Source organism: Lytechinus variegatus, chromosome 13 (assembly GCF_018143015.1).
Source record: "Lytechinus variegatus isolate NC3 chromosome 13, Lvar_3.0, whole genome shotgun sequence".
Lineage (NCBI taxonomy): Eukaryota > Metazoa > Echinodermata > Echinoidea > Temnopleuroida > Toxopneustidae > Lytechinus > Lytechinus variegatus.
The window spans coordinates 9,205,082-9,349,260 of NC_054752.1; the positions used below are offsets into that span (position 1 = coordinate 9,205,082).

Genomic DNA, 144,179 nt, shown 5'->3' on the forward strand with positions numbered 1-144,179 from the left:
TGAATGTAATATTAAAAGTAAGAATGAAAACTGTTTTGATGTTATACCAAATACCTGTCGGGAATCCCGGTTTCCTTGTTTTCGGTGAGACGCAATGTATAACTAGAGCACTTCAAGTACAGTATGCCAAACGAAAGGTAATTCATGTACTGACTTAGCAACGTACCTGGCACACAGCAAAAACTGTGGTGTTAACCGGTGTACATAGAGGACCACACCAATTATTTTACACCGGTGTTAAATTGGTGGTGTTAGTTTTACACCTAAAGGTGTTATTACAACACCTGTTGTTGTTACATTTACACTCTTTGGTGTTACGTTTAATCTCTAGGGTGTAATTTTAACACCTCAGGGTGTGGTCCTCTATTAACACCAATTGGTGTCAGTTTCAACACCGCAGTTCTTACGTTGCACATTGCATTACCCATTGAAACCATTGGCGTACAGATAGGGGCAAGCATATAGGGTCCTTGGAACACCAAAAAAAATCACGACTAAGAAAAACAAGGAGCAAAGAAAATGAAATGAAAGGGGTTGAAATATGGAATTATTTCTTTGAATTTTATGTCAAAATCTTTCAAAAAATTGAATTCTGTATTAAAAACGTTTAAAAATGCCCAATACACCAAGTCTGCCCCACCCCTATTTTTTTTTTGGGGGGGGACATTATGCTACTCCCTAGGTCATCCCCGGAAAAATGAAAGTGTGTGCACGCGAGGAAGAAAACATGAGAAGAAAGGAACACTCTCTAAGAAATTCCGGGTCAGTTTTATAAACACATCTGGTAGAAAAAGGGGGAAATGGTTTGCGGAACAGAACAGGTAACTCTCAAAGCTGGGGCCACAGAACGGTTTTCAAAGTGGGGGGCTTAGCCAAACGTGGGGGCTGACCATGCAGGAAATTACACTCCTATGGTCATTTTTACGTTTTTGTACATGGTTTTGGGAAAAAAAGGTGGGGGGCTGAAGCCCCCCACCCCCCGCTTCCGCGGCACCTACGAAGTATAGTAGATAAATACGATTTGGAGAAGATGTGGAATGCATTTACCCCGTGGATTATAAAATTACGCAGATGAAAAATGATCAAAGTAAAGTATGAGGGACCTAGAATAGTCAAACATTGAATATGATGTTCGCTGTAATTCTACATCAATTCCACCAGATACGTTAGAGCGTAAAACATATTCCTTTTGTTGTGACGGTCGTACGTGGGGGTGATATTTTCAAGAGTAATTACATGAAAGATCGAGGTACGTGTCAATATATTACTTTTGGGATTAAATTGTTGCCATGGAATAGGTCATGTTGAATACTCACTTTTCTTAGACATAGATAGTTACAACACCGTCTTGCGTCATGTACGTAGCATTGATTCGACAGAAATCCTTCCAGAGCCGTCACCAATTTTATTAAAAAGTCTCATCGCGATCTAGATGATAATAATAGATATGAGTATTGCGTATTACATCATTAAAGGACAAAACGTTAAATCGAGCAAAGAGAGATTCAACCAGCAACCAGCATAATGCTGAAAAATTCATCAAAATCTGATGTAAAATGAAAACGTTATGACATTTTAAATTTTCGCTTAATTTCACAAATAATTATATGCACATCCTGGTTGGTATGCAAATTAAAGGACTGATGAGTGATGACATCACTCACTCACTATTTCTTTTGTTTTATATTATATGAAATATTTAAATTTTCTCATTATCATAAGAAATAAAGTTTTATTTCTCCCTGAACATGTGGAACTACCATTGTTTTAATTTTATTTGGTTATAAGTCAAGTTAGTCATTATTGTCAAATCAGTAGGAATTGAAATATTGTATTATTCAAACAATGAAAACAGCAGAAATAGTGAGTGACGGACATCATCGATTCTCTCATTTGCATATCACTGAGTTGTATATATAACTATTTGTGAAAAAATAAGCGTTATTTAAAAATGTCATAGCCTTCTTATCTTACATATCCGAATTCGATGAAATTTTCAGCGTTATGCTTGTTTCATTTTTCTTCATTGATTCAAATCAACATTATTCTGGGGTGGACTTAACCTTAACAATCATCGAGCAAAATTCAATTTCCACAATCTCTATCCTTATCATCTGTATCGCGTAATTGAGAAATTACATCATACGCTTGGCCAATGAGATCAGGGATTCGTTTCTTTAAACACTTGCAACAAATCGCAATTTGATTTTAAAACAATGAAACGCGAATACTATGAGACATGCGCTTGTATGTTTAGTTCTTTTCTTTCTCTGGGTAGCGTTTAAACGAGTATCTTTCTCCAACGAATCACTGATAAATAAAACAGAATAAATACATCAAAAGGACACATGACAAAAAAGAGGAGGGGGAAGGAGGCATTCCACTTTGGAAGATTTTTTTTGTAATATTGATTTCGTTCAACTACGTTTGATGGTATCGATCCTAACAATCGATTTTCAAAACGCTACCGGGTATTCAGGTTTTTTCTGAAGTGACTTCTTCAACTCAAACCCGAGAGTATTCATTTTTCTACTTTCTCCACAGGGTTTCTAACATATTGACTGAAATTTGTCAATATTTAGGTCAAATATACGATGACCCGGCGTTTCAAAAAAAATCTTTTTTTATTCCCTTATCGTTTGTGATATTTTGGAAATTATGAAACGTCCACGCAAGAATGAAATTTCATTTTGTCATCACAGAGCTCAGGTCCAGATTGAGTTTTATATAAAGTATATTAGAGGAGGTAGAAGTTTGTTGAAATCATGATTTTAGAGAACAAACAAAAAGTATTACCAAGATATCATCAAATGATAAACTTTTACTAAACAATTTTGTACCATATCACTGGAATCTAGTCAAATAATTTTTGTTGACGCCGTATTGTTCAAATAATATTATTTTGTTAAGAATATGGTAATTTCCATTTTTTGTTTCTTTTGGTCGAGGCTCAATCATTTCGAATAAATAGATTTGCTTGTATTTCGGAGGGAAAAGATGTATGTTTGCCCCTATAATACAGATAAATAAGCAGTTATTTGTTCAAATTCCGCGGGCAAGACGCTGATTTAACATTGTGTCGTGGCAAACGTGTGTAAATTAATACAAGAGCCCCATCTCACAGAGTTACGATTGATCCAATCTATCTCAGCTGCATGGAAATCCATTCATACCATGTTTTTTCTACCAGAAATTTCCACACTTTAATTTGCAAGCAAAGAGAATTACACTGTATCTTCAAGAGAATATGATAAATGTATGACTTTACATCATAACTAGACAATATTTCGAACAAAATAATTTGCATTTTAGATGTTGGTGTTGCTGGCCGTCCATAGTTGTGATTGATCGGATCAATCGTAATGCTTTGTGAGACGGGACTCTGAGATTTACTAGTTTCTAACGACAGTGCCCCTAGGAAAACATCATTTATGATATACATGGCTATTAGAGTATTATTTTCTTCATAAAAAATGAAGTCCAATTATATTTCTTTTAAGCATAACGTCCCTGTGGTACACCCCACCCACTACAGTTCAATATAAATATGTAACCTTAACGCGATATTAACCTCACATGAAATCACAACCATTAAAGAACTGCGCTATGAAAGATTTTTTAAAGAAAGAGATGGAGAAGGGTGGGGAGAAGAAGAAGATGAAGAAGAAGGAAGAGAAGAAGAAGAGCAAGAAGAAGAGTGAGAAGAATAAGAAGAACAAGAAAAAGAAGAAGAAAAACAAGAAGAAAAGAAGAAAAAAAGAAGAAGAGGAGGAGGAGGAGGAAATAGAAGAAGAAGAAGAAGAAGAAGAAAAGAATAAGAAGAGGAGGAAAAGGAAGCAGGAAAAGAATAAGAAGAAGAAGAAGGAAGAAGAGGAGAAGAAGATCAACAAGAACAAAAAGAACACCCAACAGCAACAACGACAAGTGTACATGGGGAATTATTAATACTGCATCTAATGAGGGGAAGAGGGTCAATTTCTCACATCTACAGGCAATTCGTGGGGGGCTAGAGACCTTATTGGAAATAGCACGATGGTAATTACTCTGGCCTGGTAAGAGGGGAAACGTGTTGAAGAAAGGTCATCTTAAATTTGATTTAATCATCTATTTTGGGTGAGCGCCCCCAATGTGTCGAGCGTGAAGAAACTATCAACTAAATAGCCCTCTCTTCTATATTGCCCGCATGCATATTACCCGAATCTCAGCAGAGATTTCTTGCTCCTGTGGGTATCATTTAGCAGGAACTCACTGGCGAGCAAATGGGCGGTTATTAGGAGCCATGCTTCCCCCCCCCCTTCCAAAAAAATACAATAAAATAAAGAAGAAAGAAAGAAAGAAAAACTATTTAAAAAAGTTTTTACGACCAAAAAATGAAAAAGAGAGAAAATGGAAGGAAAAGGGGGTGCAAAAATACTATGGTAGTTTTTTTTCTTGATATTTAGTCAACATCTATCAAAAAATAAAAATATATTTTTTTGAAAAAAATTATATTTGTTCGCCCGTTTCGCTCCCTTGTAGCTTTTTTTTAATAGAAATTTTGCCTTCATGCCTTGTCTTGCCGCCTCAAAATCTCTTGCTCACTTCAACAATGTATAGTTTTAGTGGGTATATGTCATTCCGTTTTTATTGATTGACTGATTTATTCATTTTTCACTTTTTCATTTATTTGATTTGAGATAAAATGAGTCAAAATAAAAGGAAAAGTGATGATGTGAAAAACTATAACCTTTTATATGTATTTACTCTCTAGGTTGTTTATTTTTTCGTTTATGGTTTGTTTGTTTGTTTTTTGCCGAATGAATATACATTTTCCCCTTATTGTTGTTTTTATTGGTGCTAACCTATAATTTTCAATAATAAGGGTTGTCTTTGAAACCGATTAAAGCTATTTGAAGCCACAATCCGTTTGATTAGCCTGAGGAATTAAACTTTCCCGCATCCCTCAATAATTAGCATCTCGATTCTGTTCGTGACCGTGAATAGCTGTAATCAAAGTCAAGTTTTCCCAAAGGCAAAAGTTCACAAAGGGCAACCCTTTATTCGCTTATGTAGTAACAATTATTCTTATTTGAAAAAAGGACCGTTTTTGAAAGATACCTACATCAATATTGTGGATTGATTTCTGTGACAAACATTGTCACTTGTATGTGGAATACCCTACTTAATTTCTACCGGCAGCTGTCATGATGTACATGTATATTTTGGCTAGCATCGGTCAAACTCTACATAGACGTAGGACATGAAATTATGTGTTTGGAAATGTATCTTACCAATTAACTCTTCGTCTCCCACTTTTAGTAATATTAATGCATATTGACTTCGGTCTTGATTTGTATGGCTGCTTTTTAGAAAATCGTAATTCTCTTCCAATTTTGTTTTTTTTCTGTTTCTGAAAACTTGTTTTCAGAAAGAGAGGGTTGTCACATTATTTTTTAAGAAGAACTGGGCCCCTCATTCCCCCTTTCTGGCCCTGAATGTATATACCGCGAAGCCATGACATCCACAAGAACTTCCATCATGAGCTGCATAGTTTTCGCTTCTTGAAGTCAATTTCTGGATCCTGTCTAACAGAGAGTCGCGGCTGATCCAATCGACCACAACTATGGAAAGCCAGGAACGTCAACATCTAGAACACAAGTCACGTTTAAATCAAAATGTTTTCTAGATAATTCATTTCATTTATAGTTTTCTTGGAAATTCAGTGCTTTGTTCCCAAAGGATATTGTGCAAATTTCCTGACGAAAAATTATGACGTTGATGGATTGCCATAATACTTGAGGTTGATCGGATCAATCGTAACTCTTTGTAAGACTGGGCCCTGCATGGACTCACCATTAAAAATGAATTATAAAGGGGGTAGTTATATTGATCAAGGAAATATCGTTCGATGTGATGATTATAGTGGTGCTGGACAAAGTCGATGTGATGGGGAGATGATATTTACCCTGATGACGTCACACGTAGGGAATAGTAATTCAATAACCAGGGTAGAAAATAAACCCCGAGCCTATACACTTCGACCCACGATGCTTGGAGGAGGGGGAACGAGTAAATAGATGAATAATTGAAATGTCACCTGACTGTCATCACAAACAAGAACTTGAACGCACGGTGGTGGGCATGATGGCTAAGAAATAAGGAGCCTTAAGTCGTGCTGCACTCGTTCACACCAGTGAAACCGACCCCAAATCGACCGATGGTATGTCAATGGTGATAACGTTACACGCGGTCTGGGTCGGTTTCGTAAGTGTGACTTGGTAATGGGGGCAGCCCCCCCCCCCCCCCCGATATTTTTGAAAACTTACATTATTTGCTTATAATTGTCACAAAATTCACCAAAAGTATGGAAGAAATCCTTCATTTTATTTTCTTTAGGCAAAATTGATGAGCCACAGGGACAGGCTGGTTCGCTTCGCTCATTTTTTAAACATGTATGTAAGAAAATTAACTGTTATGGTTAATTTTATACAATGTGAAGCGGACACGGCGCTTCGTTGTAACAGACCAAGGATCATTTTTGTTGTTTTATCTTAAAAGTTACCTTGCAATTAAGATTAACAAGGAAACATACATTGTAGACTGACTGGTGGCGATCGTGGCTTATCCCTGTCACCATGCTAGCTGCCATCATCTTGATCATGACAAAGTTAGCACAATTATTAAAAAAAATCTATCTGGACACTATTACAGTAATTTTCACCCCCCCCCCCCCCCCTCCCGCCAGCCTACCCCCACAGTCCGATATGTTTATAATACTTTATTTACCCAAGGTAGTCATTTCAATTAGGAAACTGCTCTACCAGCGGGCCCTGCATAACAATGTTATTAATATACCCTTCTCCAGTCTAAATGCTGAGCGCGTGGCATACAAGAAGGCAGAAGGTCCCATTTTTATTGGTTTTTGGTATGACTCGGCTGAGGGTCGAACCCACGACCTCCCGTTCATGAGGCGGACGCTCTATACCACTGAGCCACCATCATGCCCGGTATTACATATTCGCAAAAACATTATAGTTTTTTATTGCGGAAGTTGTTGAAGGAGATTTTTCACTCACCGGTGTTCAAAAAATAATGCACAGATTTGGCGGGTGATGTCGTTGGCGCGCCTTCTCCTTTCCAAACTCCGTATCCGCCCCGGGTATCCGTTGCACCCGCTAGCCGAGAGGTACTGCTATCATCGTTTGCTCACAGGGGCAAGACAAATATACAGAGCAGCATCCCACCAATCACACTCGGATATGAGAGCAAATACCATCTTCTCCTTCTCCCTCACTATCCGGAGATCTTCCAATCGGCCCGCCTTTATTCCAAACACGTACACCAGAAACGCATCCATTAAAGGGTTTATTTGTAAAATATCGTTCCCCGGTGATTACAATTTTCCCGCCGAGCGTGACGGACCGAGTCGGTGGACAACAACAGGTTGCCTTCTTCGCCGGGACTATTTGTTTTCGCCTCCATGATAGAATTGATAATGATGAATAAAGAGAGTCTTTTCCTTTTCAGCATCCAACTACTGTTTGGGATGTTTTGTTCTTTCTTTCCTTTCTCACCTTTATTTCAATCTTAGATTTCCTCCGCTTTTTTATTCCTCTAATTACAATACCAGCCTATCTACTTCAAGTGCGTATCCAGGATCAGGGGCCCGTTGCAGAAAGAGTTGCGTTTAAACGCAAGTCAAAATATCAATCGCAAGTCCCAAACGCGCGCTGTTGAATGGTTGAATATCAAGTTACGCGTGATTTTTAGAGATATGATTGATTGCAACTTTTCCTGCAACGGGCCCCAGATCCTACAAAGGATTACTTTCACGGGCCCAATTGTCTGGGGACATAGGTTTCTCTACTATGCTTGTGCATGGACCCGTTTTCTTTGTCATCGTTGATGCCTGGATACGCTATTGTATTCGTATTTCCTTTTCTTTTCTTTTTTTCATGGACCTCCTCTCGCGGACATCTTCTGCTTCTTATTCTTCTTTTGGTTATTTCTCAGTGTTAACCTACTTCCTCATTTGTTAGTTAAATTTGTTATCTTTTTGCTTCCTTCGTATCTGCGTCAGAGATTTTGTTTCATCCTGAATACATCTTTATTTTGGTAATCATAATATGATCATTATTTTTTCTTTATTCTTCATGAGGTTGAATCATTATAAAGTGGCGAAACGAGTCAAGATATTTTCGGGGGCGTACATTGTGTAAGGGGCAAAATCGCTTAAAATTCGAGAGCAAACAAACTTTGTCATTTTAAATACCAATAGCTAACTTTGTGACAGATTTATGCAATATATGTAGAAAATAATAATATATTTCACCCTATTTCTTTCATTTTTATTTCTGTTTCTCCTTTTTTTCCTTGGTCGTCGAACTTTTGAGGAACCATGCCCCCGGATATATCCATACACCCGCGTCTTTATTATCTCGTTTTTCCGCCTCTTTCCTTCCCTTTTTCAATTTCTCGTACTACTCTTTTTTCCTTACAATATCCTTTACCCACCCCAATCTTCCTCCTTTTTTCTAATGATCCACTTTCTACAGAAAGAAAGAGAAATGCCCTTCTTTTTTTTCTTCACGTCCATTTGCATCCATCTTTTTTTTTATGAAGCTCCTTGTTTTACCCCCCATTTACTTGATAACACTGACGTCGGGTGCTACATTAGCAAAATGAGTATCGTCACGTTAAGCTAACATCCTGATAATGACTAATGCTTTACTTGCACTTCACGGTCCGCAATTATTCCGTTTCATTTTTATCTTCTCCCTCTCTCTCCCTATGTTTATTTCTTTCTTTTTCGTGTTCTCCCTCTCACACACACTCTTCACTCTCGCTCACACACCCACACACCATTTCACCCATTTTTTATTTTCCACTTTCCTTTCCTATCTATGTGTAGTCTTTCTTTTTCGATTCGTTCCTTCTCCCCCCTCCCCTTGTCTAATTTCTCTCCATTATATCCCTCCATCTTTTTAGTTTAATCTATCATATCAAACTCTTTCCTTCACTTCCTTTTCCCCTCTCCCTCCTCCCTCACTGTTCCCCCCCCCCCTCTCTCCCTCCCCCAGCTCTTTCCTACCCCCCCCTCTCTCTCTCTCCCCTCCCTCTCAACCTTCCATCTCTCTTTTATCGGAAAATATTACTTATTTTATTTGTGCAAAACTACCAAACCTAATTTGTTTTTCGATGGAAGTAGTTTAACCTTCATCTTGTTAACAATGCTCTATTTATCTCTTTTATCTTTTCTAGTTTCATCATAGTCCTAATCAACTCCTGCTTTTCCATCTACTCTGGTTATTCTCAATCTAGCCACTTTATCTTGTTTTTAAATCTAATAAAAGTACGACAATGAAATCTAACAAGATACACGGACTAATCATATTTAGCCTTCAAAAAGAGCTGATCATTCCGATACTCATGAACTCATATTGTATTTAAAATATACTGAAACCCCGAACTATGTTATAATCACAAAAAAATATTATATCCTGTATTTTTTTGATATCGTGATATTTGGAGGCTCACTTTTCAAAATTAAAGTGTAAAGGACTTTATTTATTCCTTGAATCGGAAAAAAATAATCGATGACCAGGAAATAATTAATTTCATCCAGCTTTGGCCGTCCACTTCGGACTGACCCCGAAGATATACTAAGTTTAAATCATCACTTGTTAAGGAAGGATACATTTTCTCAGAAATATTTTTGTCATTCTTTTGAAATTCTAATACGTTTTTACCAACTTTATTGCAGCGATTTTCCATTATGAATTTCAACTAGTTGTGTTAGATTACATACAGGAAGACTGTCTAAACATTTTTTTAGAAATTAAATAATCTAATAATAATAATAATATAGGAAAATTTACACAGCCCGGGGAGGCCACTTAAGTTCTAAAAACTGTTCTCCTAGAGGACCCTGCTATTATTATTACCCCATAAATATGATTATCAAATGCCAATCTTTGCAGATATTTTGAATTCTTGTTTCCAGAAACGTCACTTCTGTTTCCTCGGCCCCCCCCCCGCACGTGTTGGCTCTGCACAATATTTTTTTCTGATAAAAATATATTTTGATTATTATTCTGTAGTTACAGATGTAAGTACAAATCTATAATCTACTCCGCTGCCTCTATCTGGATTGTTATCTACTTTAGATATTAAGTGATTGATGTTGCTTGGGGGGGTTAAGTTACAGTCACTTCAATACCAAAAATACTTATAAAGGAACATTTTTCCTGAATTTAGAAGAAGAAAGTTTGAATACACGAATAACACGAATAAGAATAAGAATCATTAATATGAAAAAGTACAGGGTAGAAAAAAAAGTTTCCAACGAAGTACCAATAGTGGTTTGGGTTCCAGAAGCTTTTCACATCCCCCAGCAAGAACATGAAAAACGGTTTGTTCCCGGTTTTCCAACATGCATTCTTAACAAGGCTCCTGCTCATATTAATTTCCCATCTTGTTTAATAAAAAACACACCCTTTTAGGACCTTTCCTCTCGATACCTCTTTCACAACTCTTCACCCGAACCGCACACACACACCCACACTAGCACACCCTCCATCCCCAGGTCCGCTCTTAAACATTCTTCTCGCTTTTTCTTCTTCCATACCTTCCCTTGATTTCATCCACACCCTCTCAGTAATTAACCTTCATTCCGCGTCTGAATGTTTCGCTCGCCATTTCTCCATCTCGACTCGCCAGTCAGCCAGCGAGCGAGCCAGTTATAAGGCCTGCAGACCCATTTTCATTCCTCTCCTGCAATTTTCCCCCTCACCGCACTGATTGTCCAAGCAAGCAACGTTGGTTCGAGACGCCCGTTAGTCCAATAAAACGCACTCATTCAATTTCCCACTATTTTTAGAGCTCCATTTTAGAGTTTGATTCAATTAAGACATTTCTGAGTAAGGACAAACGTAGACAGGGAAAATTGGGGGAGAAAAAGTGAGAAAAAGTCAGGAAGTAATCAAAAGGTTGTTAAAGAGGGGTAAATGGAGGAGGGAGGTTTTCTTTTTTTTTAATTCTCCGACTTTGCAGCGGGTGCGCATGCATCAAAAGGTTTTCTTTCTCCCTTGAAATGTTCGCTCTTTTTTTGTGCTTTCCGGGGTGATTTCAACACCGAATTAGTTAAAATTTGATAATAATTGTCTGATTATTATGATCCTTCGTTAATTTCCTTTTAGCTCAGTGACCTATATTCTAATATTCTATCTGTTTTTGTATCCCCCTTCTCCCCCAACCTTCTCTCATTCTCAATCTTTCTCTCTCCCTCTTTCCTTTGTTCTTGGTCTCTCTGAATTCTCTCACATTCTTTTCCATCTCTTGCAATTTCCATGAATTTTTTGTTTCATCTTTATTTTTGATCTTTGAATTTCCCCGCTCTCTACGCGTTTACATTCAGCATAATAGTCACTCTTGACATTGGGTATACTCAAGAAAATCATATTTACCCAGTGACTTTATCACACTCTACGTACCCTACACTTAAAACTTTTCTACACTTAACAGTTCGTGATAATAATGAATGTCCAAGTTCCGTTTCATAAGTAACCGTCTGAATTTATTTTTGCCAGCCTCTTCACAAGTTCGCCATGTCCGCCGAAGTAGCATGCTAGAACACTTGAAACTTTCAAGAAGATATACGATCCTATATGTTTTGAGACTGTTCGTTACGATGTAAATTGAGTATAATGGACTTTTCTTTTAAAAATCAATTAAAATGATACCAAGAATTTCGAGGCATCAATCGAAACACAATTTTCCAAGAAAAATATTGTACAAACTGTCCTGTCGCAAGTTAATATTTTATAACTTTTATCCCACTTCGATGTCACAGTTACCATTCTTCCTAAAACAAGGTTAAACACCTTAGTTACTGACTGTTCTGTAAGAACATTATTTATTTAAAAAAAATCAAAAATCCAAACGTTTGTAAAACAGAATACATAAAGAAGCAATTAATTCTTACGCATTTGTTCAAAATTAGCTCTCTATGCTTTTTAACGTAGTTGCTGTGGATGTCTGAATGAAATGTCTGAAATCGGACATTTTTAAAAAGCGGCGAGCGAGCGAGCTAGTAAATATTTCTGACGAAAACCTAATTTTGTGGTTGATATAGACATACCTTTCAGAAAACATTATATTTCATCCACTTTCCTCCCCTTTTGGCGGGGGGGGGGAGTCGTGAAACTTTTGGGAGTCCATGCCCCAACCCCCATCTATACCCCAGGGTCTAGATTTGTTATTGGTGTGAATTGGGTTTCGATTAATTTAAAAAAAAAAATAGATAGCATAATCAATTTTAAGTGTATTTTCTATATCATGAGTATATTTCTGAATAGTTTCTGAATGAAAGTATGAATATTTCTGAAGATCGTTTGTTTCTCAAATTTTCAAATAGGCTTATAAGCATTTTAGTTCAAACGTATGATTGCTTGATCATTACAGCAAGCGTCAAAGCATTTTACTCAATGGTAAAATGTTTCAAGACATCTTTCTATGTTTATTTCTATAAAACCTTACATTACGCAAGCTTCATTGACTATGGTAAAACAAACCCCAACAATAATCTTCTTTTCATGTCAAATCTCCGGCTTGTGAACATTTCCATCACAAGTTTTTGCTCTCCATCAATCTCTGCATCTTTTTCTGTCCACCCCCCCCCCCCCAATCTCTCTCTCTCTCCATCTAACCCTCTGTCACGCTCACACACATACAACTATACACGTACTCTAAGTACAGTCTCCCATAACATGGACCCGTCGAGTAAAGGCGACCGCACACCTTACGATCGGTCTGCGACCCGAGTTTCAAATAACACGTATAGTAGAATTTGACGTTAATATTGAGACATGGATTATCTTACTGTTGTAATGTACTAAATCATTGTACGAATATCTATGTTCTAATCTGTGACTATACAATCATCCTTCTTAGAATGAAAGCAAATTCAATATCTAGTCGTAATGACGCCATAGCAGTCGTACGATTGGCTACGATTTGAAACTAAATTGGCCTTTACTCCAAAATAAAGGCTTGCAATCTTTCAAAATGGTTATATAAGTATTCTTTCAATTAATTTCAACCTCTAATAAAATGATATGTTCTATTCATATTCTCAGAATAGTAGCAAAATGCGATTAGTTCCCAAATCGGATCGCGAAAAGTCGTAAGGTGTGCGGTGGTCTTAAGTGAAATTTCGCCAGCTAAATGCGGACCCCTCCTCAAGAATGTGAAATGTTACTAACCGTGGACTTGCCCCTGCAACTTTATTTTTTCCGTTTCGAGCCTTATTCTTACCGCGGACAGTCCACGGTAGAGGGTGTTCTCGATACCAATGTGGCGTTTCATACAAGTGTCTACGTTGTGGGTAAACAGTATTTTTTTTTAAACAAGTGCGTACCTAGTTAGCAATAATGCATATAGCATTTCCATTTATTTGAAAGCATTGCAGGATAAAAGAGCATTATAGATTAAATGCCTTGCTCATGGGTGCCACGGCCGGGATCGAACCCTGGACTTTCCATGTATAGCCAGGCGCCTTAGACCACTCGGCCACGGCACCCCCATTAGTAATACTAACACCCCCACATACACACACACCCTCACACACACACACTCTCTCTCTCTCTCTCTCACTACTTTTACACGCAAGTCCTTCCTTTCACCACCTTGATTAAACCCAACACATCCCCCTTTTCTAGTTCATTATTCCCAAGTTGACCCATGTCAGCATGCCATAAGGTCTATAAATTTATATATTCAAAAAAATGGTCTAACCATTTAGGCTCTATCAACATATAGCCTATATTCAGTTGAAGTTATCACTATATCAAATCTATTTTAGTATTCCCCGGTTGAGTAACAAGTGGGACGCCTCTGGCATTCTCGCCTGTATTACGCCATTCAATATAGCAGCATGTAGTTCTTCAAAGCAATGCCGACTTTGAAAATAAACTATTGAATAGTTATTCACAAAAAAACAATTCATATAATAAGATACTATGTTCATTGACCCTAAATGACCCTTGACCTTGGTCATGTGACCTGAATCTCAAGCAGGATGTTCAATGATACCCGATTACTCTAATGTAGATCTAGTTTCATGAACTAGATCTATAAACTAAGTTATGATGGAAATTAACAAATACCCCCAACATTACCAAAGTTCATTGACCCTAAATGACCTTTGACCTTAGCCATGTGACATGAAACTCGGGCAGGGTCTTCAGGAATACTTGATCACCCTTGTTTAATGAACTAGGCCCATGTATTTTTGAAGTCATGACATTTCAAAAACTTAACCCTCGGTTAAGATTTTGTTAATTCCCCCAACACGGTCTACGTTCATTGACCCTAAATGACCTTTGACCTTGGTCATGAGACATCAGGCTCTGGCAGGATATTGCGTAATACTTGATAACCATTATGTTTATGTTTCATGAACTAAGCCTATGTGCTTTCTGAGTTATGGTGACATTTCCAAAACTTAAACTTCGATTAAGATTTGATGTTGAGGACGCCGCTGACGCCGTCGTAAAAGCAGCGCCTTTTAGTCTTGCTCTGCTATGCAGGAGAAAAATGGACAGAAACACATTTACAATGATAATCATGCTTATCATTTTATTGATAATATAGTATAAAACAGCATAAACTGTACATGAAAATATTTTGAGTAATATAATGGATATGGGGAAAACATATGTTGCTAAGCTTCTTTGATTAAACAAATGAAACCATACATGTAATTACTTTGAGAGGACATTATTGTCTAAGTAATAAAAAACATGAACAAACTAAAATAATTGGTAATTACTAGATCAAACTAGCATACTCAATCCAGCACCAAGGTTTCCTACAAAAGTATATATGAGTGGAGAAACAAAATACAATGAATAAAAAACAGAAACAAATATAAGTAAAATTGGGATATAAATATACTTTCCAGCCAGTGTAAACATAATGAACTTGAGCAAAATACATGTGACATTATGTAAAAAAGGGGGCGTGGCTGACACGTGAACATAAAAATAAATGTAATTGTGTTAGTGGATGAGTCAAATTGGTGAAACGCCAGTGAGAGGAGTATTCGAAATTTGAAATGTGTTTATTCTCTGTGAGCTATAATGGAGCTGAGGGAGGGTGAAATAAAAGGAGAGAGTGGAGAAGAAAGATAGAGACAGATGAAGAGAATAAGAGGAAGATAAGTAATAGAAGGATGAATGTTTAGAGGAATGGGTAAATTGGAAAAGAGAGTGGTAAGGAGTGGAAAAGAGATTTAAGAAAAGAGGGGGAAATATCGAGAGGAGAGTGAAATTGTTCGAAACGGAGAGAGGGAGATAGCATGAAGGAGAGAGCAAAAAAGAGGAGTACATGTATTCAGAAATTTGAAATGTGTTCATTCTACAAAAGTTTTATGATGAGGGGAGTGAGGATGGAATAAAGGGGGTTGTAAAGAAAAGAGATAGAAAAATATGAAGAGAGAATAAGAAGGGTAGATGGGTGAAAGAGCGATAAAGGTTTGGAGAGAGGAAAGGAGAAGAAGCAGAGAGTGAATTGGGAGAGAGAGAGGGTGGTAAAGAGGGGACAAGAGATAAGAAGAGAAGATGGGAAATATCGAGAGAGTGAAATGTTCATAACAGAAAGAGTGCAAAGGAGGAGAGAGCAGAGACCAAGAGAGGGGGTGGGGAAAAGGAATAGATATATATTCATTCAAGCGGAGATCATCAGAAATGGGAAATATTAAAAGAAAAAATGTGAACAAAAGCCCCACGCAAGACAAGCTCAATGAACATAAAACAAATAAGCGAATCCCCAGAGTACTTACAATCAAATTTTAAAATCTAACAAAAATGCCTTGCTCTCTAGAACACAAATGAACATCAAAGAATTTTTGTCATGTACTCTAAAATCTCAGGAAAATCAGCAACATTTCTACTACATGAAATTCACCACTCCCTTGAGGTTTTTATAAGATACATTCTACTGGCTCGAATGTAAGCATGAATAGCTAAGAGCAAATACTTGGTGGTGGCTGTAAATTTTTTTATTACTTTCAATCTTGGCTAAATTTAGACCTCATTTCTTCATAATTCAATGTAAATTCTCCTGAATGGGATTGGGAATTGATTTTCAAAGGGCTCGGGTAATTCAATGCCAAGTTTGCTGAAACTTTAGGAAATTTGTAAACATTGCAAGCACATAAGACACCATAGAAATGGTGTTCATTTCACTATGAAATCTACATGTACACGTATGTATGCATGAATTCTTTTCATGAGCCGTTGCCATAAACTAACCACGTTCAGGAAATAGACAATTAAATAAAAAAACGTGGCAAGAGAAAATAAATTGTGTTATGATATTATTTCAAATAGGACTATTTTCAGTGAAATACTGAAGCATGTACAGACAAAGGCTGACAAATTTTCTTTTCTCATTTGATAATCATTTGGTCAGTATTCAGGGATACCATATCTTTGAGAAGCAGGGAGAAAACATGCTACTACAATGAATTTCTAATAAATAACACACTGAAATACTATATGGAAATTACGAAGTAAAAACATGTACTGTTCGATATCATTATGTCATCATTATAACAGCATTCTGATGAAATGACGTTCAATTGTGAATAGAAATGAACATGTTAGTTGCATTACATGTAATTTGTAAACCAAAGCAACCGTATATGAGGCAGTTACAAAATGTGAATACTTCAGAATGAAGAAAAGGTTAAGTAGTCAATTGAATACATAATCATATGAAAAGAAATTGTTTTGAGAGATGCTTTGTAAAACTTTATTTACTTGCTGTCAATAGTTTTAGCTGGCCTTGAATCCATTGGCTCCTGTGCCCAATTCAAATCTTATATGAAGTAGAGATTTCAGAAGTGGACAGGTTAACCTAATGCCTACTAAAACCAGGTGATCACTGTACAAAGTCTATGGTCATTACAGTCTTCAGAAGTGGACAGGTTAACCCACTGCGTACTAGAACTGGGTGATCACTGTAAAAAGTCTATGGGCATTATAGTATTCAGTAGTGAACAGGTTATTCCACTGCCTAATGGAACCAGATGGTAACTATGAAAAAGCTATTTGGAATTTGGTAGGTAACGGCTATATTGAAATAAATTCCAAATGTTTTTTTGTTGTTTTTCTTGATGCAGTGAATAAGCTTTTATCATTGTTCTGCTACAGTCAAACAAATTAAAACCCAACTACATGAACGAAGGACCGATAATATGACCATCAAATACAATGTACTAACGTTGATCAGTCTAGAGTTAGTTGAAGCAATAGGTTCAATGAAGAATTCAGTTCAAAAGGATTGTTAAGATAATACAATCAACAAGAACACTTTGAATTGATATTAAATGTAGAACTGGTTGTGTATATGACTCCGAAAGACAATAAAAATCGCTGAAGGTGCAATTATGCCCAGGGAGACAGCTGTGGATACATAACTTGTGAAAACAAGAGGGCCAGGAAATATGTTGGTATTTTCACATGAATTAGCCTCACTCCTGCTATGTGGATCACAATCAATATTGCTGCTGAATTTAATTAGCCCAATTAAATCAAAAGTTTGATGTGACATTTTAGTTTGCTGAGCAATATAATGAAAATGTGTTTTTTCAACAAAATATTTTTGGCACAGGGCTTCTGAAATTTCATCGACAAAGTAATATAAAACATTGTGAATATACAGCTCCAAGCTAGCTACTATCACATATCATACTCAATGAAATTGCTCAAGATATTACAATGCTTCTGTAAACTTCCACATGATATTTCCACAAATTGTAGGGGGAAAAAGCTTGAAAACTTTACACGTAAGCAGTGTACAAAACAAAAATTGAAGTAGACTCTGACTTTTACATCATTTTTCCAAAACATCTTTACAACATACTCGTCTTACAGGGATGGATTATGCAAACATGTACAGACTAAAAAACATAAAGACAATATCAAAACATATATGTAAGAAATGATTTATGTGTAATATGAAGAGAAGAAAAAATAAATGTGATTTTCTGTACAGCTATATATCCTTAGAAAAGGAAGCACAGATTAGTACCATATACATGCACATGCTTCCAGTATCAAATTTGTTGGGGTTTTTTGATGTGCAATTGAGATTTTTCAAATATGTATCAATTAGATATGATTGATATCAAACTTTATTTTAAGGTTTATAATTATCATGCTTATTATCGTGGTTTATTATCATCTAAGATACTCAGTCACAATACAAACCAGCTTTTCACCAAATCCTGACCAAACCAACAATATCATCTTCTTCTTTTTATTCTGGGGCCCGTTTCATAAAGCTGTTCGTAAGTTAAGAGCGACTTTAAGAATGACTGGTGATCCTTTTTTGCTGTACATGGTATATTCATTGGCGATGGTTTAGCGCGTAAGAAATGTTCACCAGTCATTCTTAAAGTCGCTCTTAACTTACGAACAGCTTTATGAAACAGCCACCTGGTCTAATTATGATTTTCCTATTGGTCTGATATTGGTCTAGAATTGACTCAGTCTTGTATGTACTGATGGTAGGTCTACCTTCAATTGTTGGTTCAGTGTTGGCCAGTAGCGGCGGCACTGAAACGATGTTACAGGTAAAATAACAGGGGCCCTGTTAGAACCTGTAATGTCGCAACGATGCCTGGGGCCTGTCTTACAAGGAGTTGCAATTGATCCAATCAATCGTAACTCTATGGAAATCCATCAGTGTCATAATTTTTTTCTACAGGAAATTAGCAAAATATCCTTTGTAAACAAAGGAGAATACACCAAATTGTCAAGAAAATCAATGAATGTATGGATATACATTCATATCTAGAATTATTTTTGAACAAACATGCATTTTATAGGTTGACTTTGCTGGCCTTCCATAGTTATGATTGATCCGATCAATCACAACTCTTTGTAAGATGGAACCCTGATCTCACATAAATACGTTATTCACACCTTGGATTAACATTTTGACTTCACAATCCAAAAGATGTGACTGAGCTGACTGTTAGTACCATAGCTGGTGTTAAGTGTCAAAAAGCAATGATGGATTAGCACAATATTGTATATGATTGATCACATCAACCACAACTATGGAAAGCCAGCAACACCAAAATCTGGAATGCATACATCCATTCAAAGTGTTTTCTAGATATGATGTATACGTTACATGCACCATTGTCTTGACACACCAGTGTGTTCCTCTGTTTCCAAAGGGGAGTCAGTGTGGATATTTCTTAAAATAAAAATTTATGACATCAATGGCTTTCCATAGTAAAAATCTGTAGGATCAATCCCAACTCTTTTTATTAGACTGGGTGGGCACCGATGTAACTTTACACATAATACAAGTAATAGCGATCTCAATTTCCTGCTACAATGAATCGAGATCAGCACAAATACATTAGGGTATGATGTGATGATGTTAAAGAGACATACATGAATACTATCACGGGGGAAACAACAATATTTATTAAACAAACATGGCAAGAAATGCATATTTCCCAGACAACACCCTTTGTTAATCCTTTCCGCAGACTGTCCGCAGATTTGTGAAATACGTAGAAATATTACAAACAAGACACTTGATCTTTATTAGGTACCCAGACTATACTGATTTTCCGCTGGAAAAAAGGAGGGTGTAGGAAGGAGCACCACAAACGCAGCAAGTGTGAATGGGTGGTTTCAAGTTCAGTGTTGACCTTTTGGTGTTGGTGTTAGGTCAATTTTTACACGATTATAACACCAAACATAAAATGAAGATGGTCCCGAAAAGTCACTCACTAGTTGAGATGTTAATAATGTAATCTGTATCCGTTTTACAAACTCTGAATAAGTTTTGGAGCTAGGGGAAGCAATCCAAATTTCAACACCGACACCAAGGCCAATACCGGACTTAAAATCACCCAATGACTATTAAACTCGTTAGAACATTAATGATACCAACTACAAAAGGATGATGTAGGATTGAGGGTAATATTGTTTAAAATACTGTACCACACATAAAACAATAACTTATTGAAAATGAGTAAGTTTGACACAAATGAGGGCGACTGAGAATATCACTGCAGTTATTTAAAAAAACTACGACTATTCGGGACTTGTGCTGACAAATGAAAATACCAAACCTATTTGGCATCTATCAAAAATCATTACAAAGAATAATGATCCTACTGATTGACATTTGATTGATACTTCTAAAGGTGATTTAGACCCCGTTCTCACTACCTTCCTAAAACTAGTTTATTGGAAACGTGTAATGAGAATGGTCAAAGCGATCTAGATTTCAAGATCGCTTTGCCACGTTAAACTGGTTTAAGCACGAAGACACAAACGTTTTTGGGAAGCGATCTTCGCTTACTTTTGAGCGTGCTACTCTTCGCATTGTGTGTAGAATGCTACGATGTGGTTTCGAATTTCACGCAAAACGTGTCACCCCACTGAGAGCGTTCCCATAGCAACAAGACTGCTTTACGTGAAGTGATTTTAGAAACCACTTTCAAGGTCATCAAATGGGAAAACTGGCAAAGCGATCTTCCAACCTAGTTTCCTGAACCGGTTACCAGTAAACTAGTTTTAGAAAGCATAATGATGGTCCTTGTGAACAGAATTCTACGCACAGGTTTTTAAGATCATTTTCCTATCGAGTCAGCAAGCAATAAGCGATGAAAGGATCCATTAACCCAACGACGGATAATGTATTTATTGAAGAACCTGCAGAACTATTGCAATCAAGGCACTTCCTTGGTGTAGGTAATACTTATCTACGCTGCAGAGATATGAGGAAGAACAGTAATCTACTATTGAATTTTGGATGATCATAGCAACTGTAAATATAAATCAACAGTAAATATATCACATGATATGGACATTACCCAGATGATGACAACAGGCGTGGATTGACCATTCATTTGTTTCATGAAATACGTAAATTCATGCCTGTTTGACCACCATATTGGATCTTGCATGAATGGTAACATAAGCTTTTGGTCAAAAATTAGAAACTTCTCGGCAATCAGTTACCTAAACCATGATATTATGTCAGAGAAATCATCATTTTCCAAGCTTTAACTGATGTGCACATGTATGCTTATATATGCTTGGTAAATTTTCAGCTTTTGAGGTCTTGCTTGAGCTAGTTTATGTCACAGTAGTTAGTTGGCTTAAACAATCTTAATGATATCAATGATCTTTCTTTAACTTTGAGAAAACATGTTGGGTGTCAATTTTGTATAGTTTAAAAATTGAAATATTAATAATACTTACATTGGAGCATGTCTCATCGGAAAATTAAATGGCTGTAGCATATAAAATACATGCTTTGCCTTTTTTTAAAAAGTATTGCTATGATTGTGCAACTAACCAATTTGTTATTGGTTTATTGAAGTATTTTGTCCTATTTTCTGCCGTAAAAGTAACCTTGAATATGATCTATCATATACCTGTGCTGTTTCATTGGCTTGAATTATTTCATTCTATTCTCTGCAGTAAAAGTACCCTGGAATATAATTAACTGCATACCTGTGCCTTTTATGTTGAATTACAGCAACTTGTCATGGTAATAATTTTTACTGCAGAATATAGGCATCATTTGACAATATTATCAAGACAAACACAAAATGAAATCTGACTCGTACCAGCTGAAGAGAAACCATATCAAAACATACGCAATCAATATCATAAATATGGAATTCATATTGAATTTACACTGCTATACTATAATATGTGTGACTTTGCATAGACTGTAACGATGAATTTGACTAAAATACGTAACTACAATGTAATTATCATAACAAGATGCAAATATTCAATTTGAAGCATTAGCAAGAATACGTATAAAGGTTTGGAAAGCGGTTAACAGGAATGTTACTATGACTATGTACAAAAAGAGGAATTTGAACAAGAGTAAAAAAAGGGTAGGAATACATTTTTCAATACAAAATTTCATCATATTCATATTCTGAATACATATCTATTTACACATTCATTAAAAAGATATGTTAGAGTTTTACAGTTCATCTGATGTATTTATATTCATATACATTCTGACGATTCAATATTTTAACAATAATTATTATTATTGGCACTTACATGTACAGATAAGCTAAAGAGGGTAGAAAGCGTATAGTCTGACTTAAACACAAATGCCAGTTGTGGTATTGATTTCAAAATGAGTTCGTACAGAATCCAATCAAATGAACGCCCAGGTGTCTCTATGTATAAATAAGAAAGATACGTCCCAAAGGATTCTCGATATTGTATAATTGCTGAAAAAATAGCAACATACATGTAAGCATGCACCTCCAGCTTTTACAAGCAATTTTAATATCTTGTCCCACATGTGCTTATCCGTGTTGGAGATCTTTGGTGTGATCATTTCTTCAGCTTAGATTTCATGATTTCAAACAGATTTATGTAAACTGTACCAGATCCTGATCTACGATAATATGGTGACAATTGGCTTTGGTTTTACTGACATTCTAATGGAATCATTTAGTGCCAGAATGATCAATGTAGCTAATTTGTGATCACATTGATGAATGCCCAATAAGAAGTATCCCCAAAGTGTGGTCTGACCAATGCGGTGAGGCATTGTACCAGATGAAAAATGAAGTGTGGTCTTCAGCCAGGCTACCGCATTGGTCAGATCATGCAAAGAGGATGCGCACTACTGCATATTGATCAATAAGATTGTGTGCATTGCATATCTTGTACGCATCAGCAATTTAAGTGCGACTGTAATCTTTGTGAAACGCCCGATATAAATATTATTGTCTTTTGCACTTCTCTTTTTCATTTCAATTTCTGAACAAGTTTGTGATAAGTATGGTGACTGGGAAGCACATATGTATTCATTAAAGACATTTGAAAAGTGTTCATGTAATTAGAAATGTACCCTAATAAGACATCAGGAAAAAAAATGAACTTAACTCAATCTCTTCTCCCATTACAGCCACATGCACTCTGCAACGGACAACAACTGGCCAAGACAATATATCTAAGATCCTATTCTTGATGAATCATTATTCTTATTTACAACATAAAACTTATATATATCAGGAATGAATATCAACTGATCATCTCAACTAATAAAGAAAGTTACTGAAGTTAACAGTAGTATGAAGATAAATTCTTGATAAAAAATAGTACTCGAATTTCAGAACTCCTCCATATCAACAAATTTGCAGTACTTCATAAGCTCCAGTTAAAGAATTGCATTAACAGTTAGAGAGTATCAAGTACTGCCATTGAGTACTGCAAAGAATACATATTGAACACTGAGATGTTTGGATACATAATCTAAAATTGGCTTCAATGCTTTTACTTAGAAAGTTTTACAACTGCACCATATCTAAGAGGACTTCACATATTTTCACAATATGCTCAAATACCAGCACTTTATATATTCAGGAGCAATCAAGCTCCTTAGTTGACTGGAAAAGTGTTTGCATTACCACCAGAATGTCCATATCATTCAAATGATTATCAACATGCAGTCACTAAGATGCGCGTGAAAACGACCCCCTTTGCCACAAGAAGAAATGTAGGCATCAATGGCTGATCAGTCTTCAAAGGAAGGTGGAAGATGCAAGAACGCTGATGCGCCTCTCTGGAAAAATATAAGGCAACTCAACGATGGCAGTGTAACAGTTCACTCACTCAATGGATATCAGGATCACACTCGGGCAGCATCATCGTAATCATTGTACATCCGGGTTCCGCCGGTGTCGTTGGGTCGACCTTTCCTCGGTCCAGCCCGTCTTGAATCGTATTGGTATTCATCCGCGAGTTGGTCCGAGACGGACTTTGACCTCCGAGGCTCGTCCTTGTAGTCCAGGTAATCGGAGGTGGAGTTGGCTCGCCTGTAACGATCCCCGCCCTGCCCGGACGGATGCGGCGCATGGTTGGACACCGGTCCGTTGGGGTACGAAGTGCGTCTAGGACCCTGCTGGTGGTCGCTGTGGTTGTTGTAGCGGGAGTAGTTCTGTGTCCTCGCATAATCCTCATCGGGTCTGCTGTTCTCCGACATGGAGTAGTAGTTTGGGTCCTTTCCTCTTGGTCTCCTGTTTGGTCTTAAACACACAAATGAAAGAAGAGTTCATTAAGTTCCTGAACTATTACATTTCTTAGTTCAATACTTCAGAATAACATGTGCCAGAAGTTTTCCATGAAATGCATAGGTAATCAAGACTAGGTTAGAAGAAAGAGGAAAAGAAGAGAAAGCAATGAGCATGGAAGAAGCTAAAAAACAATCACATAACATCATATTCATTAACAAAATAAATGTTTTGAAAGATTCTTAAAGTTATCAGTGTAAGCTGCTTGAGATGAGCTAAACAACAATACTACTGGCTTATTTTCGCTGGAAAAGTTACACCACTATCATTAACATATGATGAAAATAATTCTCGTCGACTAGAGCATATAACTTGACATTGCTTACCTGTCTAAACTGCCATATCCATGCCGATCATCTTGCTGAACACGATATCTATCCCGTTGATCAGGGTATTTATCATGCCTTTCATCACGTTGAGGTGGACGTTCTCTTCTGTCCTCTTGTACCCTCCTATCGTGTTCATAATACCGATCATCCCTCCTCGAATCGTAACGATCATCACGCTCACCATCCCTCTCAGTATTTCTTTCATCCCGTTTCCCGTCGTACCGACTGTCCTTATACCGGTCATCCCGTCTCGTATCCTGGCGGTAATCTTCGCGTTTCGGGTTCTTACGCTCTATTGATTTATCGCTGCGAGTTCCGTAATCGCCCCGCCTTTCGTTCGGCCTCCTGTCCCTTTCTTTCTCGTCACTGTCCCGTTTCTCTTGCCGATCCACATCCATATTCTCCTTTCCTTGTGCTCGCGCATCGGATCTGTTCTTCGCACTCTCAACGCGATCCGTGCGCTTCAGACTCCTCCGTCGTTCCTGCCTCGACGGGTCCGAGGAGCGATTGTCCCGATTTCTATCGTAGCGTCCATCCCTGGATTCCTGGGCACCATGATCTTTCTTGCCATTGTATCTATCGTACGGATTCTCTTCTAAATCTTTGTCATTCCTACGACTGTATTTATCATCGTAATAGCGCCCTCTATCTTGACTATTCCTCAGATTGCGAGGATCGGCGTACGGATCATCAGAGTATCTATTATTATATGTCCTTTCATCGCGCCTATCCTTGGGATCTGAGTAGATATCATCTCGACGCTCTTTCCTCCGATCTTCAGCCTCTGGCGGGAGTCGTTCATACCGGTCACGGTCAGGAACCCTGCTGTTCTGGCGATCTCTTTCCCGCTGCTCCGCTCTTGCAGCCTCTAGTCTTTCTCTTTGACTCTGAAATACAGACAATCACAAAGAAAACGATTGATTACTCAATCAGTTGATACTTACAAAAACTGGCAATTTTCAAGCACCTTCAAAGCAAATACATACTAGGTAATAGCTGAACAGTTTATACAGAAACATCGTGGTAAAGTGGTCCTGTCTCCAGTCTTTTGATTAGAAGCTTATGGGTTCAAATCTTACTCCAGGGGGTGTTTTACAAAAAAATTAAGTATGACTTGTCACACTTAAATTTCAGTTGCATGCGGTATGCAATGCACAATCACACTGGTAAGATCATACGCATGGGACGCTCACCACCGTGTATCAATCAATCAGATAACGCGTTAAATAACATGTGCGCGTTGGTGTTTAAGAGCGACTCTAAGTCACACTTCCCTTTTGTGAAACACACCCTCACCATACCACTGTTTACCTAGGGTTGAAGGACTAACGAAATATAAACTTTGGGTGATAGATTTCATCATACCCTCTCTTTAAAAAAAGGGGTATCAATGAACACGCCATAGTTTGCTTTGGGTGGAAGGACTACAGAAAACATCAGCTTTGGGTGACAGTTTTCACCATACCCCCTCCAAAAAGTAATCTCAAATGAACACACCATCGTCTCTTGCTGACTGGTAGGTTCTACTCTGGTATAGTCTGGGTGATAGATTTTACCATACCCCCTCCAAAAAGTACTCTCAAACGAACCTACCATTGTCTCTTGCTGAATGTTAGGCTCTACTTTGGTAGAGTCTGGGTGATAGTTTTTACCGTACCCCCTCCAGAAAGTACTCTGCAATGAACATACCATCGTCTCTTGCTGACTGGTAGGATCTACTCTGGTATAATCATCATCATCCTCCTCTCCATCATCCATGTACTGACCCTGGTTATCACGGTGCCTTTGCTGATATTGCTGTCTGAGTTGCATCATCCTGTCCGCCTTGCTCAAGGCGTCCTGGTTTTCTTCCTTGATTTTGGCTTCTCTCATCTTCTGAATCTCTTCTTGGATCCTGTCGAGAAAGTTTAGAAATTTGTTTAATAATACGTGGTTAACGAAGTCCAGGTTTGAAATTATCCTGAAAGAGTTTGACACTGTGGCCCATTCCTAATTAAAAGTTCTCCCTGTATAGAGAACCTTTTAAACAAGGCTCTGCTTTTTAGAAATGTATAACAGTGTCTTTGTCATCCACTATTAAATTCATAGTGTTCCTTATTACGATTTGGTCTTGAGAATTGTTAAGAGTACTACAGTATTTACCATTGGATGGCAATATTACCAATATAGTGAGTTTATGCAACAGGCTCTTGATATGAATATTTCTATATATTGTTTACAACCTTATGATAGATAATTGATAATTACAAACATATTACAGCAAGAAAAGCTCTTAACTTTACTAGACTTTGATATATCCCATGAATATATATATCCTTTTAATCATGACAGTATGAATTCACAAAGGTGGTTTTGAAAACTCATGGTTGAGTCCATGGTTTATGCAGATTTCCTGTATAAATTACGCTTATTTTACCACGTATCTTGAAAAATTCCAATGCTGATGCGTGCTTTTGTCACAGTGCAATAAATTGACACCTGTTGCCGTAGTTATCCACGCTATTTTATTCATGAGTCCACCGTATTGAATTAATGAGCCCACTCTTCAAACAGTGGTGGAACTCATAAATAAAATAGCGTATCTAACCATGGTAACAGGCGTCAATTTGGCGCACTGGGACGAAAGCGCGCATCAGCATTGGAATTTTTATACAAGCACCCGATACGCGCTAAATTAAGCGTAATTAATACAGGAAATCTGCATATACCATGGATTCAACCGTTGTTTTCAAAACCACCCTTGTGAATTCGGGCCAACGTCTTTGAGCAGTGTACAGATGCTTACTTTTCATGTTCCTGCTTGGCATGTTGTCTCGCCTTCCTCCTCTCTATCTCTTCCTGTTCAAGTCTCTCTGTTTCAGACATCTGGGTCTTACTGCCATCCTTCTCTTTTCCTTTCAGTGCATTCTCAGACCCTATGGACTTGCGGTTCTTCCCAAATCTAAGTAAAAAGGAAAGTAATGTGATGCTACTTCATTATTTTGAATTGCATTAATTTATTTTCATACTTCACAAGATAACAAAATAATAGCATAATACAAGAAATACATTTGATTACATAGAAAATACAAAGATAATGGCAGTAAATAAAGTGAAATATGAAGGAACCTGCATGAAAAGCAGAGCTTGTAATGTCTGCAGGTTCCTTAAAGTAATTATGAAGTTCGTAAGGAGATCGGACACTAAAGAAAAATTTGACTACAAAGGAAAAGCCAAAGATTAGCGCAAAATCACGGGGTAAAGAATTAGAGGAAAAGTGGACAATATGAAATATAGGAGGGGGATGAGCAAAGAATGAAGAAAAAAAATCAAAAACTAGACCACATTATACCTTTAAAAAGGTACAAATCAAATACATTATATATATTCAGCCAGCATATATTTTGCAGCCGGCATGAATAAACACAAATACCAAAGGTGGCAAAATTAATTTCACATTTTATAAAGTAACTATAGGACCAGAAATATCTAGATATTCATAATGGTGACCCTTTTTGAGCTAAATCAGATCTCTAATTTTTCCTGTAATATTAACCCAATTATGGGGAAGATGCGAAATTTCTATTCAGATGCTAATTATCAATGGCCATATTTGTTTGCACCAATATGTTACCCCACCCGTCCCACTCACTCCCAAGTAGAATACTAATCTATCCCCACCCCTTATGCCCTTGCTCCTTCTTCCTCCCAAATGGAATACTTATCACCCCCCTGTTGCATTGGAATACTTACCTAAAGAGTCTTTTAAATCCTGTTCCAGAGCTCTTTACTATACTCTTATCTTTGTAGTTCCAACCCCTTCCCCCTTCCAACCCCTCACCCCCAAGTGGAATAATTATCCACCCCCCCCCCCCCACCTGTTGCATTGGAATACTTACCTAAAGAGTCCTTTGAACCCTGTCCCAGAGCTCTTGGCTTTGCTCTTATCATCTTTCTTATCTTTCTTCTTCTTGATACTCCCAGCAGACTGGATGCTGCCGTCTCCACCACCGGTCCTTGGGATACCGTATCCTCCATTCTCTTCTGCTTCCATCACTACGGATGAAAAAGCATTTGATTTCATTTTTATATCAAATCATATCATTTCATCAGTTTTTACTTACTATATTGGAAACTATGGTTGAAAAAAAAATAATTTTGTATTCAAAATATCATCTTAAGACCATTATATATTTAATTGAAAATGTATAAAAATTGCAGGAAATTCTTTTTAGAAATATTTCAAAAAAGGTGTCTTACAAGGGACTGGTTAAATAAAAAGCGTTTACATAACACTGAAATTGCTTTCAAAGAAATTATAAGGGGCTCTACACATATTTCCTTGTTATCTGGGTCCTTCTATTACATGCGGACTATTGGCAGGTATAAAAATTGTCCATTTCCATTTTCAATAGAGTACCGTAGTGTGACGTCAGTTGCCATGGTGTCATGGCGGGCTGCTTCTAAACAGAGTCACAGCTGACGATCATCTGTACGCATTTTTATGACTTAGGCTAGTCTGAAAAACAGGTTGCAAGCAATAAAATTCCGATAGCAGCCATTCTCCTATGAGAAACATACGCTTTCATTCCACGGGTTCATTTGTTTGGAACCAGGCCGCCGTGACGCCATGGCAGCTAACGTCATCGCTTCCGTACTCCACAGCCTCCTTACCTGTATACATTGAAGGCATGTCCCCATTGGGAGACTGATCGCCGTACGACCTATCCACGGCCGCTCGGAAGCTGTCGTTGCAGACGCGACCTCTTCGGACCTTTGCCCTGGGTCGACCAGGGAAGTCCTCCCTCTGTTGGTGAACGTGGGCAACGGCCACCTCGAGGCTCTCCAGGGAGCTGGATTTCTCCATACCCAACCCAGGCCCCATGGTTTTGGAAGAACCTGATAAAAACAAAGAGGACCAATAGATTTACGGGCAAATGTTGTGGTAACAATTTCAAGAGTTCATACAACATCCAATAAAAATGGCCACCAAATTGTCTGTTTGCATAAATGAAATATATGTGCCAAAGGATTCTGGATGAAATTGTGTAATTGATGAAAAATCAGCAACCTAAGCATGAGATTTGAGTCAAATGTCAGGTATTTTTCCAAGCTATACTAACACAATGTCCCACATGTTTTTATCTGTGTTGGTGATCTCCAGAGTGATTGTTTTTCAGCTAAGATTTCAGGAATTTCACACAATTCAGTTAATGCAACTGTACCAGATGTAGATCCTCATACTTTACGGCATTGACCATTAACAAAATTCAACTTAGAGGAAGAGGTACATTGAATAACACATGCTTTGAATAATCTATATGAAGAAAAACTTCTTACACTTGGGTAACTACTTTGACCTAGTAAAGTCAACCTAGTTGTATTTTATTTTGAAAAGCTTATACACATGTACTCATCATAGCGTGGCTTGATTATTGACTTGCTCTTTTATAATGAAAGGTGCTGTGTTAGCGCATACATAAGACGAATTGCTCAATTAATTAAGATTGATGCAAAAAAAAACAATCTTGTCCTGAATTATAAAACGAAGTGACAGTAATATAAACTTGTACAAAAAACTAGAACATTTTTTTTGTGAAAACCACCGGGCCCTGTTGCATGAAAAACTTATTCTTTCCGTCACTCATCATATGAACTTCTCTATGAAAGTTGTAATCAATGGAAATTTTAACATTGATTGCATGTTTAATGCCTTAAAGGACAAGTCCACTCCAACAAAAAGTTGATTTGAATAAAAAGAGAAAAATCCAACAAACATAACACTGAAATTTTATCAAAATCGGATGAATAAATAAAAAAGTTATGACATTTTAAAGTTTCGCCTAATTTCACAAAACAGTTATATGCACATCCTGGTCTGTATGCAAAGAGGAGACTAATGACGTCATCCACTCACTATTTCTTTTGTATTGTATTATATAAAATATTCTAATTTTCTCCTCATTGCCAAGTGAAGCAACGATTAATTTCTCCCTGAACATGTAGAATATGAAAATACTTACCTGATTTTCTTATTTACGAGATAACTCATACATCTACTTGATTTGCTAGTTCAGCCCTCTGGACTGCCATACCCGAATAGAACTCCCAAGGATTTAAAAAGCGCGAGCGCGCCCTCTCCCGTTCAGGCTTACTACCCATGATCACCGCGCAACTAGCGTCCATCTTCCTCACCTTTCGCAAGCCCATACGTTGAAACATGTTGCTACGCAAGGCGGAGGGTCGGTGGGAGGGTATCAAGTAGATGTATGAGTTATCTCGTAAATAAGAAAATCAGGTAAGTATTTTCATAATTTACTTCAATAACTCCATACATCTACTTGATTTGCTAGACCAGCACGGACTCAAACCGTAGGGAGGCATGTTTTCAATTGTAAGCCTAAGAAAATTTAAAAGAAAAAACAAAAACAACGAAATTTAGGGAGAGGGGGAAAAACCGCAGCTGCTTTAAGCGCCGAAGTAGCAAATCTCGCCTCGCTGGACGGAATGTCCTTCAAGTAGAAAGAAGTGAAGGAGTTAGTTGAGCGCCAAAAGGCGGCCCTCAAAAATGTCCTCGAGGGGAATGCCCTGTATACTCAGGAATACTAAGTATCATGGGCCCTCGGCCTAGTGTCAGGAGAACAACATCACCTGCTGACTAGAGCGTAAGAATCGAAATTTGTTGAAAATTTCAACAAGAATCGTGATCGGAAAACTGAAGCTTTTAAGGCTCAGTAAGTGATCAATCGACCAATCTGAGAAGGCGAGATATCTCAGAACCCCTACCGAAATTTAAGCGTGCCGCTTGCTAGTAACTAGCATGCGACTAGCAGGGCACTCGCTTAATAAGCGAGTGCATGCTAGCGAACAGTCCCTGCTCGCTAAAAGATCGCTTAACTATTACTCTGCACGCATATCACACGCTTATTAAGCTAACCGCATGCTAGTTACTAGCATGTCGCAAGCTTGCGCAAGCTAGTCGCACGCTTCCCGCAAGCTTGGAAATTTCTGTAGGGGAAGCCTCCGCGTGGGAGAAAGCGCCCAGAATTCGATATCTGTCTCAAATGCGTGAGGGCAGAAATCTGCAGAATTCTGATAGAGAGCTGTGGTAAAAAGTTACTAGCGGTCCGAAGGGGACCAGGAACGACGGAGAGTAGGGATTTAGGAAGAAAACCACTCGTAAGGCAGACAAGGGTCGAGAAAGCGACTGAGTGCCATCCTGTTAATAAGGAATGCCGCGGACATGTTGCCTATGTAGAATAGAGCAGTCTGGTCAAAACAGCTCAACCGGGCGTGTCAGGGATACAGCGCGGTACACATCACGACAAAAGTGTGTTAGACCGAGTGATCGAGAGAGAACTCAGGATCCCCTTTCTCCCATACTGATTGAAGCACCCATCTGAGGGTGCAGTGCCCGCGGTGGAAGAGGTGGCTTGGCTCAAGCCACCATCGCCGAGAGAGCCCGTGAGGCTAGGCTGCGATGGCTGTCCGCTGGGCGGGGGAATCCCTAGCAGCAGCAAGTGTACGCCAGAGGGAGCTGGCGAAAAAAAATCTGTCACGATATTACGTGTAAACGACCATCAAGAGATGCTCTAAACGAACAGACATCGCCAGATATGATACCTCAACCGTTACATTCCCAACGGAATCGAATGAGGTAGCAACGGCCCTGTCCTATCAAGTTAGGGACGGAAACTGGCTAAGAGTGTCGAAGTCCTCGCTTGAAGAAACAAGCGAGGGAGACTTGAGGAAGTAATCACAAAATTTCCATCAGTCTGCGGTGAGAACCAGTTGTTTATGAAAACAGTCACAAGGCCTGTTTCTTAGGTGATCGTAAGAGCGAGCACCGCCGCGCCGGTTGCGGCAGCGTGGAACAGTCCGATATCGGTAAGATAAGGAGCTCCAAAAAGCTGCGGGGGGCGGCAAAAATGACGCCCTAAGCAGCGGGGGATGAGAATCTAAATTTCTAAAAGAAGAACTCCAGTGAAGTAAATCACTTACATGGAGAGGCTCATCCACAGTCGGCCCGAGAGAAGGCGGGTCGTAGTGATCGTGGTTAGGAAGGCATAAGCATACATCCATCCACTGTTACATCATCCTCGGTCGAGCGGTGACCCTGGCCACATGCCTTGCATGGAAGGAGGATGAAAGCAGCATGCAGGGCGACTCGAGTGTGCCGTGAAAAAATTTCTAAGAAAGAAGCCGATTCGACTAACGGGCACGGTAAAGACATCCACCGTAGACCACTCCGCACAAGGAGGGAGCGGCGGAGACGCCCGCAAGATTGACCCACATAGAGGGCAGTCTATAAGATAGACAGTTAGAGCTCGACCGATGGTCTGGCGGTGTACAGTTTGGTGTGAACTCGCCGACCCGGTACGGTGGGTGTGCCCAGAAAGTAGGCATAGAATGCCGACAGAGAATCCTGGGCTTTAAACAAGTTTGAACGCACGTACATAGCCAACAATCTCATGAGATGTACGGCGGTTACTTTCCTCCGAAATGATGTTTACCCAACCGGGAAAGACTCGGGGAACAGCTGTGAATGTCAACAGGAGGGATATCTAGCATATGAAAAGCTGATTCCTTCCACGTATTCGGTGCGGGTGCTGCCGGCGGTGTCCGGGGGGACGACCGGTGATGGCAGCTCGGGCAGGGTTCGTACGAGCCGCCCGAATACGAGACAAATAGGTTAACATAACCATAATGCACCGGGCGGTGGAGGCATAGCGATTATTAAGCACAGGAGAACTTTTAATCGCCGTGACATTCAGATCCGATATACATACTCATAAGCTCGGAGAGCTATGAGATAGTGAGACATACCGCTGAGCGGTGATGGTGCTCATATCAGAGTCGCCCTCTCTTCAGCGGCGATCGCTGGAGAACGGGTGTCTGTACTATAGCCCTGACTCTGGCGTTGCAAGGGTAGGAGCTAAGTAAGACAGGGCACCCTTACTTTCGAATAGAAAGTGAGGTTCAGGCCAGAAAAGCGACGGTCCCGTCGCCTGGGCGGACGTGATAGGTTGTCCTCTCAAAGCAGCCAAACATTCTCACGAGAGAAGTGCGGCATGCGGTATGTAAGAGATTCATACCTCCAATCTACGGGCCCGCTTAGGGGAAGAATGGAGAGAGTTACCGCTGAAGGAGTCGTCGCCGTATGTGAGCTTGACGTAGAGGGCGAATTCGGGAGTACCTGCATAATAATCGCCCCCCCCCCTGCCTCTGCCTTCTCGCTAGCCTCGAGAGGCTTGAAAATTTCGAGACGGCGGCGCCGGAGCCTGGCGCTTCCGGGCAGCAGCAGAGCGGGGGTGGGTTTACACCCACGGAGCTGGCGGCTTCCTCGTCGTAGGAGCCGCCTCGTCTAGAGCGACCCCGTCACTCTCCGAGACCCCCAATTCGGCCGATTGAGCTCGGAGCGCCTGAAGAGGCGGGGCGAGAAAATATGGACTCCCTTGCTTCATCAATACCCCCGCTCGGAGGGTAGATGTGAGGTAGATACTTGTCAAGCAGCGCCTGAGCGCTTACTGAAAAGTCGCCCGCGGGATAGGGGTTGTCCTCGTAAAGGGAGTCTCGCTCTATGGACTGAACCGGGAGGTTGTCCAGTAAGCGCCGGGGTGGCCCCGCCTGTCGGCTGGGACACGTGCTCTGAGATCGACGAAAATGCTGGAAAGCACACGCGATCTTGGGGCACCCGGTTAGTCGGTGCACTGGCTGGCGATTTAACAGAATCGCTCGAGGATTTCCCGGGTGTCTGGTGGTTATTGCCCACTTGTCTCGCTTGATGCTCAGGGCCATCAGCGGGGTGAGTAGACGTCGAGGGTGGGGTGAACCCGCACTACTCGAAAGCAGAATGTAGCAGCATGAATAGCTGTGACATCTGACCACCGACACAAGGGTCTGAAGGAGGGACGCCCATGGCAACAGGGCTGGCCGACCTCACCTTCGACCTCTTCTTCTTCGCGGCCTCCGCCGGTGTGGCCGGGGCAGAAGAAGGCACAAGAGGCACGGGTGATTTCTTACGATTTGCCGCCCCTGGCAGGGCGGCCGTCAACAACGAAACTTCACCCGAATCTGACGGGGTCAGATTGTGGTCACAGTCTGATGTGTGACGCCTCTCGCGGTAGCAGAATGTAGCAGCATGAATAGCTGTAACATCTGACCACCGACACAAGGGTCTGAAGGAGGAAACGCCCATGGCAGCAGGGCTGGCCAACCTCTCCTTCGACCTCTTCTTCTTCTTCTCTTTCTGCGGGCTCCGCCGGCGTGGCCGGGGCAGAAGAAGGCATGAGAGGCACGGGTGATTTCTTACGATTTGCCGCCCCTGGCAGGGCGGCCGCCGACAATGAAACTTCACCCGAATCTGACGGGGTCAGATTGTGGTCACAGCCCGATGTGTGACGCCTCTCGCGGTAGCAGAATATAGCAGCATAACATGTATGACTGTAACATCTGGCCACCGATAAGAGGGTCTGAAGGAGGAATGCCCATGGCAACAGGGCTGGCCGACCTCTCCTTCGACCTCTTCTTCTTCTTCTTATTTTGCGGGCTCCGCCGGCGTGGCCGGAGCAGAAGAAGGCACAAGAGGCACGGGTGATCTCTTACGATTTGCCGCCCCTGGCAGGGCGGCCGCCAACAACGAAACTTCACCCGAATCTGACGGGGTCAGATTGTGGTCACGATCAGATTGTGGTTACAGTCTGTGTGACGCCTCTCGCGGTCAGGGGCTGGGCGATCTCTCCCGATGCTGTCAACGGAGGACGACTTATACGGCAGAGATCCTGACCTGTGCCGGGGGGAGAGAACCGCACTCTCCCTCCGGACTTCTGGTGACCCGGTAGCCGGTGGGTCGCATAGCCCTATGGGTGCTGCGGCGGCAGGACCTAGTTTAGGCTTGGAAGCCTTGGCTACCACTTTTTCCTTTGTCCGAGACCGTGGCACCACAGTCTCGGCCTTCCTTCTCTTAGCATCCGACCGCAAATTCGGAATGCTGATCGACGCACCCTCATACTCACCGCCGCTGGGCGCTCACCGCGGCGTCCCTCCTGCTCGCCTGGAGGCGGCCGACTTCTGTAACTTGCAATCGGGACGGTCCCCGTGGAGGGCACCAGGTCCTCTGGGGCTGTGTTAGTCCCATTCAAAGATACCTCTCTCTACCCTGAAAAAGGAAAAACAAGAATTTTTCTTTTTTTTTTTTTTTACAAAGATCTCGCTTAGATTAAAAGTGGAGACCGGAGTGGTCTTTCCCTCCTCCTAAAAGGAGTTTGTTTGAGCAAACAGAACAAAACAAGAGGGGAGGGGTAGGGAGGACGAAGAACCTAAGAATAGTTTAGGTATCTGCCTGTAAGAAAATAAAAAGGAGGTCGGAGACTTTGAAAAAAGAAACTCCTACAAGGTTCCCCTTCTATATTCTCTTTTTTTTTTTTTTTTTGCCCGAAGGAAAAATTCGAAACAAAAATTCAAAAATGAATGCAAGTTCAGAAGAGAACGAAGTTTCCACCTGCGAAGAAACACAAAAACAAGCATTTCAGAGCAGGAAGAAAAGGGATTGAGAGACAAATAATTCCTAGATAAGAGAAATTTTACGATAATTTCCAAGAGGAAAAAAAAAAAGGTAACCTCCTGTGGAAAGGTAAAGAAATTCAGAACAGGAGGAAGGAGGAACGTCTCTAGTAACGATTCCAAGAGGAAGAACGACACAGTAAATCCTCAAAGGGAATCGTAGAGCCCGCCTGTCGAAATAAAAAAATATATAAGACTAGGAGGGAAGAGGGAATTGAACGAAGAAAACAATTCCGGGACAGGTCAAAAAAATTTCTAACAGGAAGGAGACCCCACCTGTAAAGAACAAAATTTTTTTTTTTTTTTTTTTGGGGGGGGATTGAATAACCAAACAATCATCAGGTATAATTGCGTAAGCCGAATTAAACAATCCCCGAAGCGTCTGTGAATAAAATATTAATCAAGAATTTTATTCAGAACAGAAAGGAAAAGGAAATGAGCTTTAGGATCCGCCTGTGAATAAAATATCAATCAAGAAATTTATTCAGAACAGAAGGAAAAGGAATTGAGCTTTAAGATCCGCCTGTGAATAAAATATCAATCAAGAAATTTATTCAGAACAGAAGGAAAAAGGAATTGAGCTTTAAGATCCGCCTGTGAATAAAATATCAATTAAGAAATTTATTCAGAACAGAAAGGAAAGAGAATTGAAGAATTAATCAATCAATAATCAATCGAAAATCTTAATAAATCAATTCCAGAAAGCAAGGAAGGAACAGAGTTGAAGATCCCAACCTGCAAAAAGAAATAACAATAACACCCTCGACAACAAAGTGTAGAGGCTGTCTAGAATTTAATTCAAAAACGGCACCAAAAGCCACCACGCTTTGAACGTGAAGAACAATAACCATGACAGGTGGTGAAGGCTTGCTGCCACGTAGGCAGGCCAAGCCCGGTGCCTCGCGAACGCGCTAGCGATGCGGCGCGACGAGAACTCAAACGTTAGAAAAACAATTTAAGTGTCACCAAAAACACGTCTAAAAAGTCACGCCAAGTGTAAATTCTGAACACAATCTTACACACAAATGGAAAGATTGAAATTAAAAGGGAGAATGCACCACAGATAAGCGAAAATAATATACCAAAGCTCAAAAAGATTTGAGCTCTTAGGAGACTTATCTGAGCACGTCTTGACAGGTGGCTTGCCGAAAGCAAAAGAGGAAGATGGACGCTAGTTGCGCGGTGATCATGGGTAGTAAGCCTGAACGGGAGAGGGCGCGCTCGCGCTTTTTAAATCCTTGGGAGTTCTATTCGGGTATGGCAGTCCAGAGGGCTGAACTAGCAAATCAAGTAGATGTATGGAGTTATTGAAGTAAATTTAGCATTGTTTAATACTAAATGATTCAGTCAAGTTGGTCCTTATTGTCAAACTTGTAAAAAATGAAATATCGTATAATTCAAACAATAAAAAAAACAAAAGAAATAGTGAGTGACGGACATCATCGACTATCTCACTTGCAAGCCACTCAGTTGTGCATAGCACTGTTTTGTGAAAAATAGTTGAAACTTTAAAATGTCATAACTTTCTTATTTTACATCCGATTTTGATTAAATTTTCAGTGTTGTGCTAGTTTGATTTTTCTCTATTTATTCAAATCAACATTTTTCTGGGGTGGACTTGACCTTTAATAATAGTAATTGGATATATATATAGCGCCTTTTCAAAGGATACAAAGTGCTGTTAATGGCATAAGACAAGTTAAGGTTTCTAGTTTTATAGGTGTGTTATAGGATGTGTTTTTTTTAAAGGTCAAGAGAAGAGATGTTTTGGAGAGATGGAGGGAATTTGTTCCCAATTTGTTTCAAAACCACCTTTGTGAATTTGGGCATATAGGTTTGAACAATAGAGGCCTGGTGATGGGCTGTAGGCCTTAAAGGGGAAGTTCACCCTGAAGAAAACTTTGTTATAAAAATAGCAGAAAAAATAGTAAAAAATATTGGTGAAGGTTTGAGGAAAATCTGTTAAAGAGTAAGAAAGTTATTAGAGTTCAAAATTTGGGATTTGTGACGTCATAAACGAGCAGCTGCCCCATGTGGTATGTAATATAAAATGTATGAATTTCAAATTTTGTATGGTTCCTGATGACTTAATTTTGTTTTCTTTTCATGATCGGGTGTGAAATGATTTGTCTATTGATATACAAAAGTTACAGTGAAAACCATTTTCAATTTTCTGAGAAAATGACATTTCATTGATTTTTTACCATTCGCTATGTAGGAATGCTGCTCGCATATGACGTCACAAATCAAATAATTGAAATTCGAATAACTTTTTAATTATTTGATGAATTTTTCTCAAACCTTCGGCAATATTTTTTATTATTTTTTCTGCTATTTTTACAATAAACTTTTTGTCAGGGTGAACTTCCCCTTTAAGACATGTGAACTTCATGGGTATGATTCAGAAAAGGAAATGTAAGAAGAACGTTAAATCATGTCAAAAATACTCAACCTTACCATACCTGAGAAACAAACAAATAAAAGAATTAACAAGTCCATTATCAAAATATGCTGTGAAAGGAAATTTGGTGGATATTGTTACAAAAGCTAGGTAAAACAGCGAGGGAGCGTTTCATGAACTAATTGGATGTTCTATCTGACAGAGTCTGTTTTATCTCACAGTTACCATAGTAACAGAGCTTCTCAGCCAATAAAAATCAAGAAAAGTTGTAAGCTCTGTCAACTTGTCAGATATGTTGATGAAACGCTCTCCATATTGAAATAGCATGACTAAGAACTCTATACAAACCAACACACATACGGTGGAATGAAAACAGAAATTTTATAATATATATATATATGTTTGGGGAAACATCAAGTACTGCAGAAAACAAATTTACGTGCATAGCTAAAAGACATGAATCACACCACACGAAAGACACTAAAACTAATAATATTCTATTAAAATACTGGGGGTTGCCCTAAGTTGAAGGAAGAAGTTGCAGAAGTGAGATAAAAAAATTCTTTAGAGTTGAGTTATTTCACATAATGATAACAAGCAAATAGTTATACAAACATCTATAGGCACAGAATGTTTTTCTATTAAGAACAGTTCGTTAAAGCACTAGAGCCGAGGGTTTCTATAAACAAGCAAAGAAAGCAATGGAATAAGATAAGCTGTAATATTTCTTTCTGACAAAAAGACAATGTTTCTGTAGTAGTTTCTCTGACCCATGGGTCATACTAAAATATCATTAATAGATAATACATATGAATGTTTGTGCAAGAACTAATGGGAAAATAGTCTTCCAAAAAGTGAATATTCAGAAATCCTCTATTCCCACAACAGACAAACTTATCCCGGAAATCCCATTTCACTTCAAAAAACTAAAAAGTAAGAGAAGGCAAATGAGTTTTGATTAATAGTGCACTGCAAAAGAAAAGGAAAAAATGCAAAAGAAAATGATTTGAAGCATGGATGGAATGGGAAGCAAAAGCAAAGCCCCTCCTGTTTGTGGATGATGTTTCTTTATCAACACGAGAGGGCGCCAGCTACTTACTCTCTTCAACCTGACTAGTGCTAGGTTTAGAGTCTAGGAGGGAGTCCATAGAGCTTGCTCGGAGCAGACTACTCGTACTCGCAGCAACATCTGTGTAAAGACGGGCAATGGTGGGGGATGGTGGGGACAGCAGTCTTAGTTTATTTTATTCCTCATAAACATGATATTTATTTAATACCTAAAACACCCTTCTACTAAAATATCCTGATTTACTTTTATCTATATTTTATGTAAAAAACTGCCCACAACTTGTGTTCCCTCATCAGATAAAAAATCTAATTTCTAAGCAGTGAAAAATTAAAAAAAAAATTGTCAAAAAATTTTCTTCAAAAAAATGTATGCATAATGCATTTAGTACTTCAACAACCTGTTTATTCGTTAAAAAGAATATTCCTGCCAATTAATATCAGTTTTTAAAAAAATTCAATCACCTCTTTACTGGTTAGTACAAATTCACTGTCTCAACGAACATCTATAATTTGTGATGATTGTAATGATTGTCAATTTTTACAAAATCCACAAACTGAATAAAAAGACTATCTTGCATATGGTTATTCAATCTATTTCACTTATATTACAAGGGGCTCACGGGGGGCTCACATTACAAAAAGGCAATGTTCAAATTGATAAGCATATCAAAGGGGATTCTTAATATCTACAATGATAGAGGAAATGTCTAAACAGAAACGAATAACAATGATGAATAAACTCAAAAGGGTCAACAAATACAGTTTTATTTTATCTACACAAGAATGCCAGTTGCAACTGATCGAGGGCTAAAAGGCTTAAATTCAATTGGAATGAGTGATTTATTACAAAACAAACTTACTTTACAAGACCAAATAGCTTACAACTGTTGCCAGAGAGTAATAATTTTTCTGGGCATGAATTTAGGCTAATGTCCAAGAACTGGAAATTTCTGTTCTTAGAAAAAATATACTGAAGGCTTGAACGAAAACACCATGCTAAAAGCTAAAATAAACAAAAGTTATGAACATACTGTGTGTATAAAATAATGCATAAAATAAATATGTAAAGTGTGCGGCTTGCAAATATGTGTAAGGATAACAACAATATCATAAGTATGCACAAATGCAAATCTTTAAAAATTCATACAGATATTTGATGGAGAGGTTTTGCGTTACACTCAACTGCAAATCATAAAGATGAGATGAAAGGTACATAATGGAATTCAAAATATTCATTACGAATAATCATGCACAGTTTTCAAAATTTTCTTTTGAATGCTTATAGAACAACAATTTTCTTATAAGAATGTTGGGGAATATATGGTGAAAAACAAAAGATTCCAGTTTGATTTTTTTTTTTTAAGATGCTGCATGTTCAGAGATTTCACTTGTATGTCATCTTGGTTTATTGAAATCCTGCACCCTTCCATACCATTCTGGGAGGGTGTATAAAAATCTATATTGTTGAAAGAATATAACCCTTGTCAAGATTATAATTAGTTTTCCAATAATCAGTGGGTTTTTTTTCACTTTATCCACTTGCTATTTCCATTTAAACTTCATGTGCAAACGGACCTTCATCAAAACTTTTGAAGTTCCAATATGATTTCTGGAAATGCTTACGGAAAAATAAAGACTATTTGTGACTTTATTTATTTTGGTTGCTTGATTATGCCCCATATATATTATTCCCCATCACACACAGTTCTGTGGATAAGCATATTTGAGTTTGACTGATTTTTAGAATGACCAGTAAATTATGTGACAATGCCACGGCAACATTATAAATATAGCACCAAATAAACCTTTTCTTTTGAACCAATACAATCGTCCATAGGACAACATTCAACAACACCTTACCTTTTTGTACTGTGGTTGTTTGTTTCTTTGGTATTTCGCCTTTTGTTTTCTTGTACCAGGCCATCTGATATGAATGAAAGAACAAAACAATAAATTTATTTGAGAGGTGCTTTACAGGAGAAATGGAATTGAAGAAATAGAGAGTTTGAGAGAGAGAGAGAGAGAGAGAGAGAAGAGAGAGAATGATAAGAAAACAATAAAATATGAGAAAGGAAAATATATTGATTCAACAGGTTATATGACACATGTAATATTAGGGTGCTTTAGATGTCACAACCTAGCTCCTCTATCAATGTGCTCTCCTCCTTATTCATGAACGGTAAGGCTGATTTTCCCAAGATTCCACATCAAGGATACAACATTTAAAGCTCCCTATTGCCGTGGGCGAAGATGACTGTCAATTTGAATTATTTACCTGCTTGGCATCCAGTGAGCCTCCTTGACGTCGCTCTGAAAAGCTGGCCCTGGCATAGTTGTCTCGAGCAAAGTTGTCAGGATCCGGTAAGGGACTCAGCTCCCTACAACGATAAAGCAAGTGAGTAGAACAGTCAGCATTTTCTATGACTATAAATCCTGATTGATTTCAAACATGAGCTGATCGATTTACAAATTTATATATCGTTCTCAGGAGACAAAGCTGCCATTTTAGTAAGGAAACCCTCTCTATTCTGGTAAAATTACTTGATGGCACCTTATCATTGAAAAAAAATGAGGTTGCCTATATGTATGTGAAGAAGACAATGCTGAAAAACCTTATTCTTTTTTATTTTGCTAAGTGATTCTAAGCACAATACTGGGTTTATATTAACTGTGACATTTAATACCTGAATTCCAAAACGTACGCATCTAGTTGCAAATGGACAAAAAACCCATTACAACGCACATTTTGGTAAAGACCAATACTGTAACTTACCCATCTTTAGCACCACTCTCCCAGTCCAGGAGCCACTGAGGGGGTGAGGGTGCCCTGGCTGAAGGTGAACTGTGGATCGACAAGTGCATAGAAGGACTAGCATCAGACTGCATAGCCATCTCTCCTCCTGATGACGGCAGCGTCTGTCCATCAGAAGACTTCCTTGACCGGCTGTAGATAGGTTCTCCATCACTACCTGGGTAGGTGACCTTAGCCCCCTGGTGCCTCGGCGAGGTGGCATGGTGCGGTTCAACCGACGCTTGCACCACAATCTCGTTACCGCGCTGCACGCCACCGTTCGTTGTCCGGGAGCTCAGGACTCCATCGGAAAGGCTGTTCGGCATCACGAAGCCGCCGCCGCCATCCTTCTGAGGGAGTGGAGACAAGAGTCCGCTATCTACGTTGCGATCTCCTGCAGGACTGGTTGCGCCCTTGTTGAGGTTGTTGGTGTGGGCCAGGGGATCCTGCTGGTCGAGTCGTCGGGCGATCACCAGGGAGATCGTGGAACGGGGAGATTTCTCGTGTGACATTGCCAGACGGAGGGTTTCCATTGCTTCGCTGTTTGACATGTTGGCCAGCGAGGTGTCATTGATGCACAGAAGTTGGTCATTTGGACGTAAGCGACCATCCTACAACATGGAAAACAAGAACTAGATAAATGAACATGCAGGAATTATAGTATTTACTCGCAAAAGTTTGGTTATATACAAGAGAGTATTTTCACCCTCGTGGATTTTCTTGTGTTACAAAGAGCTCTGCTGTCCATCCACTGAACTACAGAGTAAGCGTACCTTAGATGCTGCTCCTCCATGGATCACAGACTTGATGAAGATTCCTAGATCTTTGCTGCTGTGTTCCTCCGTGGCCCCGCTGGTCTTGCCTTTGACGCTGACCCCTAACCCCGCTGACCCAGTGTCATTCAAGGGAATGTCGAAGGTCATCACTGCTCGGTTCTGAGGAGAGGTGACCGGTTCTTCCACTGTAGCGGTATCTTCAGGCTGCTTGAAAGAAAAAATATCAAAATAAAATTAGATATCAGTTATATCAAGTTTAATCACTGAAATCATGTCCTTGGCATGGTAATTAGAAAAATTTGGGTCAATGTAGGGAATAGGGGGTTTGGCGGTCAACTCTCAAGTTATAGAGCAGCACAAATAATATCACAATCATATTTGGGTAAGCGCTTAAGTAATTGAAATACAAAAGTAAAATGATAAACCCATAAAAATAAAAGTAGATAGAGTATACCCTTCTAGGTAATGGCAATTTTTCATCTATCGTTACTGTTTAGGTCCCAGAAATGACAGGTAACTAATTATAATAATTGCACATTTATATTGCCAATGTATATACTCAACTATGCATTGCAATGATGTTATTATCATTGGTACCTAGCTATAGCCGTGCTGCCTACAGGTGCTTTGGCATTCAAGAAATTTCTTCCTACCAGGTACCCATTCACCTCACCTGGGTTGAGTGCAGCACAATATGGGTAAACTTCTTGCTGATGGAAAACACGCCATGGTTGGGAATCGAACCCACGTCCCTCTGATTGAAAGACGAGTGTCACAACCACGACACCACGACGTCTGCGCTTTATTTTTTGTGGCAGGCCTCTCTGGATTTATGACTGGGCCCATATATAAAAATTGTGCCCATGATTTAATGCTGTTTAAACGAAAGATATCTAGATTTCACTCTTTCATTAAATGATATGAAAATCAATGGCTTCATCAATCTCTCTTCTTCCTGAGGAAATTGACCACATTCAAATTCACAGTAACTGACATGCCCTCAATTTATGCTGTCAAGTGAAAAGTACTGACCAACTGTCGTGGAACCATCTTGACTGGCGAGTCTTGTCTGGACACCACTAGGTTGACCACACCTCCGAGCTTGACACTTCTCAGGATGGACACAGCTTCACTTTGACTCTTACCGGTCATCTCAATACCATTCACCTAATGACACAAAACAAATTTACATGAATATGATTATAATTTGTCAGTCCAAGGTGTTCTGTCTTATGTGATTCATGAAACAATCTCAAGTCAGAGTTGTCATCATACAAGTATAATGTTGGGTCACGTTCAAATTTTTAAGCAGATAGACCTTGATAAGAGTGCAATGAATACAAAAGAACAAAATTATTATACATAAAATATGAGCATATGATTATCACTTTTTCATGAACTCTGAAAAAAATCAAAGCTCAGCCCCAAAAATAACTTGTTTGCATATAAACTTGACTGCTCTTGTAAAACTTTGTTGACTTTAAGAGCTTTCACATCATTCCTTTAGAAAGTACTCGGCCAACCCTATTTTGTTTTTCTTCTTTTACTGCAAATATTCACAGGGGGGCTAATTAAAGTCTACAAGAAAATGAAATCCGCAAATTTCAACTTCGTCATGTTTTTTTATTTTCTTTTCACATAAACTCCCTGTATGGCTACTCATTCTCATACAAGCCTTTATGATACAATTATTCTTAACATCAGGAAACCCTTTATGAAATGCTTCCCAGGAATAGATTTGGATTTCCCTACCTCCATGAGCCTATCGCCAGGTTTGAGCCTGCCATCAGAAATGGCTGCTCCTTTAGGAAGGATGTTCTTGATGAAGATAGGATTCTTGCCTCCAGTTGGGTTGTCTCGAGATGTCACGCTGAAACCTAACCCTTGAGGACCTAGTCGATCAAAGAAAATAGCAAATTTAAGAACATATTCATACGAAAGTGGATCCTTGAGTGTAGTATTGCCCCTCGAGACCAGATCTAAGGACAGGCAGGTGGCCTTCGCCATAGCCTAAGATGAGACCTGGGTCCTGTCTTACAAAGAGTTGCGATTGATTAAATCAACCACAACTATGGAAAGCCAGCTACGTCAACATCTAAAATGCATGATTCTTCAAAAGGTTTTCTAGATTTGCTGAATGTTCTTACATTCATTGTTCTATTGATAATTTAGTGTGCTTCTTTTCATTTACAAAGGACACTGTGGATAATTCCTGTCCAAAAAAAAATGACGTTGATGGATTTCCATACAGTTGAGGTTGATCAAATCAATCATAAGTCTTTGTTGACATGGGCTCTGAAAATATTTGACAAGTAAGAAGGTAGCAATAAGTTAATACATGTACATCAAACTTTTAAGTTGTAATCCTCAAAGACCCTGGCCTCAAGGACAGTTATGTGGCCTTGAACTTGTCCTTGGTCTCGACAGTCTGGCCTAAGCTTTCTGGCCTTATTGCATGATTACAGTATTTAATTAGGAAGCACACTCCCATTTGATATTTCTGTAATGTGTATGAACCTCAAGTACAATATTCAATCTTACTTTTATGTTCTTATCTGATAATCTTTTGTTAATTTGTACATATATATTCCTTGCGTTTATTTTTCTTTTTTTTTCTGTGAACTTTATATGTGTTAGCCTTCGGACTGTTTTTACAATGTCTTCATATCATAAACCGAATTGAATCAAACTGAATTGAATATAGACAATATAGGGTTTGTGCTTTTCAAATCTTTGTGCCTTCTCTCTTTACATTTTTCTGTATCACAAAATCTCTATGCCTTGTCTTTTCGGATTTCCTCACAAGTTTCAAGATTGATCTGTCTCTGATAAAATTTACATGTGGAGTGGATTCTCCATTCATATGCTAAATACAGAAAAGGATAAGGGTGATGTCATGAAGGATCTCCTACCTTTCATAAGCTGAATATAAAGCTTGCGCCCGATCCTCCTGGTGCTCATGGGTGCTATCAGCTTCGCATTGGGGCTCTTATCCGTTGGAGACGACAGGGCGGTGGTAGGAGATCGGACGGGGATGACCGGAGGGACCTTCCCGCCTGGTGACTTTGGTGGGATGGTGATCTCAAGGTGGCCGTTCTCCCTGGGGGTGGTGGAGTTGGTAGGCCCGACGGGGGATTCGGAGCTGAAGAACTTGTCGCGTTGAACGGTCAGCTTGACAGTGGGGTTCCGCATGGCGTCTCTCAGCATTTCTTGGGCTCTTAAAGGGTGAGATACATTGGGTGACCTTTATGAAAATCTTAGCTGCATTGCCCTAAAGTTTATTTAATATGGTGTTTATTGTCAACACAGAGCCACCAACTTCAATATTCACTTATCAGGGATCATTTACTGAAGATGGTGGGAGATTTTTCTCAATTACGAAAGATCCCATGAAAGATATCAAAGTATGGATTGGGAGATGTTGAAAATCTGCCATTGTCACTCAAAATTAGTCACTTTTCAAGGAGAGTCCCTCACAATCTGGGAGACTTGGCAGCCCTGCTCAATATGACCAATCCTCGCAAGCAAGGTGGCAAAATTTATCATAGATTTTTTTCTTATTACAATTATTATCAAATTTTGCTTTTTACTTTGCGAGGTAGGTTTTGATGCTACAGATCTTAACTCGTCACATACATTGCACAAAAAATGAATTTGGTACATAAGGCATAGAATAGGGAGGAAAGCAAAGGAGAGGTAGAGAGCAAGATGCCTCGTATCAAGCCAAACATCAAAAGTCATCAAACTTTGATGTCTAGCCCCCCAAAAAACCTGATATCAGTTGCATACAAGTAACCAGTATGATACTGGTAACTTTGTCATCCAATGGTAACTTGCATGGAATCCTTCATTCTGATTGGCTGTTGATAGGCGTTACCATGGTAGTTACCATTGGATGGAAAAGTTGCCATAATAGTACCTTTAATGCAAGGGGGCCCTGGCAACACTGATAATATTTTGATGTGATAATTTTCTTTCTAAGACAACAATATACTACAGTAATTTTATACAATTTAATTATTTTTGTATTGCTTGGAAGCATTAAATGAACATTCGCTGTTTTAAAAGGTGTCGGATCTGACGTTTCTGGCTTCTGATTGGCGGAGAAAACAGGTTTCTGCGTGTTACTAAGGTAACTGCCAGTGCTAACTTTTCTGTAATTGCATCGAGTTATTCTAGGACTCACCTATTAAATGAATGAAGTGAGATATCACTACCGTTGATCTGTACAATGTAGTCGCCAGGTAAAAGACGGCCATCACGTGCAGCTCTGCCACCAGCCTCAATACTGTGAACAACTATACCAAAAGCACTGCGGGAAGAAAAAATAGACATTACTAATAATTTCTATAGGAATTCATATACCGTAGTCTATCTGGAAATTAATATCATTGTCATCGTCATCAGTATCATCATCCTCATCATCATAATCTTCATTATATTCATCATCATCACCATCATCATTTTCCTCATCATCATCATCATCATCATTTTCATCATCCTCATCATCATTACCATCATCATTATCACCATCATCACCATCATCATCACCATCATCATTTTCCTCATCATCATCATTTTCATCATCATCATCACTACGGTATAGGGCATTTTTACCTTCCATCTTCTTGTTCTATCTTACTGATGATGTGAACACCTAACGGTGTACCATCATTGGTCAGCACAATACTGTCTGTCTCAGCCTCCACATCTCCTTCAATCATCACATCCGGACCTCTCTCTGAACCGACCTGAAAAAAAAAACAATGAAAGACATTTAAAGACAGGTCGGAGGGAGGGCTATTGTTTCTTTCTCTCTCTTCTGTTTTTCAAATCTGGGCAGTGTTTCACAAAGATTTAAGTGTTATTTAGAGCCATGCTTAAATGGCAACATGCACATGATATGTAATGTGCAATCTTATTGATTACTACACAAATATGTGCATCCTCTTAGCATGGTTTGACCAAGTGGTGATGTCTTTTATACCATAACCAACTGATAATTCTTAGTCACATTTAAATCAATAAGAGGTCTTTCAAACCAGCTCTGGAGATGGTGACAAGAACGCAAGCGAAGAGATCTTCTAGACTGGTTTCCAAAACTGGTTTATGGAAAACCGGTTCAAGAAATTAGATGAGAACAGGGTCCTACTCACTTTGCTCTCAGCCTTCTGCTGTGCATCGGTCCATTTGTTCATGCTAGGATGAGCGCTGGAGAGCGACTGACGGGCAGAGCCTGCGGAGTCACGGCCAAAACGGGAAAAGGCACTGTTCAGCTCGTCTCGACTTCCTCGACGAGATCGTGGCTTGTCACCAGAAGAGGTCTGCGTAACAAAATGAAACAGAAAAAACGTGATTTCTCACTGTACTTCCTTTTTGATGGGTGTTAAAATCTAGAATATTGATGTTTTCCTTTTTAAATACCTATAAATTAAATATCTAAATGTACACCACTCCCCCCCCCCCCCCCCTCTCCTCTTTATAATGAAATATTACTTCACATAATTCTTAATTATCAATAGCCTTTACATTCTGAATCTTGCATGTTATTCAAGTTGTATAATTTTTAATACTGGTACTAGGTAGAGTATTACATAAGACTATCCAAATTGCTGTTCTCAGCTGATATGAAAGTGAATCAAGCTGTTACATTAGTCGTGTTTAGTATCATTTTAAATCTCTCTATGATTGTTTCTATAATGTTATATTTCAAAAGTAATGTGAGTGATTAAATAAGTAATAGATAATTCTTTTGCCTACTCCTGTTTTGATGACCCAATTCAACATGATTCTTCAATAATGAATTAAATTCAACTTGTGAAACCTGCTGTATGACCAGGATACAACACCTATCCATGCAAACAAAAAACTGAGTTAATATAGTTATAAAGTGTCCATCACAAAGGGGCATATATTCTAATTAGTGTCTAGCTTCCCTTTTCATCTTTAGAAATGATCATAGTCTCAGTTTCACCTGTAAACGGATGGGGGAATTCACCCAAAAGGTACTATGTATTCCCTTTATATCATGTTATCAAATGCATATTGTAACTTTTCAGGGGCTTTGAAATAAAAGAAAAATTATTTAAACAGAAAATCAGTTTTAAGTCAACTTACATACTAAATGATAAATCCATACAAAATGAATCTTGAATATCATATTAGAATATCAAAATAAAATGAAGTCAGGTTATAGGAATAATTCTCCTTTTTTGTTGTTGTTGTTGTTTTTAATGAAAGTCAAGACTGGGGATCGCCTGGAGAACCTTGGATATCAAACAAACCAACTACATGATGTAATCTCCCCACCATCAAAAACAAACTACATGATATTATCCCCCTCCCCATCACAAACCAGCTACATAATGTAACCCCTCCCCCATCACAAACCAGCTACATGATGTAACCTCCACTCCACCCTCCACGACAAACCAACTACATTATGCAACACCCCCCGATCACAAACAAGCTCCATGATGTAACCCCCCCCCCATCACAAACCAGCTACATAATGTAACCCCCCCCCCCTCCATCGCAAGAGAGCTCCATGATGTAACCCCCCATCACTAACCAACTACATGATGTACCCCCCCTCCATCACAAGTGAGCTATATGATGTAACCCCCCCCTCCCCATCACAAACCAGCTACATAATGTACCCCCCATCACAAACCAGCTACATGATATAACCCCCCCCCCCCCCTTTCCATCACAAACCAGCTGTATGATGTAACCCCCTCCTCCAATCACAAACCAGCTCCATGAATTACCCCCCCCCCCTTCCATCACAATTCAGCTATATGATGTAACCCCCCCCCCCTCCACATCACAAACCAGCTACATGATGTAACCCTCCCCCATCATAAACCAGCTACATAATGTAACCCCCCCCCCATCACAAACCAGCTACATGATGTAAACCCTCCCCCATCATAAACCAGATACATAATATAACCCCCCCCCCCATCACAAACCAGCTACATGATGTAAACCCTCCCCCATCACAAACCAGCTACATGATATAACCACCCCCCCCCCTCTATCACAATGCAGCTATATGATGCGAACCCCCCCCCCCCCCTTCGCAAACCAACTACATGATGTAACCAGCCCCCTTCCTTCATCTTGAACCATGTATATCAAACAAACAATCAACCGAAGTACATGGTATGCCCTGGAGTTAGTTTAGAAATTAATATTTCAAGGCTTATCTCATCTAATTATCTCAATGGAAGCCAGCTATAATGGTCACAGAGCAAGGAGATGCGACCCGGCCCCGGCGTTTGGAAGGCATGGTCATGGACGGCTGAACTGTGTGTGCTGCTCATCGTTTGCCAGCACAGCTTGATGTTAAAGGGAAAGATTCACCCGGACATGAATTTAGTTTTGATAAGAACGGAAGAATACATGGTGTACCGTGAAACCTACTACTCTATTCTTCTTCACCATAGAAACCTTCAGAAGTTACAGCAGAAGAATTCAAGATAAATTGGGTGAAAATTGATCATAGAAGATCAAAATGTTTAAAGCTTTCATTTTGAGATGTAAAGACGAGCAGCTCATTTTCAGGTGATACCAATTGATTTGAAAAATAAAATATATAAATAAATTAAAGTGATTTTTGTGTGTGTGTGTTGGATATAGCATCAGACACATAATTTCATACCCTCTTCTATAATAAAATATTTGAAATTCATCATGTTTGCTTGAAAAAAAATGGAATTAATGGAATTTATATTACATGATGTATATGGGGATCTCGTTTGCAAATGACATTGGAAAATTAACACTTCAGAGATTCATATTTATTCTGTATTCATCAAATCTCCATCAGCACTTTTCTCTAGTTTTTCTGCTCATCAATAATCAAGGGTGATTGAACCATGAACCATCTGATGAAGAGCCATTTAAATATTCTCCGAAGAACCACTTCATCTCTGGGAAATTACTGCATTCTACGTGGTGGTGGTGGTGGTGGATGTGCCCTTTTAAAAGTAATTTCCATGAATAGAAATACAGCCTATAACCGCATAATGAAGCCATCATAATAACCAGCCCCACTCCACAAATTGGCCCTTCTCGACGACGGCAAGGGGCGAACCCTATATGGACACCGGCAAGTGGCAACCACTCACTGCCGAATGTTGTCATACACTTCATGCAGAAATTACAAGGAGGCAGCCGATATTGCTTCTTGTCGAAGACATGTATGCAAGTCTTCTCGCTGCCTATTACGAATCAATGTATGCATTGTTCATGTGCACTTTCGCATAATTCTATTAAAATGATAATGACGATTCCTAAATTGTCCTTGCCTTGTGTCAAGATTATATAGAACTTTACAGCATACTTATGAAAGATGTATGTTCTAATATGTATTTCCTATATTTGTAGGCGTATATTATATCACAATACTACTTCGGGGATAGCAATTTGGGGCCATAAAATATCAATTTCTATGTATTTTCAAAGTTATTTTGTCATTAACAATTAAATTCTTGTGTAAAATAGCATGACGGAACAGGAATAAATGATCAAATACAATTTTTGAATACAATATGCAATAGTTGATCTAATCGATGATGAATTATGTTCATAGTTGAATGTTGCATGCTAGAATTTCAAAACACATCAATAACAGAAAAGTGTACATTCATGTTTACATAGAAGAGGGCCTGTAAAGCACAATACAAGCACATTTTTGGCTGAAGTACATATACCTCTATGGTACATGTACATGTATGCAAGCCCTTGACACTACAGTTCATGCCCCTCCCCCTTAACAATCACATTTTGAACTTGACCTTTACCACTATCACCCTGGCCCATCAACCTACTCCTATTCAAGTAAATTTCCCTCAATGGTACATGTATTCATATAAGCAACCAGCCCCTCTCCATTAAAACCAGAAATGTAATTCACAATATATCATAATGTAATATACACGTAACATACACTGGATAGTCCATTCCCTGCATTGCAGCTGGAAATCCTGGAAAACCCTCCCCTTGACTGTCACGTTCAATCGCAGAGACCACCTATCTCCTGGGTAGTTTTCATGCACAAACCCTTAAAGCTATAAATCTAGTGCCTCCGAAAGCTGCATGAAGAGCTCAGACATTTGACTGCAGCTATATAGGCGCTGTACCCTAACTGCTCTTGACAGTATCAATAATATCGGTGACTGATTTATGCTTGGGTCAAAGCAATTAGAGGTATTTGATTTTGGTTGCAATTAAGTGCATAGACTACATCTCATGGTATGAATTTGTGTCTCATCAAGCATAGTATGCACTCACAGTAGATTGCATACATCGTTCTGCACTTAAAGAGAGAGCTCAGCTCCTATTGCAAATCAAAACTGAAATTACAAATGAGAAATACAACGTCTGCATGTAAAAAAATCACTGACAACACTCTTTATGAAATGCTTCCCTGACCTTAAGATCGAATCCCCGAACAAGACCCTAGACACATTTAAGGTGTCAGTCTCGTTTTTCATTAATAATTTCCTTGTCAATCTTGATTTCTACTATTTCACATGAGTGCATGTCATACATTGTATATATCTGGTCTTTTCATTGGACTTCTGAATTCAACAATCCTTGTGGAGGAGCCGTGGTGTAGTGGTTCTGACTCACGACTTGCAAACAGATGGTCGTGTGTTCGAATCCCACCGCAGTCTGGCATCCTTTGGCAAGACCTTAATCCACACTTTGCCACTCTCGACCCAGGTGCTAAATGGGTACCTGGTACATGCAGGATGTGAAAGTCATTGTAGCTTGTCCAGTACTGTGTGCACCTCACCGGCGACTGACTATACACAATGCTAATACTCCCCAGGGAGTGGAGGATGACATACATTGTGTACGGGGAATGACTGATTAAATCCAATGACCGGGGTTATAATATATCTGTAAAGCGCTTAGACACGTCGGCCTAATGTATTGAGCGCTATATAAAAGCGGAATATCATTATTATCATTAATCCTTCAAAAATTATAGGCCTATAAAATCAGTATTGGTACCTACATGTAGGACCATAGGAAATGAAATATTCTCCACTCCAATCTGGCATATTATGGTATACCATATTTATGACTATAATAACACGAAGATGTTCAACCATAAATCAATAAACCAGTCTTGACTGAAGGTTACCTTAACACGCTCCAAGGGACCTTCGGAAGTTATCTCCAGAAAGCTTTAATTGGGAATGATGACACTTCATTAATCTATTATTAGCCATGTGAAGACTATCGTCAAAGAGGAGTGAGATGACTAGTCTCTGTATACTGCACCTTGCTTTCGTTCCGAAGGATATACCACAGAAAGCAACTGGTCACATATTGCCAGTCTAATAGCTACAGTTTTCTGCAGAAGACTTTCTCTGCTCTGAATGACCTATAAATAATGATTGATATGTTATCATTCAACACTTGCTCTTTGACGAGGTGTTGGACATGGGTCACTAAATTGCGAGACCACAGTTTCACCAGCTGAGCCATTGTGCCCTCAACAATGCAAGAGCTACATTTGAGCTGCAGCCTAAGTTCTCAACCACAGTAAAAATTTTCTAATTATCCCACACTTTTTCTGATCCACCAAACTACAAATATCCTAACTGAAATGAACTCATGATTATTTGTGATAAGCTTTCAATTAGGAAAATAGAGATTACGATCCTGAGTAACTTCAACTTTTCTTGTAAATGGCACATTTATTTGGTAAAATGTCAGCCAGGCAAAGATGCTCTCTGGGTCTGGCTTGGGATGATTTATCCATAACAATATACCACAGCACACTTTGCCAAATTGGTTCACAGTGCTTTGCACCCCAAAGTCACTTTCAGGGGTTCAAATCCTCCTGCTGCAGCTATTGCATCCCATGACAAGGCTTTTATCTACACTTGCTACACTTCACCCAAGTAAACGGGTGTCCAGTAGAAAGATTTCCTTGAATGCTACAGCACCTGAGTTCAGTAGTCACGCTAAAACCAGAAAATAATAGGTTTTGTTGGAATTTGTGCAAAATGTTGCATATTCTTTCATTTTTTTTTTGTTATTGACTGCAGCCTTTGGAGAAGGAGATTCTTGAAATATTGTATTTATCTTGAGGACGGACAATCTCAAAATTAGGGTAAACAGGGGCTCATGAAGACCAGCCAAAAGCTATCAAGATGCCTACTAACGACAATGACCTTCAGATGAGCACATGCCTATCCACTTAAAAAATACTCACTTCCTCAATTAATATGCTCATCAATAGCAGTCTAATCAAGCAGCATCAATATGTTCTCATTTCTCTCCTGACTTCAGGCAATTGCAAGCTGTAAGCTCTCGCAAAATGCCTTCTACAAGTACTGTAATACCCTTTTTAGACAGGCTAAAATAAACCCCGTACTATTGGTGGGGCTAAATGGCAATTTAGCCCCACCTATAGTACGGGGTTAAGCTTAGCCCACTTTCGTTTTACACAGCGTTTTTGCAAAGTGGGCTAACCCCACCTATAGTACGGGATTATTTGGCCCTGCAAAAAAGCAGGGTTATCCCACCAATTGCGGTGCTAAGAGCAATAGTACGGGGTTAAGATCGCATGTGTAAAACGAAAGTGGGCTAAGCTTAACCCCGTACTATAGGTGGGGCTAAATGGCAATTTAGCCCCACCTATAGTACGGGGTTTAGGAAATTTTACCGTGTGTAAAAAGTGTACGAGTGAAGTACTTGTACTACGAATGATCGACAAAAACCACTAGTCCGGGGTTAGCAAATTATAGCCCCTTAAAATTCCCAATCACTGCCATGTTAAAGCTTGATATCCAACATTGTTATATTCCAATTTTTTGTTAGGGTAAATTGCCAAACTGCCATTCCATCCATCAACATTTCATCTAACAACCATTTGGTCCAATCATCACTTCATCTGATCGCCAGTCCGTCCATGACCATTTCGTCTCACAGTCAGTTGGTCTAATATCCATTTTATTTCCATTCATTTCGCCCAATTAACACATAATCCAATTAGACCAAATGGTATATGGACTACATGGCTATTGGACCAACTGGTTATTAGATGAAATGGTGATTGGACGAAATGGCAATTAGACCATGTGGATATTTGACAAACCGATGGTAGACCAAATGATAGTAGACGAGTTGGCGATTGGACAAATTGTCATTGGACCAATTGGAAATATACCCTTGTTTCCCCAAGAGAATTCATGTTATTACAATTTGTAATTCATCATTTCAGTGCTATAATAAATGAGAAAATAGGATTGTCTATGTACCTCACGCAGCTCAATATTTCTTTATCGATATGCGGTTCATCAGCTCAATAAAACCACACATTAGTGGTCTACATTTTTACTGCCGCGAACATAATCTCAAATTCATGAGGATCTTGTCATATCATGGTGGTAAACATTCAAAACATTCTGCAATTTACAATACCAACAATAGTATTTCAATGTTGCTGTTTAGTCAGTGGTTTTATGCTCATTGACCAACAATCCGAGACGAAGACATTCATTTTCCACAATCAATGCATTCATTAAAATAACAGAAAAGGTGAAAAGTTCTTTCTTAGTGTGATCAAATTGAAATTATTTAATCCGGGACAAAAATCAAAGGATAACTTTTATTTTGTGAAACAGATTATTTTCTTAACGATATGGTACAATATTTTTTCTGTAATTTCATTTTCATTTAATACTTTTACATGAAACGATCATATTTAAATTTGATAAAATTATTCGCTTTTTAGAATTGGCAATAAACTAATATTTTCTCAATTAATATTTGACAAACTTGGAAAAAAAAACATGATAAAACAGAGCTGAAATTAACCAAATTTGGTAGAAGAGGGCCAACACGATTAAACACAAGTTGTAAAATCTACAATTTCTAGAAAAGCTTAAGAAATAAAAGGATGTGCCTTGGCTGAAGACTAATCAGACATCATCACACCATTCACTCCCACCTGCCTATCTAAATTCCTAAGGGGGGAGAGAGAGGAGTGAGGATAAACTAATGCACGTGCTCCGATTTCACGAATCTTGGTAGGTCTCAAACACCTTAGCTATCGTGTACATGATAATTCACACTGCCTTACAAATTTTTCAAACTGTAGATCTCAAAAGTATTGGTTCCAAGATGTTCTTCATTCAACTACAATGGGAAAAGATGTCTATTTGAAATCAAGCAAATGAACGCAAAGTGAAATGTGCACTGAAAGCATTTTCTCCCAAATCTCCCAAATCAAGGACAGAGGTTTTCACTACATTGTGATTTTTGATTGAATTTAGTTAATTTTAATAGTTTTTGAGTACAGAATGAAATAATAATGGTACATAGGGGATGATTTAAATGATATAATAATGATCAGGATATGTTGTTGTAATGTAACTTTTGAATTAAGCTGAAAATTTTTCAACGAAGAAAACTGTGAATGGGTCAAGCAGGTCTGTCATTTCAGTATCTTAAGCTTTAATACAGGCAAATGACTTTGAACAGTGTTCCAAACACTTTCAAGCCTCCAAAATCGCAAAATATTTTCTTTTCTATAATGAGGAATAAAAAACATTTTTATTTAATTATGCAGACCTACAATACATATTAACTCCTCATGAAAATATGCTGGTAGTCAATCTATAATTGTTAAAATATCTATAACCTAAATGACGTTTATCATAAGCTACCCCACTTACATGTACATTGACTAGACTGACTTTACAGGCTTTCTACATGTTTGACTAATAGGATACTGACGTACAAGCATCACATGTTTCATCTCGTTATTGCAATCATATTGTCATCATTGCGATTGGAAATGAATTCAATGAATTAGGGATGAAGGAATGAATAAAACTCCATAATTCAAATGCCATCATTCAAATCGCACCTTTAGAATGAATGGTAGGCCTACTCTGCAAGAAGCATTATTTAGCATCTGACACCGTACTCTGCGTTAACAATCAGACATTGAGGCCGCGTCCACAATTGCCTTACAAATTAAGGGATATTAAAATGTAATTTATCAAGCCCTCCAGCCACTGGGGGGTGCTTAAATCAACTGAGCTGCTTGTTTGCTAGTTGTAATTTATAATATTAATTTCTCAAGTCCCGTTCCAGCTTCAAAAAGGCTGCAAATATACACGTACATGCAAGTTGTGTACAGTACAATGTCAAGTATATCCCTGTATATGTACATGTTTAGTATGGACTTCCAATGGCAGAGCAGAAAACACAAATTGATCCCACCTTGACCACATGCAATCATTATTATTGTAACATGTTACAACTCAATCAAGAGCTGCCTCATAATAAATTCTACAAAAATTGAAGTATTTGGCATTTCATACATGAAAATGAAATAAAAATCCAGATTATATTGTTCTATATGAAAATCTGAAAAAAGAAACACTCCAGAACTTCTTTTTGCCTCATGTCGCAGGTATTTTGGCAATGTGAAAGCAATTTACGGGAACTCATAGCCCGGCATGGAGTTGGGCGCGGGCGCCGTGCGTGGGTGGCTGCTGAACTAGTGATTTTGAATCTCGCACCTTGCCTGCTTATCAGACCATACTGCGCATGCTCATAACTCCAGGAACTTATCCCGAAGGGTATGTCTCGGGGCGGTGTGAATTAAGCAGGGATAATTAATCCTTTTTTAGCCTAAAATGTTCTCGTAATTCAACAGGAATTCTTATGATCGAGGCGGCTTGAAACCACATAATGTTGTGCGTATTTTTAGGACTATTTTAGTGAAATGAAGTGAAACTTATGACGTCATAACTGTCTCATTTCACATCTGCCCTCCCCTCCGTTTCATAAAGGATTTACAACTTTTGTAATTTTGTCATTATCGCAACTACCATTTTGATTGGCTACTGAGCCCCCATTACCTTGGCAACTCTTTATAGAACAGTCCTGATTGTTATAAAAACTTAGCATTATACTCATATTTTTTTCAAATCAACTTCCTATTAAGGTGGAAGAACCATCACTGTTAGCTGCCCTCAGGAGAGCATGGTATTTTTTGTTAAATGTTGAACCACTGTCAGTATTCAGGCGACTGGGCAGTTAAGGTGGGTGCCCAAGACGATCGCCATCATCACCTCGGGTTATCACAAGCCCTGTGGCTGGACTCGGCCTATAACATCATTATACTATCACTTCCTCGGCAAGCTGGATGTACTCGATATCTTTCCTCATCTTTATTTTAAGACAGCTACAGAGGTTAACATGTATACCTTGCCTCGTAAGTTTGCCCTATCTTCATTCTCTTTTTGCCCGGATCATCTTCTTTCTTTATGTTGTTATTGTTGCTTGCTACCAAACATGGAGCTATAGGGGGTTTCAGACCGTCTCGAAGTTCGTCAATTCCAGGTATTTCTGATGGGGAAATTTACCCAGATCATAATGTACCTGGTAATAGTGGCAATGCAAAAGCAAATTACGCATAATCTCCCTGAAAGAAAATACCCATGAAATAGTAGGTATTTGTCAATATTACGAGAACTTCCGTGAGATTTTTCCAAGGTCGCATGTATTTTGGCAATGTGAAAACAATTTACGGGAACTTTAAGCCCAGTGTGAAGTTGAGCGCGGGCGTCGTGGGATGCTGCAGAGCTAGTGATTTTGAATCTCACGTCTCGCTTGCTTATCAGACCATATTGCGCATGCTCATAACTTCAGGAACTTATCCCGAAGGATATATTTCAGGGCGGCATGAATGCAGAAATAATTAATGGGTATTTTTTTAGCCTAAAATAGTTCTCGTAATTTAACAGGGATTCTTATGATCAAGGTGGTTTGAAACCACCTAAAGTGTTGCGGAGGATCTTGCCTTTGGGTCGCCATCTCAAAACCCAGCCTTGGCATAATTTCCTTCAGCATGAATTTATCCATATTGTGCTGCTCTCAACCCAGGTGAGGTGAAAAAGTCCCCAGCAGGATTAAATCCTTGAATGCACCAAGCACCTTTAGCAGGCAACTAGATAATCGCTGCCTCATAAATGCTATATATTGTTATCACCTTTTAATAAAGGAAAATACCAAGTAACATACCTTAGCAGGTAAAGTATTTGCATTCTTGTCCATGACTGTGTTTTCACCGTTGACATCTGATTTGGTTAACATACTCGATATAACAGGATCACTCCCTCTCCTCACCACCAATTTAGAATCTGCATTTTACACAAAAAGAAGATATTTCGATAAAATATCAATAAAGAATTGAACACAACTTTTATGGTAAACAAGAGGATATGAGTTCCATTCTTCAGAATCATGCAAGAAAGAAGATGGGATGAATGAAGGATAAATATAAAATAACTTGAAAAATTATTGAATTTGTTTTTTTTTATGATATAATATTAATGATTCCCTGTAATGTTTGGAGGTGCACTCATTTCAATCAATCTTAGTTACAATAGGTATTGATTGTGGCAGATCTGTGTATCTTTCTAGAAAAGTTAGTCACCAAAAAGTGACGAAATTGGGTGAATGGAGGGTGATTTTGGCCGTGATGAAGGGAAATTCACCCTCATGTATTTTCTAAGCTATATTGCAACCAGATATTTTCTATGAAATAGTGAAAGAAAAAAAAATGATATATCAATTCTATCTATCAACAGAGCCAAAGCTTATTCCTATTACGGAACAAGTGGCAAAATAATGTCTAAATATTAGGGTAGAAAATAATTTTCATTTTTAAGGGGCTATCTTTTTTCACATTGGAGCAATTGTCAGTTTCGGGGGCTATTTTTTTCATATCAAGGGCTACTTTCTAGGGGCAACAAGTAATTACGCAGTAAAAGCAAGTGTCATTATTATGCCATAGTTACATTTAGAATACTGATTTTCTATCAATAATCTTGAATATTTTTTGTGACAGATCTTGGGGCGACTCAAGAAAGAATGGTCGCACAAAAGCATGCATTTTGGGGGAATTTTAGGGGCGATTTGAGCCGTCATGAAGGCAAAACCGCCCGTCGCCTTCATGTATTTACTACGCTGCTACATGTGCATTAATCAATACCCAAGACTACATGGAGTTATATTTGACTCCGTGCTCATATCTAGAATGAAATATGATTAGATATAAATAGCTCGGCCTAGCGGGTGGTTCATTTCAAGGGTAACATGAACCTATCAAATGATCGCATGCAAGGCTATTGTGAATTTATAAAAATTGAAATTCAAATACTTGTCCTCCAAGAAATACAGAAATACATAGGCCTTTGAGTAAAGTCATCCGAAACTTGACACAGGGAAAAAAAATTGTTGTGTTAGGGGGCTATTTTCACAATCAATTGCCATAAATTTTCAACATCGGATAAGCTTTAACATTACAGTGAATAAATTGGGGAATTTCGGGGGCTCTCTTTACATTTTCAAGGGATCTTTTAAGCATTTAAGGGGGCAAAATCGCCCCAGCCCCTTTGTATTTTTTCCCTGGTATGGAGGTACTCGAAAATGCTTTAACATTTGGTGGTGATTTCATTTTATTTTCAAGTTGTGGTTCTACTTGTGGGAACATCGTGGTCTAGTTGTTCTGACTCTCGCCTTTCAAAAAGAGGGTCGTGGGTTTGTATCCTAGCCATGGTGTGTTTACTTCTGCAAGAAATTTATCCAGATTGTGCTGCACTTGACCCAGGTGAGGTGAACGAGTACCCAGTAGGATTAATTCCTTCAATGCACTGAGCACCGCTGATGGTAGCTCGAGCTAAAGCCGGGGGTAAAGACAGCAAGCTCTTTGTATCCTCAGGCAAAAAGCCCAGCTATTACTGGTATTATCATTATCTAATTCTTCTGCAAAAATTACCTCTTCAATAATTCATACTTTTACACAAGAAAATATTGCGTTAAAATTACAACTAAGAAAATGGTGGGAATAAAATGAAGGTGTCCATGCAAAAATAATGATATTTTCTTTCTGATTGCACATGCATTCTGTGACTGTCTATGTACAGGTAATATGCATAAAGGGGAATTGTTTTTTCTTTTTTTCTGTAATCTCTCTATTTCTGCATATTTCCGATACATGTACCTGTGCAATTAACAACTGTGTTTCTGTTTAATAATGAAAATAATGAATACCATATGGAAGATAGAAAAGATCACCTTCATAGGTTGAAGCTATACCAGGGGCCCGTTGCAGAAAGAGTTGCGTTTAAACGCAAGTCAAAAAATCAATCGCAAGTCAAAAATGTGCGCTGTTGATTGGTTGAAAATCAAGTTGCGCATGATTTTTAGAGTTGCGTTTGATTGCAACTCTTTCTGCAACGGGCCCCTGTACTGAAACAGGTGACTGATTTTTATGCTCCGATTACCCAACAGGAATTTAGTTTTCAAGAATCTTGTAGTAGAAACCAGTAACTAAATTTTGACCATTTTAATTTAAATTGCACAAAAAAACTCATGTGCAAGGTATAGTTTCAAATAAAGAAGATTAATCTCCAGCTCCAGCTTCGTAAATGACAATAAGAAACACTTTTTTGGAGGGAATCATCTTCGCTAGCTGCTAAGGCATTTGATCCACAAAATTGTCATCTTTAACGTCTATGACTAGGACAAAACATTTTTAGTGATTTGATTTGCAACATGTACATGTATAATCCTGTTCAAGCGCATCTGTCTCATTCCCAATACGTGCTTCTTTACGTTCTTGACTCAAATTTGGTGTAAATTTCCTCTTGTATGAATAGGCTAGCATTATAGGTGCATGATCCCTCACTTGTTACTACCCAGTTCAACCACATCTGCCTCATTTTAATGTGTCTCTTTAAACGTTCTTGACTCTAATTTTGCACATTTTCCTCTTGTCTGAATAGGCATTCAGGCAGTTAGATAGCTGCACGATCTCTTGTGAAAGGTAGAGAAAGCCCAGGTAATGCCTGTCAAATCTACCTGGCTTTAATACATCCTTACCTTTGCTTCCATAATCAGATCTGACATGAGAAAGAAAAATTTAGAGATGAATTTGCAAAATGACAATCACATGGTTGCACCCACTTTCATTGAAAATGGCCAGAACAAATACATGTAGCTGAGAATCATGTGTTCTGGTGGTTTGCTTTAATAATTTGCATTTTACAAGCTTTAATAATAAAAGACAGCATCAGCAGATACCTGCAATGCACTAGCAGCTATTAGAGAACAATTTTGAAAAAAAAATTCACAGCAAAAATAAGCTCTGGTATGGTGTACAGTATTTATACTAATCACAGCGTCAGCTTAGTCGGTTGTGCAAACCCCTTACTTGTGTTAAGGGTCTAACTGTGCAGCCTACTCATCATGCCTCATGTACTGAAGGCCCTCTCGTAACAGAAAGTTTTGTATGTGCTAGTCTTTGCATGTAGACACACTTGTTGATCAAAGTTTCAATCAGGGTCTGTGCCTGCAGACTAGTGTCAGCTATGGGTGCTACGAGAGTAGACCTCAGTATTAAGAGAGATGCCAACCTTCTTTACAAAAAAAGTGTTCATGGAAGGAAAATGAGTATTCTTTTTTACAAAAGGAAGGGTTTTATTTTTCAATTTCCTTCATCGGAATGATCACCAGCCTGGAGCTCTTATACGCTGCATTATAAAGACATGGTACGGGGTCAGAGTGATCTACGCATCTGTTCATTGTCAAGGATCTTTCGGCCCCTTCACTGAGCATAGGCGCTGCCGCTCCAACTATCGAAACCACATCATGCAATAGCTATGGTAGATATTCCATGATCAGAATGTAAAAAAAAAAACATAATGTCTTTTTCATAGCAAAAAAACAACAAATATAACTAAAAGAAACATTTCATGCAAAAAAAAGGGAACAGCGTATTCATAGCAAAGATGCATAACAAGGAATGGCTTACTCATAGAACAAGAACAAATATAACCACCCCCCCCCCCCCCGGTCTACCTGATTGAAACTTTGTTCAACAAGTGGGCCTCCACACAAAGACTAGCACACAACCAAAGCTACATTGTAGAGGGCCTTCAGAACACAAGTCATTTGAGTGAAGGATTTGCACAGCAGACTAGGCATCTCTGTAAAATTAAAAGGACGAGGGTCAAAGGTCAAAATCATTACCTGACTCCTCCCCAGTCACCACGACGTCCATCTCGTTGTCCTCTTCCAGTGTGCCGTTCATGTGAAGGTTGTTGTGGTGGTGGCTGTGGTGCATGTGGTGGATCTTGTTGTTGCTGTTGTTGATGTGGTTCATATCGGAGAAGTTGATGGGGCTGGCGGTGCCTACCGAGCTGGCGCAGGTGCTGGTGCCATCCCCCAAGAGGTGGTTGCTGACCACTTGCGCTCGGTTCGGATCTTGCTCCTCGAAATGTGCGGTCAACTGATATCAAAGAGTAAAAAATACACAAGGATATTGAATATATGTTAAAATTTTCAGATGATTAATAATCTATCATTTTTTTTTCATCATTGATTTGATCCATAAAAAGCATAAATCAATCTTTTGGACGAAAATAAACGTGAGAGGAGGCACCAACTACAGCAGTCGTTAAATTAAAAGAAATGCGGCGAAATCGCGCACCAGTACACTAAAAATGTACTGCAAAAATGCAGATGAAGTTAAAATAAAATGTCAAACAAATTACATCCGGCTGACAAACAGTGAGTCTGCTACATTTTTTTTTATTTTTGCTTTGTAGCAAAGATGTCCAAAAAGAATATCATACCAAAGAGTAAACAGATTGAAATAAGTTTGGGCTGTATGCGACAAAAGTGTCATTTACAGAAGTCAGAAATATGAATGTAAATAAACTGAATTGAATGAAGAAAAGTATACATGAACGTGTAGATAAGAAAATATTTAATATCATAATACGAGTATATCTAAAAGTATGCCGCTGGTTTACGAATAAATAAGTCTTGAGAACCAATTCTCAAATCCCTTTCAAGACCTATGTGTAACTTCTACCTCTAATTTGCTAAATACCATCAACATGTTTCTATTTCTAGGCTAGGGGGCTTGGGAGAAACGATGTGATGACACAGTAAATTACTGCGAAGTTGAAAGACGCTAGTAGCTATTTCTGGCATCGCTCTCTATTCGTTGCCTCTCAAAATAATACCCTTATCAAGTAGGTTGATCAGATAGGGAGCTGTTCACACTTTGCTATAATGCAAATCTGTTCACATTTGAAGAATAAGACTTATCTGCAGCAATATGAAGGTGCAATCAGGTACATAAATGGATTATTATTATTCTTAAGGCCAGACAGAGTTTTGAGTCCAAGCCGGAAGGCCAGCTCGACCCTCTTTGGTCAAGGAGCAGGAGTTTGTTTCTCCTCACTTTGCCGCTCCTTACCCAGGAGATGTATGCATGAATGGTACAAATTCATGAATCATGTTCATAGATTAAGCCCTCTACACCAATTGGGTATCCCACAAACAAATCATGAAAAGGTATCTTCTAATAAATCAGTACATTTTAAACACAGTAAGTAGGCAAAAGTGGGAAAATTGCACAATGTACTGGATGAGAAGCTTGTAATGCACATGTACATATCGTCGCACGCACCACGAACCGTCCTCTCTGTGCAGATACAGTGCGCTATCGCGCCTCGCGATTTCACCACGAACCGTCCTCTCTGTTACGATGCCCACTGTGGCGTAAATAATTCACTTCAAGAAAATGTAAAGATACGGGATGAAACTTTGGAACCTGAACTATCGAACAAAGACACCTGTAAATAATTTGCTCTCCTTGTAGGTGCACTTATTGCTGTTTTTAAAAAAAACTTTTTTTTAAATGTGTTCTCTGCAAAACTAACTTTCGCATCGAAGTGTGCATAGAGGACGGTCCGTGGTGCGTGCGACGATATGTATAAACATGGACAATTGGATCATTGGATTTATACATAAAAGAATGTACAAAAAAATGTACAGCTATTACATTGGCTATACATATGACTGTTTCCAATTTTTATAATCCCTAACATTTCAAAACAATAAATTCATTTGCCATGAAGGATAGACACGTAGTGAGAGACAGACAGTAGGAAGACTTTTTTTTTCATTTTATCAAAAACTGCATGTAGCTCCAGACATCACATGCCTGGAGCAATATTCCGTGATGGACCTACATACATGTACGCAGGTTATAATTAGCACACATCTTCTCCTCTTTCTCACTCAATTATCGCAAGCACCACCTGCATTTTTGCCACCACATAATTTAAACACTTTTTCAGAGGCAAGAATTATTAAAGCAACCGGCATCATTTTTTCATCTTGACATTACACTGCATGGTCTGTATCCTGAATTAGGATTTAATGTTAAGCCTAGCTGGTCAAAAGTTGTCTTTTAACCAACGATACTCAGTTGTGACACAAATATTCATTAATACAAATAATAACAGGAGGTTGGTTCTAAAGTCATTCATAACTGTCTCAGAAAGATAAATGAATTATGCTTCCTCACCAATAATGAAATGTATGCGGATTGAACTCAAGAATAAACATTCAAAACATAGAATGTAGGGGCAGTGATTTCTGTTAATACCAGTATTAATCAAAATGGAAAATCTGTTCTGGTTTTTATGTTTTTTCATGAGGAAAAACACAGAATTTACCTGTGTTAAAACAGATTTTCATGTCGCTGCGTACAATTTCTACTTATAGTTGTACGACAAAAAACTTAGATCAAGTTTTAAACATAATTACATAAAAACTTTCAGAAAATAGAATATTAATGTTATGTATAGAAAACTGGCATTTTCGCATCCCATAATTTTAGCAGTCATGTTATAACATGACCTAACACTAAATTGGACTTCAGAACACACACCTACGTGTACATGTACGCATGTGTTTTCTAATAAAGGCCTATAGGATCAGTAGTCTCCATACAATATATTAGAGGAAAAAAGAATGTCTTTCAAGCGCATTTCAACAGGTCAAGAGAAGATGGAGCAAATTACAAAAACAATGCATTCACTCATCATCCACTGGGAGTCTTTGGGGAACTGGTATCAAATATTTTTGAAGAATTTCTCTCTCCTATCTCATCAAAGAAAGACGGCGATGATGGATAGTTGGCTTTAAAAATGTCTTCCAAACTGTGCAGGAGGTACAGGAGCACCGGAGCTCGTCGATTTTGACTGTTACACAGGACTTGTACACTGCAAAAATACCGGTGTTAATTTAACACCAGCTCAGTACTTCTATGGAATGCTGAAATTATAATACTTTTTTCCAAGATCATGGAAACTATCATCATGTACCAAATTATTCATTATACATTTGTATTTTCATATTCTCCCCATTCCACAACTCAATTAATGTTTGACAACTTTTTCCAGCAGGATAATAATGAATTTTAAATGGTGAAAAAGCTGACAACTGGCTCCATAATATAATGTGTGGTCTAACTTAACCCAGGTTTGGTTAAACCTTGGCAATATTAAGAATACCACCTTATAAATCATATTAAGGTTATCATATATATATAAGTTGTTAAAGAAGTCTCAAAATCTGAATCCTGAAAAACAACAAGATTTCCTCACCTAAAAACAAAACCAGTGACATTATATCAGTGATGTCATCAATGATGTCAGAGGATTTTGATATCTCAGTGTTGGTCCTGACCCCAAAGACCTCATGTTTAATCAATATAATCAAAGATTTTTCTTCTCCCGAGTATTGTCTGGTGACAAACTTCTACACAAACTCTGATAAATGGGGGCAAGCAGGGAAAAAATTACACAGGGGCTCAGGGCAATTTCACCCCCAAAATGCTAAAAAAAAATTGAAAAAAAAAAGCCCTGGGATTTTTTTAAAGAGCCATGGAAAATCCCAATTCACCACAATGTTATTCAATGATGCAGATTTACATGTAGGCAGTAGGTTGTAAAAAAGGCCCCCAAAACTAAAATATTATTTTTTGCCAGGGGGGGGGGGGTCAAGATCTATCAGGCAGCTTCACATGCCTATGAGGAATACACCGACAATTTTATCATGGACCTTTAGTAGCGCCATGATTTTACAAAAGGCAACATTACACACAATCTTTCACATCCTACTTGGCAGAGTATAGATTCTAGAAGATTTCACACTCACAATAATACCCTTTTCATGGAGGACTGTCATGGCGGCTACGTAGTAAGCACCACGCTAAGTTTATACCTCACAAATTAAGTCATTTGATCTACATTTCTCTTCGGTTTTCAAGCCTCTACAATGTCAAAGAAACAAAAACGTCAGGACACTCCAACCAAGGCACAAGGTAACTCCAAAAATAAGTTGTTTAAGGAGAATTCAATGCATGTTTCGAATGCCATGAGTGCCGAAGTTTGCAGCGGTAATGCGGCGACCTTACACGCCGAAATCGTCGGTGCTGAGGAGAGCCGGGCGCCTGCCTGGTTTCAAGCCTATGAACTAAGGCTCGAGAAACGCTTCGACTCGCTGCGGGTGCAGATGTCAGAGGTGAGAGAATTAGAATTTCATGTAGCGGATTGTGATGAGAAGGTGAAAGCACTAGAGAAGGAGCTGGCGAGATGTTGGGAGAAAGTTGACGATCAAGAGAACAGATCTAGGCGTAATAACGTAGTATTTTTCAACATTCCAGAAGGCAAGGAGGGTGATGGAGGGTGCAAGAAGTTCCTGCTTGGCTTTTTGAGCAAGGTAGATCCAAGTCTTGCTGGAGTCGGCATTGAAAGGGCTCACCGTACACCAACAGGACCCCGTCCACAGCAATCAGGTGCAGATGGAAAGGTCAAGGACAGACCAATCCATGTGTGCTTCTCTTCCTATCAGGAGAAAGAGAAAGTATTCAAGACCTGCGTAGGGGTATTCAAGAAGGATTTCACTTATGAAGGCAGACGTCTTTTTGTTGGAAATGACTTAAGCCACCGAGTCCAAGCTGAGAGGAAGGCATTGCTCCCCCACCTGAAGAAGTTGCGAGAAGAAGGAAAGAAGGCTTTCTTCGTATATCCCGCCAAGATAAAGTATGTGGAGGGAAATTCCCTGAAGCTATTTACTCCATAGACATTTTGACATCATAGACATTATGACATTATAGTCGTCGTGACATTACTATGGTTAACCGTTTTTGTTTTTGTTTTTCAGTACACGCATTTTGTAAACACTCCTTACTTTTGAGGAGAGTAGGGGAAGTTAAGGGAGTTGGTAGCTTACCTCTGTGAAGAGAAAGTTATATTTGTCAGTATTTGTGAGGTATTACAAAGCTATGAGAATGTCGGAGGGTTATTTTTGTAGTGGATTACTACTATATTGTTTTTGTTTGTTGTTCATTCATACAAGATCTTTGTTAGGTGTTACGTGTTCATTGTTAAATGTTCATGTATGTGTTGTCTGTCTGTCATGTTTTTGTTATGTCTTTATGTTGTCTCTCATGTATCTTAAAGAATATATGTATGTACAACAACCAGAATTGGTGATAAATTGCATTTTAGGTGAATACTATGGGTTTTCTGATAAGAGTGCAGTGGTAAGAGAAAAAATGTGTTTGGTAGTCCACGTAAAATGGCTTTAGATATCATTACCTTCAACTGCAGGGGTTTACAAAACAATTTCAAGAGGAAAAAGTTATTTTCTTTTTTTCATGAGAAAAAGTATGATATTTTATTCTTACAGGAAACCCACTCCCAACCCAGGGATGAAAATTTTTGGAAAACCCAGTGGGGGGCCAAGCTTGTTTTTGTAGTTTTTCTACCCAAGTAGAGGAGTAGCAATATTGTTTAAGCCTTCCCTAAATTTGAAGATCTTATCTTGTATTTCAGATGAGGATGGAAGATATATCATATTACAAATTGAAATGGATAAATCAGTATTTATTTTGGTGAATGCATATGGCCCAAATGAAGATAGCCCAGACTTTTTTATTGAAGTATTTGAAAACTTATGTGAACTAGGTAGCTCTAATATTATATTTGCTGGGGATTTGAACATAGCTTTGGGTCCAATGGATTATAAAGGTTCAAAAAAGCATCATAGCAATGTTCATGCTAAAGAAATGTTTGATTTATATGCAGAAGACTTTAATCTAGTAGATGTTTGGAGGAGGGAGCATGAAAGGGAATATGGCTTTACTAGACATCAACAAAGTCCTACTGTATTTTCAAGGATTGATTATATTTTTGTATCAAGTGACTTGATTAGTATGGTTAAAGAATCTGATATACGAGGGGGTATATGCTCTGACCATTCAATTGTTTTTATGACACTTTTGTTGGGTCACCCTCCTCGAGGAAGGGGATATTGGAAATGTAATTGCAATTATTTGAGACATGATGCTGAATTTTGTAGTTTCATTAAGGAAAGGATCAAAGAATTTAAAGAAATTCATAGGTCGTCAGAGCAGAACCCCAATATTATCTGGGATGCATTTAAATGTTATATAAGTGGTTTTTGTATTGAATACTCTAGTAGAAAACAGAAAGAAAGGAATAGAACTAAAGACAATTTGTTAACACAGATCTCAGAACTTAAACAGAAACTTCCACAATGCCAAAATAAGAACTATGTAAATGACAAAAACCAGGATTTATTTGCAGAGTTAGCCAGTCTAGAAAAGGATTTGAATGAAATCCTTGATAAGGAAACAGCAGGCTTAATTGTGAGGTCAAGAATAAAGTGGGCAGAGCATGGTGAAAAGAGCTCAAAATATTTTTGCAATTTGGAAAAAAGGAATAATGAAAAGAAAACAATTCGGCAGCTTAAATTGGATAATGGAGAAATTAAGGTGGCTACTGATAAAATTCTTAAGGAATTACATTTATTTTTTGAGTCTCTCTATTCATCTAATTACTCTAAAGATGATTCTGAAACAGCTTCCCGATTTCTTTCTGGCCTTGATATTCCACAACTGTCCCAGAATGATGTGTCCCGCTTAAATTCTCCAGTAACCAAGGCCGAAATATGGTTAACATTGAAGTCTATGGCAGTTAACAAGACCCCTGGCCTGGATGGCCTACCTGTAGAATTTTATACTGTGTTCTTTAATGATATAGTAGATATGTTGATGAAATCATATGAATTCTCTTTTGCCAATGGTTTGCTTTCTCAATCCCAAAGAGATGGAGTAATAACCCTTTTGCCCAAAGAGGGTAAAGATCCTTTATATGTTAAGAACTATCGCCCTATATCTCTGTTAAATGTTGACTATAAATTGATAGCTAAAATTATGAGTAATCGCTTGAAAAAAGTGCTGAATTCTCTAATCCATCCGGATCAACAGGGTTTTTTAGCAGGACGTAATATAAGTGCTAATATTCGCACTATTATTGATATTATTGAGTATGCAGATTTTGTAGATATTCCAGGTTCGATAGTGCTGTTGGATTTTGAAAAAGCTTTTGATCGTGTAGAACATGAATTTTTATTTAAGGTGCTGGAGTATTTTAATCTTGGAGGGAATTTCACTAATTGGGTGAAAACATTTTATAATAACAGAGTTAGCTATGTGACTAACAATGGATTTTTGTCTCGTCCCATTTCAATGTCAAGAGGCATTTTTCAAGGTTGCCCTATTTCTCCTTATCTGTTTGTATTAGCCATAGAAACTCTAGCAATAGCATTAAGAGATAATCATGATATACATGGTATTAAGATAGGGAACCTGGAGAAAAAGGTCAGTTTGTTTGCAGATGATACTATATGCTTTTTGAATGGAGATATTGATTCTTTTCTCAATTTATTTGAAGCTTTACATTATTTTTCTACCTTCTCAGGATGCAGAATAAATGTAGCAAAATCTGAAGCCATTCATGTTGGCAGTTTAAAGAATAGTGGTTTAACCCCCTTCCAGGAGGAAGGATTAAAATGGAATTCTAGAACATTCAAAGCTCTTGGGGTTACATTTTCTTTACAAATTAAGTCCCTTTACGAACTCAATTTTCCTCCAAGATTGAAAAAGATGGAACAAACCATTAATTGTTGGCGACAAAGAGGTATTTCTTTATTGGGCAAAATAACAGTTATTAAGTCACTTATACTACCACAACTTTTGTATTTATTTTCAGTCTTATGTATTGATATTCCTAAAACCTTCTTCAAGAAATTAAACAGCTTATTGTTTCGATTTATTTGGAGTAATGGAAATGACCGTGTAAAGAGGAGTATATTATGTAACCAGTATGAAGAAGGTGGTCTCAAAATGATTGATCCATTATTGTATGCTAAAGCGCAGAAAATGGTGTGGGCAAAACTTTTTTTTGATGAAAGTTATAGTAATTCTTGGAAATGTATTGAAATAGAAATGTTGAAAATTTTTAATGAGGATCATCTTGTATTGTGGAAAACTGAGGCACCTCATTGCGATTTGAGAAGAATAGGAAACTGTCAAATAGCAGCATCTTTAAGTATTTGGTATGAGTATAGGTCTGCAATGATGAAAGACATGAATTTACATCATTATCATTTACAAGACTATTTATGGTGGAACAAAAATGTCAGTGTAAAACATAGACCTTTTTTTACTATCCAGTATGGCAGCAAAGAGGTATTCATACTATCTGTCAATTGTATTATGGATTCAATAGGGTAAAAACATTTGAGGAGTTAGTGTTGGATTTTGATATTCCCATTGTGGATAGAAGGAAATATGATTCACTATTGAATGCTATTTATTTAGACTGGTTTCTTGATCCTAAACAGGTAACAGAAGACTTGTTTGATTCAATTTTATCACGGTTGGTAAAAACTTGTAAGGTTCCAAAACATGCTTATGATGTCTTGAGAAGTAAAGAATTTGTGTCTTGTGAAAGGATAGAAAGCAAATGGGAAGAATGGTTAGGTTTGGATTCCAATGACATTGATTGGCCAGCAGTCCACAAGAGAAATTTCAGATGTACTATAGAGACCCAGTTAAAGTCATTTTATTTCAAATTATTTCATAATGCTATTGCAGTGAAGTCTTTCTTATTTAAAATCGATAGAAGTGAATCACCACTGTGCTATTTTTGTGGTAAATACCCTGAAACTTTAAAACATATTTTTTGTGAATGTGAAAAGGTCTTACCATTTAGAAAGAAGCTCACAGACTACATTGATAGTATTATTCATGAAACAACAGTCTATCCTGATATCAGTTTCATTTTTGGTTTTGATATTGGTGGCAAACATGATATGTGTATTAATTTCCTATTTTTATGTCTTAAATTCTATATTATGAGATGCAAGTTTCAAGAAATTGATTTAAACTTTCAGGCTTTCATAACCTTTGTCAAAGTAAAACAGAAAACAGAATACTATATAGCTGAAAAGAATGATAAGTTGGCACTGCATTTCAAGAAGTGGTCCTTTAATGTAGATTAATGCTTATCCCTCACAAAATTATTGTTTTCTCCATATTCTGGAATCTGGATGCCTTTATGTATTTTTTATTTATTGATTAATTTATTTACTTATTTATTTATTCTTTATCTTTTTGCTACTGAGAGAATCGTGTTTGTCCTGTGTACAATGTATGTGTCGTCTGTTCATCAGTTGTGTAGATATTTTGTGTAGATATTTTGTGTAGTACAGTAGCTATGAAGTTTTGTTGTTATTGTATATATTATTTTGTTTAACAATAAAAACATAAATAAAAAAAAAAAAAAAAAAATACCCTTTTCATAAACCTATCCTCCAATTAGCCGCCTAAGAGTAATGCGGATAATTCAATAAAAATTGCGTTCATAAACTCCAAAAATAAGCCGCATTATTTTTACGAGCGCCCGTCCTGAAAAAGGCGGATAATCGCCATGACAACTGGACACGCCCCCTCCGATGCGGTTGTGTTGGAAAAGGGTGACCTTGTGACCGCACCATGGCAATTATCCGCATTATTTGGAAATGCGTTCATAAACTCAAAATCTTGTCCCGATGCTGCTATTATGCGGATAATAGCAGCATCAGAGTAATGCGGATAACTCTTGTCCTCCTCCAATTTTACGACCAAATTATGCTGCTATTAGCCGCCTAATTCATTTTAATGGGGTTTATGAAAGGGGTATTAGTTGGTTTTCCATAAAATCCTCTACAAGTAGGAAAACAGAGAAAAACATTGGTGAAGGTTTGATGAAAATCCATCACAGATTAAGAGAGATTTTCTTTTCCATTTTGGTTTTGTGAAGTCATACATCTAAAACAACCAGCTCCTCCATATGATTTTTTAAGATTTTTAAATTGATAGTAATTTTATCTGTGAAGGGGACATCATCAAAGACATCATTTCTTACCCCCTTCCATTAGAAATATCTAATTCATCATGTTCAACTGAATTATTGGAATTCATGATATTTACATTACATATGTGGGAACTGCTTGCATATGACGTCAAAAATCAAAAACCTTACAAAAATCATAACTCTGTGATTTTAATAAAACAAACTTTTCGTCAGGGTGAACTTCCCCTTCTTATTAATATTTGTCCTGCCCTACATTTTACAACAACATTATTACATCTGCAAGCAGTTGAGAAATGGTTTTCAGAAAAAAAACCTGTAGATTGTTCAAGATGATTTGTACTCTTTTCAGGTGTGTATATTTTGGTAAGAAACTAGAATGACAGCTTTGTTCAATCAAATCTCAATTATTTACCTTCGGGCATTATCTGTATCATGCATGATCCTTACAAGACCATGACGGTATGTACTATACAGCTCTTCGACCTGAGCGGGGGGGGTTTCATAAAGCAGCTCTTAGTTATGAGTGACTACAAGAAAATTATGCGCACCAAATGTTGATTGGTGCAAATTTCATAGTGCCTAAGAAAGGGTCAACAGCTTAAAGGGGAAGTTCACCCTGACAAAAAGTTTATTGTAAAAATAGCAGAAAAAATAATAAAAAATATTGCCGAAGGTTTGATAAAAATTCATCAAATAATTAAAAAGTTATTAGAATTTCAATTATTTGATTTATATGCGAGCAGCATTCCTACATAGCGAATGGTAAAAAATCAATGAAATGTCATTTTCTCAGAAAATTGAAATTGGTTTTCACTGTACCTTTTGTATATCAATATACAAATCACTTCACACCCGATCATGAATAGAAAACAAAATTAAGTCATCAGGAACCACTCATAATTTGAAATTCATGCATTTTATATTACATAACACACGAGGCAGCTGCTCGTTTATGACGTCACAAATCCAAAACTTTGAACTCTCATAACTTTCTTACTCTTTAATGGATTTTCCTCAAACCTTCACCAATATTTTTTACTATTTTTTCTGCTATTTTTACAACAAAGTTTTCTTCAGGGTGAACTTCCCTTTAATGAAACACCCACCAGGTATAAAACATTGAGCTTAGTGATTGCTCAGCAGCCAGTTGTACATGTGGAAAGGGTTGCAAACAAACATATCTCTAAAATAGAGATCGAAAAGCACGCATTTGGGACTTAGGCTTGAAGTTGATATTTGATTAAAGGGGAAGTTCACCCTGAAGAAAACTTTGTAGTAAAAATAGCAGAAAAAATAGTAAAAAATATCGGCGAAGGTTTGAGGAAAATCTGTTAAAGAGTAAGAAAGTTAGTAGAGTTCAAATTTTTGGATTTGTGATGTCATAAACGAGCAGCTGCCCCATGTGTTATGTAATATAAAATGCATGAATTTCAAATATTGTATGGTTCCTGATGTCTTGATTTTGTTTTCTTTTCATGATCGGGTGTGAAATGATTTGTCTATTGATATACAAAAGGTACAGTGAAAACCATTTTCAATTTTCTGAGAAAATGACATTTCATTGATTTTTTAACATTCGCTATGTAGGAATGCTGCTTGCATATGACGTCACTAATCAAATAATTGAAATTCTAATAACTTTTTAATTATTTGATGAATTTTTCTCAAACCTGCGGCAATATTTTTTATTATTTTTTCTGCTATTTTTACAACAAACTTTTTGTCAGGGTGAACCTCCCCTTTAAGTTGTGTTTAATTGCAACTCTTTGTGCGACCGGACCCTTGATGATTTCACAATCGACTATGTACATGTGCACAATCGATGCAATAGATTGTATGGGGCATAATGGTCCAGTGGTTATGACTCTCGTCTTTCAATCAGAGAACGTGGGTACGAATCCCAGTCATTAGTCTGCGGGCACAGACCGATTGAAACTTGGATCACCAAGTGTGTCTCCACGCAAAGACTAGCACATACAAAACTTGCTGTTTCAATTCAGGGCCTTCAGTACACAAGGCATGAGTAGGCTGCACATTCAGACCCTAAACTCGAGTGAAGGGTTTGCACAGCAGACTACACAGTCATGGTGTGTTTTCATTCAGCAAGAAATTTACCCGCATTGTGCTGCACTCGACCCAGGTGAGGTGAATGGGTACCTGACAGGATCAATTCCTTAATTGCACCATCTTTCTAGGACATCCATATTACAACAGGTGTAAGCCTACATGTATTCTGACTTGACAGTAGGCATATCGACCAAATCATTACACTTTGTTCATACTCCTATGGGTAGGCCTTAAGCTATTTTTCACTGAGGAAATCTGTAAATAGTTTTAACTGGAATACAGTAGTGCCACAAGTATACAACAATATGTCAGTTTACTTCTAATACTGTTGACTTTATGCAAATATTTTAATGCTTTCTACAGTAAATAAAAAAAAACACATCATTAGTGCCTAAATAATGCTATTTACAAAATGTAGTCTTTATAAAATATAAGTAAATACCTCCTTCCGCAAAATAGTGCTAATCCTCTTCCCCTTCACTGTTATAATTCATATATGGAAAGTGCATACCGATAATAGGATCAAGCTATATTACTACCATGCAACTACAAGTTGCACAGAAAGCTGCGCCAATTTACAGTATGGTCATTTGAATTATTCCAATTATTCAAGCACTAAGTCAATTGCCTTCCAGCGCAGGTGGATCGCCGCCCGAGTTACCCTATAGCGGCTGCGTGTGCCCTTTCATTCAATTGTGTTGGCTATGATCAGGGGATGTCTTGGCAGTACGGGTATGTAATATTCATAGCATTCGTGCAATGCTAGCCTATATATGAGCCATGGAGAGCTTGCATGATTGATTCACTAGCTTGCAACAACAACAATCTACAACGGATATATCCTGTATAAGCTGCTAAGTAATTTATCTGATTTTCAGGGCTGAATGGCTGATGTGTCTCCAGGGTTTTGCATAATTTTCAAGCAATGTTTCAAGGAGCATTGAAGAGGGCCTGGAGCTTTGGATACAAGGGCTTTTTAGCCGGGCATAGTTATTTACCCATCATTCTATAATGAGATTTGAATTAAGACATCTCAGACAAACTGACAGCAAATAATGAAAAAAATCGGGGATTATCATGAAGCAAATCTGTAATTTGAATCGAATGAAAAGAATGAGAATGAAAATCTGTATTTTATCTTTCGAAATAGAAACATATTCCGAAATTCATTTTGCCCAATTGATCCTGATGTGGGACCAGCAGCCACTCTTAAGAGCATTTCGGGGGCTAAGTTGTCCCTAGCCTCCGTTAATTTTTTCCTTGTTAATAGTCCTCACTACACATGAACTCAGTAATGAACAGGATTCTCAAATAACGTGGAATCTGCTTGCTTTATCACTAGCAGTTACCATGGCAATATTCTGCACTATTCCCTTGCTGTACTCATTAAAAATTAGGGCAGACTATTTTGGAACTAATCAAACCAATTATTAATGCCCTGTTGACACTTTTCTGATTCTGACCATGATGGTGAATTGATGAAAGGATATCGATTTCAGATATGCTTTTCACACTGCACTTTTTTTCCTTAACCCCGGGAAATTGGTGGGGCTAAGGGGGGGTCTTAGCCCCACCAAATTCCTGGGTTAAGCTTAGCCCACTTCATTTTCACACTACGTTTTAGCAAAGTGGGCTAGCACGGTAAATAGTACGGTACTATCTGGCCCTGCAAAAAAGCAGGGTTAGCAGGCTTATTGTGGTGTGTGGTGCTAGCACCACAATTGCGGTGCTTAGAGATGCAGTGTGAAAACGAAACAGGGCTAAGGAAATGGGGCTAAGCATTAACCAATCACAGAAGTCGAATTGCACGTTAATCACGCTCTGTATGGTAAAATCATCAGTATTCATGAGCTGAGGGATAGTCCGGGTTCAGGCATTAAAGGGGAATCCAACCCAAATGAAACCTTGTTTTTATAAGAAAAAGAAAAATCAGACAAGTTGATAGGTGAAAGTTTGAACAACATTGGACAAATAACAAGAAAGTTATGAATTTTTTAAAGTTGTAAATATTGGTAATCACTATACCCATGGAGACTTCAAATTGGCCGCTTATGTGATGTCATAGTGATGTACATGTAAGGCAAGGACTACTCTTCCATGTACTCCAATACATATTATGGCTAAAATGTCATTTTCCCCTAAAGTTTTATTTCAAATTATATTTTTCTTTCATGAGGACATTAAACAATATACTACAATGGGTTATATTTAGATTACTGCCCCAGGGGAATGGGTACTTAGGAGAAAACCACAAATCCCTGATAATAAAGTACATGGCCTATGGGAAAGTTGTCCTTGCCCCTTGTCATAATTTACTTACCCAGTTGCCAATTTGAAATCTACATGGTATTAGTGATCTCAATTTTAAAGCAGCTATATTTTCTCATTGCTTGTCCGATTTCTTTCTAACTTTCACCATTCTGTTTAATTCATTTTTCTCCTTCCCAACACAACATTCTATGGCCAAGGCTGGATTCCCCTTTATCCACAGTTGAGAAGATACATGTAGTAGGGGATAGCTCTATGGAAAGACAGTGTGAATAAAAAGAAAGATAGTATGGGGTTAAGGATAGTCCGGGTTAAGGATAGTATGGGGTCAAGGAAATGCAGTGTGAAAAGCATATGAATTGCAAAGTGTGCACCAGTGTCACAGTAAAGGGGTAGTTCACCCTGAAGTAAAAATTTGTTGTAAAAATACCAGAAAAAAAATCAAAAATACTGGTGAAGGTTTGAGGAAAATCCATCAAAGATTAAAGAAAATTATTTGAATTTGAAGTTTTAAATATTTTGCTAAAAAAAGTCTTTCTTAAATGTGCTGTAATTTGAATTTTTGACACATTTACCAACAGGTAAGTAATGTTTACTATTCTTCTCATTCGTTTTGCATGTGCCAAGTTTGCTTGGCTACATGTAGGGCCATGGAGTAACGTTGTACGCTATATTGCGATATTGGAAAAAATTGTAAAAACCGTGCCTTCATTGACCCCGGTATGCAATTACTTCCACCCGGGCAAATCGCCCGTCAACTTTCGCCGGGGAAGAGATGTCATTGCAAAAGGGCACAAACTTCTCTTTGCCGGGGAAGTGAGAAATGCGCGCCTGCGAAGTTCGCCAGGGAAAAAGGAAGAGGCCAACACGAAAGGGGTATTAGAGAAGTTCCTGTGATGTGTAAATGGGCCTGATTTTGACTTCGGTGTGCTTAAAAAAAAGGGAAACAGGACTCCATCTCCCCTTCAAGGCAAAAGCTGTGGTTGTTTGGGGAGTGCATCCATGCACAATGCACTGTTTACAATTTAATGTGTTTACAAATGACTTGGTTTGTATACCTCCATCACTGATATGTTAATGGCCATCTGCTTTGCTATCTTATCTTTTTACTTGTCCAAACACACACCCACAGGAGGACATTTTCTTCCAAGTTTATTTTCTCTGGAGAACTCTCATGTAACCTTAACAGGAAAACCGCTGACTTGGCTTGCTTAGCCTTGCTACTTCCAAGGTATCTCTTTTTTATAATAAATTCTCACAAAATCATGTAACAGAAAACCACAATATTTTAAAGGTTAGAATGGAAATTACATGCACATCCTGTGGTTCTCTTTTACATTTGACTCAAGCATGTGCATGTACAGTGTGTATTCTTACAAATTTATTTTCAAACCAAATCTGTATTTGTATCATCAAATACTCTACACTACTACATGTACCAGTGTCATCAAAATTCCTTCATAGGAGGAATAATCCCACAAAATCTTGCACAGATACTTGACAGAGGTTCTAGCAAATTTGTTGATGATTTAACTTTTTTGGCCTCTGAAACCTTGAATGATTTAAAGGTAGATTTTTATAAGCAACAAGTTTTGGTGATAGAGCATCCACAGACACTTCAAAACAGTAAGAATAAAAATCAACACTAACAAGCACTTTAAACACACATCCAATGTCTTTATAATGTGTGGTGGGAGGTTTGTGGTTGAAACTGTTTTGATGATGAAGTCTGAAGGTGTAAACATGAACTGTGGTTTTTCTTTCTGGTGAAGTGTCCCTCAAGATGATGAAGGATCTAGACCATGGTCGAACATGGAATTATAATAACAAATCTTTAATAAACTTTAAAGGGGAAGTTCACACTGACAAAACTTTATTGTAAAAATAGCAGAAAAAATAATAAAAAATATTGCTGAAGGTTTGAGAAAAATTCATCAAATAATTAAAAAGTTATTAGAATTTCAATTATTTGATTTGTGACGTCATATGCGAGCAGCATTCCTACATAGCGAATGGTAAAAAATCAATGAAATGTCATTTTCTCAGAAAATTGAAAATGGTCTTCACTGTACCTTTTGTATATCAATAGACAAATCATTTCACACCCGATCATGAATAAAAAACAAAATTAAGTCATCAGGAACCATGCAAAATTTGAAATTCATGCATTTTATATTACATAACACATGGGGCAGCTGCTTGTTTATGACGTCACAAATCCAAAACTTTGAACTCTAATTACTCTTTAGCGGATTTTCCTCAAACCTTCACCAATATTTTTTACTATTTTTTCTGCTATTTTTGCAACAAAGTTTTCTTCAGGGTGAACTTCCCCTTTAAGTCTATAATCAATTACACCTTCAAATGTGAGTACATATAACATACAAGTATATGTATGTAGTGTGCAATTTAGGCCTTTGACCGTCGATGTACATAAATGGCAATCAAAGTATGAGTGATTGATCTTAAAATTCTAACAACCAACAAAAAATAAGATATTACATGTGCAAAATACAATTACAGGAAAAGGCAAAACATTCACTTCAAATTAATCTGTCCAGTCCACCAATATGGTAAAACTACAGGTAACCTTGACCGAGTCAAATCGATTGCACTGACTAGGATGCATAATTTATCGTAAAGATCAAGCATGCAATTAATTGCTAACCTTTGTGTTACAGGACCCTGTTCTAGGAAATTGATTCTAAATTCCATCTTTACAAGGTCAACTCAATATTTGAATATGCCTGAAGGAGTGCATGTACATTATATTTCAGTACGGACTTGTGTCCCTTCAAGGAAGCCCCTTGGTCTCTTGCATAAAATTTGTGAACATACTGATCTTGAGTTTTTAACTTTTGCACCATGTACATAGGGACAGTGATTTTCCATTTTAAAGGTATGAAATAAAATGGAAATTTTGTTTGGTTCTTATACTTTTCATGCAAAAATTCATGGAATTCACCTTTGCAAAACAGACTTCAGGTTTTGCTGTGAACATTTTCAGTGACAAAACGGAATTTCCATTTTTAGATCAAGTTGAAACAGGATTACAGATGTTCAGAAACGGAAGAGACAACTTTTTCAAATGGAAGATCACTGTCTCTGCGTACATATTCGCATGTAAAACAATTGAGCACTGCACTGCATTTTCGACTCACAAACTCAAGAAATGCAACAACCTTTTACTTGCCACTGAAATGGATGAAGAGGAGTGACAAAAAGTTTGGATAGCCTAAAGCTATGAGGGTGTGTAGTCTTGGCAGGAGTCAAGAAGGTGTAATGAAGTGAAACAACTTGTCAGATTCTTGAAGTATTTGTTTACAAACGAGGACAAGGATGCCATACCAGCCTGGGCAGGGCTGGAGAAGTGGGTGTTTAATGGGTCAACAGAAAGCCTCTCCTGCTATCCCGACCTGATGACAGAACTCCAACAATGTGTATCCAAATATTTTGGACACAACAACTTCTGTACCAGCAAAAGTTTTCAAACTGTCCTATGAAGTTTGATTACATATCTGGCAAGTTGTAGGCTACTGTACCTTTCAGAGTAACCTTGTCACAATTTGCAATGGAGACTCAACTAGTGGCATATTTTATTGATGAAGATCACAATCCTACATCAACTTAGAATTTGTTTGCAAAATAATGAGATATTTCACAAATAATCCAGCAAATTTCCCTGGTGAATATGCATTTAGAGACACTGCTTGGGACAATTTATTCATGATTACAAACTTAAACTTTCATGTAACATGTTAAAAGAAGATAGAACACAAATAAGCATGTTCAGCAGCTCAAAGTCAAGGTCTATTATATCAAGCAACCTCTCCCCTTCTCCAATATAATATCAATTTTGATTTTCAACTACATGTAGGCCTACATGTAATTCATTTTTTGCTTCTTGTCACTGACTTCAATACATAATCATTTTTCATATGCTCTGGGCTGCCTCCAACATGAAGAACTTGATTGACTGAATGACAGGAAAGCACATACATTATGCAACTGCTGCGGTAACTGTAAATTGTTGATTCAATCTTCAGACAAAATAACAGGAAAAATGTCAAATCATCACATTCATAGCCACTTCCCTCCCCAGTGCCAATTGACAGATCGTCTAAATACTAATTGGACACAGTTTGGTGTTGATTGGTTAGAGGTCACCTCAGGTCAAAGGTTAAACTTTGAATCACACCTTCCAGGATCATATATCTATACACCTCAGGCGAGATTAAATATCTCAAAATCATCAAGTACAGTGGTTTGAAGTGTTTCCATACTCAAGGTGGAAATAAAATTCCACTGATTTGATCTGTGTAGAAAAAAAGATGTAGGCCTAAACCAGTGATGTCCCTGCCTAAACTTAGCCCTAATGCAATCTCACACGCTCCTTCAAAAATTATCAAATTTCTATCCATTCCTCATGTTTCAGTGGCATTTATTCACAGTACATACAACTTTCTTTTTTATATTGATTGATTGATGGGTGGGTGGGTGGGGGGGGGGTGGGTCGGTCGGTCGGTTGGTGGTGATTTTTTACCTGACTGCTAAGAAAGCATGAATGCTTGTAAGCAAGCAACCAGAGGACCGACGGCTTAAGGTCCTCTCCGAAGGACCTGGTACTGAGGATTAATGCCTTACCAAAGGGCACTAGCGCACCAAGTGGGAATCGAACCCGGGTCATCGGAATACGAATCCCCCGCTCTACCGACTGAGCTATCGCGCCTCCTTCATTGACAATAATAATAATAGGCTTTTTTATCAACATCTATCAAGAAATAATCAATTGTGAGGTGCAATACCACGGCTCTAAGCCTCTAACTTGCCATTTTAAGCACTTGTTCATTCACAGCAAAAACTGTGGTGTAACCAGTGTACATAACACCAGTTATTTCACTGGTGTTAATAAACAGTGTTAGTTTAACACCTAGAGGTTTTATAACAACACCTTTGGTTGACACATTTACACTCTCTGGTGTTATGTTCAATATCTAGGGTGTAATTTTAACACCCCAGGGTGTGGTCCTCAAGAGACACCAACCGGTGTCAGTTTCAACACCACAGCTTCTACAGTGTTTAAGGAATTACACGTAAATGTCATCCTGCCAGGTATAAACCATAGGGGCTGCAAAATCACCTAAACTGGGTTGAGTGCAACACGATTTGGGTTAATGCCTTGCTGAAGAAATACACACCATGTCTGCTATTTCAAAAACATCTTATTATCTTTTTTCTTTGCGAACTTTTGGGGCAATTATCATTATACAACTGTACCAATCAAGTTAACCCTGCTTTGGCCTGCCCTACATATTTTGGTTCATTTTCATCCATTTACCACTGAATTTATTATGTTTGCCGGTCTACGGTACCGTACATAGCCCCCTTATCTGATTTCATCTGTGTAGTAGTTAGGTTCTTATAAACCAAATTTGATAAAGAATTATTACAGATATTTTTGTCAATAACCCGGATTTACTCGAATAGATGCCATGATAGCCTAAAAGGGAGCGTTGCCGAAGACAGAATTATATCCATTTTGATTGCCCCAATTCGTCAAGATTTAAATCATCCATTCATGCTACACAGATATGACAGAGAACGCTTGACAGTAAAATGAGGAGAGAAAAATCACAATCGGCAAATTTATGGTTGTAATATGAAAGGTCATTGCATTCTTAGGGAATTGATTTCAAGGCCGAATCTCTCAACTTCAAATTAGAAGTTGAAACATGTTTTTGGGGCGAGGCATGAAAAAGGAGTTTCGGGCTTAACCCACATATGAAAGAACATGTCACAACAGTGATAACAAGACATGCATTCCACTGTAAGAAAAAAAGGGTTGCTCTTAAAGATAAAATGCCAGTTGTGGTTAACGATTTCAAAATTAATTTTTGATAAAATTACCATGCACACATGTATAAATAAAAAATATGTACATAAGGAATCTGAAAGAAATTGTGTAATTGCTGAAAACTGAGCAAAGTAATCAGAGATTACTAATCACAACATTCCTCCCAGCCAGATGTCTGGGGTTTTTTTCCAAGCAATAATGTATTACACTGTCCCATGTGTGCTTATCTGTGTTGGCAATCTTCAGTTTGATGGTTTTCAGCTTTAGATTTCACAATTTCAAAAGTTCAGTTTTTCATACTGTACCAGATACAGACTTTCCCATGAAATGAGCTTTTACTGCAAGGTTCTCGAAACACACTCATTTATCTTCAAGGTCAAGTCCACCTCAGAAAAATGTTGATTTGAATCCATAGAGAAAAAAACAGACAAGTACATTGCTAAAAATTTCATCAAAAATCGGATGTAAAATAAGAAAGTTATGACTTTTCAAAGTTTCGCTTATTTTAAACAAAATAGTTATATGAACGAGCCAGTTACATCCAAATGAGAGAGTCGATGATGTCACTCACTATTTCTTTTTTTATTGTTTGAATTATACAATATTTCAATTTGACGAATTTGATGATTAGGACCTCCTTGCCTGAAGCACAAAATGTTAAAATAATGGAATTCCATGTGTTCAGGGAGGAATGAAACTTCATTTCACATGACAATGACGAGAAAATAAAAATATTTCATATTTCATATAATAAAATACAAAAGAAATAGTGAGTGAGTGATGTCATCAATTCCCTCATTTGCATACCGACCGAGATGTGCATATAAATGTTTTGTGAAATGAAGCGAAACTTTAATATCTCATAACTTTCTTATTTTACATCCAATTTCGATGAAATTTTCAGTGTTACGCTTGTTGAATTTTTCTCTTTTTATTCAAATCAACATTTTGTTGGGGTGGACTTGTCCTTTAAGTATATCGGGAGGACTTGTTCATCAACACATGAACCAGCTGAAGTCGTGGTTGTGATCAGCTGGGATACAATACTCTTCACATTCCTGTAAAAGGATGCACAATCTCTTTTCCTCACATTAAACATGGTAATTTGCTTTCACATGCTAAAAATCCCTACATCCTTTACATCTCAGCAAAAGTAGTCTTTGAATTTTAAAAAGTAACTTCTATATTGCAGATATTTTCAATATAAAATGATAAAAGTAAGAGGAATATTATCTCCTGCATATCACAAAGGTCTTTGATCGAAGTGTAGGCCTCAATGTTGCACCGCTGAAACATAACTACAAAATATAATAGGCCAATACAGGAGCCTATGGACCGTATTCTGAAGTCGGGTTAAACTTAAACTCAGGTTTAAAGTTGTGGTTTAAGTATGGACAGCCAATTGTTACATAATCAATAACAGTAGAGATATCATGCTTTCAGCTCATTCGGCTCTCAAATCATTCATAATTGTGTAGGAGGTATAAATAGATGATAGTCTTCACCATCGATGAATCAGGAAAGAGCACAGTAAAAAAAAAAAGAAACATACAACTTTATAAAAATTTTGATACTTTTCGCTTCCCATACTTAAACCACAACTTTAAACCTGAGTTTAAGTTAAACCCAACTTCAGAATACGGGCCTATTTGTTTTACCAATTAAAACTAAAATTAGTCATTATCATTTATGTAGCAATTTACTACATATTAACATGTAGATTTGGGGAGACAAAGCATAAAAACATCTTACTCAAGGACATGACTTATATCAAAAACAAATGAAATGTAGGGCCTATGCTCCTCCTAGACCAATCAATGATTCATGAAGCGAATAGGTTTCTAATAAAATTCAAAGGCATGGTGCTGTCAGTTTTTACTGAGATAATTTGTGAAGTTTCATGCATGGGTTATTTCCAGAGTGGAGGAATACAACTCGGATGCAATAATTAACCCATGGTCCATTGAGATATCCACTACACCGAATCACCTCACATGATTAAAATTATTATTTTTTCAATTCTAGATTGTTACCTTTTCACGGTCATCAGCTACATCCGAGACAACATCATCAATATCCAGTATACCGCCCTCGCTCTGACTCGCTAAACTGTGAACTTGCACCCAGTAGTCCGGACTCTGAGAAAGAAAAAAAGGAATGATTTTTAATGACATACATTACCTCCTCTTAGTATTTGTATAGAGACATTTATGAAAATTAATTCACTCATGCTTTTAGGCCTATAGTGTCACATATGATAAAAAAAAACTTACACATGTATATCAGCTCAACCCAGAATAGCCCATAAACTATTTAATGAAGGCCTACATATACAGGTAGAAATTGAAAAAGGGTCCAAATGTCAGTACAATAAAAGATGACCAATCGCACTTCCAAGGGTCACAGGCTGTAAATGTATATTTGTGTCACCCGCTACTGAAAGGTATATTATTTGTGATTGATCAAAGTTCTTACTCCTACAGGGTATGAAAACAAATTAGCAATGAATTAAAATGAAAGGTGAAAATCACTCCCTGAAAGACTTGTGCTGCACAATGCTAACAAGTCTTTTGAAATCTTAGTACATGTACATGTGAAATAGAAAGTCCGCCTTTAGATTATCAAATGTGATTAAATAAATGACCAAAGAAATGCACTGAGCTATATTGTAGGACGAAAAAAATTGATTTTTTATCATCAGCTTAAAAAGCTAAATAAATCCCAACTTCAGTAATGTCTACATGTACTGTTATACACTATCTAATATCAAGTAGTATCATGGAAATTGATTCCACCGTAGAGCCTACATTTTTGTGTAATATATTCAACAATAACAATAAAGATTGAAATCGCATGGCATCCTCCAAAAAGGGAACAAAAGCAAAACTACTTTACATAGATTAGCACTAATATCAAGTTTCTTTTGAAATAATTTAGATGAGTCGTAATTATTTAGGTAGAATAGGCTTAGTTTTAATAAATATAATAAATAACTTCTTCTGTACTTCTGTGGGTAAATGTATAATGCTGTACAATATACAAATGACTGCACACAAGGGTCAAACGAAAAAGCTTTTTTACACCCAGACATCCTACAGATAAAACCTGAGATGCTTTATGGGGTTTGAGTCAATATAAAATTGACCTGTTAAAGTTTACAGAAACTCTCGACCAAAAACACAGACCTTGCGGTTTTTGTTCATCACAGGTTTCAGGGTGACTCACTCATTTCGTCCACAAAGAGAAGACCGGGCATGAATTGATATGGGGATGAGGACAAGCGGGTCATTTAATAGTTGCTATCAAAATGAAATTTGAGAAATCATCTCCAATCAAATATTCAATATGGAGAAGATGAGGGGAAGATATGAATATCATTACTGGTAATCGCAAGACAGAGTTTGTAATCTGGCTTTTTATATGGTGCACTATGTACAGTATTATAATACTTTGCAGTACCCCCTTGAAGACGGCATGAGATGTGTAATATGCTATACACTAGAAGATTTGTATTGACAAGTCTTGCATCTTTGGCTGTACACTGTCTATAAAATTACCAGTCATATGTAGACATCTATGTATCCTGTGCAGTCATGAGTGAAAAGGCCCTTCTTTGTTTGGGCTCAAATTAAATATTCAGATGAAAACATTGTGCTAAAATGGTGAATATTTTATAAAGGGATTATAGAATACATGGGAGGGCCTTGGGTTGTTATCAATTATTTATCTTCCCATTGTACAAACATTTTTAGAAGAATCTAATCTATGAATGGTGAAGATGGGGATGATAAAGCTTCATACTATACAAACATCTGTATCACAAGGAGGCAACTAGGCAAATGAGTCAACAATCCAAGGGGAAAAAATGAGCTTGAGGTGACTTGGCCCCCAAAATGCTCAAAATATGTGCAATGTGACAGCATATCCAATGTTGCAGACTTCATAGAGTTGTAAAACATAGCTCCCCCCCCCCCCCCCCGAAACGAAACATGTAATGAATTGTCTCCAATAGTCAAAAATTGTCATTCGATTCTCCATTAGGACTCACTCAAAAAATAATTTCATGTATAATAATATGCATAATATAATAAGTTACATGTACATGTACATTGAAAAAATATCTTCATAGAGAAATATGAGGATTTGCATGTAAGTCCATTTTATCTTTATATTTTGCTGATGGATATCAGAACTCTGTTATCAAAGTTGCTTGGACTTCTGTAACATTTAAGCTCTGTACTTCCCAACCTATTAAAACTGACATTATTATGAGTTGGACATACAAATATCCTTCAGTATTTAATGCAAAGTTATCATTATTACTGTAACTTTTTTCGCTCAAGGCAAATTTTGGGCATTCAATTCTTTTACAGTACATGTAGGGTCTATATCACAATCAGTTGTCAAAATATCTAGCCCATGTCATGGGCGTAATCTATTGAATTGAACTTCAAACTTGGTGGTTTTATTATGTGCACTGCACTCATATCATCATATGAACCTTACATTCTCTGTCATTTATTTGACTCTATCATCAATAATACTGTATTTAATTTCAGATTGTACAACAATAATGACAACCCAAATTCCCTACAGACTACCCATAAGCCCATTGTGTCAGCTCTGTATTGTAAACAGAATCATTCAGACAATCTGGACATGAGGCAATCATGAAGAAACTGGTTTCATCAAAATGCCATTAAAGTGCCAAATGATTCTCTACATCATTCATTTGGTATTCTTGGCTCCAATCCTATGATGATTATTGTGCTCATGTACATGTACATGCATGTCAATTTAAAGGTAAGTCCACCTTGATAATTTTTTATGTTGGTTTTGAATTCTTGATGAATGAAAACAATACAGCAATTTGGAAGAGTCTGACAAAAAAAATCCACCACAGGATATTATTAGAGTTATGAATTTTTTAATTTTGAATTTGTTATACCACCATCATTATACATGTATGTGGGCAGGTGTCCCATGTCTCAACATATAAATTCCATGAAATCCCAATTTTTAATGGTTTGTGATGAATGAAAATATTTTCCTTTTAGAAATTGGAATGAAAGATGTTTGAAGATATCCTAGGCCTATTGAAAGCACAAATGATATCACTTTAAAGTTTCAAAGAAAATGTCAGTTTTAGGCTATATGACAAACGGGGGAGCTGCTCGCTTGGGACGTCACAAACTCGAAACTTTCTACACATGTACATGATATTCTGCAACAGATTTACCCTCAAACCTTCCCCAACACATTTCTGTTGTTTGTTTATTGTTGGGGGGTTGCTTTTCACTGAAACAAACTTTTACATCACGGGTGAACTTTCCCTTTAAATGGTTGGAATGAAAGAGGATATCTTTCATGCTGATGATTAGTGGTCATTGATTGATGAGCAAGCGTTGAGGATTTCATGTTCCACAGTCGTGACAGTTTCACAGACAGACCCACATGGCGAGTATGATTGAACACCAATGAAGGCATAGGTTACGCCATATCATGTTCGTTATGCTGATCAACAATATTGATGTAAATTGGGCCCTAATGACTGTGATTAATCACGCTTCTAGCCTCAATACCAGGCTATATTATACGAACAACAAAAACAGAAGCACACTATACACTGTACATGTATATGTAGTTACATGTATGTACTAGTTTCTGTGATTAATTGGGCTTCAATCTAGCCTCAATTCCAGGCTATAAAACAAACAAGGGTATTCATATACAGTGTACTGCCGAAATATACAAGGCCACACATCCATGTACATGTACATATGTAGGCACTTGCCATATAAATACAAAGTTACGCCAACGAGTAGACTTTATGTCATATGTGCTTGCTCAGATACATGTATGAGGGGAACTGGGGAAGTCAAATGGTGTAGCCCCCTTCAAACACTGTGTGCACTGCAAAAACACCGGTGTTAATTTAACATTAGCCTGGTATCTATATCGGAAAACAACAGAGGTATTGAAACAACACCAGTTTGGCATTAGGCTAACACAAGATAGGCATTATTGCAACACCAATTAGTGTTAAAACAATATCGCTTTGATTCTAAACTGGTGTTGTTTTAACACTTCTCTGGTGTTTTCCGATAGAGATACCAGGCTGGTGTTAAATCAACACCGTTTTTTTTTTGCTGTGTTTGTGTCTGTATGTGTGCAAGCAAAAAATAAACAAAGTTTAGAAATAATGGAATGAGTTTCAGCTGTTATAAATAAATTTGGCATTTTTTTCTGCCACTTGAGGTTGAATTTGGCTTCTACAGGTACTATCTAGTGCCCTCATAGTATCAATAATGTTTTTATTCTTATTCAAAACAGCCCTTTTTGCACTTTGATGCATTGACATACATGTATTATGGCCATTTGTTGAGCAATATTTCAATACTTTATAAGTGTCTCCAGTTCTGGGAGAGGGGCAAGGCTGGCCTGGGCCCTTCCCTTCCAATACTTTCCCCTTTCCATCTCCAAATTACAGGTGTAATAGATTTTCAGTCTTCAATGTTTACAAATTAATGATAAACACACTCAATCACACAGAAGTACTTTCACTACACAGTGCAATACACCCATAGTACACTGCAGAGACAAATTCCAGGAGTCCATATTAAAAAGCTTTATAGAGTGAAAACTCATTCAGTATCGCTATAAAATACCCCCATTAAATGTCTACATTTAATTCACAACGACCCCCACTAATTGCTCCGAACCCAAATTACCCTCCTGCTCTAGAGGTCTAGTCTTGAGTAAGCTCCTTTCCAGACCCCAAATGATAATTTGCATACACTGTTCACAAGTGGCTGTCCTTTTAAAGGGATAGTTCACCCTGATAAAAGGCGCTTTCACAATTGCTCGTGCGAACGTTTAGAACCATTATTTCGGTCACAATATGTATGTCGCACAAAACGGTTATAAGAAGTTGCATCAACAAAATTGAAAGGGGATTTCATAAAATAAGAAAAATTAAAAAATAATCCATCAAACAATAATGAAACTCTATGAAATTTATTATTTTTTTAATTTGATTTTGTGATGCCATACATGTATATGCAATTCCTAAAATTGTATTTTAACTTTTCCCCAAATATGATTTTTTTTTCATTAAACATGGATATATCACACATTTGGCGCAGACAATCTACTAGATTGAAGAGTGCCAACTTAACTCCAACACCAACCAAATTCTTTTCATACCCCCTTCTATGTATGTACTTAAAGGGGTGGTCCAGGCTGAAAATATTTATAGCTTAATACACAGAGTAGAACTCACTGAGCAAAACACTGAAAATTTCATCAAAATCGGATAACAAATAATAAAGTTATTGAAGTTTAAAGTTTAGCAATATTTTGTGAAAACAGTCGTCATGAATATTCATTAGGCGAGCTGATGATGTCACATCTCCACTTTCCGTTTTCTTATGTTATTACATAAAATCATATTTTTTTCATTATTTCATACTTGTGTGAATAAAATGTCTCCCTTATAATGAAATAAGTTGCAGCAATAAATATCTAATGCACTAAATCAGTTGTCAATCAAATTTTTCTAGTTCTTGGAGGAAAAAAATTGAATAAACCTAATTTCATATAATAAAATACAAAAGAACAAGTGGAGACGTGACATCATCAGCCCACCTAATGAATATTCATGACGACTGTTTTTACAAAATATTACTAAACTTTGAAATTCAATAACTTTGCTATTTGTTGTCCGATTTTGACGAAATTTTCGGCATTTTGCTTAGTGAATTCTACTCTATTTATTAAGCTATAAATACTTTCAGCCTGGACCACCCCTTTAAAAAAAAAAGATATTTATATTCATCATGTTCCATCATCAAATGGAATTTATATCATATTATAACTTAAAGATTTTGAAAATTCATACATGTATGTAATTCTCTTATTTTCATCAAACCTTCCCCAATATTTTTTGTTTCTATTTATTCATGTTTTTGTATTAGAAACAAATCGTCTTCGGGTGTACTACCCCTTTAATCTTAAGATTTACGATGGCTTGGGTTGAGGTGGGGTCTGTTTTCCTCACCTTTAAGGAGAACTTGATCTCACCACACCTTTACAGTGCTGCGTGTTATGGATGGCACATGTCTGTCAGAGGCAGAAAGGCGTAGTCAGTTTACACCCTTCTTGCTCCAAAATGATGAAATTACAAACCCCTCTCGTAAAAGTGTAGTTTCAATGGTACTTTGACGCACATTAATAACATGGATCCTACCAGTAGGATCCATGTTCATACATGTACTACAGCGTCTCTGGACGGTGTATGCGCTCAAGAAGACATCACTATTATTTCCACCAGAAATTGAAATGTAGGCCTGTACTCATTGCTACACATACACCGTGCACAAATTCTCTTCTCATAAATTCTCCTCTCATAAATTCTACTCTCCAAGTGCTGAGAAATTTAAAATAAAAGATGTCAATGCTGCATGTTTTGATAGTTTATTGCATATGCATGTGCATATACATGTACATACATTGTAGCCCAACATGTTGAGTCTCCACCATAAAACCACAATCACAAATTCATAAGGTTGACACAATTGTCCGGAAATTTTAGCAATGCTGTACATGTACATAGCAAACATTCAAAATACTGTACTTACATTTTTTTCTTTCTTTCTTTCTTGAATGATATTTTGAAGACAATTTCAAAGAACCACCAGTAATGATGACATTCTACCAATCAATGTTCCGAGCACAATTCACAGCAGGTTTATTGCAAATTTGCAACAAATGCCTTGCATAACACTCGTAATGGGCCTACAGTACGCCACATTTTTTTTGCTCACATCCCCATAAAAAATATCCACTGTTTGGCAAACTATGGCATCTCAAGGAGGGTCATAATTCAACAGTTTGTTTTATCAACACTAAATTGTAAAATATACTGCACATGCAGCTTGATGTTATTGTTCATATGAAAAGCTATTAATAACATAATTTATCAAAGTTTTCAAAAATACCTTTATATATGTAGTTAAATCTGTTTATTAAGGGTGTGTTCACGCTTCCACTGAAAAGACAGAATAGGTGTTTTTGAACGCCGTTTCAGAGCACCGATTGCAAACATGGTTCACACTCTGATTGAGAATTTGATCAACAATTTGGTCTTCACACAAGACTAGCATAAAAAAAACATGCTGATTCACAAGAGGGTCCTTCTGCAGTCTGCACACAGGTCATATAGGACCTTAGGCTGCATATTCAGACCACTTCCCTTGAGTGAGGGGTTTGCACACCAATAAAGAGCTGCCAACCTGAAAAGGAACATTTCAGTATTTTTGAAGCTGAAAATCAGTATTTCGGTGAGGAAATCAGTATTCTTCTCACTTTTCAGTACTAAATACTGAAAATAAGTACTACTTGGCAGCTCTGCATATGCCTGTGTGTTTGCTCAGTAGGTAGAGCACTGAGCACCTGTCTCACAACCGTGAGGTGGGGACTTCAAGCCCCGGCCTGCCCGCATCAGACAAAATGTGCCAAAAGATGGGAGTTGCTGCCTGCTACCCTGTTTTGTGTTCGACGATAAAGGGATAGAAGCAACGTCAATCTGGCACTGCACAGCGTCTGCTGGTCCCACTATCAATATTGGGCAAAATGAATTTTCAGAGTATTTCTATTTCAGATGTTTTTCAAACAATGAAATGAAAATTTTCATTTTTTTTCTCGAGTGTAAATGGGGGGGTTCTCCTGTCTTATTTCTCCCAGCAAACTGTATGCCATTGAGGTTGTAGAATGGAGAATGAAATAAAAAATTTCATTTTTTCTTGAGTGTGAATGGGGGATGCTCCTGTCTTATTTCTCCCAGCACACTGTTTGCCATTGAGGTTGTAGAATGGAGAATCAATCATCGTGGAGCACGTTGACAGGAGATGTCTGGGTTCAGTGGCAGTGAAAATGTCACCAGGCCCTATCAGGCCACGGACGTATGTTTACCATCACAACATTCACCTTCTTGTGGCACAACATTAAATTGGTGCATGTGGGTCTACAGTGAAAGGCGAGCCAAGGTATGATCAAGGTACATGAAGGCATGTAGCCTATAGTATACCCAATGCAAAAGTATGAATGAGAAGAAGTGGAGGGAACTTGCGATCCAATACCCCTTTCATAAACCAATCCTCCAATTATAATTCAACAAAAATTGCATTCACAAACTCTGAAAATACATGTAATCTGCGCTATTAGCGCCCGTCCTGAAAAAGGTGGATAATCATCATGGCAACCGCACACACCCCCTCCGATGCGGTTGCGTTGGAAAAGGGTGACCTTGTGACCGCGCCATGGCAATTATCGGCATTACTTTCGAAATGCGTTCTTAAAGTCAAAATCTGGTCCCGATGCCATTATGCAGATAATTGCAGCATCAAAATAATGCATATAACTCTGGTCCTCCTCCGAATTTACAACCAAATTATGCTGCGATTAGCCGCATAATTGGGTTTATGAAAGGGGTAGAAGAAAGGAAATTGTGGTGTGTACCATGAGGTTGAGGATACATGTATGTTGCCTCTCCTCATCTTGAAAAAATTCAAAAGGTAAATTTACTTGAACATGTCGAAAGAAAGTGCAGACACGTCATTGTGCACTGGCACTGGAAATAATACAGGCCTACACGCACTTTAATACTCCTTTCATAAACCCAATTACTATGAATTAGGCGGCTAATAGCAGCATAATTTGGTCGTAAAAATTGGAGGAGGACAAGAGTTATCCGCATTACTCTGATGCTGCTATTATCCGCATAATAGCGGCATCGGGATAAGATTTTGAGTTTATGAACGCATTTCCAAATAATGCGGATAATTGCCATGGTGCGGTCACAAGGTCACCCTTTTCCAACACAACCGCATCGGAGGGGCGTGTCCACTGTCATGGCGATTATCCGCCTTTTTCAGGACGGGCGCTCGTAAAAATAATGCGGCTTATTTTCGGAGTTTATGAACGCAATTTTTATTGAATTATCCGCATTACTCTGAGGCGGCTAATTGAGGATAGGTTTTATGAAAAGGGTATTAGATATCGTTCTGATGTATTACCTGCTATAAGGACTGTATAGGTGGTGTAGTTTGTAATCTCTCTACTTCAGACATATCACTTTACATGTTTCATGTAATAGCATCAGAATCATAAAAGACGATAGTTGATGTAGAAAATAGAGTAAAGTAAAAAAAAGTAGTAAAATACATAAAGCTATCAAAAATACTGCCATCAGGGTGTATTATCTCTATATTCAATTTTTCAATTCAATTCAATTTAGGCAGATGACTTCAATATGGATGTATTGTAATTACCCCCCCCCCCCCCCCCCCCCCGAAAATGAAATACATTGTGATATTTTTCTTGGAAAGGATGATTATGGAAATGCCCCTTGAAATGTTCAAGATTACATGCAGACATTTAATCTAACATGTAACCAGGCAACGTGCCATGCTGAAATGTACAGTAATTTATCACTCTCAGAAAACAGATGTGAAGTAGACATGAGTCACTGTATAACTTACAAAAAAATGATATGATATGAATATATCACCTGTCAAATCACAGGAAAGCACATACATTACACTGTGCATGTAGCACTCTGGATTACAGTCTCTTGACTGTGTCAATGTGTGTTATTTTCTTCTTTTTTAATATTCAATATTTAAGGGGGCTACAATAGAACTACCGGTACATCTGTAGGCTATTTAAATCAAAGCTACAGAGGCTGTTAAATGTTGAATTATTATTATTTTTATGATAGGGGAGCCTCCAGAATAATACCCCTTTCATAAACCCCATTAAAATGAATTGGGCGGCTAATAGCAGCAAAATTGGAGGAGGACAAGAGTTATCCGCATTACTCTGATGCTCCTATTATCCGCATAATAGCAGCATCGGACAAGATTTTGAGTTTATGAACGCATTTCCAAATAATGCGGATAATTGCCATGGTGCGGTCACAAGGTCACCCTTTTCCAACACAACCGCATCGGAGGGGGCGTGTCCACTTGTCATGGCGATTATCCGCCTTTTTCAGGACGGGCGCTCGTAAAAATAATGCGGCTTATTTTCGGAGTTTATGAACGCAATTTTTATTGAATTATCCGCATTACTCTTAGGCGGCTAATTGGAGGATAGGTTTATGAAAAGGGTATTAAAGCTCAGAGATCCAAGGACTAAAAATGTTATTCATTATTTAGAACATTGCATGCCTACTGAAGCCATGATAAACACAAAGAAGCATGTTTTGTTCTTGTGTTTTTCGAAAATTCAGGAAAAGGTCATTAATCTGAAATGCCAAGATGCATGTTTGGCAAAAGAGAACAAAACATTCCTTTGCCTTGTTAATCTCCTTTCAACCAGATTATCTTTCTCTCCCTCAAAGCCCCAGTGCGTCCATTTCCTGCTACTGTTCCTACAAGTACACATACAAACAATAAATAACAGTGTATCAAACTGCCTACATGTAGATCACAAGAATCCCTGTTAAATTCCGAGAACATTTTCAGGATCAAATATAAATGGAGATGCGATAATTACAACATAATAATTTCCTGCATTCACACCGCCACAAAAAAAACCCTTCAGAAAAACTTCACAACGTTACAAGCATGCGTAGTATGGTCTGAGAAGCAGACAAGGCGCAAGATTAAAAATCGCTAGCTCAACAGCCACCCACAGCGCCCCCCCCCCCCCCCTCAACTACATGTACATGCTGGGCCAAGAAAGTTTCCTTAAAGGAGAATGAAACCATTGGAACAACATAGCTTGTGTGAAAACACAAAAATCAACAAAACACATCAACGAAAGTTTGAGAAAAATCTGACAAATAATGAGAAAGTTATGAGCATCTGAATATTGCAATCACTAATGCTATGGAGATAGCAAATTGGCAATGCGACAAAGATGTGTGATGTCACTTGTGAACAACTCTCCCCATTACTTCAGTATATATATACCTCTTTTATCACATCTATCTATAGATCATGTGTTCTTTCTACATGAGGGCATGTAATACATATTTTTTAAGAATACATCATGGATAAAGAGTTTATATCATCATAAGAAAAAGCAAAAAGAGACATTTTGAGGGTATTTTATAGTCCACCAAAGGGAAAGTTGTTCATCAGTGACATCACACATCCTTGTTGCATTGCCAATAGGAGGATCTCCATAGCATTAGTGATTGCAATATTCAAATGCTCATAACTTTCTCATTATTTGTCAGATTTTTCTCAAACTTTCTTTATTCTTATTCTTTGATTTTTCTGTTTCTACACAATCCTATTTGTTCCAAAGGTTTCATTCCCCTTTAAATTACTTTCACACTACCAAAATACCAGAGACCTTTATAGTAAAATCCCAGCAAAGAATTCACGTAATTTAGACACGACAAATAAAGTGTACCAGTCATTCACGTTTAGAATTTTGTGAAGCTCAAAAACTTGCTCTCTTTAAATTTATTCTTTCGACAAGCTCAATTTTGAGCTCCTCAGAATCGCTCTCCTTGAGGAGCTCAAAATTTCAAATCAATACAATACATGTGTTCTAAATTGTAGATTTTGTAAAGGCAATAGCTGTGTAGCTGTTAAATAATCTGTGGTGAAAATAGGCCTGCGTCAACTTAACAAAAAAATGCCAAAATTTCACATTTTGCATCTTTAAATCCATGAAATGGCCATCTATTTTCCATAATTCCTTTATTAAATCATTTTCATTTTATTTTTAGTTGAAAACTATAAGGAAAATGAAGAATATTCAGCTCTGGAATTGGAAGGACCAAGGGAGTGACACGTTTTAAAAAAAAGGTGGAAAACAATGTCACTCTGTGCCTTTTCCACCCTTTTCGCTTCTTGTGATTTTAGAGTGCATGTTTAACGTACAAACATACATATACACCAATATACAGTACACTCTGCATTAAACGTACACAAATACAGCTGTACTGTAGGCCTATATGTACATGTACATACATGTACATGTAGGTATAGGCCTACAGTACATGTACTGCGGGCTAAATACAATAACAGGTGGAAGTTTTAAGGCTTGTAAAACTCAAAAAGTTCTAGGAACTTTTACAAGTGTTTGCAAGTGCACATCACACCTGTCTTAAAAAGTGTTCAGGAACTACAACATATACATGTACATGTATGGAACAATCCTCAACACTAGTAAAATGGAGTGTGGGCCTACCTGTTTACTTTCAACGACATCAGTAGCTTACGAAACAAACAGTTCACTCAACCATCAAGATTCTAAATAAACGGTGAATTCTCGTCCAAAAGTTTATATACTGCACCAAACAATCACAAACTAGTCAAGTATTTCGTACTGTACATGTACATACAGTGTGGTTTGTAGTTCCTACCAGATCAGAGCAACACAATAGGCCTATAATACGAAAAGCGTGGGCAGAAAGTGAAACTATTCTTCACAACTTTACTCTGGAGAAAAAAAAGCTTCTGTTTTGACTTTCTCTCTCCCACTCTGTTCTTCTCTCTCCTTCTCTTTCTTTCTTTCTCCTCCGAGCTCACCTCTCATTCTCAGTGGTCTATCTCCTCTCTGACCTCACCAATAGGTGGTTGCACACAGCTTGGTGAAATATGACCTGCGAACTTTGAACCGAGGTTGGAATGTCTCTACGCTCTCTCCCCTTTTTTTCTCCCCTTCCTTTCTGAAATTCTTGGTCATCATAATTCTCAATTTCATCCTTCTGACCCAATTAAATTATACGAGTTGATTTTATTGTGGAATGTACATACTGTAGACAAATTTGATTTGCAGCTTCTTCAATACTTGCAAGGGAATGCAATACTGCCTATTATAATTCTGAAGAAAAAGTAAATATTCTAAATATTCATTCAAAATTAACTAGCTTGGATGATGCTTTGATATGACTTGTAATAATATTCTTGTCTACTTACTGTACATGTACAATGCAGTAGCATACACTCTTTTCATGAAGCTATTATAGCTCCATGCTCTTCTGTTTGCTTGTAATAATACATGAATATTTCTGTAATTTCTTTGTCTTGTGCCATCATACTTACCGTGTTTACATGTGATCGGCTTTTGCATCGTTTTTTTGTTGCGTGTAAACGCAATTAACTTGCATCTGCTCTTGGTTCAGAATCAGCAATTTTGCACCACCAAGTAGTAGGTTCAGAACCGCAAGCCGATGCAGAATCAGCTTTATTTACTACGTGTAAACAGAAAGCCGATTCTGCATCGGCAATTGGCGCGCATGTCATTTACTTTACCATTGTGACGTACTTCAAAGCGCACGGCTCCAGCATTGTCTTTATTATGACGTATATTGTTGGTGCTTGTATCATTTGCCACGCGAGCCGATTCTGCACCGCGAGTTGTAACAGCATGTATTAAACGCGGTGCAAGATAAACCCAAAAGCTGATTCTGCATCGGCTCGCAGTTCTGAACCAAAAGCCAATCACATGAAAACATGGTATATGTGTGTTTTATCATGGGAACTAAAATGAGATAAAACAGATGACCTGATAAAAAATTATTTTAAGAACCACCTACCATATATAGATGGTTGACAGATACATGATAAACCTTTTATAGGATTTAGATCTAAATTCTGAGTTCAAAATGGTCACCTACAAGCATGCATAGCCAATCTGGATTTGTTTTCAAATTCATTATAATTTTAGAATTTGAATGTATTTTGGTTTGCGACATGTGTTCTGTTATTAATACATGTACATGTAGGCTTACAATGTACATGTACATGTTCCTTTGTCTTTGTTTATGAAGTGTGCCTACATGTATGTATACACGTACTGATTTTTTTTCCAAATAAGAGACCCTCAGTTCAGTGATTCAAACCCGGATTCAAGTGTATTGATAAGTCTCAAACCCATCCATGTCTTCTTAATAATCAAAAGTTGAGGGTTTTTGCTATAAAATTTCTTTCTCCCTTGTGAGGCTTTCGGCATTCTCTGAAATCAAAGCTTTAATATCCCACTTCAATTTCATGTCCAATGACTATGAAATAGAGCATTTACAGTTCCATCAGGATTTGTGCTTTCACAAATTCCAGAACTTTGACCTATTCTGATATAGGCCTAGTACCCCAAAATTCAAACCCCAGGGTACTGTACCAATTGGTCAATTTCATTTTTTACTCCTGAAACAATATTAGTAAGTACTATACCTAACATTTGAAAAAGCTTGGGTCTATTTTTTCCAAATAAATTACGTATATAGCTGAAATATATCATGTACAGAACTAGCAACTCAGAGCAAGCCTCGGATTACCAAAAGTTGCCTTAATGAGTGCTTAGGGCCATTTTGGAAAGCAAATTATGAATGTAAATATTGGGTATTATTATGAGCAGAAATTTGGAATGTACAGTGTAGCTTGATGTGCAGTATCATCAAATCATACATTTTCAGTATCAAACCATGTATAGGCCTATTCTTTACTGTAACTGTAATCACTGGAAACCTCCCAAACAATGTCAAATTTTATTCATACTAAATTCTTTATTTTTTCAAGATAGAAGTACATGTACATCATCCTCTTTAAAGCATACTTTGAAAGCCTCTCTTCGGAAGAACCATCATCCAGTTCCATTCTTTTCTTCTCTTTGGACTTCCATTTAGTTTCTACTTGAATAAAGATACCAAAATAAAAACACACTGAATTCTGATGGCATACATTTTAAAAAATAGATGGGGGTCCAGAGGCCCAGCACACTGACCGATATGTTTTTAACCTCCCTCTGTAATTCAAGCCGCAAACATTCACTGCCTTTATCATCTGATTTTTTACTTGTATTTGCCTATCTGTAAGCATTTTTTACCAGAAAATCAAAATATTCAATATAAAATGAGGTCATGTGTCACATGCCAACGGGTGATTCAAGGCTTTTAAAGCAAACTTTTGTAATCCCACCTGAAATGCTAATAGAAACATAAATCTTTTAGGTATCAAAATAGAACCAAAAAACATCTTAACATTCGATTCAAGTCAAAATAAGTTCACATTTCCTTGTTAATAACAAAATGTTGATAATATATACCCTCCCCTAGAAAAGGTTATCAACAAATCCCAATGTTAGATATCAATAAATACTTAGGAGAAAGTCGTTAACATCCGCACGATGACACATTTAATGCAAACACTTGGATTATGTTACCATAATTCTATTCGCACTTCAACATTAGTTTTGATGTACACAAAGATCAAATAACAGTGATTATTTTAAAATTGACTTGTAATAATGTAAAGAGTATGAAATATGACAACACTTGGATTAATTTCAAGTGCATGTCATGACTATCTTGATCGTATTTCAGTTGTAAGAAAAGAGATCACAGGGAAAGTTTCATAAAACTTGTTAAACAAATTTGCAACAACAGTTAAACCAAAATTCTGAAATGCTTTAATCTGATTGGCTGATGGTTAACTTGTTAGAAATACCGGTAGTGAAATTATCAAATAGTACATTTGTTAAAATTCTTTCATATGTATGCTTTTCACACTGCATTTCCTAAACCCTGACTATCCTCAACCCCAAACTATCTTTTTTGGTTTCACACTGTCTTTCTTATAAACCCCATACTATTTGCTTAAATAGCCGGGGTTAACGCCTTGATTTGTTCAACAATGTTTAAAGGTGATATCAGGAAGACTTGGACTCACATTAATGAATTGCTTGGACGCTCAAAAAGGCATTCTATTCCACAAGAGATGAATTTTAATGGTATACTTTTATCATCGGCCAAGGATAAGGCTGAAAGCTTTAACAAATATTTCATTGGATTGCCCCAGAAAATATCTACAGAAATTCCTCAAGTACCACAATCTCATTGTGATTATATGAAACGATGTACATGTACAGTGTGTAAAGATAATACTTCTCTGTTTTTAAACCCTGCTACAAAAGCTGAGATAATTAATATTGTATCATCTTTAAAACCTTCTAAATCGAATGGTTCTGATGATATTTCACCTTGAATTATAAAGGAGAGTATTCACATTTTTGTTGAACCTTTATGTAAAATCATCAATATGTCATTATTTCAGGGGGTCGTTCCAGATAAACTAAAGGTAGCTAAAGTTGTGCCGGTGTATAAAAAAATCTGATCGTAAGAATGTCGTAAATTATAGGCCGATAGCATTGTTACCAATTTTTTGAAAGATTCTAGAGAAAATAATTTATAAACGTTAAATGACTTTTTATCTAAAAAAGACATCTTGATTCCTCAGCAGTGCGGATTTCGTAGAAACTTCTCCACACAAATGGGTGTTTTTAACTTATCGAGTAAAAGGCTATTGATGAAAACAAATATTTTCTGGGGATATTTTTAGATCTGTCAAAGGCATTTGATTCCATTGACCATGATATCCTTCTCAAGAAACTTGAACACTATGGAATTCGTGGTGTAGCATTGTCATGGTTCTGCAGCTATTTGTGTGATAGGACACAATTTGTTATGATAGATAGATCTAGATCAAAACATACTACGATTAACATTTACCCTTTTTAGACAGGCTAAATTTTCCTTAACCCCGTACTATTGGTGGGGCTAAATGGCAATTTAGCCCCACCTATAGTACGGGGTTAAGCTTAGCCCACTTTCGTTTTACACAGCGTTTTTGCAAAGTGGGCTAACCCCACCTATAGTATGGGATTATTTGGCCCTGCAAAAAAGCAGGGTTATCCCACCAATTGCGGTGCTAAGAGCAATAGTACGGGGTTAAGATCGCATGTGTAAAACGAAAGTGGGCTAAGCTTAACCCCGTACTATAGGTGGGGCTAAATGGCAATTTGGCCCCACCTATAGTACGGGGTTAAGGAAATTGTAGCGTGTGTAAAAAGTGTACGAGTGAAGCACTTGTACTACGAATGATCGACAAAAACCACTAGTCCGGGGTTAGCGAGTTTCGTGTGTAAAAAGCAAGCATTCCTTATCCGGGGTTAGCAATAACAATTTGGCATGTGTGAAAAGGAAAAAAAATAGTATGGGGTTAAGGATAGTACGGGGTTAGCGATAGTCCGGGGTTAAGAAAATCCTGTGTAAAAAGGGCATATGATGTACCTCAGGGTTCTGTTCTTGGTCCCCTTTTGTTTCTGATATATATAAACGATATAATACATTCATCAACATTATTCTCATACTCCCTGTTTGCTGATGATACCAGTCTGATGCTATCTGATAAGTCAATAGAAAATTTGTTACTGGTTGCAAATCAAGAAATTAAGAAGCTGTATTCATGGTTTTGTTGCAATAAGCTATTGTTGAATATTCAAAAAACCAAATGCATAATTTTCCGCTCTAAGGGTAAAAGCTACCAGGGCGTATAACTTGTCTTCGGTCATGATGTTGAACCAAGTGCAAATATTTTGTTTCTTGGGTTATATATCGATGAGCACCTATCCTGGAAAAATCATCTACATGCTGTCTGCACAAAGGTGTCTCGCAGTGTAGGTGTTATAGGTTAAAATCAATTTTACCTGAAATGATACTGATAACAATATACAATAGTATTGTTCTACCTTATTTGACATATTGTAATGTTCCTGGGGAAACACTTTCAAGTCTTATCTTGATAAATTGAGAATATTGCAGAAAAGGGCAATACGACTTTATAACAAATTCTAATTATAGACATCCAAGTACTCCATTATTTCTTCGTCTGAAAATGCTACCACTTTAGTGAACTTGTGTCGTTTAATTGTGCATTGTTCATGTTCAAACTACAATCAATGCCCCAAGAATGTACCTTAAAAAATTATTTCTTCAGAATTCAAAAATACATAATGATAATACACGTCAAAAGGATCTTATTCGTCAGCAATTTGCGAGAACAAATGTCACTCTGACCTCCTTTCATAAAGAGTGGAACAATTTACCTGTTGATATAAAAAATAGCAAAACTCTTTTCGTGTTCAAAAGATTATCCAAAACTTACTTTCTTGACAGATTATGATTATTTTCCTTCAATATGTATTTTAAGTTCATGTATTTGCATTTAAGTTGATGACCTACCCAGAATCTATGTTTAGTATGTTCATGTGTGGTTGGATGTGGTTGTGTGTGTGTGTGTATATATGTGTGTTTGTAATAGTTTTCCATTCTATTTTTAGCATCTTATACATTTTTTTTCTCTCTCCTTTGTATCTTGTAGATTAGTATATCCTATGTTTTATGTTAATAATCATAGGTATTCCAGGGCCCTACTCACAAGCTTTGCTTTTAAAGGGGTCCTAAAACCAATTCGTATATGCTATAGTCTAATTGATGTATAATGTTTATGTACTCATTTACGTTGTATGTACATCTATTTTGATTATGATGTGATGTTTTTGGTTTTGAACAAATAAACTTGATCTAAACTTGAACTAAACATTTTGGCAGATTTTAAAGTCGGACAATGAAACAAATAATGACAACTATTATGTACAGGTGGGCCTACAGGTACAATGTACATCACACACCTCTTTGCAGGTAATGGCGATCATTGACTTTTGTTTCTACAGTGTATAAAGAAATTGAAAAAGGGCTAAACATATTTTCTAAAACTATTCAACCTGTATTTACATGATCAAAAATCATAGTTTGGACTGCAAACGGGAAGCATGAACACACCCATAGAAAGTGCCTTATCTACATTGTACCTGTACATGAACGTTCTGTTCATACGATCTGTTCATCTTCTCGACATACATGTACAGTTAATGCCAAGTTTTGCGAGCATAAACGTACGATTTACGGTGAGAATAAACATACGATTTATGGATTGTCAGTGATACCATTGACAGCTTGCAGGTTTACGACCAGATTCCCCAAATTACAATATTCCCTTCCCAATTAAAGCGACAGACATCCAGTTATAAATATTTCTAAAAAAATTGTAGACCACCAACATACTATGTACATGTAGGCAGTGTGTATTGTATGTTCGCATTCAACTAACATGTGCTGTATATGAAGGCTGCCATTTATTTAATTTAAAAACATGTCCATGTATTTTCTATTTTTAAATCACAAGTCATCAAAAACCAAATTTTTAATTACCATTTTTGTGTTATTTTCTGGCTATTTTTTTTTTATTTCTAGAATACATGGAGGCTAAAAAGTTGTAATCTATCAATAATTTTTACTGATTTTTTTACATGGTTCATTCATTTTTAGTATGAATTGCATACAAATCACTGGGGTGTAATAATAGTTACTTACGATACTTTTGTTCATAATTAGCAACTTATTGACGGGGTCATGTACTCCATTCTTCGACATCCATCAGCTGTTATCCATCACCCTATTAATTTCTCCAGTGTTGCATGATGGATAACTAATACAGATTGACAACAATGTAAATTAATCAGCATTTAAAGCTCATCAATAACTGAAGTGGGCATTCAACGTTTTGCTTCATTACATACAGTACATGACATGACGATGTACATGTAATGTTTGATGATGTACATGTATTGTTCACCCCCCACACACACACACACACACACACACACACTTTACAAGTGCTCAGTCAACACATGTCATTTTATATATATATTAAAAGCTAACTCACTATTTAATGACACTGAGTCTGGACACTCAATTACTCTTTCACCCCTCCCGCCCCTATTGTCCAATCTATGGGGTATGAATGAAGAGTAATGAATGGGTTTCTTTCTTTTCAATCAAGCACATTTTCCATGGAGAATGACTCACTGTACTTGGAAGGAGGATCCACCCATTGTTATTTTTACGTAGGATGAGGACAGATGTATAGCACATTGCCTATTTAATATTGAGGCATATACATTGTAGTGAATAGCGTATTATGAAGACTGTAAAATATGAAATATTCAAAATATGTGTAGGCCTATATAAATCTACATGCAGGCTTAGACACTGTTAGGCCTGCATACATGTACATTATATTCTTGTAGATGTGTATGTCGGTATAATATTAATAATGTACTGCATACATGCACTGTATACTAAAGGGAGTAAATACAACTCATGTACATGTAGCATACAATGTACATACTGGAGGCTACTGTGGACATGTACAGTAGGCCTACATGTACATTCATGTACTGTAGGGTCCTACATGTACATGTAAAATGTGTAGGCCAAACATACAGTACATGTATGTATATGTAGGCCTTCACACAAGTGGTGGAATTATACATGTACATACCAATATAAAACATTTTCCATGACTTCTACACTTGCTACATGTATACAAATGGGCCTATTAATACATATACATGAAGCCTACATCTACATACACTGTAGCCTACATGTACATGTACATGCAAACATGGGCTACGAAATAGGCTTGTGCAAGTAAAGCCAGTTTGTAGTATATGTACTAGGTGGATCTACTACAAATTATGTAGACAAATTCTAATGAGGGCGTTCGTGTTTACATTTTTGTGTATAGGCCTACACTACAGAGATGCCAAGTTCAAAGACCAGCTATGCGTGAGATTTTCTGTGAATCTGAGTGAGATCACTGACATTGTGTACAATGTATATGGGGATAGGCTGTGATAGTTGCGTGAGACAGAGATTTTAGGGGATAAACAAGAGTCCAAAATGCTTGAGTCTCACGCATAATGCGTGAGACTTGGTAGCTCTACACTACATGTAGGTCATGCAAAGTACATGTACATCATTCATATATATGTGACATCATATAAAGCCAATATAAACTGTAACAGTCAACAGACAACTACATGTATTACAGGTGTACCTTAACTCCAAAGAGTGCAAGTTCAATTCCACTATTACAGTCTTTGAGAGTATACAGTTCGCTCATGTTGTTTACGTGTTGGTTTCGTTCTTGTTCTCAGAGTTCACCTTTCCTATTGTATTGTTGATAATCAGAATGCATGCCAGTGAACGACAGAACACACATTCCATTGCCTTTGTCAACATTCCAAATCTGACAATCAACCAATAGGTGGTTTCAGACCGCCTCGAAGTTTGTCAGTTCCGGGTATTTTCTGATCGGAAAATTTACCCCGATCAGAAAATCCCAGGTAAATTTGGAAATGAGAAAGCAAATTACACGTAATCTCCCCATATTCAAGAAAATAACCGCTGTACTTGTCAAAAAATAACGAGAACTTTCACAGGGATTTTTCCAAGGTCGCGGGTACTTTGGCGATGTGAAAGCAAATTACGGGAACTTTTAGCACAGCGTGTAGTGGGGCGCGGGCGGCTGCTGAGCTAGTGATTTTGAATCTCGCCTTGGTTGCTTATCAGACCATATACTGAGTATGCTTGTATTGAACTTCAAGAATTTATCTCTAAGGGTATGTTTCGAAGGGGTGTGAATGTGGGAATATTTACTTGCCTGAAAAAAAAGTTATCGTAATTTGACAGAGATTCTTGTAAACGAGGCGGTTTGAAACCACCTCATGACTGTGCCTCCATGCTACAAAGAGAAACAGTGTCCCGTAAACACAGAAGTCAGCGATTGATCCTACGCTTGATTATCACATTCGATTGTACATCGTGGCCAATGCAATCAATCGTAAAGATATTCTGCTACGATGATTGCAAGGCTTTGTGTTTACAGGCCTGACTTGGTTTTTATGTTATTCTCTTATTGGCATGCCCATTCAAAAAAGTGAAGTGGTGAACTTCTTTTTAATAATGTAGCAATTTGATTTTCTACAATACAGCTTTGTTCAGCTACATGTACATGTGTACTTTTAAAAACATTTCAAACCACAGAAGAAACTTATTCAAGAGGTGAACAAGTAAAACTGGCATTGCAAATTTTCATGTGTATGGACATGTAGATGTACTGTACTATGCAGGCCTACATACATGTATGTACAATGCATGTCCATGAATTACTGTAAACAAATTGATTCATGGTTGGTACAATGTATGTTTTTAATACAAACCAGGGTGAGGGGACAGTAGATTCATATTGCTGACTTTAACATGAACATTGCATATTAAGCTGTACTGTACAAGTACAGACCTGAAAAGAAAAGGATTTCATGGGCATCAGTATGAAATGAAACAAAATTGTTTGATTATTCATGACACAAGTGAGAATTCCCAACTCAGGCTGATAAAGATGGGGTTTCTTTTGTAATAATCTAAATCAATTTTGATGAGGGTGAATCAAGCTAGAAGAATCAAGCATGGAGCAAAATCTAAGTACTCTCTTAAAGGATCTATGGTCTGGAAAGTAGACTAAATACATGTATACATAAGACATGTAGGTACAGTAATGTGTAGGCTGTCTGATCAAGCACATGTATACGTATACATGTACATGTACGTATATCCATTTCTGTTTGTTCTATTTTGTTTTCGTAATGTTTTTTTGGCTTTGTTTTTAATAGCAACTTAATTTCTTTTACTTTCTTTACTTTTGAATTTGTTTGTTACATGACAAAAAATGAAGAAAAAAGAAAAAAACAGAACTGAAAAAAAAAATTAAACATAGGTATTAAAAAAAAGCATGATAAAAACAGAAAGGAAGGAACATATCTGTCGGCCTGTATTTTTTCTTCATATGATGCACAAACTTTGAGCATAAAATTGAATATATAATTATTATGATTTTTTCTTCACTTTGCTTGCTTGGAAAGTACCTTTCCCCTATAAAAACATTAGAAAAGAAAATAATCATAAAAGGCAAATATATATATTTTCATGACCGCCATTAAACAACTATGTGCCTGAAAATAAGTCTATAATCGGCAGGTAGATCCTGGTGAATTCAGGTCTTCACGAAGGTGGTGAAACTGGGTTGCATGAAAAATGATTCTGATGGTGAGAGATTTAATTTTCCATCAAAATCCAAGGGAAAACCCAAGAGTTGATCTCTAGACTAAAAGGCCATTCTCGAAATCCACCTGACAAGGAACTCCAGAGCGTTCCACATTGAAGAACAGTCCCAAATCACAGAACCAGGTGGTTCAAGTTTATAGTCTGGGGAAACAGACTCATTTTATAAAGACTGAATTTAAATCCTAATACCGTTTGTTCGTACGCAGAGTTACATGTAGTGTATGATGCAGTCTGAAGTGGGAGACTACAGTTGCACTCTTGTACTGACTAGTCTGCGTTTATACGACCTTTTTCGTTTGTGATTCTACAGAAACGTCTTTCCAAACGCCCCTTTTTCCGTGTTTCACGTTTGTGATTTGAAAGACATTTATTTTCACTTTTGACTAAACGCAATCGTGATTCTGCAGAATCATTATTTGAATCATGATTCTAGGGTAAAAATATGGCGCATAAACACACCCCATGGAGAGCCTGCATACAAGTGTACATACACATGTACATAGGCCTACATACATCTTCACCTGCAATGTAAAGAGCATGTTCAGCATATACTTTGTTAGTCTAGATTCTAGACGTCAGTGTACTTGTTATTTCTCTCCGTTTGCTTCATTCTCCATCCCCTGCGCGCCTTCCCCAGTGATCGCGCTATCCCCTCTTTCACGCCCTTCACCAATGATGATGGGAGGAAATCGTGCGGCTGTTTTCTTTTCGGGCGTAGAGGTCGAAGATTGTGTTATTGATTAACAACATAACTGAAAAGTAGAACAGTCCTGGCAAAGGACTAATACTTTGTATATTCAGAGAACAATGTAGTCCCTGAGCTTGAGGTTGCCTTTTACAGGCCCTGTGACTGATATGAAGAGGAATTTATAAAGACTTAGAAGAATCCAATAGTGTTCACACGGGCCTCGTCAACTACATGTTTCATCTCCAACGGCTAGTCTTGATTAAGCCACTACTAGACGAAGAATATCGCCAAGTCACAAGGCTTTGTCAAAAGGCTAGCCTGGAGATAGTTTCACGGTTCAGACACCAAGGGAGCGTTTCATGAAAGAAGGTCCATGATCCGACAAGTTCTATTTTATCCTACAGTTACCGTAGTAACAGTGCTTCTAAACCAATCAGTCAGATCTGGAAACTTGTCGGATGAAAATGTTGATGAAACACTCCCCTGACTTGAGCATAGTCTGCTGTGCAAACCCTTCACTCGAGTAAAGGGTCTGAATTGCAGCCTACTCATGCCTTATGTACTGAAGGCCCTCTCGAACAGCAAGTTTTGTATACATGTACATGTGCTAGTCTTTGAATGGAGACACACTTGTTGATCAAAGTTTCAATCAAGGTCTGTGCCTGCATACTGACTTGTGCATTCAAGAGCAAACCATTACATTGTATTAAAGTCCGGTTTGAAATATATACATGAACCTCTGGAGAGACGCAAGGAGGATTTAAATTCCAACATGTCTAAAACCTGTCATTTCGGTTTAATTCACTGGACTATTCTTTCAGTGTCATGGCCAGGCCAGTTTGCTGTGCGACACCAGAACGTGATTCAGAGACTTTCCATTCATCCACAAAAATCTTAAAGGAACAGTCCACACTAATAAAAAAAATCCAGCCTGATCAAAAATAGGACTTGAAAAAGAAAGGAGTAGAATCAAACAAGCAATTAAGCAGATAATTTTGACAACTCGGGTTGATGATGGTGATGGGCTTTAAGTGATTTGATTTTTCTATTTATTTAAAACAGTGTTTATACATCTTTTAAATTAAAAAAAGTGCTGCAAAGGGCAAATACATGTACATGTATCCCTTCCCTCAGCAAGATTTCTTGTAGGCGTTGCTTTGAAAATGCCTTACCCATTTTTTTTTCTTCAGTGACATCTAATAGTACCTTCACAAGTTACTTTACTTGTGCCATAAAAATACCAGATATTTTTTCATCAGGGTAGAATTGCAATCGATTAAAGAGAAATGCCAGTAGTTGCAGTAAACACTGATTTCATGAGAAAGTCTGTAAAACCAGGCTTAATTGTCAGTATATCATCGAGGATCTAGATCTGGTACAGTTACATAAACTGAACTTTGTGAAATCTTGAAATCTACGCTGAAAAACGTTCACACTGAAGATCACCAACACAGATAGGCACACGTGGGACAGTGCATTATTATTGCAGGAATAAAGACCCGACGGAAGTGACCGAATCCGCGCTTATTTTGCTTATTTCTCAGCAATTACACCATTTCTCCCAGAATCCTTTGGCACATATTTTTTATTCATACAAACAGACACTTGGGTGGTCATTATATTAGATTCTGTAAAAAGTCATTTTAAGATCGTTACCAAAACTGGAATTTATCTTTAATATCTTTCCAGAGGCCTGAGGAAGGCAGATGTTAAGTTGTTAACACACCTTCTGTGAAAGTTTGAGCTATGGAATACATTACAAGAAGAAAGAACTTTGAAATTGAGGTTAAAAGGGTTATTCCTGCAAAAATCATGATGTCTTTCCCACATGCAAGCCTACAGTAAAACTTGTTTGAAACCATTAGGCCTATTTACATGTACATGTATGCATACAAACCTGTATTCATGGTCATGTACAAAATTGTAGGCCCCATCATGTCAAAATCACAGGTCTTTAGTTAGAGAAAAAAAATATCTGACTTCATACATTTATTAAGATAATGATTCAGACAGAAGACCTTGATTTAGGTATCGACATGTATACATGTAGTACAGAAATGTACATACCGGTACAGAAATATAAAACACATGGGGGGACTGGAGCTTCCAAGCAGTTATTGTACATGGGGGGGGGGGCAATGTGCAATTTCACCCCTAATGGCGTGCTTTGGGGAAATCATAGTTTCAAAGTAGCCCAAGAGCAGACTTTTATAAATAATATCCAAGAATATAAAAGCAAATCATTTTAGTAGAATAAATATTTTCATGATTGCTCATCGTGCAAAAGAACTAGGTCTACATGTACATGTACATGAAGCTCTTTAAACAGGAGTGATGATCGATATTCGATTTCAATGCTAGTCGATCGTTGCCAGCAAAATACCACCGATAATGCGATATATCGCCAAGTCTAAAAATTATTTATTGTTTATCAACTTAATCGTAAAATCTTCAATTTTTAAAATACTATTTTACATAATTCATTGCAAAGCACTAGACTACATACATTTTTTCCTGCAAATAAATTTCAGTAGCGGTATTTACAAACTGTGAATGTGAGTTTGAAATTCATCAATTCTGTGTTGGGAAGAGGGGGTGGGGGAGGGGGTGGAGTCTTCACTTTTTGGGGGGGCCTTATTAAACCACCTTGCAGTTTCATGGAAGTGATCATTGATTTTTATAGGCATGTCACTTCATGTTTGTATTCATAGAGCCTGTTATTTGTGTGTGGCACTGGCAATCCAGGTTTGTATTTTCTTTGGCTTTGATAAGAAATCCATAACAGACAGAGAGGGGATGAAACAAAATCTGCTTTTCACTTCATATTTGTTTGGTAAATCCAGCCAGTAGACTGATGGGATTTCCATTGAAATAGTGGAAGCCCACATATCGCCGCCCGGATTGGAAGCCCGAAGTTTGATTGCAATTTCAAAATTTGCTTTTCTTGTTTTTATTCTGAATTCTAAATATCTACATGTACTTGAGATGCGCTCATGTATACATTGTACATGAAAGGACAAATTAGGGCCTACATGTAATGACAATTTATGGCAACATCAGACATAGATCCAGGGTAGAAAATAAATTTTGATTTTTAGGGGCTGGTTTTTTTACATTGTATACATGTATGGGGTGATTGCTGAATTTTGGGGGCTATTTCTTTTATGTTTTAACAAGCTAGTTTTAGGTACATGTACACGAAGTCATTATGCAGTACACATGTACAATGTAGGCCTATACTACATGTACAGTACATGCAGTTTGTTCCAGCTATTCATCCTTCACCTTTTGGGCTACACGTTCAATATAAGCCCCCACCCATCCCCCCTCCTTTTTTATCAATCAAAGGAAACAAATGTACACGTCTTAAATGTTGAAAAATACTGTACATGAGACCTTAGGGGAAATTGAATTGTAACAAAGGGTTTATCAACCCCGATTACGATCATAATAATTCAAGAAAATTTTGCATGTCTGAGGAAAGTCTAGTCTCAGGTCAAGGACAGAACAGGTGTATTTACTTGAATTTGACCTCAATGTGACCCACTTTAAAAATACAGACCTTTCAAGCACAAGTACAATATACATGTATACACCCAATAAAAATGTATAACTTTCATAATACAAAGTTGCATACACTCACGCAAAAATGTGTGCACAGTTCCATTCATTTCAATACATGCACTGCTGTTTTTTTTTATACAGCATCCATAGAACAAACAAACTCTGTTTACACTGTACACAGTTATCTACATACTAGTTAGAATTCCAATACAAGCTGTTGCTCAGCTAGCCTGTTTTATAATGATTTAAAAAATAAACTGACTTCAATCCAGACAGTATGTGTAATGTCTATCACTATTATGCTAACATGTATTTGTAACTTCTGGGATTCTGGAAGTTTGGTATACATGTAGTAAACTTAAAAATCTTTTTATCAATTTTTCACTAGTACTAGTTTGGATCATATTAACTCATGATTTTTCTAATTTAATCAATGTACACCAGATATTGATTTTTCTTTGCAAATTTGATTACTTCTGGAGTTATGGTTATAAGTTATAACTAGCTCTACAAAATCTTCAACTTTGTTCTGTAAAGTCCTTTGTACAAAAAAAGGCTACACAAAAGAGAATTTGTGAAACTTCCTGCTCAGTCAAAAAAAAAATGTGTAGCATATTGCCACATGATCATCATGATGTACATGACTGTTTGCTGGAAATTTGCAGCACTGTGGGTCAAAATTCTTAAAAAGGACAAGTCCAATTTTCAGTGTTATGCTAGTTTGATTTTCTCTATTTATCCAAATCAACATTTTCTGGTTCAGTGGGGTGGACTTGACCTTTTAAAAATCAAGTGGTTGGGTTGCCTTCCTTTTTAAACACCTTTTTCTTGGTCTTTTTTATCCCAAATGAATGTATAGACACACAAATCTATGGGGAGAGTTCCTCCTGAAAAGGGTCATCCAAAATGAAAAAAAAAATAGGGTTTAATAGGGTTGCTCTCGCAAAAGGAACTCTTTCCGAATTCATTTTTTTAGTTTTTCTTTTTAAGAATTCCATTTTAAAATCATTAATAGGTGAAATACAATAGTTTTCATGTACTAGCTTTCAGCAGAATGTACATGTATGTAGATAAGAGAACTTCCGTTGATACAATATCATTGTAAATAAATACAAAGTACACTGCATCCCTATTAGTGGGTAGGCCTACATGTACATGTACTATTGAAGACCAGTTTCAAAATCCAAGGCAAATATGAAAACAATGTTAAAGGTAAAATGTTGTTGACAAAAGATCTTTGAATCCTTCAGTTCTAGTTTTCATTTTTCAAACCTTCTTTTTTCACTCTGTTAGTGTGGATGTGTCTCCCAACGACATTTTGCTGACCCAACTATTCAGATTCAGATACCAAATACTTGTTTGGTCCCAGACACAATGCAGAGGTCATGAGGATTTAAAAGGGGGGAATAGTTAAACCTTGTGTGAACTATTTCCTGTTCCTTGTCAATTGTTTGCTTTTGAGGACAGACAAGGAAGAGCTTTTTTTTATTTTTATCATATAAATGATGACTATTGGCCATTTAAGTATTATCAAGATAACTGAAACATTGACCCCCAACAACACCCCTAGTGTACATGTAACAGTAAATTTTGCTGGTGTCTATCTATTTTAATCTTTACTCTTACATTTGGCTTTCCATACTTTATTGTTTACATTCAACTTGTTTATTTCCATTCCAACTCATCTCATCCTTCTTTCCATCCTCTCAATCCACATACATTGTCATGATCTCATCTTTCATTCCATCTCCACAATACATCTCACATAGCAACACAGGTTCATTGCATTTCATTCATTCATTCAGTTTCCATCCACGACTCGAGGGACAGTCATGCTTCCTGGTTTTCCATTAGCTTTCCACTCCACATGGTCTTATTGTTTAATTCTCATTAGGATTCAGTTTAACTCATGATCACCCTTCTCTATTCTCTGATTGGTTCTTATTTTTAAATAGGGTTAGTTCATTTCATAGTTCATACCATTTTCCTTATATTTGGTTGGTTGATTTCTATGATTATCCAATGTGGGTACATTGGCAGAAGATAAGATTGGAAAGTAAAGTCAGTGCTGATCTGGACTTCATCTTGTCAACTTCTAATTTATTCTGTGTTCACCCTATCTTCAGTTTGATAATTTTAGTTTAATTAAAGGAGAGCTTAGGAGATTGAATGTACAGGAGAGCATAGGAGACTGAGTTTATGATTTTACAAGAGTACAAACGGTCATGTTACACTAGCATCAGAAGGCAACAGATTGTACATTGTATTTGAATTTGCAATGTACAAAGAACAGCCATCAAGGCATCATAAAGTTGGGAGTGTGGTGGAGATCCATATTTTACAGAATTTCTACAAGAATCACCATCATCAATCCAGAGTTTTAAATCCAGCTTTGTCCCCGTGGCACGTAAAAAAAAAATCAAGCTATAAAAACATAAACCAATCAAATCAGTCAACTTGGACAAAATTAAAATCCACTTTTTTTCAAATAAAACATCAATATAATTATCAGTGAAACTACCTGTTTAATAGTTCACACACAAATGTGATATACGTGTACAATAATGAACATACATACATGTAATGTAAGTCAATTATTTATTCTATCCTTCAATTAATACTTTTAAATTCAATAGATGCCAACCTATTAAATTTCAAAAATATAATAATTAACATTTGGTTCTAAAGATAAGAAATTGATTTTCAAAAAGTAGTTCTAGAGCTGAAAAGTAATTGAAAAATAATTATTGAAGCATTCAAATTTCAAGGGACTTGTTTTTTACACACTGAAATTCAATTTAATTATTTACAAGTACAAGTATTATTTTTTAAAGAACACAACCTTACCCGTCCCGTTGCTTTCTTGTATCTCTGCACCGATTTTTCAATCAGTTCCCCGACACTCAATGTTCCTTCCCCACATGGGACTATCACTTTGATGGCTCCAAAACAAACAGTAACCTTCATGCTGGCTGCTTCTTTAATCCAAGATACAGTGTAAAGATGGATAATCCTGAAATATACAACTTCTAAAAGATCTCTCCTTTTGATCGATCCCTCACTTATTCCGTGTTACACCGTCGTTCAACATTGCCAGAGCTCAGCATTTTACGAATGTCTTTTCTTAATTTGGAAAGAGAAAAGATGGGCACAGTCGGTTTCTTTCCATTATTTAAGCTCAGGAGAAAACCATGAAAACAATCCAATTTCAAGTTCCAAGATGAAAAACCAGTCCGAACAAAAACAAAGGGATGGGTTTTTGCTGAAGACAGTGCAAGGGATGCAAAATAATGTTCACCTCTATTCTAACATGCTCACTCGTGGTCCAAATGTTTCCAGTAGTAATCAGTTTCATTTACAGGTGGTGAAATGATAATTAGATGCAGTGAGCTACTACAGACACAGGCATGTTTCTTCACTGAGTCATTCCCTGCAGTTCATCCAGCATACACCCTCCTGCGACGGCGGTCTATTCAGCGAATGAATAGATAGTGAGCCGCTAGTTCCCCGTTACTCAATGACTGTGTGGGTGCTGGCATCTGTGTTTATCCAGCGCGACATGCCATTCCCATTCGTAAACCGGGCACAGCTGCACACAGGTGTTTTCCACTGCACGGAAGGCGTATTCTGTCCCAAACGAATTTTCTGCAAGACAACGGAAAAATAAGACGGTTTACGGCGTCACAAAATAAACAATAACACTGAAAGCGGGTTCTTTTATCAATGAAAGTACAAGCAGAGGCGGTCCTTTGTGGAATTTTAAATTGAATCACTTAAAAATCGATAAAATCGGGTGTAAATCGATCGAGATGGTGACGGATGATCGAAGCAACCGGTCCGACTCGGCTGCGTTAATCATCAAAAATACGGTACGGTAACGTTTGGCGTTTTACAAGATTAAATTTTTAAGATTTATTGTCAAATGAGAGAAACGAGGAAATGAAACTGTTAAAAAACACGAGAAATGCATAAACTTACGTTTGAAAATTAGCATTGAAATTAAAATGTCCAAAACATGAAAGAAGTGTGGAACAGTTTTACCGACACACACACGCAGAGAAACGTTGACAAAATAAACAGTTCGTTTTCTCGAATTAATCGTATGATGGCGCTACACACTTTTCAAAAATGTTGTCCAAACGTACGTCGAATGCGACGTCCCCGCATCCCACCCACAGAAAGTAAAACATCAAGTATAGCCCGCGAACGTAGGCCTATGGCCAGCCAGATTAGAATTATTTAGGTAATACATTTAGATAATTAAGTGTTATCTACATGTTTAGTCTTCATGCCACCATCTTGAACAAAGGCTGTTTAACACCTACAAAACTCGTCGTCTTCGGGCCTAATGTAGTAAAAGTTACTGTGGGTTACATTATTTTTGAATAAGCCCTACGTGCCAGTGAAGTTCCTAACCTATGTATGCCCCACTATTTTTTTTTGGGGGGGAGGCACCCCAAAGAATTTTATCACACTTATTCATGGGCAAATCATCAGTAAAAAGGAGCATCACCAGACCCTTCTGATAAAAAGTCTGCCAGGCGCCATTGGGGGACAGTGGACCCCGCCCCCTCCCCCTTAAAATTCGAATTTGTATATCAGCATTATGAGAGAGGATCGTCGCATGACGGCCCATGGAAAATAAAACATATTTCACATCATAGACGGACATCGAGAAGTATTAGCGTAATAAGAATACAAGGCCTAGAATTAGAGTGAGTGAAGCGATGGAGCAAAAAAAGGAATACTTTGATATTCTAAAAACTTAATTTTGTGACAATTTTTTACAACATAAAAAAAAAAATGCCATAGTTCACCCTTATCACTTTCCTATTCTTTCCTTCTATCCTTTTTTCTTGCTCTTTAAACTTGTGGAGGCCATGGCCCCAAGCCCACCCCGCCGCCACCCCCCCCCCCCCCCCCCCATCTGGACGCCCCGTTAGCCAGACGTATACACCTTTCCAATCTTCCCGACCCACGGACTATAATGACTAATCATAAATCCATTTTCTTGCTCTTAATATTTCCCTGATGGGGAGTGTTCTGTGGCCGAGTTCAAACGCCGGTCAAAGAAAGGGTGGATGCTAGAGGTACATTTCTCAAGGGAGGTGGGGTAATAATCATAAGTCATGCTCTAATTGGATGCACAAATTTCAGAAATTATGAATGGATGTCTGGCCTGCCTCTCTATCAGAGGACGAAAATGAACTTGTGTAACCTACACCGGATCACTTCTAGAATATGATGTTTCTCACTGCTTATTTCAAGATTATGTGCGCATGATTTTTTGAAAACTGGAAGGGCGCGCTAGCGACAACATTATTATTGATCAAAATAAACAAGCACCGAAATAAATCGAAAATAGTAATATCAAAATAATATGTAAAAAGCCTAAAGATGTGTCTTTCCAACGCTATATAAAAACGGAATTACATAGTATACAAGATGCAAGATATTTATTTTGTTTTCGCAAACATGATTACAAAGAAATTTGTTTTCCACTGATGTAATATTTTATAGACTTGCATGAACAAAACAAAGAAACAAAAAAGTTACTCAGGTATGAAGCAGATACAATAAAACATTCACAAAGTTTGAGTCGTCCAGAATACTTATCATAATTATTATCATTCAAGTATTGTAATAATTATTTTTAACATTATCATTATTATTATTACCATCACTACCATGACTACTATTATTTTTATATGATTATTATTATTATCATGAAACTTTCCGGGATATCAGTACATCGGTGTCATCATTTCGCTGGGAACAGAAGATTATTTGGCGTTGAGCTTGTGAAATGAATTTGTAGATAGAGTCGGGTATATGGATGAATTTCTAAAACGGGAAAGGCGGGTTGGAGTGGGACGACGAAGTCTTATGCCAGAACGATTGAATGAGTTGTAATGATTGAATGGAATGAGAGAAGTGTCTTCATGATTAATTATTGAAATAATCGTCATTATCAGAAGTATTAAATATTGATAGACATATAGGCCTACTGAATCAGTTGACATTGACATGATAATAATAACATAATAACAGATAAGATCATGCATGTTATAAGAAGAAATTATATATTGGATATTTACATTCTGATAAAATACCAAATAGAATTCTGTTTTTTTAATCGAAAATGAATATCCCCCGAACCAATGGCCTAGTCGAAATTATATAGTGTTTCCATGTTTTTCATGTCTATATAATATATTTATGCTCATCGATTTTAAACTGTTCTTAAAATTATGTGATCATTTCGATATTTTATTTCTAACATTTGGAGTCAGGTGCCGTGGAACCTTTTTTTTTTACAATAAACGTGGACAAAACCTGCATATTAACCATCCGTTTGTGATTTTTATTCATAGTGACCCCCCCCCCCAAACACACACACTTTTTGGCGTATATACAATCCAATGTCCCAGACAGCTCATTAATTTTCATCCTTCTTCCTCCTTTCTTTTCCCCTGCTCTTTTTGTTAATTTAGTACTAAAGTATAGGGGAGGACGCCCCTGTCCAGCAAGTAGTTTGTGATTGTTCTCGTCCATTTAAAATGGTCATTGTGTGTAAATTTTAGAGATCTTTTGTATAGTATTTTTTTTCTTTCTCAACACCACAAAACCCTTGGAGACAATTTCCAAGCAAATCGTTTTGAATAGTCGTGCACAGACAGAAAGGATACAGTATACCACAGGCAAATTTTTAAAAAAGGAAAGACCAAAGCCCGGGACCAAAGCAGTTCGGGAGAGCTCTCCCAGCCAAAGCGACATCGTTGTGTTGACTTCTGACAAACAATTCATATCAGTGGTGTAAACGACGAAATTTCTTAAAAGCCTCGAATGAGCGAAACAGGCGAGCAAAAGATATCAGTGACATTTTTTTTTGTATTATTTCCATATAGAAGAATAAAATATATACATGTTCACATTTGAAAAATTGTATAAATCATAATGGAGGGTAGCCCATTTCAGCAGTATTTACAAAATACCACTGTTCTTCGATTTTTTTTAAGTGAAATTCAAATTTTGGGATAGATTTTGACATCATAATATAAAAAAGAACATTTCTTACCATCTTTTCTCCCCTTTTTCTTCTTCTTTCCTCCTTATTCTCTTTTATTTCTCCCTGGTCGTGGATTTTAAGGGGGCCCCAAGTCCTCTCTATATGTATGCCAGTGATTTATATGTTTGACCACTATAGGGGAAGCGGGTCAGTTTCTTTGGTCGAGACTTTGTATGGGTCAAGCAAATCAGCAAGCGGGAATGAAATATAACTTCAAGTAAATCATAATCTTTGACGGATAGCAAGTCGTGATACACATTTCCAACCTACTTTCATTAAAGTAGAGTAAACAGAAATTAAATTTACGATATATACTTGAGGTAAACGGGATATAAGCTCGCATACAAGGAAAGGGGGCTATACGATTTATACCTTAATGATAGAATCATAGCTTTTTCTGGACCAATATACGTATACAATAAGAGTGATTGAGTGAGTGGGTTGGTGGGTGGCTGGTGGGTGTGTGTGTGTGTGTGGGTTGAGTAAATACAAACGTGTATCAATGGGATGCTTATTTACGTCTGGGACCGACCTTTAACGTCACCATCCGAAAGACGTGACCAGCGAGGGCTCAAACCTATCCATCAGTTTGTACATATACCCCCCCCCCCAACACACACACAACGCCCAGTTGTACCGGGTATCTGGTCTCCTCACCAACGGTTAGAATAAAGATCGAGACAATATTTATATATTCAAACATCTGACTTTGCTATCTACAAACTACAATTATCCATTAAGATCTGATAACAAATAACGAATTTTGAAATTAAAGCAATATCTTGTAAAAGCAGTTATGCACGCCATCATAAATATTCAATAGATATTCCCAATGTCCATTGATTCTCTAACGTTATTACATGAATTCATAATCAATTCCTATTTTCAAACATGTGAGCATATGATGTCTGGCTGGTAACAAAATAAGTTGCTTATCTTTAATAATGAGTCAATCCATTTTTTTATCATGGATGCACTGGCGTACCTGGATTTTCCACAGGGGGGGGGGGGCAAAACCAGTCCAAAAATTTGACAAGCAAAAAAAAAAATGTCTTCAATCAAAAAGCTCTTAAATCGTACAAAAAAAAATTGACAAGCAAAAAAAAAGGGTCTTCAAGCTGTCGTCGGGGGGGGGGCAAAATAGGTTTTCAAGCTCGCCAGGGGGCAGACTGCCCCCTCTGCCCCCCCCCCCCCCCAGTAGTGCATGGAGGGCAAAATTTGGCAATTCAAAATAATAAGTGGAGATTTTACATCATCAACTTCCTTATTGCATATTTATGAAGACAATCATTCTAAGAACCGTTTCCTCGAATTGGTGAAAAAAAAATGTGCTAACGTTTTCGTTCCTTTGTCCGATTTTTATGGAATTTCCAGTGGTCTGTTTGGCTGATTTCAAATCAAATTATTTTCAGCTGATGGAGTATTATACCCCTTCGATAATTGTGTACCACCGGGTTGGACCTGTCTGCATTACTTGTGTAGTATTATAGGTCCATCAAATAACTCTTTTCACACACACACACACACACAGTAAAACAAAAATATACCACTCAACAAGTTGCTTAAACTTTCTCTTTGTAATTGTTTCGACAGTAAAAAAAGTTGAAAGTGCCAGTAGTTGTTAAAGTGACGGACTTAAACAACGTTTTTTACAGCGCAGAAGACTATGAATCTCATTTATTACTGCTGAACTGACGGAGGTATTTAGTTCGTAGTTCATTTCTGCGCATGATCAAAAGATTCTAGCATGATCACAGGAATGTCATTAGTACGAAAGTGGCATGGTGGTTTAAATCTAATGAGATAAGCACCAACTTTGATGTCTTGATTATTCATATATTCTTTTGAATAGTGGTTTTCATTTACATCCACAAAAAAAAACCAATGCATCCACGAACGACTGGAATTTAACAGTTTGCCAAGTACATTGTGCAACATGCTATGATATGCATTCAAAGTAGGAATGCAACAAATACTTTCATAAAGCGTTCATTGGTGTGCTATTCTAGTCACCTGTTCTATTCAATTTCTTCATCCTGCTATGTAAGGCAAGCTTACGTAATATCTTGCTTTGAAATCTGCCTATCACAATGAAAGAAATGAAAGGTCATTTGACCAAAAAGGTCCATGAAGTAACTACGAACTGTGATCGTAGACCCATTTTCCCATGACCCATTTTGTTTCTTAAGCTAAACGATCGCAGTCCCGGGTGTGTACCAATGAGGGTGGCTTTATGATGACGATGGTCTGATGATGGCCAACTCCCCCGTCATCATGTGCATTTCATAATCTACATGTAGAAAAAGATAGGTTTTTATTGTTGATTTGGGACATCGTTTGATGGTCATGACGTATTTTTTACTTTCCATCTTTTTTTCTTGGAAGAAAAGGTTTGTGTTAGGGAATAGGGAAATTGTGTATATCGTAAATGATATCATTCATTGACATAACTGTTTTACTATTTAAACCTAATTTATGATATCACTTAATTCTGTTTCTGATATCACAAATTAAAATTGAGATTTACGAATTCCCAGTGTTTAAGCGCGTAAACCAAATTTCTGGTATGAAGATTTCGAGTTTGTGATATCACAAAATTGAATTCTTGATATCTCACATTCGAAATTGTGATATCACGAATTCACGAATAGAATTTGTGATTCACCAGTTACGTATACTGATTTACAAGAGGGCTCTGGGAATGATAAAAGACATAAAAACATATACAACCAGTGGCGTACCTAGGATTTTCCACAGAGGGGGCAAAACCGTTCGCCGAAATATTTGACAAGCAAAAAAAAAATGTCTTCAATAAGGTCTTCAAGCTCGTCAGGGGGGAGGGAATAGGTATTCAAGCTCGTCAGGGGGAAATAGGTATTCAAACTCGTCAGGGGGGCAGGGATACGTCCTTTGCATGGGTTGTGACTCGTCAGAGGGGGCAGACTGCCCCCCTGCCCCCCATAGGTACGCTATTTTATTGCATACAACCGTCACTCTGTATTTTAATAGTTTTGCATATATTATTGTTTATACAGTAGGAGTTACAGGGGCTTGCCTCCAATATAAGCATTGTTTGTTATTCATTGAAAGCCCCTTCGTTCTTTGCATACTTACCAGTCAAAGTCACTGTAGCTCCATTTTTGTATCACTGGCGTACCTAGGATTTTCCGAACGGGGGGGGGGGGAATTTTTTGGAGGATTTTTCGTCCGCGAAAGATTTGACAAGCAAAAAAAAAGGGTGGGGTCTTCGATCCCAAATCAAGGATTTCTTACCCGAAAAAAATTGACAAGCAAAAAAAAACGGTCTTCAGGTTGATCAGTTAAACTCGTCACAGGGGGGGGCAGGGAAACGTCCCTTGCATGAGTTGTGACTCGTCAGGGAGGGGGGCAGTCTGCCCCCTCCCCCTTTAGGTACGCTAGTAATTTGTATGTATTACCACAACTGACACAGCAATTTGTGACATTTTGTTTATTTTGATGTATTTTGTTGTGAACGGAAAGAATAAAATCTCAAACACGAAATACCAACATCATTGATTTTACCACCATCGCCGCCGCCTACGCCACCGCCAATCTACACCATTCCCCCCCCCAAGTAGGAAAAAATAAAGTCTGTACAACTACCACTACCCCCCCCCCCGCTCTCAAATTATTTTGAACAACTTTATGTTATTGCCTTGCAATCAATCCGTGTTTTAAATGTCTAAGCAACAATTACTTGACATTCGTTTACATATAGCATTCGCCGACTGTGATTATGATAAAATTATGAACATGTTTCATGACGAATTTGTTGATATTAAGACCACCCAGCATGACACACTTTAAAAACGTGAGTTTTATTTTTATTTTATTGCGTTTATCGTGAAAATAACGCTAATCGAATGTAAATACATTTCACATTTTCTAGATGGCTATGTTTATTTTTTATTTTCGCATGCAGGTGTGTCATAAAACATCGGGTTCATCCAGGAAAATGGGAGTGTTGCACTTGATCAGTGGCGTATATAATGAGCAAAAAAAATTCAAAGGAGCCAGTCATGGCGTATGGAACAAAATATTCAAAAACCTGCGAGCGAGTGAGCGAGCGAGCAAAAAGTACAGAAATCAAAATTTGTGTAAGACTTTTTTACATGATATTCAGAAAATAATATAATATTTCACCCCCTTTTCCCTTCCTTTCCTTTGCTCTGTTTTTTTTTTCTTGTTCGTTAAAACTTTTTGCGGCGGTTCTTGACCTCAAAGTCCCCCCCCCTCCCCCGCCCCATCTATACGCCAGTGGATTTTCCCCGTCTTCTAACACACCAATGAGGGTTTTTTCAGTCCCTTTTCTTCAGATTTGAGATGAGACAGTGCGGTAGCGTAGGGCACTAGCGTACCTACGGGGTGGGGGGGTAGGGGACAGTCTGCCCCCCCCCCACGAGTCACAACCCATGCAAGGGACGTATCCCCCCTGACGAGCTTGAATACTTTTTATTGGTTGTCAAATTTTTCAAATTTTGGGGCGGACGAATTTGCCCCCCCCCCCTGTGGAAAATCCTAGGTACGCCACTGGCGTAGGGGTGTGTTTGGTGGGGAGGGTGAGGGGTAAAATGGCATGCACATGTACATCAGGGAAACTCGCTTGCTTCAACCGGGTGCAAACTTTTTCGTCAAGGCCGGGGAACAGTTCCCCCCCCCCCCCCTCTCTCTCTCTTTCCTGGGATCGGCGCCCACGATGGAATAATTCACCCCTTCTGGACTGGCCCTTCACAAAAGTAGAAACTACAATTATACCATTTATCAATAATCATGACCATCAAAATCCTGCAGTGATTATACGGTCGTGACATGTATCGCTGAGTATTTTCATTTGCTATGAATAAGCAAACAAACAATAGCAAGATAATGATGACTTATCTGCAGAGATGGACGGAAAGGTGAAGGAATTAGGTACTTTGAAAAGGTCTTTTTTTTACTTTCCTATGCTAATTCTAAAGATTATTTACAATCAATATCTAATTGTTTGTATTTAACTCTATTACAGAAAAGCCCATACTAATATCAATCTCTCACAATATAAGACTCCAAAGTCCAAACTAGATTTTAAATAAAAGCATATATATATCAGACATAGTATGTTGAGTGATGTCATGTTTATGGAGGTACTGCGTTTTGATTGTAATGATCATTTGATTACACACTAGAATACAACAAACATTATGCATCTGTCATTACCAAGACCAACTCGAAAGCCTTGACTTCTGCCATTGTCGGAGTAAATGATCTATTGATTACGATGATGATCATCGGTTAAGTGGTGACTTTAGAACTTCAGGACCCCAGGGATCATCAACTTGTCAAAAAAATGTAAAGAATCTATTGTAGTTTCTTTTAAAATATGTATTCGTTAATGTACATTTACTGTGTATTCATTTTTTTTTCATTGGCCTAGATTTACAATGGGTTCAGGTGTTCTCTGACTCTTTTATTGTACAGAAAATGATATTATGAACTGCATTCTGTGTAGGATAATCATTATTTTGTAAGAGGCCGATGATAATGACGACGACGACGACGATGATGATGAAGATGATGAGGATGATGATGATGGTGGTGGTGATGATGGGGATGATGATGAGGACGAGGATGATAATGATGACGACGATGACGATGATGATGATGATGACGACGATGACGATGATGATGATGGTGATGATGATGATGATGATAATAAAAGGTGATGATGATGATGATAATGTTGGTGATGATGATGATGATGGTGATGATGATGATGATGGTGACGGCGACGTGATGATTATGATGATTATTATTATAATTATGATAATGGTGACGTTGACGACGACGACGAACATAATGATGATGATAATGATGATGATAGGGACGTTGACGATGAAGAACATGATGACGATCGTCTAATTTGATAGATCTTGTATTTGAAAAAAACAACAGGAACGTCCAATACTTGTCACAATTTTCCACTTTCCTTGCTATTACTGATATTTCCCCCCCACTCAAATGAAGGAATTCGACGAGAAAAAGCAACCTCTGTGTTCACCTGGACCATTGTGGCTAAGACATTGAAGAATCATCTTCAATTTTTGATACTATTGTTTTCATATTCGGTTTAAGATGATCTTACTAATCCATCTGATAAAGTCTATCTTAATATGATACATCCGTCAATATGTTTCAGTTGTTTTTAATTTATTGAAAAATGTGAATTAACCCTCTCCCCCGTGATACCCAGTGGAAAGTTGGCTAACCTCCCACGCATACATTCGTAATTCCGAAGCTTCGTAATTCCGAAGGTTCGTATTTCCGAAGGTTCGTATTTCCGAAGGTTCGTAATTCCGAAGGTTCGTCAATCCGAAAACGAAATAAGGTTCGTAATTCCGAAGGTTCGTCAATCCGAAAACGAAATAAGGTTCGTAATTCCGAAGGTTCGTCAATCCGAAAACGAAATAAGGTTCGTAATTCCGAAGGTTCGTTAATCCGAAAACGAAATAAGGTTCGTTAATCCGAAAATTGAATAAGGTTCGTATTTCCGAAAATGAAAATTATTCATTTTGGTAACAAACACGGATAATAATAGCTGGGAGAACAGTTTTCAGAACTGAAGTGGCTTCCCTGGGTAAATAATATAATTTTTATCATTTTAGGCCTACATGGAATTTCCAAAAGTTTGAGCACGTGATTCGCTGGCAACATCTCACAAGGATGCCCTTTTAACAGTAATTGACCAAATAGGCGAATTTTACATTTTCCCCAAAACCGCTTGCTCGCTACGCTCGCAGAAATGAAACGTAATATATAACTTACCAATCAGAGATCACTTAATTTTTTTTGCTCAACTTAATTACTACAAAACACACAACCTCTTTACACAGATGATAATCTTATGGCGAAAATATCCGTTTGCACCAAAATGCCCCTATTGGCCCCTTTTTTTGCTCCCCCCAAAAGGAAAATACGTTCCGCCGCCACTGGTTGAAACACGCATCGTCTTCATGGCTAACTGCAAAAAGTTCTTAAAATGTCCCCTTTAGATCAGGTCAGAGCTTATATTTAAAATTTCTGTTCGCGCTTCTTGCTCGCAGTTATTATCTAGTTACATAGGCATCTCGTTTTGAAGATCACAAACATATTGCCCATCATATTAAAAAAAATATATAACTCGCGCTCGCATTATTCAAAAAGGGTTTATCATGTTATTACATATTTACTTTATTTAATAAGTATAAAGCTAATTATTGACTGTTAGGACTACCCTTTCAAAAAACAAAACAAAAATAAACTTTAAGCTGCCGATCGAGGAAAATATGGCCGAAAAAAAATTGCTCCCCCCCATTTGACAAAAGTTGGATCCGCCGGGAGGGAGGCAGGGGGCACTTGCACCCCAAAAATGAAATAAAAAACAGGGAAATGCATATTTTTCCAAAAATGGGAAAGATCTTTTTTCAAAAAATAAATATGCTGTTTTTCATGTTTTCGAAATAAAATACTTTTTTAAGTAAAGTTTTCAGGCTGGAATATTGCAAATTTTCAGCTTGCGCTTCGCACTCTCAGTTATTCGATTGGTGAAATATGTATCCTAAAGAGGTCACTAAATTCTTTCTTTAAGATTCCTTTTCTGGTCAGTATGTTTAAGCTCGCGTATTGCGCTCGTGTTAATTCTTTAGTTAGATGTACATATTTTAGTGACAGCAGAAATCTGCTCGGATTTTTAAAAACTTATTTCCATTTTTATTGAAATACCCTTAAGTTTTAGCTTGTGATTCACGCTCGCAACACCTCGCAATAATGCCATTTAAAGAATAATTGATCCCCAAAACGAGTTTTACAACTTCACATTTGATTTTTTACCAAGCCGCTCGCTCATTATACTCTCTCCCGAAAAATAAGGCTAAATATACATTTTGCCATAATAAGAAGTCATTTCAAAAAAGTTTTTTTTTTGATAATCTTAAGGTGAAAATATCACCAAAGTGCCCATTTTGACGTATGAGTTCCCTTTTTGGCTTTACCCCCAAACGAAAATTCGTTTGGCCGCCCTTGCCTCCCATCCTCATAACAATTTAAAGGGGAAGTTCACCCTGACAGAAAGTTTATAGTAAAAATAACAAAAAAATAATAATAAAAATATTGCCGAAGGTTTGAGGAAAATCCATCAAATAATCAAAAAGTTGTTAGAATTTTAATCATTTGAATTGTGACCTCATAATTATGCGAGCAGCATTCCTACTAGCGAATGGGAAAACATCAATGAAATGTCATTTTTCTCAGAAAATTGAAAATGGTTTTTAATGTATCTTTATCAATAGACAATTCATTTCACACCCGATCATGAAAATAAAAGAAAAAATAAGTCATCAGGAACCATTAAAAAATGAAATTCATACATTTTATAATACATAGCATATGGGGCAGCTGCTCGTTTATGACGTCGCAAATCAAAAATTAAAATTCTAATAACTTTTTAATTCTTTTTCGGATTTTCCACAAAACTTTCACCGACATTTTTTATGTTTTATCTCCTATTTTTACTTCAGGGTGAACTTCCCCATTAAAAAAGCAGCAATACACCAACGTGCAGACCAAATATCGGTTCTCACAGTTGCAATGAAATCAGCTTTTGACCAATGTTGGCACGTTATGCTTATCAATCCATACCCTTGCATGCCGCTTTGCCATTTACCAAGGTTGTAATTTCCATACTTTTCTTCACATGATATTAGCTAATGTTTACCTGGAAATTCGGGCCACCCACTCCTAAATCGTTCCCAAATGTTGTATACTTTTTTTGTTAATGTTTCATATAAAAAAATTCTGAACGACTGATGTAAACTTTTTAAGTCCACGACGAATAAGTTTTATTTAAAGAAGACGTATGCTCTACAAATAAGAAATGTGCACTGGCGGTTCGGAGGGGGGGGAAGCCGGCCTGTGCCCCCCCCCCCCCTTTGAGAGGCACAAATGAAATTTGTAATGTAAAAATGCAGTTAAAACCGAAGTTTGCCCCCCCCCTTATTTTTTTTTGCTTGCCAAATTATTTCGTGGACATTTTTTTTTATAAGATATTCTTATTTTTAGTTGAAAACTTTTCTTTTCAAATTTTTCCTCTGGAAAACGTGCCCCCTCTTATGGAAAATCCTTGATTCGCCCCTGGAATGTGTAAGGAACAACTTTCATTGACGAGATAACATTCATTGATCAGACGGATGACAGTCCTAAACCCTCACCCCCCCCCCCCAAAAAAAAAAATCTATTTCGTTTTCACACCCTTCAAAGTGAATTGATCCAAAAGATATGAAGTTGACGAATACTCTAAAATGTTAAATGTTAATCACACCTGAACCCCTCTAAAGGAGTTCTGTGAAGTTCCTGTTATTACAATTCCTGAATTTACGACCCCCCCCCCCCCGGCCCCCCTCACCCCGACGAAGCCTCCCATATACTCTCCCGCAGCACGGTAATTATTCCAGTTTTCTATTTGATTCTTTTTCTTGTAATCTCAATTATTATTGAAATACCAAGTATATACACCATGAATTCCTCTTCCTCTCAATAACTTTCATGCGTCGAAAGTCAGCCAGGGTTTCCCCCGCAGCATCCACCCCTATCTTTCATCAAGACGGTAGAATATCTGCATCAAGGTTACATTTTAAACTCCGTCTTTAAGTAACGGCGATTGAACTCATCATCTTTTCAAATCTCCAACTATTTTCGATTTCGTTACCATGGCAACGATCAACGGTTTCGCTCCTGCATTTCGAAGAGGGTGGGGGAGCACTTGGAATATAATTTGAACGCGTGGCATTTATATATACGCTTAAACGAAACTTTATTTATTTATTTTTTCATATTTTGTTTAACGTAGTAGTTATTCAATTATGCTCTTAAAATGAAATCAATTCCATTTTCCCCCAAAAGACCGTAATAATTTCTTCTTTAAAAAAAAGCCCAGCTCATTTTCAATATTTTTGTTTAATATTCGAACATACAGCTATTCTATACTAGCTGAATTACATGAATTGGTGTCCAATATTTTAACTTGAAAGAACATCGATGTTACCGTTCTTATGGCACAGATTTTTTTTTTAAAGGGGAGAATGAAAAAGGATTTAAATCGACATAGGGGCTCTTTTGAAATACTGAGAATTTCATACGCCCTCACTCTAAAAAAAAAGATTTACCCAATATTGGGTAAAATGGGAACATGCAATTTGGGTTGGGTAATCAGCCCGTAAACAGATACCCAATATTTTATAAATTTACGCAATGTTGCGTTGAACATGTTGAAATAGCTCAATATGGGGTAAAATGAAAATACCCTGCAAACATTCGTGTTCCCTTTTTACCAAATATTGGGTAAAATGTTACTCGGTGTTTTAGAGTGTTCTGAAAGGATGAGAATTTATCATATCTAAAATAGACCCAAATTTATGTAAACTTTTCCTTGGGTGAATACGAAGTGATGTTAGAAAAAGAGAGAGAGAGAGAGAGAGGGAAAGGTGGAACAAAGTATGAAAATATGAATTATCCTTGTTCTTTTGCTCTCTGAAATGGTCCGTCGGTTTCGCCCAAAATTTGAACTTTGCTGTTTCGCTAAATCACCAACATTAAGTCTGCGAACAGACTTTCGCTCCGGTTAGGACTTTCATTTTTCCCCCTCGCAATGTTCATAACTGTGTCAAGGGAATTATAATGATTTTTAAGAACCTTTTTTTCCACCGACGAGGAATAAACTCGGTGTTCTAACCTTGGGCTTGCTGAAAGAAATGATAAACAGAAATGTTTCACGGAGGATAAACACGGCACAGCTGATTTTTGATGGACAGATTAAGACGAAAAACAAATGAAAATCATGAAAAATCAACGTTGTTTTCAGTTACAAGTGTGTTCATACCAACGATAACTATGAGGGTATTATTAGATCAAAATCTATGTTTTCATTTAAGAAGAAAAGAAAGAGAGGGTATATTGAAATTGAGCTTACAAAATAAGTAAATGTTGGAAGATTTGGTCTAAGTCTATGTTGTTTAAAGTGATTGGTTAACATTGGTTTGACTTTTAAAAATCTGAGCTAGAAGGTCACACTTGTCACCTGTGTCTGTGATATGTTACAAAAATGAAGCCCAGAAAAAATTGCGTTCAAAAATAATTATTACGTGCTTCAAAACTTGAAATATAAAGTGACCGGAAACACCATCTTAATTTCATCCCATACACTTATGTGTACTATTTAGGTGTCTATAAGACGTCTATTTACAAAATTGGGGTTCGCCTTGTAGTTTTCACTTTTCATTCTCAATAATGGTTATTTTCAGGGTTTATTAGTTGTAATACATGCACTTGTACACAATAAAATGTTTCATCTTGGTTTGAGAAGTTTTTAAATCGGCTGCTCACAAAGTTAAACAATACCTTAAAGGCCCTTCGTTTCATTTAATGGCAGTTTTCAACACTCTAAAAACATGTTTACCCAATATTGGGTAAAATGGGAACATGCATGTTGGTTGGGTAAAAATACAATACAGTATTTTATAAACTTTACGCAATGTTGCGTTGATATAGCCCAATATGCATGTCCCCTTTTTATCCTATATTGGGGAAAATTTTACTCAGTGTTTTTGGAGTGCAGGGATAATAGATAAAAGGATAGAAGGAAGGATCAGAATATGGAAGAAGAGGAGGAATCGGAGGAGGAGAGGGTAAGGAGAGAGATAGTAAGATGTGCGTGAGACAATGAGAACACTGGCGCACAGATGGGGTCTGGGGGCAATGGAATTAAAAAAAATTACGTCCAAGAAAAATGAGGGAGTAAAAAAGGAAAGGAAAAGGGGGGAATGGGATTTTAGTTTCTGAATGTTAAGTCTTGAACTTTTTTCTTAAAAAGCTCAACATTTTGCCCCATATGCCATCTCTGGTCCCTCAAAAATTTTGGTGCATTGCGCCACTGAAAAGAGTTCTTAGTGATGGCCTAAGTCATATTAAGTAATTAACAGAAGAGCAATACAAAATCTAAATTGACTTATTTGTTGTAGATGAAGCAGTAATGTTCCAACAATATCTTAGGGACAGAATCATGATTACCCTTCATGTTATTTTACAGCCCCCTGACCTTAATAAAACGATCTTTCAGAATATGGAAGGAGTATAAAACTGGAATTACGACGGGTTTTTTTTATGACTCTCCAAAGAATGTCTGACCGACATTGAACTCTTAAAGCCGATTTACATTTAGGATTTGAACATTTTCCCTCTCTTTTTCAAAGGCCAAGTATACACGCAGATTATGCACTGTGTATGGTCGCAGTCACACCAACCAAACCGTCTCCAGGCCGATCAAAGCTATTACGTTATTTTCAATGACAAACCATCGGTCGGTTTGGAGTCGGTTCGCTGGTAAGACTGCAGTATTGCATCAGAGGGTTAGCAAACAATTTCAAAACAATTTTCAGAAAATCCACCGAAAAATAATCAAAGATCACTTTTTTCAATTTTTACATTATTTTCTCTTTTTTTAACGATATTTACGAGAGAGTACGATGGAAACATCTATTTCACGGCAGTAACCATGGTAACAGGAAAAATGTAAGAATGACACAAATTGATGAGTTTATGATGTCATTAACTCATATTTTTGTATAAGTACGATGTACATTTCCATGGTATCGAAATTAATTAGTGACGAACAAATGGTTACACTTTCCGTGAGTCAGTTCAATATATAACATTCATGATTTTGTTTAGCAGTGGCGTAATGAGCCCCCCCCCAAAAAAAAAAATGATAGGGCTATGTGGCGTACCACGTAAAATTGATAAAAAGTTGCGAGTGAGAGAAGCAAGCGAGCAAATTTTTTTTTTGACATTTTTATTTGGAATCAAATTTTTTGATAGATTTGCATGGACATAATTATCACAACATAATATCATATTTCACCCTTCTCTCTTTCATTTCCCTTCCTTTCCTATTCTTTTTCTTGGTAGTGGAGCAAGTTGTGTCTGGATCCTAACAGTGACCCAGTGGCCTAATGGGCCAGACCTTTTGAGGGACAGACATGGTGTATATAAGTTACGAGGGAGCGACGCGAACAAGCAACATTTTTTATCTTTAAAATGACCAAAATCTGATTTTTATATAGATAGATAGATAGATGATCGGTCGCTCGTAGCATCTCTAGTAGGTCCATGCACGTAGCTTTGAGAAAATACCAACATAATTTACCCTTACCCTTTACTTTTTCTTTCCCTTTCTGCTTTTTATCCTTGGTTGTGAAAATGGGGGGGGGAGGTCATGATCCCCAAATCCCATCTGTACGCTAGTGGGGGGGGTCTATGGTCAGATTCATATGTGCTTCAAGTCATACTTCCCTTCTGGTACTCTATTAGATTTCAAAATTGAATTTCATAATTTCGTGAAATTCGATCGGAGGCGTCTTGATGCCCATTTTATAATTTTTCCTTGCTTCTACTTCTTTTACTTTATCAAGGATTTGCCCTTCTTGAATGACTTTTCCATTTTTTGTTTCTTGGGGGGGGGCTTCAGGTGTGTATGGGCTACCCCCCCCCCGTCATACTGATTATACATTCCTGTAAGTGCATGGAACCAATGGAATGGTAAACATTCGCACCTACATGCCACTACCAGTCTGTCTCACAAGTTCAGTGACCCCTCCATAATTTGAAGGCAGGGTCATCCCACAAGTGGCTTTTTTTTACACGAGGACACAAAGTTTCTAAACAATTTCCATCAAATTAAACTCAATTTGATCATTCATAATTGACGGATGATTCACCTCGCCCGGATCTGCTTTCTCCAGATTTTGTTTCACAGAGCTATCCGGAAAATAAAAAAAAGCATTAACTTCCTTGTTGTCTATCAGCTCTTTTCAAGAGCATTTCGGATACAGAAAAAAAACGTATTTTTTGTATTTTTAGACCCCCTCCCCTCCCCCTTCCATCCCCGATCAAATCTTTGATCCGGTCCTATGATTTGCATAAATGATATTTAATTAAAAAAACATTAATTTGTCATCATATGCCCTATTTGTTATATCTTGTGCTGTGCATACAACTGTTTTTAACATTTTTTTTACGTCATACCTTCCATTTATATCATTATGTTGTCAGGAACGACGATTTGGGGGGGGGGGCAGGGGGTGACCAACCCCATAAAAAACATATGGAGTCGCCCCCATAAAAAGACAATAACATGCAATGCAAATGTATGTTTTAAAGAGCATTTGATAGTACTATAAAACTATTAAACTTGGTATAAACAGTACTATTAAACATAAATAATACCCTCGGTGTGCTTTGCGCGCGAAAAATTCTGCGATATACATGTAAGTGCGCGTAGAGCGCCGAAATTGTTAACATTTTTTGTTAAATCCCCCCCCCCCCATCCGAAACATGGATTAGCACCCATGTCTGTTTTTAACCCTCACTGACACCCATAAGCTGAACTAGATTTAAAAATATATTATTTTTTTAATTTCAAATCTTAGTTGAGAAAACGTATAAACACAAACGCTGTCTGTCAACAGTGAAGGCTCTACTCGTTTTTAATATATATTTTTTATCATGCGATGACAACAAAATGATAAAAGTAATATTCCACTAACTGGACGATCTGACTCTAATGAACAGTGCCCTTACCAGTGACACCCAAACTCAACCGCTCTGAAATATTTATCGCACGGGGTAAGGTCAAGTATACAATTGACATTAGCAAACAATAACGCCATATCTGTTGAAAGACCAACCCCTCCAAATCATTTCATCTATTGTCTGGTTTTTTACATTAAAATTCCAAGGATATTTCATAAAAAATAATAAAAGTAGAATATTTCAACAACGAAAAAGTTCTTACGCGGGTGCATCTTGCGGTCATTATTTCTATCATTTTCGTCCATCCCTCATAAGATGTCAAAATGTTTGTATGTGCAACTGATCCAAGGAGCAATTAGGGGGTAGATGATTTGAATTAGGGCTTTATCTATACATAGACCCTCCATAAATAAGGGGGGTAGGGCATACGCGGAAGGGAGGTAGGCTAGGGGGAGTTATACCCCTCCCCCAAAACATACCTGTTTATCGTTACTTTCAATTTCAAAAGTGCAAAAAACATTATCAGCTCGATCGCATTATTCCCTCATTTACATGTGTGTGTGTGCGTGTGAGGGTGTGTGTGTGTTTTTTTTTTGGGGGGGACTCACACATTCTTCCCCCCCCCCCCTCCTGAGATTAATCCCGCATATAATACGCCACGATAATGCTTTCAGAATAACTTTCCTCATCGAGGTATAAACAAGTTATGATAGCGGCATCCCGCGTCCATGTATGCGGTTCTAAGCCCAATGCATTTTTTTTACTTTACGCATGTACGGGGGGGGAGGGTCAAGAATCAGTCAGAACTAAATTTAGTACTAAATCATTTGCTGTTTCGGAAGTGATTTTATAAGTGCTTTGTGATACACAAGTGAAACGTCATGAATATTCATTTTTGTTTAGCAATTTTTAGATAAAATTATCAATGAAGGGATGTTTTCAACGATGAGGATTCAGGTTGGTCAGCATTCATGTAGGAGGTTGCAATATGTGACCAGCATTTTGGGCAAAATTTACACAACTTTTGGCAAATTCGAATCAGTAACCCGAAGAAATTGGCACCGTTGGGCCAACAGTGTATTTAATGCGGCAATTAATTAGGTAGCAATCGACAAGTTTTGGTAGTTGTTGCTGCAACATTCCAACATGCATCCCGATGTTGTGTTCTATTTCATACAAAGTACTACAGCAAGAAAATAAAATAATTTATCCCTTTATTCAAAACAAAACCTTCTGTCAGTAGTACAGGGGCGGATCCAGGATTTTTCAAAGGGGGTGGGGCATATTTTTCTGATGAAATCTAACAAGCAAAAAAAAAAGAGAAAAAAAGTCCTCACTTTCAAGGGGGGGCACACTTGGGTAAAAGCGGTATATTTACACTATAAATTTTGATTGTGTCTCTCAAAGGGGGGGGGGGGCAAAATCGGCCTGCATATGCCCCCCCGATCCGCCAGTGGTCAATCATAATTTACTCTTGTACCATTTTTTTTTCAAAACCATTGACCGTGTCCAGAAGCCTATTCAGATTTGACATAATGTAGTGCACATGAAGGTTGGTCAAATCGCAATATTCGGATATTCACGGATTTCACCTTTTTAGTATTTTGATTTTCTACGTTGGGCTTTCTTTTTTATTTTCCTTTATATTTGTCTTCCTGTCTGCCTTTTCCTTTTCATTTCTTCTTTGTTCTTTTCCCTTTTTTTTTCTTTTCCGGGCTTCATTTTTTCACCCCGCCTTTCTTTCTTTGGTTCATTCATTCATTCATTCTTCCTTCATTCATTCATTTTTTTTCTTTTTTTCTTTCTTTCTTTCTTTCCTTCTTTCTTTCTCTCTCTCCCTCTCTTTCTTTCTCTCCCTTCTCATCCCTTCAGGTGTCTGATTGATAGGTTAGCTGTAAACATGTTTTCTCCTAATCGACAAGTCTAGATGACTATCAACAAGTGAATTTGTATCAGATTTCTGTACACATATTTTCATTACAAAGTGTCTGGTTTTCAATTTCACATAATTCAATGCACAAAATTTCATAATGAGGTCAAAGTTCAATAAGTTTACCTTTTTAAAAAGGTGTTTCATTTTGAAATAAATGAATAGATCATTATTGATAGTGATTATTAGGATTATTAGGATATTTAGGACAACGAATTACTAAGCTTGAAAATACCACAGGCGTGCAAATGGGTGGAGTTTGCAGTGGAGCCAAGAACATAAAAAACAAAAGATGGGAGAAAGCAAAATATAAGATGTGATGTTATTTTCTTTATAAATTATATTTCCATTCATTTCGAAAAAAATGCTAACATTTCTGCTCGCGACTTTTAAAATATTTTGTCACAGACGCAAGTTGTGCCTCCTCAATTTAGTTCCCGACTCAACGCCTATGGAAACGGCGGCCGTACGGCGAGTCGAAAACAATTGTTTGTACCAGCTAAATATAGGTGGTTTGAATAAAAAAAGGAATAGAACGGCTGTTTTCGACTCGCTGTAAGGCCGCCGTAGAGCAAATGTGACCGAGGTATTACTTACTGTATCCCTAGCTCTATCAGTGATGAAATAAAACAAATGGAACGAACCATTGAACCAGAATGAAAAAACAGTCCTACTATACAAGGTAGATATTTATTATGATAAAAAATAGACTGTTGTACATGTGATCGTGTACAGCTGGGAGAAGGAGAAGTTGATAGACAGACAGATAGATAGATAGACAGACAGACAGACAGACAGACAGACAGACAGACAGACAGACAGATAGATAGATAGATAGATAGATAGATAGATAGATAGACAGACAGACAGACAGACAGACAGACAGATAGACAGACAGACAGACAGACAGACAGATAGATAGATAGATAGGTATTTAAATAGACAAAGACATTAATAAATAGATAAATGAATAAATAAATAAATGAATAGATAAATAAAATAAATAAATGAATAAATAAATAAATAAATAAATAATATAAAAATGAATAAATGAATAGATAAATAAATAAATAGATAAATGAATAAATAAATGAATAAATAAATGATTAAAAAAATCGAAAAGGGCAACGTAATAACATCAAATCAATGAATGCCACCGTGACCAGCTAGGCCACTTTTCTCTCTCGCTTAAAGTTTCAACAATCTATCTACCTATAGTGAAAATATCTTTACACGATCTTGACTTTACATTTCTACATTATACGGAACAATATTAACCTTTTCTACGTTACAACGATATACATATTAGACAAGATTGAGGACCTGCGTTTTACTTTAATTTTTAGCCCCACCCATGCACTATTTCATGCATACACATTGAGTATAGGTTCGTAATGTGAGATAACTATAGGAAGCATTAGAAAAAGATACATCTGTTTCCTTTCATGAAAATTAAATTAGTTGTTTATCGATGAATTTGAAACCACTCTTCCCCAAAAACTCTATGAAACCGAATCTACCAAAAATTAAGCGAATGCATTTTGATAATGAATATAAATACAACTTTGGCCTTGTCCATCTTCAAGAATTTCGGAAGTATTAAACTTTTTTCTTTCTCATTTTTATTCTATCGGAGGGGGCAAGGTCAGTGATGAAGCTTGTCAAATTACTGTTACTTTTCCTTTTCCATCCCATCGCTTTGACATTCTCGTCCTTTTATTCTTCTCTTTCTTCTTATTCTCCTTCTCCGTCGTATCTCTCCTTTCCTCCTGCTTCTGCTTCCATTTCTTCCCCTCCTCCTCCTCCCCTCCTTCTTCTTATTCTTCTTCTTCTCCTCCCCACACTCTTCCTCCTCCTTCTTTTTTTTTCTTCTTCTTCCTCTTCTTCTTCTTGTTTTTTTTTTCCTTCTTCTTTATTTTTCTTATCCTCCTCCTTCTCTTCCCCTCTTTCTTTCTTACTTTCTTTCTTCTCCTCATTTTCTCTCCTTTTTCTTTTTCTTTCTTTTTATATTCTCCTTCTTCTTTCCTCCTCTCACAATTTTATCTATTCTTTTTATCCTTCTACAGTTTGCTGACATTTGTTAGATTAATGTCTTTTATAACATTTTTTCATTATAGATACTTTTGTGATTTGTTTCTTGAGAGTTTGAATAGTTTGTATTCGCAATATTATTTAATTCATTTGAAGGTTTTGTTGTGTTTTATGGTATTTACAATTTCTTCTTATACAAGTCTGTTTTGGTTTCTTCTACTTCTACTATTCAGTGGCGTATAGGCCGAGTAGTTAACTATCTCGCATCTAGAGAGTCACATGGTTTGTGTCATGGCCTATTGCGTAAGCCCCCGGTTACACTTCGTAATTCCGGAGGTTCGTAATTCCGAAGTTCATAATTCCGAAGGTTCGTAATTCCGAAGGTTCTTTATTCCGAAGGTTCGTAATTCCGAAACACGTAAATTGCCTATACCTCGATGATCGTTAATCCGAAAACGAAAAAGGGTTCGTCAATCCGAACATTTGTGGCGTAATTCCGAATTAGGTTCGTTAATCCGAAAAGGAAATGAGAGTCGTAATTCCGAAGGTTCGTTAGTCCGAAAACGAAATGAGGTTCGTAATTCCGGAGTTTCGTTAATCCGAAAACGAAAAAGGTTCGTTAATCCGAACATTTGTGGCGTAATTCCGAAGGTTTCTTTAATCCGAAAACGAAATGAGGTTCGCAATTCCGAAGGTTCGTTAGTCCGAAAACGAAATGAGGTTCGTAATTCCGTAGGTTCGCTAGTCCGAAAACGAAATGAACAACGAACCTCATTTCCTTTTCGGATAAACGAACCTTCGGAACAACGAACCTTATTTCGTTTTTGGATTAACGAACCTTCGGAACAACGAACCTCATTTCGTTTTCGGATTGTCGAACCTTCGGAACAATGAACCTTATTTCGCTTTCGGATTAACGAACCTTCGGATTAACGAAGCTTCGGAATTACGAATGTATACGAAGCCCCCCCCCCCCCTCCACACTACTCGTAGTCAAAAGACTATCCACCTGTACATCCGTCGACGACGTCGTGATCGTCGTCGCCACTCAGGATGTAATTTACAATGGATGTTGTTAGCTTAGATCACTGGCAAAATTCATCATATTTATGTAATCTTCGTTTCCACTGCACGAATCAGGCAAGATATTAGGAAACTATCATACGATAACATAAACAGAAACTAACTTTAATTCCATTAAGAATAATAATATTAATGATGATATTGATAAAGATATTAATGATAATAATAATATTGATAATGATAATAACAATAATTATGATGATGATGATGATACTGATGATAATGATGATGACGACGATGATGATGACAATGATGATGATGACGACGATAACGACGACGACGACGATGATGATAGTAGTAGTAACAACAATAACAATAATAATCATGATAACAATAATGATAAACTGATGCTTACATAGCGCATTAAACAGCTTTAAACTGCTTTGCTATATGCGCTTTACATAGCTTTCCAATATAACACTACAAAAAATAAATAAATGTGTTTACAACGGTTTTCTCGTGTGTTTGGATGTCTTTTAAACGACTCCACTAATGTACTAGACCGCAGATAAACTGGAAAACTATTCCACAATTATTAACACAAAAACTGAAGTTATTGATGCAATGCGATAGACTGAACTTTGAAGAGTCTTCACCGGACGAAATTTATAACTATTTTGGGGGCGAATAATTCATGGCTCGGATTTTGCCTCTATAATACTCCTTCTGACTTTCAATTCCTACGTCACAATGCGAAAGGTGTGTCAGAGGTGAGCTTAGTTAGGGAGCATATCATCTGTAATGGGGGTTTGTAATTGCAACCCATGGGACTTTTATTGTTGTCACGCCCACTTCACGTCGTAAACATACATCACCATGTGATAATCATGACCAACATCCCCTTGTTTTCTCTCTCTCTCCAAAAATCATTATAATGAACGTGGAAATGAGAAGCCCGAGAATTAGGCAGGTGAAAATTTCAGGCGCGCTCCGGCGGTTTTGGAAAGGGTGGGACTGGGAGAGTGATGATGTCCCTGAAGTTGTTATGCATGAGATGAGCTGGATGCAAGATGGCCCTCTAGAAATGCTATGCAAAAAACGCTGGTGTTAATTTAACACCATCCTGGTATATATTACATCGGTCCACACCAGAGAGGCGTTGAAACGACGCCGGTTTGGCGTTAGACTAACGCCCATTTGGCATTTAAGCAACGCCAATGAGTGTTAAGCCACTGTCAGTTTGATAACTGGTGTTGTTTCAACACCTCTCTGGCCGGTTTAGACCGATATAGATACCGTGCTGGTGTTAATCAACACCGATGTTTTTGCAGTGTCGCAAAAGATCACATAGCACCTTGCCCTCCACTCCCGCCCCCGCCACCACCATTTTATTCCATTGTGACCGGGCTTCTTGGTGTATGTGATATTCCCTTAGTTTCATAAAGGCCCACACCCCGCCGTATGCCTTTGCAATTGCAATTGCCATTTTCGAAAGGTTCATTGACTGTCTATCCGATGTACTTTTTTTCCCTTTCAATGATCTCCCTTTTATATAATTGGGGCAACCCCATATTACACCAAATATTTATCAATTTTCGCAATTTTCCACATATTTCTGCTGTATAAATAAGTTTCCAAAATTATCGTGTCAAAGTTTATCACAATTTTAGCTTTTTCTTCTACAATATGATTACTATCCGTATTTTTCATTAAAAAATAGTGCCCTGCATTATATCATTCTAACAGCTAAAGGCTATATTAATGATAGGATTGGGTATTTCTGTCTATTATTTTGCCAAGATCGTATAAGTTATTCAATATTGATCGTTTTCGTTACTGGAAGTGATAGTAAAACCAAGTTGAAATATGTTTCGCGCGCCAATTATGTTCCGTTTGTTGACATGAAGATACTTTTTACTCATTTTATTTATTTTGAATTTGTAAATCATTCTTATCACACTCGTAACTTTCAGTCCATTAAGGCAAGACGAGGAATCAATGCGAGTTATGGAGAACAGAATCGAAGGAAAATATGTAAAAAGGGAAAAATGATGAATATACCAAGAGACGGAAAACATATCAAAACAGGATGGAAACGCACTTTTTTCTGTCAACCCTACCATTCGGACTAGATTCTTTCAAAAGGGGGAGTGGATATAACGAGGGTCTACCTTTAGAAAAATATAATAAAAAAACTCGTCCAAATAAATGCTACTGTTTTGAAATCAAGATAACCATCCCATCGCATCATGAGTGATTTGTTTATAACAAACTTCAGTGAAAAGTGCTGACGAGTTGTTGAAAGTACGTGTCAATTTTGTCTCAATACGACAGATAAAAACTTTAAAGCCGCACCCAACAGGTCCGACATTTTAATTTCGCGATACCAGCTTCAAGAATTCCAATAGTATGCCAGTTTCTTGAAATGTGTGGGTGTTTTTTTTAAAGGGTGGGGGGGTAAATTGATAAACAGAACGGTAATTTGGGTTTCATTTTCCAGTAACATTCTTTTTCAGCTCAGTGTAGCGTAAAGTAACATGATTTTTAATCTTTCTTTCCTCATATTTGCAGTTCAGAAATGTGCATTAATGTTGAATAGTGCATGCCTATACGCTCACTGTGAAATTTAAAGTTGCGGCGCGTGAACTTTTTGTTTTCATGAAAAACACACTTCGCTTTCACATTTTATTAAACTCTTTTTTTTCCCTTTAATATATTCTCATTCTAAAGAAAAAAGATCAGTTCCCACTCGGTCGCTGAGATTTATGTGTTCTTAAAATATCCAATACTTTTGCTTCGTGCTATATCTTCTCAACATTCTCTATCGACATTTAATGTCTGTATTAACTTACGAGCTCGTTGATAACAAGTCGTTATTTCACTATAATTTTACCTCTCGACGCGTTGAGATATGTATAGGCCTATTGAACAAGCGGGTGGGTCTTCTGGGGCCCGTCTTACAAAGAGTTGCGATTGATCACAACTATGGAAAGCCACCATCGTCAACATCTAAAATACACGTTTGTTCAAAATGATTACTAGAAATGATGTATATTCATACATTATCTGTTTTCTTAACAATTCATTATGCTTCTTTATGTTTTCAAAGAACATCAATCAAATCTCCAAAAAGAAAAAAATATGACATTGTTGGATTTCCATAGAGTTACGATTGATCGGATCAATCGTAACTCTTTGTAAGACTGGGCCCAGGGCGTCATCTTGCCGAGTTGCCATTGATCCGAATGCATGTTTGTTCAAAATGTTTTCTAGATATGCTGTATATTCATATATTAATCGTCTTCTTGAAAATTGAATGTGCTTCTCCTTGTAGCATTGTTGGATTTCCATATAGTTCAGGTTGACCGGATAACTCTTTGCAAAACTGGGCCCTGGTGCTGAAAGTTTTTATCGTAGCCTATTTACAAGACCCTGTGAAAGAAGTTATAACTTCCATGTGTTGCAAACTTAAAGGGCCTCGCATGTAGTCTGCTGTGCAAACCCTTCACTCGAGGAAAGCGGTCTGAATATGCAGCCTAATGTCCCTGCCAATGACTGTGCACAGAAAATCCCTCTTATTCGGGTACTAATTGAAACAGCAAGTTGTACATGTGCTAGTCTTGTGTAAAGACCCACTTGTTGATCCAAGTTTCAATCAGATCTGTGACTACACACTACTAGAGGCCCAGGTCCCAACTCTGGAGCAGGGAAAAATTGAACATTGGGGGGGGGGGGACTTTAAGTCTTTTTTTTTTCTTTTTAATTGACTCCATCCCTGACGTCAAGGGTGGGGGGAAAGATTGGAGAGCTAACCCATTGTGTGCCCTTGAGGGCCTTCGGATTTGAAAAGGGTATGGGCATTTTCCAAAAGGGGGGCACACTTGGATCCGCCAGTGGGAGTGTGACCTCAAAATCTGCCCTGTAAGAACTGAAGTTGCCATGAAATAATGAGCCTAAGAACTAGATCCCCCCCCCCCCCGAGATGGCCCTTTGCATTTCGGGGTGGGTGCTTTTTCCTCAGTCTCATTTTCCCTACGGCAAGTCGAAAACGGCCGTTTTATTCCTTTTTTAATTCAAACCACCTATATGTAGCTGGTACAAAAATGTTAAAACGGCTGTTTTCGACTCGCCATAGGGGAAATGTGACAGAGCCTGAAGTATAAGGAACTGGAATTGAACATGAAATAGAAGTGTTCCAGGTCTGCCGCCTGAAATGAGGGGCTTACGAACGGGTTGATCAATGAAAAGGGGTGAAGATATAATATGCTTGGGAACTACTGTAATGGCAAGGCGTGAAAAGAGGGGATCAAGGGGCACACATATCCATACTGCCCGTTAGACATGACTGCCCCCCCCTTCGACCCACCCATTACATACTGATCCATCGTTGATGGAAAATCTTGAAGTTGAGCATTGTCTTTTAATGTGAGCTCGCACTAATCACTTTGCCCGATTTGGCAGTTAGGCACAAATCATTTTATAGCCTTCCAAACACCATTCATCCAAAACATTAATTCATTCCATTTTTTGTACATTAATTTATTTTATTCAGATGAGTTTTTATACATCTTTTTATTCAAAAATTTTATTCAAGTCATTTTATACCAAATATTTTGTCACAAACCAGATGACTTTTGCACTATTATCTCAAATGGTAGCAAGTTTTGAATTTTTCAATTTTTATTACCATGTGTTATGTTATTATAAGTGTAATTAACTAGAAATAAAGGCAACAAAGGGAGACGGATTGTCTTTCACTTAAAGGACAAAAAGAGGGTCACAATATCAAGAGAAAGGGTGAGGTGGTTGGGGGAGGAGAGATAAAGAAGGGGTGCAAGGGGGTTCCTAATTTTTTTTTCAAAATCAAGAAAAATTAGGGAAGGAAATAGAGAAGATGGGAAGAGAAGTGATTAAACACCCTAACCGAAACCCGATTACAGGCTTCAGGTGGCAAAGCATAACACAAAACTATTTGTAGTCTACCATTCCACTTTAAAGGTCAAGTCCACCTCAGAAAAATGTTGATTTGAATCAATAGAGAAAAATCAGACAAGCAAA

General features: G+C 37.5%; 1 protein-coding gene and 1 long non-coding RNA gene across 4 annotated transcripts; both read right to left on the minus strand.

The window, feature by feature from the left end:
• Positions 1-14,602: 14,602 nt before the first annotated feature.
• Positions 14,603-18,744, minus strand: LOC121426214. The gene is made up of 2 exons (XR_005971573.1): positions 18,483-18,744; positions 14,603-18,328 (listed from the first exon to the last, which is right to left on the minus strand). It is a non-coding gene; the product is annotated as an uncharacterized LOC121426214 (long non-coding RNA).
• A 2,631-nt stretch (positions 18,745-21,375) lies between these two features.
• Positions 21,376-116,524, minus strand: LOC121426111 (partitioning defective 3 homolog). Of its 3 annotated transcripts, none has more exons than XM_041622276.1 (22): positions 116,431-116,524; positions 115,300-116,097; positions 85,408-85,512; positions 63,125-63,383; positions 59,111-59,229; positions 48,196-48,363; positions 47,657-47,790; positions 47,226-47,351; positions 45,952-46,256; positions 44,792-44,931; positions 44,072-44,206; positions 43,037-43,246; positions 42,246-42,874; positions 41,748-41,850; positions 41,333-41,396; positions 39,504-39,593; positions 29,116-29,340; positions 28,341-28,497; positions 27,248-27,403; positions 26,152-26,356; positions 24,460-25,349; positions 21,376-24,088 (listed from the first exon to the last, which is right to left on the minus strand). In XM_041622276.1, exons 2-22 carry the CDS (start codon positions 115,417-115,419, stop codon positions 23,692-23,694), a joined length of 4,737 nt encoding a protein of 1,578 aa, XP_041478210.1. In that variant the 5' UTR covers positions 115,420-116,097; positions 116,431-116,524; the 3' UTR covers positions 21,376-23,691. The 3 variants fall into 3 exon arrangements, with proteins under 3 accessions (XP_041478210.1, XP_041478213.1, XP_041478212.1); XM_041622278.1 differs by having other exon boundaries at positions 21,377-24,088; positions 43,037-43,243; XM_041622279.1 differs by lacking the exons at positions 115,300-116,097; positions 116,431-116,524 and adding an exon at positions 86,560-86,592.
• Between the last annotated feature and the right edge of the window lie 27,655 nt (positions 116,525-144,179).

Coding starts and splice junctions, on each gene's coding strand:
- LOC121426111 (XM_041622276.1), bottom strand. CDS start 115,419: ATGAAGGTTACTGTTTGTTTTGGAGCCATCAAAGTGATAGTCCCATGT. Junction 29,341..39,503: donor CACTAGTCAGGTTGAAGAGA/GTAAGTAGCTGG, acceptor TGTTTTTATCAG/GTTCTTCCAAAACCATGGGG. Junction 27,404..28,340: donor GGGTTCAAAGGACTCTTTAG/GTAAGTATTCCA, acceptor CTTTTTACTTAG/ATTTGGGAAGAACCGCAAGT.